Genomic DNA, 144,179 nt, shown 5'->3' with positions numbered 1-144,179 from the left:
AGTAAATAAGCACAGGATTATTATTATTAGATGGATTCAAATGATAACACAATGAAATAACATCCCATACTTATTTTAATGGTTAGAATTAAATATCAATAATAAATAGTGAAACAAGAAATTAAAACTAACAATACCAGGTGCTGGTAAGGATATGAGGCAGTTGGAACTCCCAATCATTTCTAGTAGGAGTGCAGAATGGTACGGCCACTCTAGAAAGAGTTTGGCAGTTTCTTATAAAGTTGTAACTGCTCTAATCACATGACCCAGTCATTTCATTTTTAGATGTTTACCATAGAAAAGTGAAAACTGATATTCACACACAAATGTTTACATAAATGTTTACAGCATCTTAATTGTGGCGGTCTGAACCATGGGTTTGCAAAGAATTTCCAGACATAGAGTATTGTAAAAAGGAGGGAGTTTATTAAGAACAAACAGCAGAGATAATGCGGTCACTGCTAGTGTCTCAGGTGCACTCTCAGTGCAAATTCGACACTTTTTTGTGGGTTAGTAGCCAGTTTTTCAGAGAAGGCAATGGCACCCCACTCCAGTACTCTTGCCTGGAAAATCCCATGGATGGAGGAGCCTGGTGGGCTTAGTCCATGGGGTCGCTAAGAGTCCGGCACGACTGAAGCAACTTAGCAGCAGCAGCAGCCAATTTTTATAGCTTCAAGACAAAGAAAATTTCTGCTGCTAAGTTGGCATTAGGGTGATATAGGGTGGGTATATTTTTGCCTAATATGTGGTCAGGAAGCATACTGGTGGTGTTCATGGGGGCTTTTGACAATTATTATAATGGGGCTCAGTCAGCTTCTGAGATGACCTTGGTGCTGTGCTCAGCTTCTGTGGCCTTGGGGCAGGACTCCACATTAATTCATAGTCATCCCAATTGGAAACAACATTCTTTAGAGATTAAATGGTCAAATTACTGTACATTAATTCACTGGAATACTACTCAGCAAATAGGAATCAAGTATTAATACCTCTAATACCATGGTTAAATATCAAAAGCTTTATTCCAAGGGAAAGGAGCCAACCTCAAAACACAAAATATAATGGTTCTATTTATATGAACTTCTGGTAAAATACAAAACACACAGAATCACTAATCTGATCAATTGTTTCCAGGTTAGGTATTAATGAAATGTTTGACTACACAAATCTATCACAAAATAGTTTTTCTGTGTAATGGAACTATCTTTTATCCTGAATCTAGTAGTGGCTACATGAGTCTGTATAAGTGCTAAAACCCACAAGATTGTTCTAAAATATAATTCATACTCCATGTACATTAAGAAACTGTCTTCCCAAGTTATACATAGTAACAAGAAAAGGCAGGAACGAACCAATACCTCAGGGTGAATGGGAGGGTAAAAAGTGTAAGGATGGAATATAGATGCTCACACAGAGGAAGCTTAAGAATAAGCTTGAAAACATCTGGTTCCCTCTGAATGCCACCACGTTAGACAACTGAGAACAACTCAATTATTTTTTATTTGAAGGTTTTATTTTTCAGCATTTCACTTTATACATGCAGTACAAAACCCAAAGGTGCCAAAGAATACAATACAAAAAGTTATTCTCCCCTCATTTTCACCTTTGACATTTTAAATTTGTAATCTTAAAGACATTGCAACACTATATGGACAATCACATACTCTAGTGCTTTGTATACATTTAGAATGATGATATGATTATATTTTATGATCTATTTTTCATTACACATACCACAAGCAACACACAGTTTTCTACTTTGCACCATGCTGTGGGGAAGCTGTTTCTGAAGGAAAAAAAAAAAAAAGGATAAGGTGCCAGAGTCCAGCTCCAGCAGCCAGGGGATCAGCCTGAAGGGATGAGCAGTGTCAGTGGAAAATGATGGAGCCTCTGACTCGAGGTATGGGACTACATGTTTATTTCAAGCATCAGATCTTCTTTTATACTTTTTCAAAAACATTAGGTCAGAGGTTTTACATTTTCAGCTCCCCCTCACCCAGATTTATTATCTCCTTGTTGTCCTTCAAACAAAGTTCCTGCTTCAGTGATTCTCTCAGAATCATGTTTACTTGTGATTACATTGTAACTCATGCATACCACATTTCTCAGTTTATTTTTTATCTTTCTAAATCCTGCTTGCCCCTAGTATCTTAAGCTCACTATATCCTAAAAAGGCTTCTATGCTATGCTATGCTAAGTCACTTCAATTGTGTCCGAGTCTGTGTGACCACATAGACAGCAGCCCACCAGGCTCCCCCGTCCCTGGGATTCTCCAGGCAAGAACACTGGAGTGGGCTGCCATTTCCTTCTCCAATGCATGAAAGTGAAAAGTGAAAGTGAAGTCGCTCAGTCATGTCCAACTCTTAGTGACCCCATGGATTGCAGCCTAACAGGCTCCTCCGTCCATGGGATTTTCCAAGCAAGAGTACCAGAGTGGGGTGCCATTGCCTTCTCCGAAAAAGGCTTCTAGCTATTCTTAATTATTCCTAAACCCTAAGCTCAGCAAACTTCTTTTGCCAGAAACATTTCCCTCACAAACAGGTCTCAGATAACAGTCTTTCCCATGGCTTCAAGCTGTGGCCTACGTGCTCATCCTGGGACATTCTTTGCAAAAATCCTTGAACAAATGTCAATGGTTATTTTATAGATTATTTTCTGGGCACAACTGCAGAAGGCTTTGTGCTTTCTTATGCTTCTCTCAAGAACAATAAGCACCTTAACATTCTTTCCAGCCAACTGAACCAAAGAAAGGAAGAAACAAGTCAGAATACAGAGCTAACTCCTGCATCCCGGGTCTGTGCCTGTGGAATGAGGAAAGGGGGCTGGGGCCATGCCTCCATTTTGTCAGTAATGCCTAACACGACTCCCGACAATAAGGAAAACCATTCAAATAGATAAGAAAAAATAATTTGCTTCTGGTCTAGGAGAATTCACGTCATGATCAAATGCTTCAAACCACACTGACCTGCAGCTTATATGATGCTCCTAGTACAGGGGATTCTGGGCTGCTTCAGGCCCTGGACAGATGGTCAAAGGCTCTGACTCACTTGGCCAAAGCCTGAAAAAAGGCTTTAAGGGCCCACCAAAGGCGCCTTGAGACAAGGTGTGAATGTGAGATTTATCTACCATATTATAAAATGAAATGCTTCCCTCCTCATATTCTAGGAAGATACACACTCTGGCCGGGTGCACCTTTACAGTGAGTTTTGTTTCTGGAGAGGTGAGTGCCCAGTACTCCTGCTTATAGAACCTGAGGGCCCAGAAACCATCCTCAGGTTTGATACAAACTCTGCCCTTTCTCATTACATGAGGCCTACAAATCCCCAGGCCCCACGCGCCGTGGGTCCCGACCTCTACTTCCCAGTACCACCTCCCTGAGGTGATGACCTGATGACCCAGCACACAGGGAAGAGAATAAAATCTCTGTGGGTCCTCAGGCAGGTCTTGAGACTTCTCTCCCCAGGTTACACGTCTGTTCCCTTCCGACAAGAAGAGGGAAGGATGGGCGGTGGCTGGATCCAGAGTAATATCCACTGAAAAGACAATAACCATTTTAATATCTGAAAAAGAGGGTGCTATTATTACCCTGAGATATTTTTGAGCTTGTGGGGCACTCATATATTTCCACTTGGACTCTTTCATCTGCCCTCTTTCAATAAATCCTCAGACTGATCCTGAGAGAGTAAGAAGTAGTCTCTCTTCTGCCATCAGGGAATAATTTCACTTACCAGCCTGGAAAAATTCTTTCCTCCAGTCTAAAAAGAAAATAAATAGTCATTATCATACCTAGTATCTGAATTTCCTTGTACAAGAGGTAATTTCTTCTTTCTAATGCTTCTTTTGCTAAGGATCCAAAAGTATTCTATAACTTATCCTTGAACTAAAGCTTTCACTGTTTTTCTTATTAAATATTCTTATAAGAATGAATTCCTCTAAATTATTCTTTATATAGTGCAGACTATAGGCATTCCCAACAAACAGTTACCCTCTTCTTAAACAAATAGCTAAATTATATGCTTGCCTTTCACCACCTTCACTGAATTTAGTTGAGACTACATGACTGAATTGTAGGCAATAAAATGTGCTCAGCACAAGACCATATCATTTCTAGGTTTGACAATAAAATAGTTCATGTCATTTTTTTTTTCATTTTCATTCTTACTATACACTTTCCCACCCAACCAAGAACTGTAAGGCCCTAAAAATGGAGAAAACTGGAAAAAAAAAAAAACACCTAGTCCTCAGAGTTACTGTTTTAAGAGAGTTGCTGTGGAGAGCCACTGACCAAGATGATATAATTTATATGAGTGTGGTTAAACTGTGGAGATAATAGGAATTGCTTTAAAAAAAAAATCAAAGCTAATTACACTGCTTGTTGCAGAAATTGCTATTGTAAAGTGAAAGCAAAATACTGTAACCAACACTTTAAAAATGTGTGGTCTTGGTTTAATGCTTAGGTAATAGGAGTGACGAAAAAAGGTGAAACCGACTGCATATAGAGACATCCATGATATGTGTGTGTGTTAAGTTGCTTCAGTCATGTCCAGCTCTCTGCAACTCTATGGACTGCAGCCCACCAGATGCCTCTGTTCATGGGATTCACCAAGCAAGAGCACTGGAGTGGGTTTCCATGCCCTCCTCCAGGAGATCTTCTCAACCCAGGGATTGAACCTGTGTTTCTTATGTCTCCTGCATTGACAAGTGGGTCCTTTACCACTAGCACCACCTGGGAAGCCCAAGATATCCATGATAAGAGAAGACAAAACAGTTGCTAAGACAGTTTCCTATGAGTATTTAGGAAACATACCTTATGCACTACACAGGACTAAAGGAGCTAATTTGAAGAGGGTATTCACTGGGTCTGTTATTGACATCCTATTAAAAAAAAACTATTCATTTAATAATAATTATTCACCTTTTTTCACTCATAAATCAAAATAAATGTAAAGCTTCCAAAATGGGTAAATTTTCAAAGTTAAAAGGTGACTTTCTAGCCAAGAGTGAACAAACTAGGTATGGCCTAGGAGCCAAATCCGGCCCACCCCATGTTTGTTTAAATACAGTTTTATTGTAACACAACTGTGTGTGTGCATGTGTGTGTTCAGTTGCTTAGTTGTGTCCGAGTGTTTGTGATCCCATGGACTACAGCCCACCAGGCTCCTTTGTCCATGGGATTCTCCAGGCAAGAATACTGGAGTGGGTTGCCATTTCCTTCTCAACACAGCCATACTAATTATGTATTGTCTGTGGCTGCTTTTGTGCTAAAAGGGCACAGTTGAGTAATTGTGACAGAGACCATGTAACCCACCAACCTTACAATATTTACAGTCTTGGCCTTTACAGAACAAGTATGGCCATCACTTTTGTGGGCCACCTAAAATAAGAGATGAAATTAAAAGTGCACTCAGCACAAGGGAATAGTGCAACTTATTTATGGAGTAGAGTGTTTTAGGAAAATTAAGAGTGAGCAGAAATCAAGATGATGGACTTTTTACAGCTTTACCAGGGAGCTTCAAGTGAGCAACCATAACGGGGGACCTTAGAAAAAAAATGAGATTGGCAAATAAGTCTATAGTTATATTTTTCATACAATGATTGACACATGAAACTAACTGAAAGAAAATGTATGAGACACCTATCAACATGAAGAATATTTCTGGAAGGGCTGAGTAAATAACTAAGCAAATCTTCTTCCCCAAGGCAACAACTGAGACTCGAGAAATTGTGAAAAATGATCACTTTATATTGAGACATATATGAGTCATTCATGAAAAAATATTTAAAACTGTTTATTGAAGAATGACAATAAAAGGATGATCTCTTTTTAAAATAAAATTAAATTAGTAATAAAAAAGAAGCAAATTTTAGATATACAGAACATCTGGGTATTAATCAATATATTTATAAATAATCTGTGAATCAAAAAGAAAATTTTGAAAATATTTGGAATTGAATAAAAATGAAATCACTACCTACCAAACTATTGAATGCAGCTAAAAGCATTGCCTTGAGGGAAACTTAGAGCTTTAAATGTTTGAAGCAGAAAAAGTATTATTTTAAACCCGTAACCCAAGCTTCTCCCCAAATGGACTAAAAGGAGAAGAATAAACTAAATTAGGGCAACAGAACAGAATTTTGAATCTAGAAGTCAATTTATGATCAAGTGATGCCTTTTCAAAAGTTACCAATGCAACTCAATGAGGAAAAGTATACTATTTTCAAGAGTTGGTGCTAGCACAGTTGGATATCCACACACACACACACACACAAAAAAATGCATTTAGATCTTTCTCTCTACCCACGCAAAACAACTAACTCAAAATGTGTTATAGACCTAATGATAATAGCTAAAAATATAAAATTTTCAGTAGAAAAAAAAGATAAAAAATTGAATAATCTTGTTATACAAGAATAACTCAAGATGTAATATAGTAAGAATAATAAAAACCACAAAAGAGAAAATTATATTTTACTGTCATTTTTACTTTCTGCTTTAATCAAGTTGTAAGATGCATGTGAGAAAAAGATGAAAAGAAAAAATACTTTAAAAATTATTGTTCTTGCTATGTTTGCTAAGGATAAGAAGTTGTGTTCTGTACTTTTTTCTGTTAGCAGTACAATACTGCATAGACTTTAGGAGCTTAATTCTGTATCTTAGAATCATCTTCTTCAGGGCCATGCACTTACCAGGGTACAAGGATGTCTTCTGCCAGCCTGAAAGTGAGCAAAATGAGATACTGTTATTCCCCTTTTCTGGTCCTTCTCATAGCTTTTCCTCTCTCGTCACTGGCATTCTCTAAGTATTCAGTGACTTATTTACCTCTCCATCCCTTCCCTTCCTCACAATACTGTGACCATGCCTTTAACTTTAGAATGGTGTGGCCTGTGAGTGGGAAAAATATATAAAGTTAGAAGGAAAATCAAGCTAGAAGCAAGAGAAGGAAAAAAAGAAAAAAAGATAGAAAATAAAGAAGTGATGGAAAGAAAGGTAGGTAGTTTAGGAAATGAAGATGGAAAGAAAGAATAATAGACAAACTGGAAGGAATGAGGGGAGGAGGAAGGAAGGGAGAAACATGAAGAACAGACGTGAAAGGATAAAGAACTAAAAGAGTGAGACGAAGACGGAAACAGTAAAGAAAGGAATAGTAAGGGGATGGAGAGAAAGGAAGGAAAGCTTTAGAAATATCCATCAAAAATTACATTTATTTTCATCTCAAGGAAAAGATATCATCAATTAAAAAAGAAAATGAGTTAATTCATTTTTACAGACTCTCTTCCATTCATGCTTCTATGGTGAGCACATACAAGGGTATATTATGCCTGACTCTTTTGGGAAGGAGGTTTAGAGAAGAGTTAGGTATTTGATTATCTGTGGAATTCTATCCAGTGAATGAACTTCTGAGTTACTTACCATTCTGAAATTGAGCTTTCCTCTCATCTGAAAGGAGATGTACATGTAAGACAGGGACTCTCAAAGAGATGAAGAAGACAAAGAAAAAAAGATATGCTTTTTACTGAGGGGTTTATCTTAATTATTACTATTATTAGTCAAGCCATTGCTCTCTTCTGAAATTGTTTTTTATGAATAAAACGTTGAATCACATGATTTTAAGTGTTAAATCAAGGCAAGCAGATAAATTATTCCTAGCATGATAGCTGCAATATGTACAGGCAGTAGGGGAATGCAAAAGACACACGAAATAAGGAGTTAAGGGGGAAGAATAAAGGAAAGCAAGGGGTTACCAGCAGAGGACAATCTTGCAAATATTTGACTACTAGAATACAATTACCAATTTCATTTTGCAATTTTCCTGAAAAACAAGAGTGAAAAACGCATTTTAATGTTCCAGTGAAACAAACACCTAAAGTTGCTTGGAAGGACGACACTAGATGACTTAAATTAGCTCATTAAGGTTTAAAAAACCCTCAGTTTTCTCCAACACTTGTTTCAAAAAAGAAAGAAAATAAGAAAACATATTACATGTTAATATAGATAAATAAGTTTACAGTTAAAATTCAAAAGGGAAATTATCCAATTCCTCCATGAAGGTATCCTTTTAGTCATGATAATCATCACATGCAATGCTGTCATGCTATAAATCATCTGTGCAATGGAAACTACAATTTATTCAATGTTTCCAATGGCAAATATTTGCTAAGTGCTTTATGTAATTAATTAATACTAGAAAACTAATTGTGAAATAGCGCTCCTCTGTTCACAAAAGAAAAATCTGAGAATCAAAGGGGTCAGTAGCATGAAGAAATTTCTGTGGGTTAATGGACAGATCAATAATTTGAACTCAGCTCTGTTTAAATGTGAAGTGAAGATGCTGTGTCCCTATGTCTCCCTGTCCCTATCCCTTTTGTATCCCCATAAACCTCCACTCCTGGTCCAGCCTGCTGAGTCTTCAATCACAAGACAGAGAACAGTGGCATTCTCTAAAAGGAAGAATTTATTGTACTTTTTCAACAGGGTCCTGCATAGAAGAGGTTTTGAATTTTTCTTAGAATCAGATCAAGGGCATAGTAAGCACCACGAGAGTTTTTTCAAATATATTCTCATTAGAATTTCATTCATTTCAGAGGCATGAGAAGGAGTTACTGTTAGCATCATGGAGACAATCAAAATATAACAATACATCAGATAAAGAGAACAGTGAATAGGAAAAGTGAGTTAGCTGATGAAAGCAGAACAAACAGAAACAGGTAATAGAAGTTAGTAACATAGTAAGGATGAATAAAATTCACAAAAGAGAAAATTATACATAGGAAGTAGGAGGATTGAAAAAGAGAAGATGTAAGAAAAATCACTATAGAAAGATCATATCTTATAAATTGTTATTAAAGTTTACCATTTTCTATCCTGAGTTGATCTGAAAAAATAAAAAGTAATATATAAATCACCACAATATTGTAAAATAATTAGCCTCCAATGAAAATAAATTAATTAATTAAAAAAGAATTCTTATTAAAGAGCTAATAGGAAGATCATATTTTGTAAAGAGTCATTGAAGTTTACCATTTTCTTTCCTAAGTTGATCTGAAAAAAATAAAAATAATCATATAAGAATTTTTAAGAAACAGCTAATAAGAAGATTATATTTTGTAAAGAGTCATTAAAGTTTACCATCTTCTTTCCTAGGTTGATCTGAAAAAAAAAAACAAAAAAGTAACATAAGAATTCTTATGAAATATTTAACAGAAAGATCATGTTTTGTAAATAATCATTAAAGTTTACCAAGTTCTTTCCTAAGTTGATCTGAAAAGTAAGAAGTAATATAAAAATCACTAAGAAATGGAAGCAAACACAAAAACCTTCCAAAATCTCTTCACCTGTTTTATATATAATAGATTACCCACTTTAGAGTGAAGAAACATATTTATTTTCTAGGTGGTGTTCTGTAAAATATACAGGGGTCACATTGCTCTTTACCAAATGATGAAGTAGAAAAAGAAATTTTAATTTATCATGACTGAACTTAAAATCCCACAAAATGATTTCCCAAAGTCCTTTTAATGATATGGTAACAATACTGTTATCATCACCACCATCATCACCATTATGACAATTGACTTTTACTGAAGTACTTTCCCCATACTAGACTCTATGATACTTGTTTTAGAGGTAGCATTACATTTGGTCATCAGAAGTACTCCAGATAAGTAATTACACATATGCAGAGGGGTAAAGTGAAGTTAGAGCAAAGATACATTACTTGCTGAATTCCCCACTTGCTTATTTCAGAGTCAGAGCTTTATCCAACATTTGTCTGACATCATAAATAACTATTTTACCCAATACAAATATCTGTTCTGTTTTCTGTATTATCTCTGGGCATTTCAGCATCATTTTTAAAAGTAGTCTTTCATCTTCTTGTTGAAGAGTATGTCAAAGGATGGATGAGATTTAGTAATGAATTCACTTTTAAAAGTAATGCCATTTAAAAGAAATCTGGACATCCTCCATCCCTGAAAATAGCTTTTTTAAAAGGTGAAACTCTCCCTAGGATTATAAGAGGTAGAGCTAGCCATTATTTTTAAAACTATCTAAGTAACAGTTAAGAAAATTTTTTCTTTAGAGAAATTCCCTTTTCATAAAAGTGAAGTATTAGTTATCTTTTGTTACTTTGATGACCAAGTTCTTAGATTATTAAAACTATATGGCAGAAAAATTCATACTGGAAAAGAATCATAAATCTTGTTTCCATATACACCCTATTTTCAACTCCACAATGCACTTTAATTCTTCATTACCTTTGACATTGATATGTCAAGAAACTGTTAAAGGTTTTTATGGGAGTTGGACTTCCTCTTCTGTTTTATGATCCTATTTACTACATACAAATAATATCCATTTTCCATAAATTTAACACTGCTTTGTCTGCATATTTCTATAAAATTTAACACTGTTTTGGTCCCTCTCTATTTGTTATCATTTGCTTTGACTTTCATTGTAATATGAGTGAGTGCAAGTCTCTCAGTCGCGTCCAACTCTTTGTGACCCCATGGCCTATACAGTCCATGTAATTCTCCAGGCCAGAATACTGGAGTCAGTAGCCTTTCCCTTCTCCAGGGGATCTTCCCAATCCAGGGATTGAACCCAGGTCTCCAGCAGTGCAGGTGGATTCTTTACCAGCTGAGCCATAAGAGAAGCCCAAGAATACTGGAGTGGGTAACCTATCCCTTCTCCAGGGCATCTTCCCCACCTAGGAATCGAACTGGGGCCTCCTGCATTGCAGGTGAATTCTTTACCAACTGAGCTATCAGGGAAGCCCCTCATTGTAATATAATTCTTCCAATAACAGGTCTCTCTGGTAAAAAGATATAAGCATATAAAAACTGTTAGTTATTTTTAACCAACCTACTCCAATGATCCATAATTGAACCTAATATGTGTCAAAACAGAAAAAATGGGATGTGCACTTGCCTGTGTATTTTATTATTAGACAAAGAGACTTTCAGTAAAAGAATGAAGCCTTAGATAAAGTAGCACCCTCAAATACTATGCAGTACTATGTAATATTGTGTGATACATAGCAAGACTATGTAAAGAGTTTGTCAGACACTCAAAAAGTTAAACACTTCATATTTCCTATTTCAACCACAGTAGTGAAAATCAAATTAGTCATTTAACATAATCAAAAACCTCCAACTATTAATTCTTTTATTTACTATATTTTATTATTAACTCTTTTATTTACTATATTATATTTTACTACATTCATATTATGTACTCCAAATGAAACAAATCTAAATGCCAAGTGCTTAAAACCATAAAAAAAAGAAAACATAAAGTTACATTATCATAACCTTGGGTTTGAGAATGAATTCTTAGAAATGATACCAATGCAAAAGGAACACAAGAAAGAACAACAGATAAATTGGAGTTGATGTTTTAAAACTTTGAAAACTTCTGTTCATCAAAAGATTGAATAGTGAAGAGACAAGGTATAGAATGGGAGAAAATATTTGCAAATTACATATTTTAAGGGCCTAGGATCAAATATATATATAAAGAAAATAAAGTTCTGACTGCTCAGTGATTGGAAAAAAAAAAAAAAAGAATCCAGTTTTAAAATGAGCAAAGGTCTTTTTAAAAAAAAATGAGCAAAGGTCTTGAATAGACATTTCTCCAAGGAAGATGTACAGTTGACTAACTAGCATATGAAAAGATACTCAATTTCTTTTGTCCACTGGTAGATGCAAATCAAAACCCTAATGAGATACCACTTTCCAGGCACTACTATGACTATAATTTTCAAAAATAAAAAGTAACAAGTATTATTGAGATAGAAGACACACTGGAACTCTAATACATCGCTGATTGTAATGTAAAATGGTGCCATCTTTATAGGAAACAGTTTGGCAGATTTTCAATAAACTAAACAAAGTATGCCATATGACCCAGTAATTGCTAAGTATACACCCCTACAACTGAAAACAGGCATTTAAAGAAAAACATAGCAATCGAAAGCAATACCATTCACAATAATCAAAAAAGCATAAAAAGGCCAAATGTCCATCAACAATTTATGGATAAACAAAATGTGGTATACCTAGACAATGAACTCGGCCTTAAAAAGGAATGAAGTACTGATACATGCAACAACATAAATGAACCTCAAAAACTTCATGCAAGTGAACAAAGGCAAACACAAAAAATGTGGCAGAGAGTATAATTCCATGCATATGGGATCAGAGACAGAAGGCAGACCAGTGGCTTCCAGAGACTAAGAAGTGGGGGAATGAGAAGTGACTTCTTAATGAGTTTGAAGTGTACTTTTAGGGTGATGAAATTATTTTGGAACTAGATGGAAGTGATAGTTACTCAGTATCATGAATGTATCAAACGCCACTGAATTGCACACTTCAGTGGTTAACTTGACATTAGGTGAATTTTACCTCAATAAAAGTAAAAAATACATCAATAGAAGCAATCCAAAAATTAAATAACAGAAGGTCAAATCAATTCATTTTCTCACGGACAAAGCCGTTGGTTCTAACAGTGCAAAAATACTCATAGATAGAGTTGCTGTCATGGAGAAGGGAATGGCACCCCACTCCAGTACTCTTGCCTGGAAAATCCCATGGATGGAGGAGCCTGGTAGGCTGCAGTCCACGGCGTCCCTAAGAGTCGGACACGACTGAGCAACTTCACTTTCACTTTTCCCTTTCATGCATTGGAGAAGGAAATGGCAACCCACTCCAGTGTTCTTGCCTGGAGAATCCCAGAGACAGAGGAGCCTGGTAGGAGGCCGTCTATGGGGTTGCACAGAGTCGGACACGATTGAAGCGACTTAGCATAGAGTTGCTCTCATAGAGTAAAGGGCTGACATCGCTCTAGTTACGTAATGTATATTTGTCTGAAGATAAAAGACCCACCTTGTTCTAACTTCTTTTCTTCCTTCATTGTCTCTGAAAACATATTAGACAAAATTTGAACAATAGGCAAAAACAAATTGAAACAAATTTACTACAGATTATATTGAAGCAAATTGCAAACAGGACAGAGTTTCAAATAGATTGGTTTGCAGGGGAAAACTTTTATTTTGTGTAATATCAAAATACTGGAAACCTTTCCTTGTTATTATCTAATACTATGATGTTTGCTGCAAGGATATCTTTTAAGTGGATCAAAACTTGAAACTCACAGTTTTTTTATTTTCTCTGCAAAACAAGTAAGATAAGTATTGATACTAAAAAATGGAGGTAATTAACAAATTAAAAATTCACAAATAAAATTACAGAGAAATGAATAGTAATTCTTTTATGGACAAAATTCTATTTTACACAATGCCAATGTACCAAGAACATAGCTTTTATATAAATCAGGTCTGATTTTTCTTCAATTATTTATTTTCCATTTGGGAGGAGATAAATTGTCCTTTTACTTCTTTCTCTTAATAAAAGATTAGATAAGCTCATTTATTTCCAATAAATTGATACAACTTACAAATGAATTAAGAATTAGAATCAATTAGGTTATTAGTCAAATCTTTGTATATGGATGAAGATAACATACCTTTTTCTTTCTTCATGTTTTCTAAAAAAAGGGGGGGGGGGGATTTTTAATTTTCAGAATAAAAACAGATAAAGACAAACTCTTCACCTTATTTCTATCCACCAAATCCTTCCCTTGCTCTTTATTAATCCTTCTGGGGTCATTTCCTTTAAGCTTGCACAAATTCCTTTAGAGTTCCTCATTAAACAGATTCTAGTACTATATTGATTGCTTTAGTTTATTATTAAGAATTTTAAAAGATATTTGGTGAAATTTTGCATCCTATTTTGTGCCAATATCCATTTTTCTCTTGTGATGACTATATTAACTTAAATTGAGTTTTTAAAAATTTTATCTTGATTTGATTTAAGATTTTATCTTGATTTTATTTAAAGCCAGTGTGCTAGTTTTTAGAATAAAATATTTTCATGGGATGTCATTCAATAATATTCATTGATTTCTACTGCTAAGTATCTAGGCTGAAAAAAAAATCTGTGTTTTTCCTTGAATATTTCTGCATATTCAGAAGTTTTGAATTTGTATAATATTGCATATTTTATTTTCTAAGGAGTTGTTTTTTTTTTTTTTTTCCTAAAAGCAACTTTTAAAATTGTGAAAACCCTGTGGTAAAATTTTCTTAACATTACCCTGCAAATCTTGATTGAGAATATAGGATTTTTTCTTTACATATTATAATGCAATCCTCCACTGGATTTAGGAATCTACTCTCTAATATAAGAAAAATAATTCCTATATATGACAATGAAGATTTCAACAAGGACTTCCCTGGTGTTCCAGAGGTTAAGAATCCATCTGCCAATGCTGGGGACGTGGATTTGATCCCTGATCCTGGAAGATCCCTCATGCCACAGAACAACTAAGCCTATGCACCACAACTACTGAATCAATGCTTAGAGCTCATGTGCCGGAAACTATTTTAGAGCCCACATGCTGTAATCCATCTGCCTAGAGCCTGTACTCTATGACGAGAAAAGCCACTGCAATGAGAAGCTTGTACACCACAACAAACAGTAGCCCCTACTCATCCCGCTAGAGAAAGCTGGTGTACAGCAACAAAGACCTAGCACAGCAAAAGGAAAAAAATTAAATAAATAAATATTTCAACAAAATTATATCAGTGGTAGTCAATTCATAACATTTTTGCAGATATATCTGATAATGAAAAAAACATCATCATTAAAATATTTCCTGATAGATAGAGCTCAAATATGACTCTTTACAGCTTCAAGCAGGTATTTCTAATGATAACAATCAAAACAACTCTGGAGAGAAAGAGAGAAACTGAGAGACTGAAAGAGAGAATCTACTCTCAATGAAAAGTTATCAAAATAGTTGACAAAAGTCAACTATTTATTTATTCTGTTAATTTAAAAGAAATGTTTTCAGAAACTTTGTAGTTTGGATGAATAGTACACTTGATGAATTGAAATTTGTCAAAATCATTCTTAAATAGTGTTGTCCAAACTAAATGAATGAGTTCCCATCAAAAGTACACAGTGGAGTGAGACTATTCCTGCTCTTGCCTCCAGTTCAGCTCCTATAAAGGGAAGTTCAGATTCTGCTCATCTCTATTATCATCACCATTTGGAAGCCATGTCAAAGTCTGTTAGATAGTGGACAGTTCCCTTAAGATATCATGACTTTAATTATTTAAGTATTTAGTAACTTACCATTTTTGTGATATTCCCTCCAGGATACTCCAATAATAAAGAACGTCACTAAGAGGTAGAGGAGTTGAATTCCAGGGAAAGTGTCTATGTCATTTACTCTGGGGGGAAATTCTGAAAAAGGTACACCAGAGAATTTTCTTATTAGTATCCAGACCAATCCTATTGTTCAATTCCACACTTTAATTCCACACTTCAAGTAACCTGTAAGTCTATGACCAAGTTTCAACCTTCGTAGACAGACTTGGAGTGGAATGGATAGCGGCAACCACTCAGAAAACAATGTGGAATTGAATATCTCAGGGTAGGCCAAGGGTTGGCAAGATGCTTCTCCCATGGGTTGTAAAGGATTGCTGAGTGTGGACCCTTTACAATAAATGAGGGACTCTCTGCCAAATTCTAGATATGCCCTCATGATTTTCCTATATCCTATGAAGTTTAACATGATCTAGGTCAGGCATTGCCTGACAATGGCCTACAGGCCAAATCAAATCTGACATATATTTTTGGAAGATTTGTGATGTCAGAGTGAATTTCACATTGCTACATCAATGGGAAAATAAATAGTATTTGTGACACAAAGTTAAAAACTCAAATTTTATTGTCATTCCATTGAACTCAGCATGCTTATTCATATACATGTGGTTTATAACTGGTTTTTTTCACTATAATAACAAATGAATAGTTTCATCAAGACTGAAATGCAGTGACAGTTATAACTCCCTATTATTTTAAGTGGCTGGACTGTCACAGCATTGCAAAATTTTACTTTATAGCTTTGCTTTATTGCCAAGTAACACTAAACATGTCAAAACAAGTAAAAGGGGGGGAAAAGTAGAATTTGAATAAAACATTTTGAGATACATTAGGGTATGCATTGTCTTATTATTGAATTACATGTATTTATTATGCAACAATACTGTCGCTTTGTTAAAAGATAGCAATATGCACTGGCATTGCCAGACTAGCACCCATTACAATATTTTCAAATTATGGTAAAGCAACCATAAGAAAAATTATAAAATTAAAAATTAAATATCTCATTATAGAAAAGATTTTTTTCATGAAAATATAAAATGAAAATAAGGCTGCACCAAAGAAAGTTTTATAACTCATTTCTTAGTCAAGTAAGAGATGCCACTAACCAATGGTGCTGCTGCTGCTAAGTCACGTCAGTCGTGTCTGACTGTGCAAACCCATAGACGGCAGCCCACCAGGCTTCCCGTCCCGGGGTTCTCCAGGCAAGAACACTGGAGTAGGTTGCCATTTCCTTCCCCAATGCATGAAAGTGAAAAGTGAAAGTGAAATCATTCAGTCATGTCTGACTCTTTGCGACCCCATGGACTGTAGCCTACCAGGCTCCTCCGTCCACGGGATTTCCCAGGCAAGAGTACTGGAGTGGGTTGCCATTGCTTTCTCTGTAACCAATGGTAAGTGAGATTAATTATGTTTGATTGAAGAAGCTAAAGAAATGTGTCCAGACTGAGAAAATAAACTCAAATCTATTAGTGCTTTGGTGAGCATGTTTTTTCAAGTAATTGAAGATATCAGAAAAATATCATCAGTCAATTAAGCAACCAGGGGACTATCTAGTTCTGGGAAATAATGGAATAGACACCTATCCCTATGCTGCTAATAATTGAAGCCCCAAGCACTACATATATATAACAAATACAAAGAGACTCTAAAAGATGTCAGCAATGACATATATAGTGAGCTCTCTCTACCACCATCTTTTTTTTTTCCCCTCTCCTAATGTATCCCTGAGTGGGTGCTGGAGAAACCAATAATCCAGAAATGCCAATGGGTAAAGACAAAGCTTCCCAGATGCTGGTGGTGCTGATGAAAGTCACTCAGTCATGTCTGACTCTTTGCGACCCCAAGAACTACACAGTCTACGGAATTCTCCAGCCCAGAATACTGGAGTGGGTAGCCTTTCCCTTCTCCACGGGATCTTCCCAACCCAGGGATTGAACCCAGGTATCCAACATTCCATGTGGGATTCTTTACCAGCTGAACCACCAGGGAAGCCCAAATGACTCCTTAGTAAAGAATCTGCCGCCAGTGCAGGAGACACAGGAAACACACGTTAGATTCCTGGGTCAGGAAGATCTCCTGGAGGAGGAAATGGAAGCCCACCCCAGTATTCTTGCCTGGAAAATCCCTTGGACACAAGAGCATGGTGGGCTACAGTCCATGGGGTGGCAGAGAATCGGACACGACTGAGTACACACACGCATGCCAAGACAAAGTAACCCCCAAGAAAAGCTTGTTCTTTGTGGTCACAGGACCAGGAATGGACAACCTAATGAGATGAAAACTTTTAAGCGATAACTTCCTGACTCCAGCCAAACACCACAGAAAACCATAATCCCACTCCTGCTCTTCAGCAAAGACTGAGTAGCCTAGTGATTCACCTTCACTCAGTTAACAATGTGCCCCATCCTGTCCTGGCTGGTGTCACTGAGGGCAAAGTGGAGAGCTGGAACTTTCATTCCCACTCAGCAGCAGTGAGGTCAGTGCCCCTGCCCTGCCACAGAGTCGGTGGAGATACACAGAAAATAGTAATGAGGTGCCCTCACTCTACCAGGTGAGGTACTGTCAGCAGAGGACCAAAGGGGAACCTGAGCTTTCAGCCCTACCCAGCAGCAACAAAGCGCCTCTCTCCTTCGACAGTGTTAAATAATGCTAAGTGGGAAACTGCTACTTCCACCTTCACTTATCAACATGAGATATCTATGTTTTCCCATACATGTGGTGCCATTTGAGGCTTGATACAATAGATGATGTAATAAAATACACAGCCTCATAACATAAGACCCAAGATGTCCAGGATACAATAGAAAATCACACTTCATACCTGGGAGAACCAAGAAAATATCATCTTAAGTGAAAAAAAGGCAATACATACCAGCATCAAAATGACAAAGATATTTGTCAAGGATTTTATGTGGTAATCATAAAAATAAGCAATTATAAACTCACTTTTGACAAATGAAAAAATATAGTCTTCATAAATAAATAGAAGAAACAAAGGATAAAATAGAAATTTATGAAATAGAAAATACAATATTCAAAATAAAATACTCACTGAAGGTTTAACAGAGAATGGAGATGATAGAAGAATTAGTCAGTGAACTTGAAGATAGTACTATGCTAATTATCCAAACTGAACAATGAAGAGGAAATAGACTGAAATAAACAACAAAATCTCAATAACAAAAGATCTAATGTACATGTCACTGGGGTCCCAGGAGACTAGAAAGACTGTGGAGCTGAAAAAGTATTTGAAGAAATGATGACTAAAAATGTCCCAAATTTGACAAAAGACATTAACCTATATACTCAATAAGCTGAGCAAACCACAAATAAGATAAAACTAAACAAATCCATGCCAAGATACATCATAACCCAACTTCTGAAAAGTAAAGAGAAAGAAAACATCTTGAAAGTAAAGGAATGATTCTTTACTTTTATGAGAAAAATGATCTGAATTATATTAATAGTAGATTTCTAATAAAAAACCAGAGCAGTCTAAGGAAAGGGCAGAATATTTTTAAAGTACTGAAAGAAAATAACACAAACAAGTTTAATACTCAGAGAAAACATTCTTTAGGAGTTAAAGGGAAATAAAGACATTTTCAGATTAAGGTAAGCTAAGAGAATTTCTTGACAGCAGCCCTGTCCTAAAAGAATAGCTAAATAAAGGTCTTGAAATTGAAAGGGAATGATAAAATAAGAAGTCTTGGAACATCAATAAGGAATACAGAACAAGGGAAGGAGTACAAACATGGACAGATATGATAGGTTTTTCTTTTGAGTTTTCTAAAGTATATTTGATGGTTGAAGCAAAGGTTGTAACATTATGGATGTGAGAGTTGGACTGTAAAGAAAGTTGAGTGCTGAAGAACTGATGCTTTTGAACTGTGATGATGGAGAAGACTCTTGAGGGTCCCTTGGACTGCAAGGAAATCAAACACTGAATATTCACTGGAAGGACTTATACTGAAGCTGAAGCACCTACTTTGACCACCTGATGCCAAGAGCTAACTCTAGAAAAGACGCTGAGACTGGGAAAGATTGAAGGCAGGAGAGGGGATGACAGAGGATGAGATGGTTGGATGGCATCACAGATTCAATGGACACGAGTTTGAGCAAATTCCAGGAGATAGTGAAGGACAGGGAGGCGTGGGGTTCTTCAGTCCACTGGGTCTCAAAGAGTGAGCAACTAAAGAACAACAGCAACAAAGTTTCAAGCATCTATTCAAAGTAGTGAAATGTCAGCACCAGTAGTCTGTGATAAAGTATCCATACAGCATACTATCAGACTATTCTCCCATTCTTCTACTCAGAGAATCCTTAATTTTTGCTTTCATTGTGATGTAAGCTACACACTCAGCCTCCTAATATTTTTTCAGAATCTGGTGACCTATCTGGACCTTCTTTTTCACAACCATTTCTCTTTTTTCCTTTTTCCTTTTTGACTCTCACTTGGACTCTTTAACCATCCATGCTATCATGAAGCTACCTTACCACCTAAGACCCCATATCACATTCCAGCTCAGTGTGAACTGGTCATCTTTTAGGCCTTGTTTCCTGCTTTGTGTGTGGCCTCAGACACACCCAGGAGTCCTAAGTCTTGAATGTGGTACAGGGGATCATATTCTTGGTGCTGCAAGGAGGGAGTGTAATTACATTAAAAACAACAAGCAATTATTCTTTCCCCTTTTGAAATTAAGCAAATAAATGTGTACATAAGACACTGTATCACCCACAACAGCAGAATAAAATGCTATTGCGTTTTCTAGGTAGTTGTGTAAGAAATCCCATTTTCTACGTATTCATTTTGAAAAATGTCATTTTATATGTGTGTGTGTGTGTATGTGGAATATATGTATATGTAATATTCAGTTCAGTCGCTCAGTCATGTCCGACTCTTTGAGACCCCATGAATTGCAGCACACCAGGCCTCCCTGTCCATCACCAACTCCAGGAGTTCACCCAGACTCACTTCCATCAAGTCAGTGATGCCATCCAGCCATCTCATCCTCTGTCGTCCCCTTCTCCTCCTGCCCCCAATCCCTCTATGAAATATTATTCAACCACAAAAAAATAAATTCTGCCATTTACAACAAAACAGATGGATCTGAATGGTATTATGCTTGATGAAATAAGTCAGACAGAGAAATAAAAATACTGTATATTTTCTATTAAATGTGGAATCTGAAAAACAAAACAAATAAACCAATACAACAAAAGAGAAACTGACACAGAAACAGAGAATAGCTAGTGGTTACAAGGAGAAAGACAGTTGGGGGAAGAGGGATGATAGGGGAAGAGGATTAAGAAGTATAAACTGCTGCTACTGCTAAGTTGCTTCAGTCGTGTCTGACTCTGTGTGACCCCATGGACTGCAGCCTACCAGGCTTCTCCGTCCATGGGATTCTCCAGGCAAGAACACTGGAGTGGGTTGCCATTTCCTTCTCCCAGGAAACTGGAAATATAAATAATATACTAGAATGTAATGTGCAGCACAGAGTATGTAGCAACATTATGTAATAATTTAAATGGAGTGGTAATACACAAAAACATCAAATCAATATGTTGCATACATGAAACTATAAATCAACTATACTTCAATAAGAAAGAAACAGTAGAAATGATACACTTAAATATTCCAGTTATGAGTGCTTCACTTAAACATTTAAAACATCTAACTGCAAACTAACAGTGGTTAGCAGATAATTTACTTAAAGATATAAATTTGGCTAAGAATCCAACAGAATTTTGTAACTAGTAAATATAAATAGTAAAATATTTTCCAATTGATTTCCTAGAAACTTAAATTTGAGTACATAACAGTACTTTACAACAATATATAAAATATAAAATCTGAAATTTTATTTGGTGAGGCAAGTCACTATGTAAGACAGAATCACATCCAAGAGAATCAAATTTTATGACAAAAAGCAAGAATCTGAGAAATGAGCAATAAACAGGGAAAATCCTTTTTCATCTTTGAATCTGATCTTTACTGTGGAAGCCTACATGAAAAAACGTTCATTCTCTTTTTATATAAAGTTTTAAAGGAGGGAGGGGCAACATAAGAGTGGTATGGGTGTGGGAGGTACAAACTATTGCGTGTAAGACAGGCTACAAGGACGCACTCAACAACACAGGGAACCCAGTCAATGCTTTGTAATTACTGTAAATGGAGCATAACCTTTAAAAGTATGTGAAAAAGCTCATTCATTTAAATGAAAATTCTGTGTGTAAATTTTTTCAGAAAATGCATTTGAAGTTAATAATATGGTCTTATATATCATTCAGATTATTTAATTGCTGTTTTTTTAAGTGAATACCTAAGTAATTGATTTAAATTTCAAGAATTCTAAAAATTTAAGTATGAGATGTAGCCATCTTTACTTAATGAAATGTCATTTTACAGTTTCATTATATGTAATGATGTATTTTACACAAAAAGAAGTGTAAAATGTTCTCACTTGTTTTTGTTTATATTAGTATTCTTCTTGCTTGAGATCCACCAATTCCCTACCTATTTTCTCAGCCAAATGCCTGAGAAATGCCTGAGAGACCTGATTTTATCTACTTAAGTACAATTGGTACCATGTGGTCCAGCTCTCCTTCTAGGTAAATGGTCATTCCATCTACTGGTATTTTAGCTCCTTCATCCTATCTTCTTCCTCAAAAAGTGACCAGATCACCTGCCATTGTCTTTCTATCATGTATAAGTATACTTCTTCTCCTAGCATTATACTGCAAATTCACAGATAATGGTCAGCAGCAATAACATTGCTAAATCAGATTTTTATTTTTCAACCAGTGTTCTTCAGTTTTCTACAGCATGGATATTATCTACCATTCCATTCATTTTTTAATATAAATTGATGTGTCTTTCTAAAACATTATTTCCTACATCCATTCCTATCCATAGGACTATTTTTCTCTGTCACTTCTTTGTCCTCATATTTTTCCACTACTGAGTATTGCTTTGAAAGCAAGCAAATTATTATGTATATGAAATACATGCATAAAATCATAATAGGTAAAGCAATGAGAAAAATTGTGTTCAATTTCAAAAGTCACATATAATCATCATTGAGGAAGTCAATGTAACAAACTACATTATCTTTCTTGTTATATATGCATATTTTAGACTCTAAACAGATTAATCAATAATAGCAAAAATGTGTATGTGATAATATGGTCTTCTACATAAGGAAACACTGGAGAAACTTACATATACATATCAACCATTCTAATGAAAAAGTAGCTACAACAAAAAGAAGGTCTTCATTACATATTGCAAAGCAGTTCAATGTTTAAAGTTAACATCAAAGTAGTCCAATGCCATATTCTTGCATAAAACAGTTTTAGAGCATTATATAAATCTTATGTTACAATAATTTGAATACCCCACTGATGGCCAGAAAACTTTTTCCGATCTCTATCTGTTCATGAGTTGTCCTTGCTTATTTTTCCAAACAGAGATGGTTGCTTACTTACCTACAGTGGCATTATACATAAATTTTTTCAAAACTTACTATATATCAGAATATTAGCCACCACAAGTTGGATCTCTACTCCACTCATAAATATTTCTAATTACTGCACATTAAAATATATTCACCATGGATATTAAAATTCATGAATATAAAAATATTAAAGTAATATCTTGAAATTTCACAGCAATGTGTTCCTTAAAAGAAGCCTTTATTTCATCATTACACAGAGTGGCCAGTTTTGAGAGTAAAGTGTGTTAGTTGCTCAGTCACGTCCAATTCTTTGCAACCCCATGAACTGTAGCATGCCTGCCAGACTCCTCCACCCATGGAATTCTCCAGGCATGAATACTGCAGTGGGTAGCCATTCCCTTAGAGTAGCTTCCTGATCCAGGGTTTGAACCCAGGTCTCCCGCACTGCAAGCAGATTCCTTACTGTCTGAACCATGAGGGAAGCCAGTATAAGAGTATTAGTTTTCAGTTCTATGAGGTAATTTTTTATGACTTTAGAATGCAAATATCACACATTAATTGCTAATTTCTGATTATGTTTTTGAAATAAGTGATGTTCTAATGACATACAGAAAAGGATATATGGAAGTCAGATTGACCAGACTTGAGGGAGTGGAAATCAAGTCTCACGCCTTGTACCCTGAGGTCTGCTCTATCTTTGTGACTCAAATGCTTTTGTTAGAAGCACTAGCTAGACATACAGGCTCGCTCTCTGTCTCTCTCTCTCTGTCTCTCTCTCTCTCTCTCTCTCTCACATGCACACACAAAAGCACAAACAATATCAGCAGTATCAAAAAATAAAACTCACCTTTATGACTTCCATTCATCATAGGTGATTTTCTATAGTGATCTATTAGATAAGTCACCATTTTAAGAAGGAAGTTGTTTCATGCCTGTTACTTGTGGCCCAAAGAAAAGTCTCAGCTTGGTCCTGAGTAGTGTTGGCAGGATTTTGAAATATTTTGTGTCCCTTCTACAAACACAGAGAGGGAAGAGATTATATGACCCAAGGCAATATCCCCAAGTCAGAGAGAAGTTTCAGTCATATGAATCAGGTTTCTGGTTCTTGAGTGCTGCAGGTGCAGCATGGAATTAACCAGAAGCAGGAAAGGATACCCTGTACTCTGAACCTTATATGATCACAAAACAATACTTCAGAAGCAGTTATTCATTTGAATAAATCTGCAAATAACTGCATATACACAGAAAATCCATTGGTAAATCTCAGATTAGATTTCTTTTTTAATTTTTCTCTTCATGCAAGTCAACCATAGTGTCTAGTGCTGAAACAGGAAGAACTTTTATGTTCACTTGATCTTTTATGTAGACTAATTATAGACCAACTTAAACTAAACCAGAGTTGTTACTGCTTAACAATCCTGTCCAGGTCCAATCTCAGACTAATCAAATAGAAATTTCTTAGGGGTGGAAGGAAGAAAGAGAAGGTAAAACTATGAATCAGTAATTTAAAATATATTCTCAAGTGATTATACTGTGCCATAGTGCTCCTGTCTCAGTTATGTCCCACTCTCGCATGCCCCCATGGACTGCAGCCCACCAGGCTCTTCTGTCCATGGGATTTTCCAGACAAGAATACTGAAGTGGTTGCCATTTTCTTTCCTCCTCTGGGGATCTTCCCAACCCCAGGATTAAATCCTGGTCTCTAGCATTGCAGGCAGATTCTTTATCTCTGAACCATCAGGGAAGTTGATTATACTGTACAACCCAGAATTAAGAAATGCAGTCTTAGGCTGGCTGACTTCTCCATGCTTCCTATCCCTTATCTGTCCACTCCTGTTAAGCACTCAAATTAAGGCGACCTGGAAGGGAGTGTATTGTTCAAGGAGCCTCTTATCAAACCAGCCACTTCTTATCAAAAGAAATATTTTGAACTCTGTTCCTCTCAAGAGTTTCAATCACAATTGAGTTTTCTTGATTCTTATCACTATCTTCATAGGTATAAAGACACTGGTACCTCACTCAAAAATGTGCTGTATGTCACTAAAAATCATGAGGGTAGTTAATGTATAATTAGTCTTTGAGCAAAGGTAGGGCTTAGTACTTTGCCCTAAGCCTGCACAGGGCAAGTTACATTTTGAATCCATTTGTAAGACTTGCAGTTTGGACCTCAAAGCCCTGTTAACTAAAAAATTTATTCACAATGTAAAGTTGAGAGTTATGAGTTTTTTTAATTAATTTATTTATTTTAATTGGAGGCTAATTATTTTACAATATTGTGGTGGGTTTTGCCATACACTGACATGGATCAGCGATGGGTGTACAGGTGTCCCCCATCCTGAACCCCCATTCCACCTCCCTCCCCACCTCATCTCTCAGGGTTGCCCCAGTGCACTGGCTTCAAGTGTCCTGTTTCATGCATCAAACTTGGACTAGTGATCTATTTCACATATGATAATATACATGTTTCAATGCTATTCTCTCAAATCGTCACATCCTCACCTTCTCCCACAGAGCCCAAAAGTCTGTTCTTTATATCTGTGTCTCTTTTGCTGTCTCACATATAGGGTCATCATTGCCATTTTTCTAAATTCCATATATATGTGGTAATATACTGTATTGGTGTTTTTCTTTCTGACTTACTTCACTCTGTATAATAGGCTTCAGTTTCATCCACTTCATTAGAACTGATTCAAATGCATTCTTTTTAATAGCTCAGTAATATTCCATTGTGTATATGTGCCACAGCTTTCTTATCCATTTGTCTGCCAGTGAACATCTAGGTTGCTTCCATGTCCTAAATATTGCAAACAGTGCTGTGATGAACACTGGGGACACGTGGCTCTTTTAATTCTGGTTTCCTTGGTGTGTATGCCCAGCAGTGGGATTGCTGGGTCATATGGCAGTTCTATTTCCAGATTTGTAAAGAATCTCCACACTGTTCTCCATAGTGGCTACACTAGTTTGCATTCCTACCAACAGTACAAGAGGGTTCCCTTTTCTCCACACCCTCTCCAGCATTCATTGTTTGTAGACTTTTTGATAGCAGCCCTTCTGGAGATGGTACCTCATTGTGGTTTTGATTTGCATTTCTCTGATAACGAGCGATGTTGAGCATCTTTTCATGTGTTTGTTAGCCTTCTTTGGCCTATTTTTTTATTGGTTTGTTTATTTTTCTGTTATTGAACTGCATGAGCTACTTATGTATTTTTGAGGTTAATTCTTTGTCAATTGCTTCATTTGCTATTATTTTCTCCCATTCTGTATCCCAAGGCAGTCTTTTCACCTTGCTTATAGTTTCCTTCATTATGCACGAGCTTTTAAGTTTAATTAGGTCCCATTTGTTTATTTTTGCTTTTATTTCCAATATTCTGGGAGATGAATCATAGAGGATCCTGCTGTGATTTATGTCAGAGTGTTTTGCCTATGTTTTCCTCTAGGAGTTTTAGAGTTTCTGGTCTTACATTTAGATCTTTAATCTATTTTGAGTTTATTTTTGTGTGTTGTGTTAGTAAGTGTTCTGCTGCTGCTGCTGCTAAGTCACTTCAGTCGTGTCCGACTCTGTGCAACCCCATGGACTGCAGCCTACCAGGCTTCTCCGTCCATGGGATTCTCCAGGCAAGAACACTGGAGTGGGTTGCCATTTCCTTCTCCAATGCAGGAAAGTGGAAAGTGAAAGTGAAGTCACTCAGTCGTGTCCTACTCTTAGGGACCACATGGACTGCAGCCTACCAGGCTCCTCCATCCATGGGATTTTCCAGGCAACAGTACTGGAGTGGGGTGCCATTGCCTTCTCCAGTAAGTGTTCTAGTTCCATTCTTTTACAAGTGGTTGACCAGTTTTCCCAGCACTACTTGTTAAGGAGATTGTCTTCTCCATTGTATATTCTTGCCTCCTTTGTCAAAGATAAGGTGTTCATAGGTGCATGGATTTATCTCTGGGCTTTCTATTTTGTTCCACTGATTCATATTTCTGTCTTTGTGCCAGTACCATACTCTTTTGATGACTGTGGCTTTGTAATATAATCTGAAGTCAGGCAGGTTGATTCCTCCCATTTAATTCTTCTTTCTCAAGACTGCTTTGGGTACTCAAGGTTTTTTCTATTTCCATACAAATTGTTAAATTATTTGTTCTACTTTTGTGGAAAATGCCATTGGTACCTTGATAGAGATTGAATTGAATCTGTAGATTGCTTTGATTATGAAATAAAGATTACATTTTCACTGTATAGATTCTTCTGATCCATGAACATGGTATATGTCCATCTATTTGTATCCTCTTCGATTTCTTTCATCAGTGTTTTATAGTTTTCTATATATAGGTCTTTTGTTTCTTTAGGTAGATTTATTCCTAAGAATTTTATTCTTTTTGTTGCAATGGTGAATGGAATTGTTTCCTTAATTTTTCTTTCTGTTTTCTCATTGTTAGTTTATAGGAATGCAAGAGATTTCTGTGTATTAATTTTATATCCTGCAACTTTACTATATTCACTGATTGGCTCTAGTAATTTTCTGATGGTGTATTTAGAGTTTTCTATGTAGAGGATCATATCATCTGCAAACAGTGAGAGTTTTACTTTTTTGACCGATATACTGAGGACTTCAAGACTGGAGGGACAGCATCTCAAGTAACTTTGAGAGAACTGCTCCAAGGAGGTGAGAGGGGAAGCTAAGATATTTAGGAGTTTTACAACAAAGGACAGGTAGTAGGAACAAAAGGCTACTCTTTTTTTTTTTTTTTTAATTTTTAAAAAAAAATTTTTTTTTTTTTTTAAATTTCAGGTATACACTTAATAAAAGAAAACTAGACATCTCAAGTTAAAGAATTTAGCACTTTTTTTTTTTTTTTTCCTATGGGAAGAAGCAAGAGTCTGGGCTCACTGAAATCATTTCTTTGATATGTACCTCAACTATCTGGGGCCAGTATCCTGTGTTATCTCACCCTAAGTTCCCTCAGGGCTCATTGTAAGGAATGGATACAGTCTGATGGCTGCTAGGTTGGCAGGTACTCTTTGTACTCCTGGGGACAGGAGTACATCAAGGCTGTATATTGTAACCCTGCTTGTTTAACTTATATACAGAATACATCATGAGAAATGTTGGACTGGATGAAGCACAAACTGGAATCAAGACTGCCAGGAGAAATATCAATAACCTCAGATATGCAAATGACACCACACTTATGGCAGAAAACAAAGAAGGACTACAAAGCCTGTTGATGAAAGTGAAAGAGAAGACTGAAAAAGTTGGCTTAAAACTCAATATTCAGAAAACTAAGATCATGGCATCCAGTCCCATCTCTTCATGGCAAATAGATGGAGAAACAATGGAAACAGTGAGAGACTTTATTTCCCCAGACTCCAAAATCACCGCAGATGATGACTGCAGCCATGAAATTAAAAGACACTTGCTCCTTGGAAGAAAATTTATGACCAGCTTAGATAACATATTAGAAAGCAGAGACATTACTTTGCTAACAAAGTCAAAGCTGTGGTTTTTCCAGTAGTCATATATGGATGTGAGAGTTGGACTACAAAGAAAGTCGAGCATCGAAAAATTGATGCTTTTGAATTGTGGTGCTGTAGAAGACTCTTGAGAGTCCCTTGGACAGCAAGGAGATCCAGCCAGTCCATCCTAAAGGAAATCAGTCCTGAATATTCATTGGAAGGACTGATGCTGAAGCTGAAACTCCAATACTTTGGCTACTTGATGCAAAGAACTGACTCATTGGAAAAGATCCTGATGCAGGAAAGGATTGAAGGCAGGAGGAGAAGGGGATGAGATGAACTGAACTCTTTGTTTCCTTAGTTCCCTCAGGGCTGACCAGCTAATCTGTGCTGCAATAGATGATGAGTGTGGCAGCCTTTGTTACTAAAATGCTGGCAATATTTTATTCCTCACTTTGAAACTTGCTTAAGTATGTAATAATCTCAGTTAAAGATTTAGGTTTTCATTTCCTGAAAAGTTTGAGGTTTGATCAGGGTATAAATGACATTCAGCTTTAAGAAAAAAAAAAATAGACTTACAAATTCATCTAATCTAAACCTTGATGTTAATGTTAAAGGATCATCAAATTGCCAACATCCACTGGATCATCAAAAAAGCAAGAGAGTTCCAGAAAAACATCTATTACTGCTTTATTGACTATGCCAAAGCCTTTGACTGTATGGATCACAATAAACTGTAGAAAATTCTGAAAGAGATGGGAATACCAGACCACCTGACCTGCCTCTTGAGAAACCTGTATGCAGGTCAGGAAGCAACAGTTAGAACTGGACATGGAACAACAGACTGGTTCCAAATTGGAAAAGGAGTACGTCAAGGCTGTATATTGTCACCCTGCTTATTTTCCTTTTATGCAGAGTACATCATGAGAAACACTGGACTGGAAGAAGCACAAGCTGGAATCTAGGTTGCCAGGAGAAATATCAATAACCTCAGATATGCAGATGACATCACCCTTATGGCAGAAAGTGAAGAGGAACTAAAAAGCCTCTTGATGAAAGTGAAAGAGGAGAGTGAAAAAGTTGGCTTAAAGCTCAACATTCAGAAAACGAAGATCATGACATTTGGTCCTATCACTTCATGGCAAATAAATGGGTAAACAGTGGAAACAGTGTCAGACTTTATTTTTCTGGGCTCCAAAATCACTGCAGATGGTGACTGCCACCATGAAATTAAAAGACGCTTACTCCTTGGAAGAAAAGTTATGAGCAACCTAGATAGCATATTAAAAAACAGAGACATTACTTTGCCAACAAAGGTCAGTCTAGTCAAGGCTATGGTTTTTCCAGTGGTCATGTATGGATGTGAGCGTTGGACTGTGAAGAAAGCTGAGCGCTGAAGAATTGATGTTTTTGAACTGTGCTGTTGGAGAAGACTCTTGTGAGTCCCTTGGACTGCAAGGAGATCCAACCAGTCCATTCTAAAGGAGATCAGCCCTGGGTGTTCTTTGGAAGGAATGATGCTGAAGCTGAAACTCCAGTACTTTGGCCCCCTCATGCGAAGAGTTGACTCATTGGAAAAGACTCTGATTCTGAGAGAGATAGGGGGCAGGAGGAAAAGGGGATGACAGAGGATGAGATGGCTGAATGGCATCACCAACTCAATGGCTGTGAGTTTGAGTGAACTCCGGGAGTTGGTGATGGACAGGGAGGCCTGGTGTGCTGCAATTCATGGAGTCGCAAAGAGTCGGACATGACTGAGCGACTGAACTGAACTGAAACCTTAATGTTAACATTAAAGGGTCACCAGGTTGCACCTCTCCAATCAGATGTCAAAGTCCATAGAAGCGTTTTGCAAATCACAGTTTGTGGACCTGTTCTGCATGGTGCATGCTCAGATGCTTTAGTCATGGCTGATTCTTTGCAACTCCAAGGGCTGTAGCCCACCAGACTCCTCTGTCCAAGGCATTCTCTAGGCAAGAATACTGGAGTGAGTTGCCATGTCCTTCTCCAGAGGATCTTCCAGACCCAGGGATCAAACCCATGTCTCCTGCATTGCAGGCAGATTCTTTACTGACTGAACTACCAGGAAAGCCTCTAAACCACCACTAAATGACATTTATTTTTTAATGCTAGTTGCTTTTCATTTGCTAAGGCATATCCAGCTGTTTTTGCAACCCAATGGACTGTAACTCCTCATGCTCCTCTGTCTGTGGGATTTCCCAGACAAGAATACTGGAGTGGGTTGGCATGCCTTCTTCCAGGGGGTTTTCCTGGCCCAGGGATCAAACCTGCATCTTCTGTGTCTCCTGCATTGCAGACGACACTGAGCTACCAGGGAAGCCCTGTGGACCTGTTCTGACTCACTGTAAACTTTAGTGTAGTTCACAACCAAGATTTTTCATATTTTAAAAGGGGTATAGGCTGAGGGGGTGGGGCAGGTGAAATACATGACACAGACTACATGTGACCTCCAAAACCTAAAATATTTACTTTATGGCCCTTTGTAGAATAAGCATGCTGATTTCTAGTCCATAGGATTGATATTGAGGTGTGTAATGCATACTTGGCAGCTTTATAAAGTCTCCATGGTGCCTAAACATTTCATATTTTGTCCAAAACAGTTACTTCTTTTAGCTTTTCCTTTCAGTCTTTGTTTATATTTGATACATGTCTCCCTGTTTCTGTTTTTAAATAATATGAATTATTTTTAGCAGGATAACCTAACCTACAATATTTCTATTTATTTATTCATCTATTTTCTTTAAAGTGATGTCTTATTTTTCTCTCCCGTGTAGCAAAAAGCTCTGCTCAAAGATTAAAAAGTATGTTATTGTTCAGTCACTAAGTGGTGTCTGACTCTTTGTGACCCCATGGACTGCAGCACACCAGGCTCTTATGTCCTTCACTATCTCCCAGAGTTTGCTCAAATTCATGCCCATTGACTTGCTGATGCTATTCAACCCTCTCATCCTCTGTCACCCTCTTCTCCTTTTGCCTTCAGTCTTTCCCAGCATCAGGATCTTTTCCAATGAGTTGGTTCTTTGCATCAGGTGGCCAAAGTATTAGAGCTTCAGCTTCAGCATCAGTCCTTCTAATGAATATTTAGGGTTGATTTCCTTTAGGGTTAACTGGTTTGATCTCCTTGCAAGGAGATCTCTCAAGAGTCTTCTTCAGCACCACAAGGGACTCTCAAGAGTCTTCTTCAGCACCACAATTCAAAAACATCAATTCTCTGGGCACTCAGCCTTCTTTATGGTCCAATTCTCACACTTATACATGACACATAAATAAAACATACTGCAAAATATAGATTACACGTTAGCTTTTTGTGTATATCTGTGTGATCTCTGACATATGGCAACACTGGATTGGATTCCAGATTTACCAATCACGTGTGATCCCTCCTGGAAACATGAGGCACATACATCAGTAAACGAAGGATGTCACTGTCATCAGTGATTGCAGCCACAACCAATCAATGTTGAGTTGGTGAGCCCTGAAAGAAGTCAGGAAAGAAGACCTGTCATCTAGCAGCCATCAGACTTCCTAAAGCTTCCCAGAGACTCAGTAGTAAAGAATCCACCTGCCATTGCAGGAGCTGTAGGAGACCTTTGTTTGATCCCTGGTTGGGAAGACCCCTGGAGGAGGAAAGGCAACCCACTCGCGTATTATTGCCAGTATGTTCCCATAGGCAGAGAAGCTTGGTGGGCTACAGTCCATGAGGTCTCAAAGAGCCAAACATGACTGAGGGGTTGAATATACACAGCAGCCATCAGACAGCAGCCACTCCCCATGGTGAACTCTAAAGGGACTCAGGGTATGAAAACACAGGATAGAGGCCCCACATAGCTGAGGTGCATATCAAAGGAATGATTTCAGTGAACCCAGACTCTTCCCACACACATGGAAAGCACTAAATTCCTTGAGATGTCTTGTTGTTGTTGTTTAGTTGCTCAGTTGTGTCTAACTCTTTGCGTCCCCATGGACTGCAGTACCCCAGGCTTCCCTGTCCTTTACCATCTTTACCCTGTCCTTTACCCAGCATCAGGGTCTTTCCCAGAAAGTCCACCTTTTGCATCAAGTGGCCACAGTATTGGCCAGTTCAGCTTCAGCATCGGTCCTACCAATGAATATTCAGGATTTATTTCCTGTAGGATTGACTAGTTTCATCTCCTTGCAGTCCAAGGGACTCCCAAGAGTTTTCTCCAACACCACAGTTCAAAAGCATCAGTTCTTCAGTGCTCATCCTTCTTTATGGTCCAACTCTCACATCCATATACGACTACTAGAAACCAAATAGCTTTGACTCTGTAAATCTTTGTTGGCAAAGTAATGTCTCTGTTTTTTAATGAACTGTCTAGTTTTCTTTTATTAACAGTAGTTTTCTGTTCCTACTACCTGTCCTTTGTTGCAAAACTCCTGTATATCCAGACTCCCCCCTCACTTCCTTGGAGAAGTTTTCTCAGGGTTACTTGAGATGTTGACTCCCAGCCTTGAAGTCCGTAGTAAGTCTTCTGAATAAAACATAGCTCTCAACTTTTTGGTCGTGCATATTTTTTTTTAGTCGACAAAAGGAGTACCAGAATAAACATATATTTGGGAATTAGATTATATAGACACACCCAGGAAGGTTTGGCATTCCAAAAACCACAGAAGTTCTTGAATATGAAATCTCTGTGTGATGTGTATAGAGGTTTGGTTCTTCAGGCTATGTGAAAATAGGTATATATATATATATATATATATATATATATATATATATATATAGACTGGAAAATATACCCAGTAATCTGGACCTTCTTCATCTCTTTTCCAACCAAAAAGGCTTTGAGTCTATAGACAATATAGGATTCAGGAAGCCTTTTCGTATGTCAGCAACTGCTCTGTACTCCTTACAAGTGTACAGGGCACAGGTGGTGCCTGTCATTATAAAAGGATATTTATGAGTATATTCAACCTTAACAACATATATACTCAACCATAATTCAAAGAAGTTAAAAAATTCTTATATTTAATTTAAGCATCACCTAGACTCTGCAGTTTTTATTAGGTCTCAATTGATGATCATAGATGTTTTTCACATTTTTAAAATAACAATGCTTCAGCATGTGGTTGTGAAGTTGTACAACTTTAATTCTTGTTCCACTTATGAGGTTCTTTATTGCCCACAGATGATTCAACCTTTCCCTTGTTCCCTAAGGGAGAATTCTGTCTGCTTTCCAATACCCTCCAAAGAGGAGTTTCTCATTCATCCCCTTATTTTTCTCTTTCCTGTCATTACCCAGACACCTAACTACTGGGGTCCAGCCCCAGTGGATCTAGGGAATTCAAAGGGGAGACGGCTTCAGCGATCAGGATACGATAAATTAAAGATATAAAGAGTGGTTAAATAGGGATAGCTCAGTGAGAAAATTCAGTGGAGAAAAGAGGCTGAATAACTTGGTTTACGTGGAAAGCTAATAAAATTCCGAAATAAGGAATTTGCGTCACCTACGTAGGCCGCAGGCATCCTCCCATTCTCCCGAAGGAGAGGAGACACTAAGGCCTCCCCAGTCGGATCTTAGAAGCCCAGGCAAAATTAGTAGGCTTGACGAGCCTCCACGCTCCAGATGGGAATTCAGCCAGAAGGTGAGAGAAAGTACGACATGGGGAGACCAAGCTTCGGTGAACAAGGCCCGCACTTTATTTTCCAAAGTAGTTTTTATACCTTAAGTTATGCATAGAGGATAATGGGGGAAGGGGTAGAGTCATGCAGTAAGCCAGGCTTTCTTCTTGCAAACTTATCATATACAAAAGTTTAGGTGATTTACATCATCTTTTGGCCAGGAGGCCTGTCAACATTTTAAGATCCTTTCTTCAGAAAACTTATTTTTCTCTAAAGGTGATTATTCTAAAGTCAGGCACCACCCTCCAAAAACATTAGATAAAGTTGCATTCCTATAGGGCAAAGGTGCGGTGGGCTATAACAAAAAAAGAATTAACTCAAGGGTCCAAGGTTACAAACATTAAAGCTACTATTTACATTTCTATACACCAATTATATTAATCAATACACTCTCAGGGACACAGTAGGTAAGGGATATGGAAACTTAGCAGCAAACATTGGCCCAACAAGTGAAAAACCCTTCACCAATACAATTTTTAATCAATCTTTTAACTGCTCAAAGGAATCTGTATTTAGCCAGTTTAGAACATCTCATGCCTCTCACAGTTGGGAGGCTCTGAACAATCACATGTGGCTGGAAGAACCTGTTCAGGCAGGCTAGAGGACTTTCAAAGGAGTTTGTAGGTTAAAACACTCTTGTCACACCCAGGAACTTTATCAACTGGAGCTGTAAGTTAACTATTTTTCAGACAGAAGTGGTGGGGGACAGCCCCCCATAAAATCAGAGGTGTAGGTGAGAGCACAAAGCAGAAAGTAGGCAGACTCTGGTTTTGGGGGTAGATGCTCGAGAATTTCCAGAGGGACTCCTGAGGCTCGATCCCGCCTTTGCATATGCCGAGCCTCTTTCCTCATGACCTTTGCCACGGGCGGAGTTCCTCACGCTGGCTCCCGGCACCTAACAGCCCTTCTTATGAAACATTTCCTTCCCATGCACTCCAGTCTCTTGGCTTCCTCCTGCCAATCCCTTCTTTCTTAGAGATATTTTTCTTTCCTCATGGTACATCTTATTTTATTGATGAGTTTTAAGCAGAGCATTATTTTAATTACCATATAGTATATCCTCATGAGAATGTATTAGTTAATTCTTTCCTCCCATTCACACCAGGTAAAAACACACCTGAAACAGTTTGCTCATTGTTTTCTTCATTTTGGCTTTGTTTCAGAAATGTTTTTTAATACAGGTACTTAGGTCTTAGGCTTATTTACTTACAGTACAATCTACAAACATAAAAGGGCATTATCCAATAGAAATTATATCAGCTTTTACCAGTATTGCTGGCAATTGCTCATCTTATAGGGCTTCACTGGGGGTTCAGTGGTAAAGAATCCATCTGCACAAAGCAGAAGACACGGGTTCTATCCCTGGGTCAGGAAGTTCCCTTGGAGAAGGGAATGGCAACCCACTCCAGTATTCTTACCATGGGAAATCCCATGGACAGAGGAGCCTGGCAGGCTACAGTCCACGGGGTTGCAAAAGAGTTGGTCACAACTTAGTGATTGAAGAACAAGCCCATCTTATAAGGATCTTCATTCCTTCTGACTTTTCTCCACACTTTCTCCCTTCCACCCTCTCAAAAGTATTTGTCTAGTCTTTAATTGGTTGCACCAGTTATACTTTTACTTCTGTTTTGTTAAGTATATTAATTTTGATATTTCCCCTGTGCAAGCAAGAGTCTTTTCACTTAGCTCATATCTGTGCTTAATCCTTCATTTGTGTCTGACTCTTTGCAGTCCCATGGACTATAGTCCACCAGGCTCCTCTGTCCATGGGATTATCTCCACAAGAATAATGGAGTGGGTTGTCATTTACTTCTCCAGGGAGTCTTCCCAACTCAAGGATCAAACCTTCATCTCTTGCATTGACACATGTGCATGCTAAGTCACATCAGTCATGTCAGATTCTTTGCAACCCTAAAAGTTCAATGAAATTCTTGTAATGAATATCAAGTGTATTCATTTGTTATGGCTGTTGTAACAAAGAGAACAAGCTAAGTGGCTTAAAAAACAAAACTTTGTTGTCTCACAATTGAAGAGGCCAGAAGTTCAAGCTCAAGGTGTTGCAAGGGCCATACTTGCTCTGAAGGTGCTAGGAAAGGATCTCTTCCAAGAAGTTCTACTTGCTTCTGGTGATTTGCCAGCAGTCTTAGATTATGACAATAAAACTCCAAGCCTGACATGATGACATGATGCTTTCTCTATGCACACATGTGTGCTAAGTCGCTTCAGTTGTGTCCAACTCTTTGCTACCCTACGGACTATAGACCTAAGGCTCCTCTGTCCATGGAATTCTCCAGGCAAGAATACTAGAGTGGGTTGCCATGCCCTCCTCCAAGGGATCTTCCCAACCCAGGGATCAAACCCACATCTCCTGTATTGGCAGGCAGATTCTTTACCACAAGTGCCACCTGGGAAGCACCCCTATGTACATGTCTGTGTCTAAATCTCCTTTTTTATAAGGACATCCAGCACATTGGATTAAGGACCCACCCTACTCCAGTATGACCTTATCTTTACTGATTACCTCTGAATGACTCTACTTCCAAATAAGCTCATATCATGAATATTGGAGGTTAGCCCATAACATAGGGTATACTGAGATAGCAATAAGAAACAGGGGAATAGAACTGGAATATTTGGATAACTATTTTGAGAGGATTGATTATGAAAAGAAAAATAGGAAAATGTATAGGACCGTATATAATTCATGTTGTGTTATAAATGTTCACAGATCTACAGTAATTTGATAACTAATGATGAAGGAAGCATTGATATGTGAGGTGGTCATCAATCTGTGTTCCAGAGCTTTATTTTGAGAATTAGCCAGTAAGGAGGAAGAAAAAAATCTACTTGTATGTCTTTGGGGGAAAATTGTGAACACCACTGAAGTCCAAAGTAAACATTATTCATGAAAAGGTAGGCCCATGAAATACAGCATCAGTCTATTTTCCTTCACCTGGACAGATGGTTAGGTGGCCAGAGGACCAACATCTAAAAAGAGATTTTAGGACAACATAGAATGTGTTCTGGTGAAGGGTGAAAGTGTGAAATCTATCTGTCATGTCATAGAAAGACATATCCCCAGTCTCATAATCCAGGTATACCCCCACACTAAGGGGTTTCCCTCTTACAGTAAGAGGGGTTTCTGGGGCGGTGAGGGCACAGTACGCCCCCTGGTAGAACCTGATGACCCAGAAACCATTCTGTGGGGACATTGGGACCCTTCCCTTCCTTCTTACATTATCACTACAAACTCCCACATCCCAGGAACAGGTGTTCCCAACCTGCACCTCCCAGAAATGCCTCCCTGAGATGGTGCTCAGTTGACCCAGTGCACAGGAAACAGTGTCGAATCTCTGTGTGGAGCTGGGAAGATCTTTATGCTTGTTTTGCCAGGTAACTCATTTCCCTTCTTCAGATAGGAGAAGAACAAGATGAGCAGTGGCTGCATCCAGGGTCACATTTGCTGCAAAGACAAGTGGACCATCATGTTTCTGGGAAGGGTCTCAGTAGACCTAGGCCAGAGGGTTCTCATTCTGTGAGGACTCCTCTGACTCTGGGTAGATACAGCTCACTTCCACTCAACATTCCTCCAGACTGTCCCACAAAGAGCAAGGTCCCTCATGGATCATCACATACTCACTAGATTTGAATTCTTTCTTCCAATCTATAAGGAACAAGTGAACATGAGAACCTACCATATGAAAAACACAGCTGCCTGTCTGTCCAAAATACAATGAGTTTAAACTACCTAGGATTACTTAAAGAATAATAGCAACCAAAGAAATACTTTTTAATAACTTGAACTTCAGTTTACAATCCAATAAATTATGTCTTACTTGAGACCTGATCCATCCCTAGCCCACTCAGAGGGGTAGACATTCTTGCAGGATAAATATCTAGAATCTACTTATAGTGTTAGAGAGGAAATAAGGAACATGGCATGTCTGAACAAATAATTTATTTTTCAAGTCAGTTTCCACATCATTTAACTGATGAAAACCACTTTACATATGCTCAGGACACAATGTAATATTCAATTAAAGACAAACAAACAAAAGAAACTGTTAAAATTTAATGTTTCAAACACATTAATATCTGTTAATGAGTAATCTATGGAATTCATCCTACGCATACTTTGGAGTTTCTTTAATTTTCAGTATACTATTTTGTATACTGTAGGTGTTCATTTAAATATCTTTGATAGTAGGATGTTCTTCATCAGAGTCCATATCACTCACCAGGATATAATGGTGCATTCCTCCAGCCTGGAAAAGAACAAATAGGAAATCCTTTACCTTTTTCCTTTACTGTTTTTCTCTTGTCATTTTCATCCCTTCCTGTCTTTGTCCCATTCTTTTGAATTCCTTGGACTTCCTCTTTCTATCGTGCATCACCTTTATATTCCATTTTCTTTCAGATGTGATAATAAAAATTAGTATCATGTAAGTGTAAGACAGAATTATAGAAGAAACAAAATGTGATAGGGACAGAGTTGGAGCATCACAGAGAGAGCATGAAATAAAGACAAGACAGGAAGGAGAAGGGGAAGAATATGCTGAATAACTCCTCATTTACATTTCAGAGATAATTCATCAAAATTACAGATTTATGGGCTTCCCTGATGGCTCAGACAGTAAAGAATCCGCCTGCAATGTGGGAAACCTGGGTTTGATCCCTGGGTTGGGAAGATCCCCTGGAGGAGGGCATGGCAGCCCACTCCAGTATGCTTACCTGGAGAATCCCCATGGACAGAGAAACCTGGCGGGCTACAGTCCATGAGGAAAACAAAGAGTCAGACATGACTGAGTGAACAAGTACAGAACAGCACAGAGACAGAAAAATAAATGCTTCTTTGCTGACTGTAGACATTTTAATGTTTATTCCCATATCTTATCCTATTGCTATAGAGACAGGACCCAAGAGAGAAGAAAGGATGAAACTTTCTGAGAGATAACCATTTCAGTTCAGTTCAGTTCAGTTCAGTTTAGTCGCTCAGTTGTGTCCGAGTCTTTGCGACACCCTGGATCACAGCACACCAGGCCTCTCTGGCCATCACCAGCTTCTGGAGTTTTCAAACTCATGTCCATTGAGTCAGTGATGCCATCCAACCATCTAATCCTCTGTCATCCTCTTCTCCTTTCACCTTCAATCTTTCCCAGCATCAGTGTCTTTTCAAATGAGTCAGCTCTTTGCATCAGGTAGCCAAAGTATTGGAGTTTCAGCTTCAACATCAGTCCTTCCAATGAATGTTCAGGACTAATATTCTTTAGGATGGACTGGTTGGATCTCATTGCCTGTTTACCCACCATGTGTGAACTGAACCATCCTCCTATCTGAGAGAAAACACACAAACAGGCATATATATGACAGGATTTCTTAACAATATAAGGAAGATGCAATTAAAGCCATACATCTGCAAACAGTTTTGTCTGCATATTTGTCAAGTAATGCATATTTTTAAAATAATCAGAGGAATCTCTAAACTCTATTCTAAATGAAAAATTCACTTCAATTTGAAGAGAACTATCTGATCCATAGGGTTGTGATAATGTAAACAGTTCACACAGTGGGGTACTAAAAAAATATTGTAGGAATACCTCATAAAATAGCCTTAGACTGTAGAAATAAATTGTCATTGAAGTTTACTTGAGCAAAAAATGCAATATAAAATATCCAAAGGAAGAGTAATTTCTTGAATTATTGTTTGAATTTAAATAAAAATGAATAATAACTAAGGTTGGGAAGAGAAAATAAGTAGGCAAAATCAGGAAAAATATTTATAGACATTGGATCATCTGAGAGTATAATGCTCAAAATTCTCTAAGCCAGGCTTCAACAGTACATGAACTATGAATTTCCAGATGTTCAAGCTGGATTTAGAAAAGGCAGAGGAACCGGAGATCAACTTGCCAACATCTTTTGGATTATCAAAAAAGCAAGAGAGTTCCAGGAAAACATCTACTTCTGCTTTACTGACTACACCAAAGTCTTTAACAGTGTGGATCACCACAAACTGTGGAAAATTCTTAAAGAGATGGGACTACCAGACCACCTTACCTGCCTCCTGAGGAATTTGTATGCAGATCAAGAAGCAACAGTTAGAACTGGACATGGAACAACAGACTGGTTCCAAATCGGGAAAGGAGTATGTCAAGGCTGTATATAGTCACCCTGAGAGTATTTAATTTCTTTGCAGAGTACATCGTGTGAAATGCCAGGCTGGATGAACACAAGCTGGAATCAAGATGGCTAACCCTAACCCTAACCCTAATCCTAATTTCAATTAGCAGAAATATCAGTAACCTCAGATATGCAGACGACACCACCCTTATGGCAGAAAGCAAAGAAGAACTAAAAGAGCCTTTTGATGAAAGTGAAAGAGAGTGAAAAAGCTGGCTTAAAAATCAACATTCAGAAAACTAAGATCATGGCATCCGGTCCGATCTCTTCATGGTAAATAGATGGGGGGAACAATGGAAACAGTGGGAGACTTTATTTTGGGGGGCTCCAAAATCACTGCTGATGGTGACTGCAGCTATGAAATTAAAAGATGCTTGATCCTTGGAAGAAAAGCTATGACCAACCTAGAGAGCATACTAAAATGCAGAGACATTACTTTGCCAACAAAAGTCCGTATAGTTTCAAAGCTATGGTTTTTCCAGTAGTCACGTATGAATGTGAGAGTTGAACTATAAAGAAAGCTGAGTGCCAAAGAATTGATACTTTTGAACTGTGGTGTTGGAGAAGACTCTTAAGAGTCCCTTGGACTGCAAGGAGATCCAACCAGTTCATCCTAAAATAAATCAGTCCTGAATATTCATTGGAAGGACTGATGCTGAAGCTGAGATGCCAATACTTTGGCCACCTGATGTGAGGAACTGACTCACTGGAAAAGATCCTGATGTTGGGAAAGATTGAAGGCAGTAGGAGAAGGGGATGACAGAAGATGAGATGGTTGGATGGCCTTACCGACTTGATGGACGTGAGTTTGAGTAAGCTCCGGGAGTTGGTGATGGATGGGGAGGCCAGGCGTGCTGCAGTCCATGGGGTCACAAAGAATCAGACACAACCGAGCGACTGAACTGAACTATGGTCAGAGTATGGTCAAGAAAAGTGGACCAAGTCTCAGGTTTACATGTGATATTAGTAATATATATATAAAAGGACAACAACAAGAGATTTATAAGAGACAAAGTATGTAAATCAAAAAGAAAACATGTCTCTCATCAGGTTTGGTGTTTGAACCATTCCTTTAAAACCTGGGATAAAATCTTAAACAAAACCATAGGCATTCTATCTCAGAGGACATGTTGAAGAACCCAAGTTAAAAAAAGCCTTCTATTAAATAGAGAAAACACTATCCTTCTTAGTCCAATCCTCTTCATTGAACCAACCTTATAGTGAAATTATGATAATCATCTGGAAGATAGTACATTAAGGTTGTATTAAAGGAAAATAAGGAAACTAAGAAAAAATATTTATAGGTAATACATCTGCAGAAGAAAAAGATCAGAAAAAAATTACCAATTTCAATCTGAAGTACATCTGAAAATCAAAAACAAAAAATCACATTCGTGTAAATATCATAGACAATCAACAGAAAATAAAAGATGAAAATCTCCAAGTATAGAATTCATAATTCAAAATTTAGAATAAATATGTATTTAATAAAATAATAAAATATTTTTATAGCAAACACTATACATATGACAGATTAAACAAATGTTTTTAAGGTAAAAACATTATTTGTGTAATCATAGATAAATATAGGTATATGTTCTGAAAAGGTCTTTTTAGAAGATGCTGTAACCTGTTGAGAAAGTGAATCAATGTATGTATGGGTACAAACTTTTTACAAGTCTGATGATTTCTAATTCTTTGCATTTAACAAATTTTCAATAAAATTAATTGTTACAAATTCATGGGACTTTTGAAATAACTTTGAAAGCCTGTACACTTTGATTTTATTATCTACTGCAGAAAATTTAAAAATTGAGTGATATGACTCTAACCAAATTTGCTCCACTACTTACAAAATAACTTAGATAATAGTATAAAATTTCTCAGCAAACAAACTTCTTATAAACAAACAGAAAACAAATGGAATAAAATTGATACTGATGCCTGATTCATGCATTTGGGGGAAACATAATTGGTAAAAATGAGTTAATGGAGGAAAAAATACTAGGATTACATGAGCAAAGTGTTAGAAAGCTGTGCTTTATATATTTGTTTTATCTTCTTTCTATAATGTGATTCCAGACTTGATTGAAGTCCCTTAAATTTTCATGCACATTTCAAGAGATTAGCTCATTTCCAGAATTGAAATTTTATTAAAAGACAGCATGTGAGGGCCCTTAGAATTTATAGAATTCAAGTTTTTATGTACCAGGTACACTTTTACTTGTCCTACATTATTGGAGAAAACCTCTCTGGCAGTGTTACATCCACTACGTGGTCTTTTCTGATTTCTCCTTGGTTTACTAGACTAAAACATCAATCTGTATTCCAAGTTGTAACTTTCCTAAATTTAGATGCCTTTTAGGATATAATTCCTCACTTTAAAAGAAAGGAAACTAATGTAATCTCATATACCTTCCAGTAAGGTAGAACTCATTTCTTTAAATCAAATAACAAGAAAGTAATAGAAAAGAGGTGTTATGTGGTAGTGAAGAGAGATCTGTGTCAAATGAGACTATCTTGATGAAAACTGGTCAGAATTTGAAATGCTCGAACTTGACATATATCTTCATAAAAAATTCTTTTCATGGAAATTATTAAAGCAGAGACTTCACTTTGTTAATAAAGTTCTGCATAGTCAAAGCTATGATTTTTCCATTAGTAATGCATGCATGTGAGAGTTAGAGCATAAAGAAGGCTGAGCACTGAAGAATTGATGCTTTTGAACCGTGATGCTGGAGAAGACATTTGAGAGTCCCTTGGACAACAAGGAGATCAAACTAGTAATCCTAAAGGAAGTCAACCTTGAATATTCATTGGAAACTGATGCTGAGTCTGAAGCTCCAATAATTTGGCCACCTGATGCAAAGAGCCAACTCACTGAAAAAGACCCTGATGTCGGGAAACATTGAGGGGAGGAGGAGAAGGGGATGACAGAGAATGAGATGGTTGGATGGCATTACCGACTCAATGGACATGAGTTTGAGTAAACTCCAGGAGATAGTAAAGAAAGGCAAGCCTGGTTCACTGCAGTCCATGGAGTCACGAAAAGTTGGACATGACTTAGCGACTGAGCAACAACAATATTCATGGAAAGGCTCTGTCTCCTTGATTGCAATGACTGGAAATATTAAAGAGGTAATAATGCCGTAAATTGAGTAGCAAATGAAGATGGGTAACTTAAGTTGGAAGGAAAGATACTGACATAAAAGCATGTAAAACTGTCTTTGTTTGCATTTAAAGGAGATGATCTTTAAGAGTGGAAGGCAAGGGCATAAGAAATAGATGAGAGAATGACAGTGTACCCAGTGGAATACATTTGGTACTTGCCTTTTTCCTGTTCACTCTCCTTTGAAAAAATAGAAGGAAGAAGTAAGCAATTCATTCCAAACAGAAGCATAATGTTAAGGAAGGAGATCCAAAATTAGGACTTCTTTCATAGTTTATTGTGTGGTATAACTTGATGTATATTTGTGAAAACTGAGGCCATAAATTTCCAAAGGACATTTCACCAATCCGAGGCTGGGCTGTTTTATATCCCTCCACCCTTTTGTACAAAAGGAAATAAATTAGGAAGTAAAACCCTAAGAGGAGATGGGGCAGGAATTTTGGGGGGATGCAAATATCAATCATTAGTCTGTTGTCGGGCCATCCTTTTTCACACTGAAATGCAGATATAGACACATGTAGGACACAGGGGGGCTTCCCAGGTTGCTCACTGGTAAAGAATCTGCCTGCCAATGCAGGAGACTCGGGTTCAATGCCTGGGTCTGGAAGATTCCCTGGAGAAGGAAATGGCAACCCACTCCAGTATTGTTGCCTGGAGAATCCCATATACAGAGGTGCCTGGAAGCTCCAGGGATTGTAAGAGAGTCAGACAGGACCTAGGACTAAACAACAACAACAGGAGACAAGTACTTAAAAAGTGAGGAGGAAGCATATGGTGAAGGCACCCATTAGTGCAAAAATGTATCTGTAGCAGTAGTCATATGAGACTTCTTATTTACATTAAAGAGATAAATTCCTAAATTCCATTCCCAAAAAAGAATATAACTGAAATTTTCATGAGAAATTTGTACAACTATTTTGGAAAACAGTGTTATGGTATCTTCAAAATGTAGAAATAAAGATAATATTATGATCCAGACTTTCCTCTCCAAGAAAAAGAATTAAAATGGAATTTCTACATAAACATTGCAAATGAATGTTCACGGCAACTTTCCTGTATAGGCCAAAGATGTGAAAAAATTTAAATATTCATTGGCAGGAGAAGGATAAAAAAATTGCTGCATATGCCCACAATGGGACAATACAGAACAGTAGGGAATAAAATGCAGACTGTGGATATATGCAGCAATGTGCATAACTGCAAAATGAGTATTCTGAGTGAAGTCAGCCAAATATAAAATTATATTAACATGTGCATTTTCATAAAATTCTTGAAAATAGGAGATAATCTGTATTCAAAAAGACATTCATGATTACATAGGAACAAGATGGGGCAGAAAAAGGCCTGATGGCGTCATTACAAAAGTCATGAGAAAACTTAATGGTATAGATAGTTTCATTTCTTTAAATGTTGTTATTGCTTCATGGATGTGTATATATGTTACAATGTATTCAACTAAACATTTTCACAAGTACTACTTGCTGTATTTCAACTAGATCTCAATAAAGCATTGAGGCAAATCTCTCTCCAACTTCCAGCCCTAAGTTCTTCCCCATTTTCCCAACTCAGAATTTCTCTGTTAGGATTGCTTTTGCCATAATCATATTTTATTTTTTCTTAAGCAGTTTATTAGATACCCAAGGATACTTTCAACTTATCCAAAGATTCTCCTTTACTGAATTTAATTTACTAAGCACACAAATGCTCCTGAGCACCTAATGTTATCCTTTGAGCAGAAAAACAAGTAGTAAGTTTAGGAGGTTACTGTAGTCACTCAGGAGAGAACGAATATTCAGTAAGACCACTGTAATGGGAAGAAGTGGGGAGGAAGTAAATAAATGTTTTTGTTAACCATGTGTGTATTTCTTGTATCACTAATTGGCTTCCCAGGTGTCTTGTGGCTCAGCTGGTAAAGAATCTGCTTGCAAAACAGGGAACCTGGGTTTGATCCCTGGCTTGGGAAGATCCCCTGAAAAAGGGAAAGGCTACCCACTCCAGTATTCTGGCCTGGAGAATTCCATGGACTGTATAGTCCATGGGGTTGCAAAGAGTTGGACACGGCTGAGTGACTTTCACTTCACTTCAGGTGGTTCAGTGGTAAAGAATCCATCTGCAATGCAGGAGCTGCAGAATATGCCAGTTTAATCTCTGTGTCAGTAAGATCCCCTGGAGAAGGAAATGGCAACACACTCCAGCATTCTTGCCCACATAATCCTAAGGACAGAGTAGCCTGGCTACCTACAGTCCATGGAGTTGCAAAGAGTCAAAAATGACTGAGCCAAGAAACACACACACACACATCATTTATGCAGGGCTTACTTTCATTTTTTCTGGTAATATTAATTTTAACAAGTATAAAGATAGATTTAGACAAATCTTAGTCTTAGAGCTAGAGTGGCATTGTTTTCTCTGATTCTTCTTCCTCTTTTTCCTCTCCTCTACTTTTTCTCTTCCTCTTGTTTCTTCTCTTCTTTTCATGTTCTCCTTCTTCCCTCATTGTTCATCCTTCTCTATGGAGGCCACTATTTCCTAACAGACTTCTATATTTACTTTCTTTTCTTTCTTATTTTCTCTGCCTTTTTCTTCTCTCTTTTCCCTGTGAATTTATGCATTACTTCTCTTTCACAGATTCTTACATGGCTTTATTAGTGATTTTTCTCAATAAAAGAGAAATTCAATTTGATATATACAATTTTTTCAAAGACTATTAATCAATCATTTCTTTTTAACTTTGAAAAATCCTCTAATAGTTACTTTGCATTCCTAACTATATCACTTCAGGAAAAAAAAAGAAAAAAGAAATTAAATATTTGTAGTAAGCTCTCTATGAATCTCTTCAGAAATAAATTTCAAATTATTTAAAGAGATGGAAAAATGTTATTTTCAAGCATTGTCTTACAATTCTTATAATTCCTAAGCAAATAAGAACAAATAAGTTAAGACCTTGCTTCTCTTCTGGCTCAGCTGGTGGGTTCGACCCCTGGGTTGGAAAGATCCCCTGGAAAAGGGAAAGGCTACCACTCCAGTATTCTGGCCTGGAGAATTCCATGGACTATAGCCCACGGGGTCTCAAAGAGTCAGACATGGCTTGGCGACTTCCACTCACTTACTCAAGTTGAGTCTTATGAGGATCCTGGTGTTCTGCCTTGAGGCACTATCTGGACTCCAATTGAAAGAGGACTGAGACCAAGAGAATCTTGTGGTGAAGCTAATAAGATCAGTTTCTGTGGGTCAAGGGAGCTGGTTTTGTATAACTGAATACAGTGAGGAAGAAAATTTTTAAAGAAATAACTCCAAATATTGGCTTAGATTTTGTGATTCTATTGCTGAGTTTAAGCTATGCATACATGGGGTACAACTAATGAAGTGAGGCAAAAAATATAAAGAATCTATACTGTTTATAGGAGTTCTATAGGACTGGAAGGCATTGAAGTTAATAGCAGCTAGAAAGAAGAGCTTTCATTGCACATATGGGCCCTGAGAAAACACCAAAATATGGGCAAATCTAGTAGTAAGACAAAATTAATTACATATTCAAGGCTACCCTAATCTTGATTTGACAAAATCTAAAACAAACCTTAAAAGAACCAAGGCAATTCTTAAGTAACTAAACTCTGTGCCAGACAAATTCAATGCTCAAAAAAAACAAAACACAGAAGCCAGCAGTCAACAACATAATATTCAAACTGTCCAACATCCTACAAGCAATTACTTACTAGGTGAAGGAGAAAAGTTTAATCCATAACTAGGAGAGAAAGATTCAAAAGAAAAAGACCTAGAATTGCAGATATTAGGGAATTAAATACTGGTTTAAAGATAGTATTTGGTTTATATTATTAATATAAACATTAATTTAAAAAACATAAAATACAGTAAGAAAAAAATACAAAGTACAAAAAGGAGACAATAGAATGGTTAAGGAAAAAACTAGTCTTTGAAAATTTAATTTACTGCATAGGGGTATATATTAAGCACTGCAGAAGCAAAAATATTAAAATTTGAGACAAAAATTATAACCAAACTAAAGCACAGAGAAAAAATGGCATCAACTGAATTGACACACATGTGTTTTAGATCCTAGAAGCAGTAGAATGAGCAGGGACAGTGAAGAAGAAATAGTTGTCTACATTTCTCCCAATTTTATAAAACTAAAAGCCACACCTGACTCCAAACTAGATAAACAAAAAGAGTTCCTCACTAAGACACATTTTAAAAAAATCTGGAAACAGTCAGAGAAAAAGACATTTTAACAAAAATAAATACAAGAATGTATTTCTTACAGTTCTTTGTCATTAAATATGCAAACTGGAAGACTATCAAATCACAACTTGAAAGTCTGAAAATGAAAAAAAATTAAAACTGGAATTCTATACTTAGTGATATATCCTTCAAAATTAAGGAGGGAAGATCATTTTTAAAACAAACCAATGTAGAAGCTTATGTTGCCAGAATAGTGCCACTACAAGATAGAAGTCAATGTTTATTTAGAATGAATGAAATAAAACAAAAATAGGAGAATAAGAATGTACAGAAGTTACATAGACAGAAATGATCAGAACTTAAATAGGGAGAGGTCCAACACTGGAAATTTTAGATGTGAAAAACAGACAGCCTGGAGCGAAGGGAGCCAACAAATGGCTAAATGGCTTATAGAGTTTTTTAAAAGCAGGGAATCATAAAGATATCCAGAAACCAATTTCTCAAAGAGCTTCAGGCATAAAGGATGTCTGAAAACTTACAACTTTTTTCTGAAATTATTCTGAAACATATAAATGCAAAGATCAATGTAAATTTCATGAGATAGACACAATACATAAAATTTAAAATTATTGAAGTATTTGTATTTAAAATTTACACTATCAGGATGCAGAAGACTACTCACACTCACACTCACAGAGAAACACACAGGGAATCAGAACTCACTTTTTGTTTTCTTTTCTTTGGGCTTTGACTGCTGTTAAATATACAGTCATTTTTCATAATGTGGTAGCTACATGTGTAAAGTTACTTCAAATACTGCATTAGAGAAAACAGAATCACAGCTCCAAAATTGCCTAACATAGAATTAGGTTTCTGGGTACATCTATGCTCAAAGATTTTGTCCACCAGTTATTATGGAATTTTGTTGAATTTGAGTTTCTGTTTTAAACCAGCCTTAAAAATGCTGATCTCCACTATATTACATTGGGGGCAGGGAAATTACTAAATAACAGTAAAGGAGGTTTAATGAAATCAAATGATCTGGTTTTTTAAATGAGAAATCTGGCATATCATAAACCTTAAACACGTTGAAATTTCAAAGGTATCTTGATAAAATTAATGAGAAAACAACTATCTGTTCCTTTGATTGCAACAAGAAGACCAATCAAAGAAGTAACCATGGGGAAAACTGGCAAATGAAGAGGACAACCTCAGTTGGAAAAATAAATTAACAAGAGAAAAATCAAATAAAAATATGTCTATGTGAGTCGAAGAAGGAGATCCTTGCTTGTTGAAGGTAAGGGTAAAAATGTAAAAAAATGTAAATGAAGCCGCTCAGTCATGTCCGACTCTTTGCGACCCCATGGACTGTAGCCTAACAGGCTCCTCTGTCCATGGGATTTTCCAGGCAATAGTACTGGAGTGGATTGCCATTTCCTTCTCCAGCGGATCTTCCCAACCCAGAGATCGAACCAGGTCTGCCGCATTGTAGACAGACACTTTACCATCTGAGCCACCAGGAAAGTACAGGTAAGGAAGGTAAGGGTACAAGAAACAAATGAAATAACGACAAGATCCCAGTGGAATACATTATTGGTACTTGCCTTTTTCATGTTCACTGTCCTCTAAAAAGTAGAAGGGAAAGAGCAATCCATTCCAAATGGAAGCATTTTGTCAAGAAAAGAGATGGACAAAATTGAAAGCCCTTTTATAATTTATTCTTTGGTATATATTGACTCAGGTCTTACCTGGTGGCTTTGTGATAAAGAATACACCTGTCAAGTAGGAGTCCTGGGTTCGATCCCCGGGTTGGATATGTGACGTGGAGTAGGAAATGGCAACCCACTCCAGTATCCTTGCCTGGGAAATTCCATGGACAGAGGAGCCTGGTGGGCTACACTGCAAAGTGTTGGGAAGAGTTGGATACGATTTAGTGACTAAACAACAGCAAAGGCATAGAAAAGAGATGTTAAATGTAACTGAAGAGGTATCTATATCAATTGAGCTTATCCTGGAGAAAAATGATAGGTCAACAAATTAGGATACACAAACTTGGCACCTATCTTAGAAATAAAATTTTGTTCATGGAAAGGCTCTGTCTCCTTGATGGCCATGACTAGAAAGACAAGACAGGTAATAATGCCATAAATAGAATAGCAAATGAAAGTGGGTAACTTGAGTTGGATGAATAAGATACTCACATAAAAGCGTGTAAAATAATGTCTCTGTTTGCATTCAAGAGAGATGATCTTTAAGAGCTGAAGGTAAGAGCATAAGAAATAGATGAGAGAATGACAATGTACACAGCAGAATACGTTATTGGTACGTATTTTCCTATTCATTTTCCTCTGAAAAAGTAGAAGGAAGAAATAAGCGATTCATTCCAAATAAAAGCATAATGTTAAGAAGGAAGAAAACAAAAATTTGGACTTCTTTCATAGTGTACTGTCTGGTCCAACTTGATCGATATTTGTGGAAACTGGAGCCATAATTTTCCAAAGGACATGTCACCAATCAGAGGCTGGGTTGTCTTACATCCCCCTCGCCCCCCACCCCACCCCCAACCCCCGCTTTCTGCTAAAGGAACTAAATTAGGAAATAAAACCGTAATAGGAGATAAGGCCAGAATTCTTCAGGGATGCACAATATCAGTCATTCTTCTTTTGTTAGGCCATCCTATTTTACACTGAAATGCAGATATGTACACATGAGGGCTTTCCAGGTGGCTCAGTGGTAAAGAATCCAACCGCCAATGCAAGAAATGGGGGATTGGACACGACTTAGTGACTAAAGAACATCAACAGGAAACAGGTTCTTAAAAAGATGAGGAAGCATACAGTGAAGGCATCTATCTATGCAAAAATGTAGCCGTAGCAGAGTCATATGAGACTTCCTATATACATTAAAGATATATGTTCCTAAATTCCATTCCCCCAAAATAATATAACTGAAATTGTCATGAGAAAGTGGTACAACTGTTTTGGAAAACAGTGTTAGGGTAGCCTGAAATATAGTAATAAGTTTCCTGTTATGTTCCAGAATTTATTTTCCAAGGAAAAAGTAGTAAAATAGAATTACTACACAAATATTTGTTTTTTATTTTTGCAATTTAATCAGATTTAATTTTATCTTTTTAATTAATTTATTTTAATTAGAGGCTAATTCAGTTCAGTTCAGTCGCTCAGTCATGTCCAACACTTTGTGACCCCATGACCGCAGCACACCAGGCCTCCCTGGCCATCACCAACACCTGCAGTCCATCCAAACCCATGTCCATCAAGTCATTGATGCCATCCAACCATCTCATCCTCTGTCGTCCCCTTCTCCTCCTGCCCTCAATCTTTCCCAGCATCAGGGTCTTTTCAAATGAGTCAGCTCTTCACATCAGGTGTGGATGTGACTGGTGATAGAAGCAAGGTCCGATGCTGTAAAGAGCAATATTGCATAGGAACCTGGAATGTCAGGTCCATGAATCAAGGCAAATTGGAAGTGGTCAAACAAGAGATGGCAAGAGTGAATGTCGACGTTCTAGGAATCAGAGAACTCAAATGGACTGGAATGGGTGAATTTAACTCAGATGACCATTATATCTACTACCGCGGGCAGGAATCCCTCAGAAGAAATGGACTAGCCATTGTGGTCAACAAAAGAGTCTGAAATGCAGTACTTAGATGCAATCTCAAAAACGACAGAATGATCTCTGTTTGTTTCCAAGGCAAACCATTCAATATCACAGTAATCCAAGTCTATACCCCAACCAGTAATGCTGAAGAAGCTGAAGTTGAATGGTTCTATGAAGACCTACAAGACCTTTTAGAACTAACACCCAAAAAAGATGTCCTTTTCATTATAGGGGACTGGAATGCAAAAGTAGAAAGTCAACAAACACCTGGAATAACAGGCAAATTTGACCTTGGAATACGGAATGAAGCAGGGCAAAGACTAACAGAGTTTTGCCAAGAAAATGCACTGGTCATAGCAAACACCCTCTCCAAACAACACAAGAGAAGACTCTACACATGGACATCACCAGATGGTCAACAACAAAATCAGATTGATTATATTCTTTGAAGCCAAAGATGGAGAAGCTCTCTACAGTCAGCAAAAACGACCAGGAGCTGACTGTGGCTCAGATCATGAACTCCTTATTGCCAAATGCAGACTTAAATTGAATAAAGTAGGGAAAACCACTAGACCATTCAGGTATGACCTAAATCAAATCCCTTATGGTTATACAGTGGAAGTGAGAAATAGATTTAAGGGCCTAGATCTGATAGATAGAGTGCCTGATGAACTCTGGAATGAGGTTCATGACATTGTACAGGAGACAGGGATCAAGACCATCCCCGTGGAAAAGAAATGCAAAAAAGCAAAATGGCTGTCTGGGGAGACCTTACAAATAGCTGTGAAAAGAAGAGAAGTAAAAAGCAAAGGAGAAAAGAGAAGATATAAGCATCTGAATGCAGAGTTTCAAAGAATAGCAAGAAGAGATAAGAAAGCCTTCCTCAGCAATCAATGCAAAGAAATAGAGGAAAACAACAGAATGGGAAAGACTAGAGATCTCTTCAAGAAAATTAGAGATACCAAGGGAACATGTCACGCAAAGATGGGCTCAATAAAGGACAGAAATAGTATGGACCTAAAAGAAGCAGAAGACATTAAGAAGGGGTGGCAAGAATACACAGAAGAACTGTACAAAAAAGATCTTCATGACCCAGATAATCACGATTTTGTAATCACGAACCTAGAGCCAGACATCCTAGAATGTGAAGTTCAGTGGGCCTTAGAAAGCATCACTACAAACAAAGCTAGTGGAGGTGATGGAATTCCAGTTGAGCTATTCCAAATCCTGAAAGATGATGCTGTGAAAGTGCTGCACTCAATAAGCCAGCAAATTTGGAAAACTCAGCAGTGGCCACAGGACTGGAAAAGGTCAGTTTTCATTCCAATCCCAAAGAAAGGCAATGCCAAAAAATGCTCAAACTACCACACAATTGCACGCATCTCACACATTAGTAAAGTAATGCTCAAAATTCTCCAAGCCAGACTTCAGCAATATGTGAACCGTGAACTTCCTGATGTTCAAGCTGGTTTTAGAAAAGGCAGAGGAACCAGAGATCAAATTGCCAACATCCGCTGGATCATGGAAAAAGCAAGAGAGTTCCAGAAAAAAACATCTATTTCTGCTTTATTGACTATGCCAAACCTTTGACTGTGTGGATCACAATCAACTGTGGAAAATTCTGAAAGAGATGGGAATACCAGACCACCTGATCTGCCTTTTGAGAAATCTATATGCAGGTCAGGAAGCAACAGTTAGAACTGGACATGGAACAACAGACTGGTTCCAAATTGGAAAAGGAGTACGTCAAGGCTGTATATTGTCACCCTGCTTATTTAACTCCTATGCAGAGTACATCATGAGAAATGCTGGACTGGAGGAAACACAAGCTGGAATCAAGATTGCAGGGATAAATATCAATAACCTCAGATATGCAGATGACACCACCCTTATGGCAGAAAGTGAAGAGGAACTAAAAAAACCTCTTGATGAAAGTGAAAGTGGAGAGTTAAAAAGTTGGCTTAAAGCTCAACATTCAGAAAACAAAGATCATGGCATCCGGTCCCATCACTTCATGGGAAATAGATGGGGAAACAGTGGAAACAATGTGAGACTTTATTTTTTTGGCCTCAAAAATCACTGCAGATGGTGACTGCAGCCATGAAATTAAAAGACGCTTACTCCTTAGAAGGAAAGTTGTGACAAACGTAGATAGCATATTGAAAAGCAGAGACATTACTTTGCCAACAAAGGTCCGTCTAATCAAGGCTATGGTTTTTCCTGTGGTTGTATGGATGTGAGAGTTGGAATGTGAAGAAGGCTGAGCGCTGAAGAATTGATGCTTTTGAACTGTGGTGTTGGAGAAGACTCTTGAGAGTCCCTTGGACTGCAAGGAGATCCAACCAGTCCATTCTAAAGGAGATTAGCCCTGGGATTTCTTTGGAAGGAATGATGCTAAAGCTGAAACTCCTGTACTTTGGCCACCTCATGCGAAGAGTTGACTCATTGGAAAAGACTCTGATGCTGGGAGGGATTGAGGGCAGGAGGAGAAGGAGACGACAGAGGATGAGATGGCTGGATGACATCACTGACTAGATGGATGTGAGTCTGAGTGAACTCCGGAAGTTGGTGATGGACAGAGAGGCCTGGCGTGCTGTGATTCATGGGGTGGCAAAGAGTCGGACACGACTGAGGGTCTGAACGGAACTGAACTGTCTGGTTTTGGTTTTAGGGTGATGGTGGCCTCATAGAATGATTTTGACAGTTTACCTTCTTCTGCAATTTTCTGGAAGAGTTCGAGCAGGATAGGTGTTAACTCTTCTCTAAATATTTGGTAGGATTCGCCTATGAAGACATCTGGTCCTGGGCTTTTGTTTGTTAGAAGATTTCTGATTACTGTTTCAATTTCCATGCTTGTGATACATCTGTTAAGATTTTCTATTTCTTCCTGGTTCACTTTTGGAAAGTTGTACTCTTTTAAGACTTCATCCATTTCTTCCAAGTTGTCCGTTTTATTGTCATATAGTTGCTGATAGTAGTCTCTTAAGATTCTTTGTATTTCTGTGTTGTCTGTTGTTATCTCTCCATTTTCCTTTCTAATTTTGTTGATTTGATTCTTCTCCCTTTGTTTCTTGATGAGTCTGGCTACTGGTTTGTCTATTTTATTTATCTTTTCAAAGAACCAGCTTTTAGTTTTGTTGATTTTTGTTATAGTTTCCTTTGTTTCTTATTCATTTATTTCTGCTTTAATTTTTATGATTTCATTCCTTTTTCTAACCCTGGGGTTCTTCATTTCTTCTTTTTCTAGTTGCTTTAGGTGTAAAGTTAGGTTATTTATTTGATTTCTTTCCTGTTTCTTGAGGTATGCTTGTATTGCTATGAACCTTCACCTTAGCACTGCTTTTACTGAATCCCATAGGTTTGGGGTTGTCGTGTTTTCATTTTTACTTGTTTCTATGCATATTTTGATTTCTTTTTTGATTTCTTCTGTGATTTGTTTGTTATTCAAAAGTGTGTGTTTAGCCTCCTTATGTTTGTATTTTTAATAGTTTTTTGTTTTCTGTAGTTGACATCTAATTTTACCTCATTGTGATCAGAAAAGATGCTTGAAATGATTTTAATTTTTTTGAGTTTACCAAGGCTAAATTTATGGTGCAGGATGTGATCTATCCTGGGGAATGTTCCGTGTGTACTTGAGAAAAAGGTGTAATTCATTATTTAGGTGTGAAGTGTCCTATAGATATCAATTAGGTGTAACTGGTCTATTGTATCATTTAAAGTTTGTGTTTCCTTGTTAATTTTCTGTTTCATTGATCTATCCATAGGTGTGAATGGGTATTAAAGTCTCCCACTATTATTGTGTTACTGTTAATTTCCCCTTTCATACTTGTCAGCATTTGCCTTACATATTGTGGTGCATATATGTTTATAATTGTTATATCTTCTTCTTGGATTGATCCTTTAATCATTATGTAGTGTCCTTATTTGTCTGTTTCCATGGCCTTTATTTCAAAGTCTATTTTATCTGATATGAGTATTGCTACTCCTGGTCTCCCTTTGCATGAAATATCTTTTTCCAGCCGTTTACTTTCAGTCTGTGTGTGCCCCTTGTTTTGAGGTGGGTCTCTTGTAGACAGCATATATAGGGGTCTTATTTTTGTATCCATTCAGCCAGTCTTTGTCTTTTGGTTGGGGCATTCAACCCATTTACATTTCAGGTGATTATTGATAAGTATGATCCCGTTGCCGTTTACTTTGTTGTTTTGGGTTTGAGTTTATAATCCTTTTCTGTGTTTCCTGTGTAGAGAAGATCCTTTAGCATTTTTGAAGAGCTGGTTTGGTGGTGTTGAATTCTCTCAGCTTTTGCTTATCTGTAAAGTTTTTTATTTCTCCTTAATATATGAATGAGATTATTGCTGGGTATAGTAATCTGGGTTGTAGATTTCTCTTTTTCATCTCTTTAGGTATGTCCTACCATTCCCTTTTGGCCTGAAGAGTTTCTATTGAAAGATCAGCTGCTATCCTTATGGGGATTCCCTCGTGTGTTATTAGTTTCTTTTCCCTTGTTGCTTTTATATTTGTTCTTTGTGTTTGATCTTTGTTAATTTGATTAATATATGTCTTTGGGTGTTTCACCTTGGGTTTATCCTGTTTGGGACTCTCTGGGTTTCTTGGACTTGGGTGGCTATTTCCTTCCCCATTTTAGGGAAGTTTTCACTATTATCCTCTCAAGAATTTTCTCATGCCCTTTGTTTTTGTCTTCTTCTTCTGGGACCACTATGATCCAAATGTTGGGGCGTTTAACATTGTACCAGTGGTCTCTGAGGTTGTCCTCATTTCTTTTAATTCTTTTTTCTTTTTTCCTCTCTGCTTCATTTATTTCCAACATTCTATCTTCCACCTCACTCATCTTATCTTCTGACTCAGTTATTCTACTGTTGGTTCCCTCCAGAGTTTTGATCTAGTTATTGCATTATACATTGTGATTTACTCTTTTTTATTTCTTCTATCTCCCTATTAAACATTTCTTGCATCTTCTCAATCCTTGTCTCTAGTCTATTTATCTGTAACTCCATTTTGTTTTCAAGATTTTGGATCATTTTTACTATCATTATTCTGAATTCTTTTTCAGGTAAACTCCCTATGTCCTCCTCTTTGGTTTGGTTTAGTGGGCATTTATGTGTTCCTTTACCCGCTGATTATTTTTCTACCTTTTAATTTTGTTTAGATTGCTGTGTTTGGGGTGGCCATTCTGTAGGCTGGAAGTTTGTGGTTCCTCTTTATTGTGGAGGTTGCTCCCTTGGGTGGGGTTGGACTAGTGGCTTGTCAAAGTTTCCTGGTTAGGGAAGCTTGTGTCTGTGTTCTGGTGGGTGGAGCTGGATCTCTTCTCTTTGGAGTGCAATGAAGCGTCCAGTAGTGAATTTTGGGGTGTCTATGGGTATGGCATGACTTTGGGCAGCCTGTATTTTAATGATCAGGGCTGTGTTCTGGCATTGCTGGAGAATTAGCATGTTATGTCTTGCTCTGGAACTTGTTGGCTCTTGAGAGGATTTGGTTTCAGTGTAGGTATAGAGGCTTTTGGATGAGCTCTTGTTGATTAACGTTCTCTGGAGCCGGGAGTTTTCTAGTGTTCTCAAGTTTTGGATTCAAGCCTCCTGCCTCTGGCTTTTAGTCTTATTCTTACAGTAGCCTCAAGAGTTCTCCATCCATACAACACCGATGATAAAACATCTAGGTTAATGGTGAAAAGATTCCCCACAGTGAGTGACACCCAGAGAGGTTCACAGAGTTACATGGAGTAGAGAAGAGGGAAGAGGGCAATAGAGGTGACCAGGAGGAGAAGAGGGGGAGTCAAAAGGGGAGAGAGAAATCTACCCAGTAGTCAATTCCCTATGTGCTCTTCATAGTCTGGAACACTCAGAGAGGTTGATGGAATCACATAGAGAAGAGAAGAGGGAGGAGGGTGAAAGAAGTGACCAAGCGGAGAAGAGATGGAGTCAAAAGGGGAGAGACCAATCTAGCCAGTAATCAATTCCCTAAGGAGGAGAAGGGGATGACAGATGAGATGGTTGGATGGCATCACTGACTCAATGGACATGGGTTTGGGTGGACTCCAGGAATTGGGGATGGGCAGGGAGGCCTGGCATGCTGCGGTTCAGGGGTCGCAAAGAGTTAGACATGACTGAGTGACTGAACTGAACTGAACTGAAGTGTTCTCCACAGCCCAGAACACCCATAAAGAGTCACAGAATTATGTAGAGAAGAGAAGGGGGAGGGAGGAGATAGAGGTGACTTGGGGGAGAAAAGGGAGAGTCAAAAGGGGAGAGAGCAATCAAACCAGTAATCACACCCCTAAGTGAAAATGGATACTGAAGATTAGATACTTAAAGGTACAAAACTGATAAAAAATACCAAAAAGCAAAGGATAAAAAATACAGAATAGGAGTTAGACTCTCAAAAATACAATATTAAAAATACAAAACAAAATCAATAACAAAAATTATAAAATATATATATGTGAAATTTGCTTTTAAAATAGTCTTTTTTTTTTTTTTTTTTGCAAGCTAGGTTATAAAAATGAAAATTAAAGGAGTACTAAAGAACTTTAAAATAAAAAGATTTTTAAAATTTAAAAATGATAATAGTAAAAATATATCTAGGAATTTCTCTGGAGCTGTTCTTGGCAGTGTGGGGTCAGTTCAGTTTCAGATAGTTCCTGTTCCAGCTTGTACTTCTTCTCAAGGTCTATAGGCCCCTTCCAATGCTTCAGTTGAGTTCAGTTCAGTTGCTCAATCATGTCCGACTCTGCGACCCCATGAATTGCAGCACACCAGGCCTCCCAGTGCATCACCAATTCCCAGAGTTCACTCAGACTCATGTCCATCGAGTCAGTGATGCCATCCAGCCATCTCATCCTCTGTCATCCCCTTCTCCTCCTGCCCCCAATCCCTCCCAGCATCAGAGTCTTTTCCAATGAGTCAACTCTTCGCATGAGGTGGCCAAAGTACTGGAGTTTCAGCTTTAGCATAAGTCCTTCCAAAGACACCCAGGACTGATCTCCTTTAGAATGGACTGGTTGGATCTCCTTGCAGTCCAAGGGACTCTCAAGAGTCTTCTCCAACACCACAGTTCAAAAGCATCAATTCTTTAGCACTCAGCTTTCTTCACAGTCCAACTCTCACATCCATACATGACCACTGGAAAAACCATAGCCTTGACTAGACAGACCTTTGTTGGCAAAGTAATGTCTCTGCTTTTGAATATGCTATCTATGTTGGTCATAACCTTCCTTTCAAGGAGTAAGCGTATTTTAATTTCATAGCTACAGTCACCATCTGCAGTGATTTTGGAGCCCCCCAAAATAAAGTCTGACACTGTTTCCACTGTTTCCCTATCTACTTCCCATGAAATGATGGGACCAGGTGCCATGATCTTAGTCTTCTGAAGGTGGAGCTTTAAGCCAACTTTTACTCTCCTCTTTCACTTTCATCAAGAGGCTTTAGAGTTCCTCTTCACTTTCTGCCATAAGGGTGGTGTCATCTGCATATCTCAGGTTATTGATATTTCTCCTGGCAATCTTGATTCCAGCTTGTGCTTCTTCCAGCCCAGAGTTTCTCATGATGTACTCTACATATAAGTTAAATAAGCAGGGTGACAATATAAGCCTTGACGTACTCCTTTTCCTATTTGGAACCAGTCTGTTCCATATCCAGTTGTAGCTGTTGTTTCCTGACCCGCATACAGGTTTATCAAGAGGCAGGTCAGGTGGTCTGGTATTCCCATCTCTTTCAGAATTTTCCACAGTTTATTGTGATCTACACAGTTAAAGGCTTTGGCATAGTCAATAGAGCAGAAATAGATGTTTTTCTGGAACTCTCTTGCTTTTTCCATGATCCAGCAGTGCGGGGAGCCGGTGAGGCATTCTGCTCATGACAAAGGTCATGAGGAAGGAGGCTCGGCATACGCAAAGGCGGGATCGAGCCTCAGGAGTCCCCCCGGATATTCTCGAGCATTTTCCCCCAAATAACCAGAGTCTGCCTACTTCATTGCTTTGTGCTCTCACCTCTGACTTTACTGGGGGCTGTCCCCTACCACCATCTCGCTCTCTCTCTGTCAAAGAGTTAACTTACAGCTCCAATTAATAAAGTTCCTGGGCAATTAGGAGTGTTTAAATCCAAACCCCTCAGATGGCTCTCTAACTCGCCTGACAAGTTTACCCGGACTCCTGCAGCTATGCATACGATTGTTTACAGTCTCCTAGCCTCCAGAGGCACGGGAAGCTTAAGATATTCAAATAGCTTAGAGCCTCTCAGAGAGTTAAAAACTGTCAGAATAAACTAGTAAAGGATTTCATTGATGAGTCAATGCTTGTTGCCAAGTTTTCACATCCCCTGAATTGTATCCTTGAATGTGTATTAATTAATAGTTGGTATATAGTAAAAAATAAGTAGTGGCCTTGGTGTTAGTAACTTTAGACCCTTAAGGTAATAAATTCTTTCCTTTGTTGTAAACCCATTACACATCCGCCCTATAGGAATGCAATTTTATCTTTGGAAGATGGTGCCAAACCTTAAAATAATTACTCTTAGAGAAAATAAGTCTTTATTGATAAGTCCTTGTCAAGAGTCATAAAATGTTAGTAGGCCTTCTGGCCAGAAGATGATGTAAATCACCTAAACCATTTGTATACAATAAATTTGCAGGAAAGAAACCTTGGTTTTTGATAAGAATCAAAGACTGCTGACTTTGCATCCCCTATTATCCTCTGTGTGTAACTTAGGGTATAAAAGCCCCTGTTAAAAATAAAGCTACGGGCCTTGTTCACCAGCGCTTGGTCTCCCCATGTCATTCTTCCCTTTAACTTCCAGCTGAGTCTCCATCTGGAGCGCGGAACCCACCACGCTTACTAATTATGCCTGGGCTTCTAAGACCCACTCGAGAAGGTGTCTAGGGTGAGGCACCTTCCGCTATTCGAGAGGGCGCCTGCGGCCTACGTAAGTGGTGCAAACTTCTTGTCTTGAAGTTTTATTGGTCTCCCGCGTAAACCAAGCTACTCAGCTTCTTTTCTCCACTGAATTTTCCTACTGAGCTATCCTCATTCTATTGTTCTCTATATCTCTAATTAGCATATAAATAGTCATCTAGGCTGTCTCTCCTTCGAATACCCTGGATCAGCTGGGGCTGGTCCTCAGCACAGCAGATGTTGGCAATTTGATCACTGGTTCCTCTGCCTTTTCTAAAACCAGCTTGAACATCTGGAATTTCACGGTTCTCGTATTGCTGAAGCCTGGCTTGGAGAATTTTGATGCTTAGTCAGTGTTAACAATAGGGTTTTAATCTGTTGCACCTGTCACTGTTAGAGCGGTTCCCTCTTCTTTGTTTATTTTGGCTTCCTCTGTTTGCAAGTCTCTTCAGTGTCTAATTTTCGCCCTAATAATGCAGGTGAAGGTGGTCACTTATTTAGGCTCACGTGTTCAGTTGTGTTGGGAGGGAGGAACACTGCAAACAAATATCACTGGTGTGTCAGGGGGTGCTCGCAGTATATGGACCACCCTGTGTTTGCCCAAGCTCAAGGCAGCATGTGCTTTCTGGGTCTACTCTGCTCAGGCTCCAGGATGATCTGCAGAGGAACTATCCAAAGCAGGCCCTGAATTTCGTGCACTTCCCAGGTCTGAGCTGGTTTCAGAAAAGGCAGAGGAACCAGTGATCAAATTGCCAACATTTGCTGGATCATGGAAAAAGCAAGAGAGTTCCAGAAAAACATCTACTTCTGCTTTATTGATTATGCCAAAGCCTTTGACTGTGTGGATTACAATAAACTGTGGAAAATTCTGAAAGAGATGGGAATACCAGACCACCTGACCCGCCTCTTGAGAAACCTGTATACAGGTCAGGAAACAACAGTTAGAGCTGAACATGGAACAACAGACTGGTTCCAATAGGAAAGGGAGTACCTCAAGGCTGTATATTGTCACTCTGCTTGTGTAACTTATATGCAGAGTACATCATGAGAAACGCTGGGCTAGAAGAAGCACAAGCTGGAATCAAGATTGCCAGGAGATATATCAATAACCTGAGATATGCAGATGACACCACCCTTATGGCAGAAAGTGAAGAGGAACTAAAAAGCTTCTTGATGAAAGTGAAAGAAGAGAGTGAAAAAGTTGGCTTAACCTTCAACATTCAAAAAACTAAGATCATAGCATCTGGTCCCATCACTTCATGGGAAGTAGATGGGGAAACAGTGGAAACAGTGTCAGACTTTATTTTCTTGGCTCCAAAATCACTGCAGATGGTGACTGCAGCCATGAAATTAAAAGACACTTACTCCTTGGAAGGAAAGTTATGACCAACCTAGATAGCATATTAAAAAGCAGAGACATTACTTTGCCAACAAAGGTCCATCTAGTCAAGGCTATGGTTTTTCCAGTGGTCATGTATGGATGTGAGAGTTGGACTATAAAGAAAACTGAGCGCCAAAGAATTGATACTTTTGAACTGTGGTGTTGGAGAAGACTCTTGAGAGTCCCTTGGACTGCAAGGAGATCCAACCTGTCCATCCTAAAGGAAATCAGTGCTGAATATTCATTGGAAGCCCTGATGCTGAAGCTAAAACTCCAGTACTTTGGCCATCTGATGTGAAGAGTTGACTCACTTGAAAAGACCCTGATGCTGGGAAAGATTGAGGGCAGGAGGAGAAGGGGATGACAGAGGATGAGATGGTTGGATGGCATCACCGACTTAATGGACATGGGTTTGGGTGGACTCTGGGAGCTGGTGATAGACAGGGAGGCCTAGTAGCTGTGGTTCATGGGGTTGCAAAAAGTCAGACATGACTGAGTGACTGAAATGAACTGAACTGAAGTCTGCATATAAGTTAAATAAGCAGGGTGACAACATGCAGCCTTGATGCATTCCTTTTCCAATTTGGAACCAGTCTGTTGTTTCATGTCTGGTTCTAACTGTTGCTTCTTGACCTACGTACATATTTCCCAGAAGGCAGTAAGATGGTTTGTTATTCCCATCTCTTGAAGAATTTTCCAGTTTGTTGAGATCCACACAGTCAAAGATCTGGCTTAATCAATAAGCATAAGTAGATGCTTTTGTGGTATTCTCTTTTTTTCCTGATGATCCAACAGATGTTGGATCCAACTAATCAAACTGATCACATGGGCCAAAGCCTTTCTAACTCATCAAAACTATGAGCCGTGCTGTGTAGGGCCACCCAAGACATACGGGTCATGGTAGAGAGTACTAATAAAACGTGGTGCACTGGAGAAGGGAATGGCAACCCACTTCAGTATTCTTGCCTTGAGAACCCCATGAATAGTATGAAAAGGCAAAAAGATATGATATGGAAAGATGAACTCCTCAGGTTGGTAGGTGCCCAATATGTTACTGGAGAAGAGTGGAGAAATAACTCCAGAAAGAATGGAGAAATGGAGCCAAAGTGAAAACAATGCCCAGTTGTGGATGTGACTGGTGATGGAAGTAAAGTCTGATGCTGTAAAGACCAATATTGCATAGGAACCTGGAATGTTAGGTCCATGAATCAAGGTAAATTAGAAAAGTGGTCAAACAGGAGATGGCAAGAGTGAACATCAACATTTGGGAATCAGTGAACTAGAATGGACTTGAATGGGTGAATTTGATCCCTTGGGCTACCTGGACCAAAGGGAACCTCAGAATCCTTTCCTAGAGATCATGTGGATATGAAAGGTTGAGTAGGGGTCATCTGGAAATCTGATGGAGAGAGACAGAAAGGGACAGGAGATAGGGAGGCAACAGAAAGACACTTGCGGCATGAGTCTCTCAAATCTGGATTCTGACTGAGGTCTGTGAAGGACAGAATGTAAGGAAATTCTGAGTCCTTTCCCTGTTTTTGGCAGAAGCTACTGTGCCATTCACAGGCCATTGTTTTGGAGAGTCCCCCAGTTTGTATTGGGCCAAGCCTTTTTCAGGGTCAAAATTTTCCAGTTTCTGAGAATGTAGACAGAAGTGAGTTTAAGAGAGGCTCCTGGGATGTACCAGAACCCACTCTTAGCCTACCTGCCATAGAATGAGGTACTGAGAGTCCCCGGCTGACACTGTCCCTTTGGTCCCAGTGATCTCTCTGTGTGACTAATGGCACAAAATGGCCAACCATCCTAACAGTTACATCCGAAGTGAGAGGTGATCCCTGAGAAACATGCAGCTAAGGCACCATGTGACAGCTAAGGCACCATGTGACAGAACTGTGAGGCTAAGACACCATGTGACCCAGGCAGACAGACATTCCTGGGAGCCACCAGGTGACTCACTGGTGATTGCCTGAAACGTGGAAGGCACTCTTGGGATGGCTCAGAGGCAACACCTAGGCTCCTGTAAATCAATCCAGACCAAAAGGGGGAGAAGTGAAAGTGACAGGGAAGAAGGCTGAGGAATCTGCCTTACAATCCTATTGGGGAGGTGGTGGCCAGGGGACAATGGTCTCTGTTTTGCTTCAACCACTATGTGCCTGACACGTGCATGGAAGTTATCTTGCTGGGGGTGGTTGCCCTTGTGGCCTGATCCGTTCCATGCCCCCCTTATCCTCACATGGGAGTCTGCATGTGTCAGGTGCCCTAATGGCTTTTAAGTGCCTGACCCATGCCCACACTATATTGGTTGGACTAGTCCTCAGTTAGAAAGGAGTCTAAAGGAGAGACCCTCACCTATTCGGGTGGTGGGGCCTTTGGCATACACCAGAGGGTAACGCTGGCCAGAGTTCCTCAGTTGCTTCTATAGCACTTGCCTGTTTGCAGAGGGTCCCTATGAGAAAGGAGAAGTGCGGAGGTAGGGAAGAGACCCGAATCCCCATACAGGCCACCAAAAATGTCATGTTCAAAGTGTGGTTTGGAAAAGAATTTCCAGAAATGAGGCAGAATTAGAGGAGAATAAAGTTTATTAGAGTGAGAGATGCTGTTAGAACAGCGGGCCAGCTCAAGGGAGAACTGACATTGAACAGGTGTCTTTAGTCCGCTTTTATACCCTGGGTACAAGGAGGGGGATAGGTGTCTTGCGGGTCATTTGCTGATTGGATGAGGCACGTATACTGGGTGGGGGAAGAGTAAGGCAAATACCTTCTCTCTTTGTGGGGCAGGAGGAGAGACAGGTTATACTGCTTAGGAGGACCTGAAATCCATTAATAGTTACGAATAGGGGAGGGAAGGATGGTAAGGGTCTGATTTTTCCATTCTTGCATTCCAAAACTCTTTTGGTTTTATCTGCTTTTTCATCCTTGGGTCACTACATTCGTCCTTCTATTTTTAGGACCAATTCTTTGGCCCCCTTTGGCAAGCCTCAGACAGGGGATGTGTTATTTTCTTCCTTCCTGCCATCCGCAGGTAGACAGGGTTCTGAACAAAGGCACTTTAGTTTAACTGTCAGGCAGAAGGGCAGGATTCTCTGAGGCAAATCATTCTGCATGATTATAATAACAAAAGCAATGAAAGCAAGTCAAAGAAACAGTTCCGTCATGGAGTCAGAGTTGGCTTCCATGGTTTACTTATTATGAGGGGTTTGGGGAGTTGATTTAATTATTGTGAGGACTATCAAATCTAAAATCCATAGGGCAGGGCAAGCTGGCAGATTCTATTTCTTTTGACTGCTTCACTTTTAAGGTTGAAATAATTTAGAATAGCACTTTCTAGAAAATACAGCAACCTATAGAATTTTATAATTTTTACATTAGAAAAGATTTGAGCACTTTATTTAACCAAGAGACTATCACAGAACTAATGTTCCTTGGAACATTACTTTGGAGTAATGTTCTTTTGAAGTATGGTTCCTTGGAATCATACTTTGAGAATTAATAGCTTGTGGTCATTTAAACTAAGAGCTTTAACACCCACTGTTTAACTACAAAGTGAGCTTACAGCTGGTGCTAGTGGTAAAGAACTCACTTGCCAATGCAGCAGATGTAAGAGACATGGGTTTGATGCCTGGGTTGGGAAGATCCCCTGCGGGAGGGCATGGCGATCCACTCCAGTATAGTTGCCTGGAGAATTCCATGAACAGAGGAGCCTGGTGGGCTTCAGCCTATGGGGACAGAAAGAGTTAGCCACAACTGAAGCAACTTAGCATACATTTACTATAACGCTCTTTGATCACACTGCTGTTGATTTTACTTCTTTAATCATAAACCTGTAACTGGTCTTCAGCATGAAGTATATGTATCGTGATGCTTTGGTCTATATAAATAAGAAAAGAGTGAGTTTGTTTAGCAACAGTTGCCTTGGATTTGTGGATTTAGAAAACTAGGATTCTAGTTCCAGTTCTGGCATATAGTAAATATGTGACTTTGGAAAATATTAAAAGCCTGATAACAATATAAATAATCAAAGATTTACTTTCAGTTCAGTTCACTTCAGTCGCTCAGTCGTGTCAAACTCTTTGCGACCCCATGAATCACAGCACGCCAGGCCTCCCTGTCCATCACCAACACCTGAGGTTCACCCAGACTCACGTCCATCGAGTCAGTGATGCCATCCAGCCATCTCATCCTCTGTCGTCCCCTTCTCCTCCTGCCCCCAATCCCTCCCAGCATCAGAGTCTTTTCCAGTGAGTCAACTCTTCTCATGAGGTGGCCAAAGTACTGGAGTTTCAGCTTTAGCATCATTCCTTCCAAAGAAATCCCAGGGCTGATCCCCTTCAGAATGGACTGGTTGGATCTCCTTGCAGTCCAAGGGACTCTTAAGAGTCTTCTCCAACACCACAGTTCGAAAGCATCAATTCTTCAGCACTCAGCCTTCTTCACAGTCCAATTCTCACATCCATACATGACCACTGGAAAAACCATAGCCTTGACTAGGTGGACCTTTGTTGGCAAAGTAATGTCTCTGCTTTTGAATATGCTATCTAAATTGATCATAACTTCCTTCCAAAGAGTAAGCGTCTTTTAATTTCATGGCCGCAGTCACCATCTGCAGTGATTTTGGAGCCAAGAAAATAAAGTCTGACACTGTTTCCACTGTTTCCCCATCTATTTCCCATGAAGTGATGGGACCGGATGCCATGATCTTCGTTTTCTGAATGTTGAGCTTTAAGCCAACTTTTTCACTCTCCACTTTCACTTTCATCAAGAGGCTTTTGAGTTCCTCTTCACTTTCTGCCATAAGGGCAGTGTCATCTGTATATCTGAGGTTATTAATATTTAACCTTACAATCTTGATTCCAGCTTGTGTTTCTTCCAGTCCAGCATTTCTCATGATGTACTTTGCATATAAGTTAAATAAGCAGGGTGACAATATACAGCCTTGGCGTACTCCTTTTCCTATTTGGAACCAGTCTGTTGTTCCATGTCCTGTTCTAACAGTTGCTTCCTGATCTGCATACAAATTTCTCAAGAGGCAGGTCAGGTGGTCTGGTTTCCCATCTCTTTCAGAATTTTCCACAGTTGATTGTGATCCACACAGGCAAAGGCTTTGGCATAGTCAATAAAGCAGAAATAGATGTTTTTCTGGAACTCTCTTGCTTTTTCCATGATCCAGCAGATGTTGGCAATTTGATCTCTGGTTCCTCTGCCTTTTCTAAAACCAGCTTGAACATCTGGAGTTCACGGTTCACATATTGCTGAAGCCTGGCTTGGAGAATTTTGAGCATTACTTTACTAGCGTGTGAGATGAGTGCAATTGTACAGTAGTTTGAGCATTCTTTGACATTACCTTTCTTTGGGATTGGAAGGAAAACTGACCTTTTCCAGTCCTATGGCCACTGCTGAGTTTTCCAAATTTGCTGGCATATTGAGTGCATCACTTTCACAGCATCATCTTTCAGAATTTGAAATAGCTCAACTGGAATTCCATCACCTCCACTAGCTTTGTTCGTAGTGATGCTTTCTAAGGCCCACTTGACTTCACATTCCAGGATGTCTGGCTCTAGGTCAGTGATCACACCATCGTGATTATTTGGGTCATGAAGATCTTTTTTTGTACAGTTCTTCTGTGTATTCTTGCCACCTCTTCTTAATATCTTCTGCTTCTGTTAGGTCCATACCATTTCTGTCCTTTATCGAGCCCATCTTTGCATGACATGTTCCTTTGGTATCTCTAATTTTCTTGAAGAGATCTCTAGGCTTTCCCATTCTGTTGTTTTCCTCTATTTCTTTGCATTGATCACTGAGGAAGGCTTTCTTATCTCTTCTTGCTATTCTTTGAAACTCTGCATTCAGATGCTTATATTTTTCCTTTTCTCCTTTGCTTTTTGCTTCTCTTCTTTTCACAGCTATTTGTAAGGCCTCCCCTGACAATCGTTTTGCTTTTTTGCATTTCTTTTCCATGGGGATGGTCTTAATCCCTGTCTCCTGTACAATTTCATGAACCTCATTCCAGAGTTCATCAGGCACTCTATCAGATCTAGGCCCTTAAATCTATTTCTCACTTCCACTGTATAATCATAAGGGATTTGATTTAGGTCATACCTGTATGGTCTAGTGGTTTTCCCTACTTTCTTCAATTTAAGTCTGCATTTCGCAATAAGGAGTTCATGATCTGAGCCACAGTCAGCTCCTGGTCTTGTTTTTGTTGACTGTATAGAGCTTCTCCATCGTTGGCTGCAAAGAATATAATCAATCTGATTTTGTTGTTGACCATCTGGTGATGTCCATGTGTAGAGTCTTCTCCTGTGTTGTTTGGAGAGGGTGTTTGCTATGACCAGTGCATTTTCTTGGCAAAACTCTGTTAGTCTTTGCCCTGCTTCATTCCGTATTCCAAGGCCAAATTTGCCTGTTACTCCAGGTGTTTCTTGACTTCCTACTTTTGCATTCCAGTCCCCTATAACGAAAAGGACATTTTTTTTGGGTGTTAGTTCTAAAAGGTCTTGTAGGTCTTCATAGAACCATTCAACTTCAGCTTCTTCAGCATTACTGGTTGGGGCATAGACTTGGATTACTGTGATATTGAATGGTTTGCCTTGGAAACGAACAGAGATCATTCTGTCATTTTTGAGATTGCATCCAAGTACTGCATTTCAGACTCTTTTGTTGACCACAATGGCTAGTCCATTTCTTCTCAGGGATTCCTGCCCGCAGTAGTAGATATAATGGTCATCTGGGTTAAATTCACCCATTCCAGTCCATTTGAGTTCGCTGATTCCTAGAACGCCAACATTCACTCTCGCCATCTCTTGTTTGACCACTTCCAATTTGCCTTGATTCATGGACCTGACATTACAGGTTCCTATGCAATATTGCTCTTTACAGCATCGGACCTTGCCTCTATCACCAGTCCCATCCACAGCTGGGGATTGTTTTTGCTTTGGCTCCATCCCTTCATTCTTTCTGGAGTTATTTCTCCACTTATCTCCAGTAGCATATTGGGCACCTACTGACCTGGGGAGTTCCTCTTTCAGTATCCTATCATTTTGCCTTTTCATACTGTTCATGGGGTTCTCAAGGCAAGAATACTGAAGTGGCTTGCTATCCCCTTCTCCAGTGGACCACATTCTCTCCACCATGACCTGCCCATCTTGGGTTGCCCCATGGGCATGGCTTAGTTTCATTGAGTTAGACAAGGCTGTGGTCCTAGTGTGATTAGATTGACTAGTTTTCTGTGAGTATGGTTTCAGTGTGTCTGCCCTCTGATGCCCTTTACTTTACTCATCTATAAAATTGGAAGTAAGGATATTGATATCTTTAACATGAAACAATGGGTATCAAGACATGCGGAATTATGAACACTGAAATACAGACATAATTACCATAGAATTAAGTACTTTGCATAAATTCATTACAATTTTAGAATTTAAAACTTTTTTCTATGTTGGCTTTCAACTGTTTCATGAAATTTATATAAATGCAGAAATTCTCTGGAGTTTCTGTAACAGGTTTTGGGTTATTTTTTTTTTTTTTTAAGAATAAATTATCAGATTGTGTATAACAAAACAAAATAAAAAAGAGTACATTGTCTTGCTATGACTATTAATAGACTATAGTAAAGTATCACACATTAATTAACCTTAAACGACTGAAGTTTATTATATCACAGCTCTGGGGGCAAGAATTGTGATACTAAGGTGTGGCAGGGCAATGCTCTTTCTGAAGGTGCTGGGGAGGAATCTGTTCCAAGTTTCTCTCCTAGCAGCTGGTATTTTGTTAGCAGTTTGGGGCGTTCCTTGGCTGTGGAAGCAGACTTCAGACTTCACATGGCATTCTCCTTTTGCCTATGTGGATGTCTAAATTTACCCCCTTTTTTTAAGGTCAACAGTCTTACTGTATGAGGGATGCACTCTACTCCATCTTTAATGACACCTGCAATTACCCCATTTCCAAACAAAGTCACATTCAGAGGTACTGGAGGTAAAGGATTTCAATATGTGAATTTAGGAGAGGTGGTGAGGGAGATACAGTTTAACCCATAACCTAGAGTATATTCTGAAGGGAATGGGAATCAGAGAAATACAAACACAGTTTTTATATAATTATTTTGAGAAATTTATGAAAGCAGAGTATAAAGGAGGATCTAGAGTTGGTAGAAAATTGTATTGTTTTGATTTTTAAGGTGGACAAGATTTTGAAAAACATAAGGTTCTTGGGGAAAAGCTCGTGGAAAGTCTTAAAGGAACAACTGAAGGATCGAAGTCCAGAGAGCACAGTACAGAATGAACGGAGATAAAGATGGATTGGTGTTCCCTGTGAAGAAAGGGAAATACTTCTGTTAATAACACAATGAGAGAAGAGTAACGGAGAGGTGGAGATTTAGATTTGTTATATTTATTATTACAAAGATGAGATAATTGTCTTCTAATTGATTATTGTTATTATTGTTAATTTTATTTGTCAAAGTGGGAACACGGTGGGTGAGTATAAGGTGGGAGTAGATTTGGAAGTTGAACAAAGGTAGATTTTTTAATGAATGAGAGGATTACTTGATAGTGCTGGTGTCCAAATTGTGATAGGTAATCACACACGTAAAGAGGAACCATGTGCTCACATGTGTGAATTTCTATAGCATGTTTAACTGCCAGTATGAGAGATGAGTAATTAGATTTATCCATATTTGGAGGGTTTTTTTTCAAGTACATGTGGTATAAGGGCAATGAGGTCAGAGATTTTTACTCACTAGTAAGATAATATTTAAAATTATTAACCATGGTAACCACAAAGCAGAAGGTGGGAAGTAAAGTCAAGAGGTACTGAGGATTCAGGAGAAATTGGAAGACCCTAATGAGACTGACACACTGGAGTAGCTGAGCAAGCAAGTACAGGACTTTACATTTCCGGTTTCATCTGAATACTCAACTGTGGATGTCACCTGCTACCATCCTTAAAGGGAGGATACTGAGTTAGTATTGGATTCAGTCGCAACAGGCAAAAATAAAACATACAAATGGTTTAAAGATACAAAATTTGTTTCCTACTGGAAGTAATTCAGAAAGTGAGCATATAGTAGTTTCATAAGGCTATCAAAACTCCAGAATCATTCTATTAATATCTTCTTTTCTGTCCATATCATATTACATGATCAGAGATATTCTTAGAGATCCACCCATCATGCCACATTCCAGCCATCCAAATAGTTAGAGAAAAGAAGAAAATCACATAATTTCCCTTTAAGAACACATTCCAGAGATGATACTGAATGTAGTTATTTAGTTGACAAGTCATGTTCAACTTTTTGCAATGCCGCAGACTGCAGCACTCCAGGCTTCCTTGTCCCTCCCCATCTCCCAGAGTTTGCCCAAGTTCATGTCCATTGACTTGGTGATGGCATCCAACCTCTGTCATCCTCTTCTCCTTCTTCCCTCAATCTTTCCCAGGATCAGGGTCTTTTCCAAAGAGTCATTCAGAATAATTCATCTTAAAATGCCATAATAATTCATCTTAAATGGTCATAATTTAGTCACATTCAGCAGGGGATGCTAGGAAATCTCGTCTTTCTACTAGACTGTCATAGGCAGAGTAATAATTGAGGGACCTATAACTTAGGAAGAAGGGAGAATTAATATGAGAGGCAACCATCAGTGTGTGTATCAGAGCTTCATCTTAGAATACACCAGTAAAGGAGGAAGAAAAAAAATAAACTTGTGTCTAGTGGGGAGAACTGTAATCATCATGGAAGGTTAGGCATATGAATTACAGCATCATTGTGTTCTACTCCACCTGGACAATGGTCAGAGAGCCTGAGTCAGAGGACCAAAGTCTAAAAAGCGGTCTTAGGTCACCATAAAATGTTTGATTGGAAAATGTGTAGATGTGGGATCCATCTGTCATGTTATAGAAAGATACATCTCTAGCCTCATAATCCAGGAATACCCCCACACGAAGGGGTTTTTCTTTTAGAGTAAGAGAAGTTTCTGGGGTTGTGAGGCCCCAGTACTCCCCGTCATAGAGCCTAATGGCCCAGAAACCATTCTGCGGTGACATTGTGACCATCTCATTCCTTACTACATTATTCCTACAAACTCCCAGGTCCCAGGAATGTGCATTCTGAACCTCCACCTCCCAGAAGTATCTCCCTGAGCTGACATGCAGCTGACCAAGCACACAGGGACGGGAGACAAATCTCTCTGGGCAGCTGGGAAGATCTTGACATGGTTCTTGCCAGGTTACTCTTCTCCCCTCTTCAGACAGGAAGACAGCAGGATGGGCAGTGGCTGCATCCAGAGTCAAGTTTACTGCAAAGACAAGAGATCATCAGTTTTCTGGGAAGAGTCTCAGTAGGCTTGGGCCAGAGTTCTGTGAGAGCTCCTCTGGCTCTGGGGAGATCCAGTTCACCTCCCTGAATCTTCCCTGGGACTAACCACAAGGAACAGGGTCTGTCTTGGACCATAATAGACTCACCAGTCTGGAACTCTTCTTTTCTCCAATCTGCAAGGAACAAATGAACATAGAATCCTCCATCTGATAGATAGAGCTGCCTGTCTGTCCAGAATACTATGGTAATAAATTCCTTAATTCAAGAATAATGACAACCAAAAAAGAAAAAAAAAAAACTCTTTTTATATATTTGAACCTCTTTTTACAAGATGATAAATTATGTATGACTTAAAGACCTGTGCCAACCCTATGCTCTCCTCATCCAAAATTCATATAGGATAAATATTTGTAATTTATTTAGGATGTTTGAAAGGAAATTTAGGATATGATGGGTCTGACCAAATAATATATTATTCACTCTCGATTCCTCAGATTTTAGCAGATGATAACCATTCTACCTACACTCAAAACATGTTATATGCAATTGAAAATAATAAAACTACTAAAATGTAATGTCCCAAACATATTATTATCTGTTAGAATAATCTACTGGATTCATGAAATAAATCCCTGGAGTTTCCTTGATTTTCAGTAAATCATTTTGCACACAGTAGATGTTCATTTAAAATATCTTTTAATAATAGGATTTTCTTCATCAGAACCCGTGTTGCTCACCAGCATATAATGGTATATCCCTCCATGCTGCAAAAGAACAAAATAGAAAAAAAAACTTTACTTTTATCCTTGCATTTCTCTCTTACTGTCTTATTTTATTACAAACAAATATAAGAAATATTTGTCTTTGTTCTATTTCTTCTACTGAATCCTTTGAACTTCCTCTTTCTATCCTATATCCTCATATTCCAATTTTCAAATATGGTGATAAAAATGATCAGGTAGAGGTTAGATAGAAATATAGAAAAAACAAAGGTGGCAGGGATAGGAGCATGAAGGAAGGAGCATAGAAGGAAGGAAGGAACAAATGAATGAAAGGGGAGAGAAAGAATTACAGGCTGAGTCATTCATGGCTTGCACTTCAGAGAGAATTTATTGAAAGCATCTATATTTATAAAGATAATGCTTCCAATACTGCTTTGCTTAAACATTTTTGTTGTATTTCTGCATTCTATCCCACTGGCATAGGGGCAGACTCTAAGAAAAGTAGTACAGTGAAGGTTTCTGAGAGATAATCATTACTCACCAGACTTGAATTGATCCTTCTTCCTCTCTGAAAGAAAACACACAATCATGTATGTATATATAAACAGATTTTCTTAACATCACAAAGAAAATGTGAGTAATGCTATGCATCTGTCAATATTTGCGTCTGAAATTTGCTAAGTAATGTACATTTCAAAAGCAATGAAAGAAATGTCTGAAGTTCATTCCATCTGGAAATTTTACTAAAATTTGAAGAATATAATCTGATATGAAAGGACACCTTGTTGCTGTTCAGTCACTCAGTTGTGTCTGACCCTCTTTGAGACCCCATGGACAGGCACATCCCTGTCCTTCACCATCTCCCAGAGTTTGCTTAAACTCACGTCCATTGAGTCAGTGATGCCATCCAATCATCTCATCCTCTTTCATTCCCTTTTCTTCCTGCCTTCAATCTTTCCCAGCATCAGGGTCTTTTCCCATCAATTGGGTCTTCATGTCAGGTGGCCAAAGTATTGGAGCTTCAACTTCAGCATCAGTTCTTCCAATGAATATTCAGGACTGATTTCCTTCAGGATGGACTGGTTTGATCTTCTTGCTGTCCAGGGTACTCTCAAGAGTCTTTGCCAGCAACATAGTTCCAAGGCATCAATTCTTTGGTGCTCAGCCTTTTTTACTGTCCAGCTGTCACATCCATACATGATTACTGGGAAAACCATAGCTTTGACTATACGGACCTATGTAGGCAAAGTAATGTCTCTAAACAGCATGTTTTAATATGTTGTTTAGGTTTGTCATAGCTTTTCTTCCAAGGAGCAAGCGTCTTTTAATTTCTTGGCTACAGTCACTGTCCTTTTGGGGGCCCAGAAAATAATAATTGTTGTAGTAGGATACTAAAAACAATGTAGAATTAGTTTAGGAAATAGTCATAGAATTAGAGATATAATATCAACGAAGTTTGTTTGACTGACTGAAAAAATATATGTTCAAGACCCTGAAGGAAGAGAAATTTGTTGAATTAACTATTAAATGGTTAAAATAGAAATGAATGTACACTAATAATTTTGGTTGGAAAGAAAAGATGATGCAAACTCTTGTGAAAATATTTTTATACCTTAGATCACTGGAGATTATGGTCAAGCGAAATGTATCAAGATTACATTTGACATTAGTATATGCAAAGTGTCTAGAAGGTCAACAAAAGAGGAACTTATTCAGCTGCTTTGGAGTCTGAATACTATTCTTATATTGAAAGAAGATAATATATATATATATATAAAGGGGGACTCCATCTCAGAGCACATGAGGAAAAATCAAAGTTAAAGGAAACTTTCTATTGAATGGAAATAATCACATTCTTCTTAGCCTAATCCCTTTCATCTCACCAATTTTTTTCACCAACTTTATAATGAAGCTATGATAGTCACCAGGAAGATAAAATAAAAGAGAAAGAATAAAAAGTAGAGGAGAGAATTAAGAGACTTAATATGGGAGAAGTTCAGAAAGTCAAAGAAAATGGAAAAGATAATTTGAAATTCACAAGAATGCAAAGGAAAGATAGCAGTATGTAAGAGGTGAATGTCAAGAAATGAGGAAAAAATTTATCTGGAAATATATCTTTTTTAAAAAGTCATAAAACTTACCAATTTCCTTCTTGAGTTGTTCTGAAAAATATAATGGAAAAGCTCATATAAATTTCAAGGAAAACCAATACAGAAAATGAAAGTGAAAATAAAATTTCCATTGTACAGTAGATAGAAAAGATGGATATAATTTAAAAAAAAAAAAAGAAACAAAACTCCTGAAAAATACCAAGGAAGCAAATATTTTTATATTGGAAAAATGGTGAAAATTTGTTCTTGCAGATGAAAAATGTTGCCTGACACTTTGGTAAACAATGAATGTTGCCAACCATGAAGCCATCAGAACCTGATGGTGTACCCTGAGGGGATTCATGATGGAGAAAACAAGATACATGGCCCCAGTATCAATGATGCATATCAAAGGAATAATTTCAGTGAGCTGAGACTCTTGTCTCTTGCCATCTGTAGAAAGGCATTAACATCATTTACTTGAGATGCCTGTTTTGTTTTGGTTTTTTTTTTTAAATTATTGTTAGAAGTAATCTTGATGTGTTCCACTATAGTTGTTGTTTTTTTTTTTTCTCCAGTTAAAACTCCTATATATCTTGAATCCTTCCTTATCTCTCTGTAAGAGTTCCTCAGAACTCTCTGAGAGGCTGTATCCAGGTTTTAGTCCCAAGTAAGGTCCCCAATGGAGAAGGCAATGGCACCCCACTCCAGTACTCTTGCCTGGAAAATCCCATGGATGGAGGAGCCTGGTGGGCTGCAGACCATAGGGTCTCTAAGAGTCGGACATGGCTGAACGACTTCACTTTCACTTTTCACTTTCATGCATTGGAGAAGGCAATGGCACCCCACTCCAGTACTCTTGCCTGGAGAATCCCATGGACGGAGGAGCCTGGTGGGCTGCAGTCCATGGGGTCGCTAGGAGTTGGACATGACTGAGTGACTTCACTTTCACTTTTCACTTTCATTCATTGGAGAAGGAAATGGCAACCCAATCCAGTGTTCTTGCCTGGAAAATCCCAGGGATGGGGGAGTCTGGTGGACTGCCGTCTATGGGGTCGCACAGAGTCGGACATGGCTGAAGCGACTTAGCAGCAGCAGCAGCAGCAAGGTCCCCAATGGAGAAGGCAATGGCACCCCACTCCAGTACTCTTGCCTGGAAAATCCCATGGATGGAGGAGCCTGGTGGGCTGCAGTCCATGGGGTCGCTAAGAGTTGGACACGACTGAAGAGACTTAGCAGCAGCAGCAAGGTCCCCAATAAAATATAACTTGAAACTTTAGCTTGTGCATTTGTTTTTCAGTCAACAATTTTGGTTTGGTGACCAACAAAGGTTCCAAAAACAGACTGCTTTCCTTCACCTGAACTCGAGGAGGATCTCTAGCTTTGGGACCAGATGAAGTTCCCTTGTGCCCGTCTACATCCTTAGAGTTCCAGACAATTCTGGGTGGATCTTGGGTCTCCTGTTATTAACTGATGAGCCTGAGTTTTAATTGGTGGTATTAAATCTCTGGCTGGAGTAGTAGTTTTTCCTTGAAATTTAGTTTCAAGAAGAGACGCCTGGGTGAAAGACACTGAGAAACTTTTGCTCAATTGAAAGACACTGAGAGAGTTATCCTCAGTTGAGATACACTGGGAAGATTTTATCGTGTGAGTATAGAATTTATATCTACAAGTACTTGCTTTGTTGCATATTAAAGGACATCTCACTATAAAAATGGCCAAATTGAAGCTCTTTTAACATACCCAAATTATGTTTTTGCATGCACAGTTAAAAAAAGCTGGCTTGATGGAACATTTTTTCAGAATTCTGACTTTAAGGGGAAAAAAAAAATCTGCTATGGAGGAACTTGCATTTTTCTCCCTGTGTCTTTAAAACGTAAATGTTCTATCTGCTCGTCTCAGATATTTTTTCTGTGTTTTGAGAGTTTGGTCTCTGCCTTCCAGAAGGTAAACATATGGCAAGAATTTGGCAGGCAGTCAGATAGACTAGGATTCTGAGCAATCTTTTTGTCTGCCAACTCTTGGTAAGGAATCTGCCTGCAATGCAGGAGACCCAAGTTCGATCCCTGAGTCAGGAAGATCCCCTGGAGAAGGGAATGGCTACCCACTCCAGTATTTTTTCCTGATAGTCTATGGACAGAGGAGCCTGGTGGGCTACAGTCCATGGGGTCGCAAAGAGTTGGACATGACTGAGCAACAAACTACATGGCAACTCTCAAAAAATTTGTCATAAGGGGCCCCAACACATAAGGCCTTTGTCATCCTAACCTTCAGTGCACCTGCCTGTATAATGATAGCCCTTTACTTAGACAAGTTTTGTGAGTAAACATTTAAGATCTTGTGAAGATTGCATCCTTTTTGATCTCTTGTGGAGACACTTTGGTGTCTTATTGGTTTTAGTTGCTATTATGATTCTACTCATCAATGGCCAGACAATGGAGTCTTTACATTGAAGAAACTTTTAAACTGGTGAATTTTAGAAAGTTCTCACTATGAACAGCTATTTTATTGACATCTATGGGAAAAAAAAATTAGAAAGTGGATAAAAAATATATATGAAATGGGTAACCTAAAAACTCCCTTAGTTTAACACAAAAAAATTTGAGAAGCCTTATATTTGGTCTCAGCTGCCCATCAATCAGTCTTACAAATGCTAATAAAACCTTAGATCAACTTTTAATTAGGTTGATTAATAGAGGAATAAGAAGCTGAAGAAAAATCTAAAAATTTCTTCTCTAATAAGTACAAATTTTAAAGGGCCTCATCCCTTTATAATATGTGTAACTATTATAACTTTATAATATGTGTAATTAAAGTTACTGGGATGACAAGTGAAACATTTCACTATGTAAGGAAAGTAGGAGGTTCAGGAAAAGAAGGTTTGAAAAATGGGGATATATTTTGTTAAGGGGAAAAACATGATTTTGTCCTAAAGCTGGTTATTCCTAAATGAAGAAGTCAGAGTGTTAGTCGCTCAGTTGTTTCTGACTCTTTGTGACCCCATGGACTGTAGCCCACAAGGCTCCTCTGTCCATGGAATTCTTCAGGAAAGAATACTGGAGAGGGTAGACATTCCCTTCTTCAGGGGATCTTCCCAATCCAGGGATGGAACCCAGGTCTTCTGCCTTGCAGGCAGATTCTGTACCATCTGAGTCACCAAGGAAAAGAGGCTAAATGGGGGAAAGAGGGGGCGGGGGTGTTAACTAATGTAGATACAGAAAGTTGTGAAAAATGATTCCTTAAAAAATAATTTTGTACATGTTAAGGCCGGAGTGGAATTGGATTTATTAGGTAAATAAATTATGTTCTTGAGGTCGAACTGGGGCAGGACAGGGGTTTTCTCTTTCTGTTAAGAGAACAAAGACTTTTGGAATGTTGAGCTATACTTGATAGCAGATTGTGAATTTCTTTGCCTTCTAAATGTTCTGTATTTGCCTTAAAATATTTTTTGTCACTTTGGTTAAATAAATAAATGTTGATTTACAGTTTCTTATGATCCTATTTGATCAAGTTTTTTTTAAACTTTTTGATACCTTTGACAAACTTACCCAAGGAAAAGACAGAAAAAATTACTATGGCAAGAAAGAAAATAAACCTGGGAAAAGGTATGTAAATTATCTGTACAAGTGAGAGAAGACTTTAGTAAATGGTCAAGGGCATTGGAAGCATGAACCTAATGTCCACACTGGACCAGGCTTTGAAAGGACAATGAAGAAAGAAATATGAAACAAATTCACAAGCAAAATTTTAGGTTAGAACGGGAGACATTCAGAAGAACTGTGAGCCAATAAGAGGCTAATCCATAAAAATGTTGATTTTGAAAAGTTTTGTGGCTATAAAAGAACATCAGAAATAATTTGCCCGCTTCATTCTGAAATTCTTCTGCAAAATAAAAAGAGCTATGTAAATATTATTGAAAATAAATTCCATGAAAATAAATGTAAAGAAAATTAAACATATTATATTTGAAATGTACAGTTGTCATTAAACACATGCCAGAATGAAGCCTGTCTTAGCTCAGTTACGTGAAAGGAACGATGGTAAAGTATTACATGACAGGGGAAGTGAAAGTGTTAGTAACTCAGTCGTGTCCAACTCTTTGTGACCCCATGAGGTGTAGCCCACCGGGCTCCTCTATCATGGGATTCTCCAGGCAAGAATACTGGAGTAGATTGTTATTCTCTTCTCTGGGGGATCTTCCCGACCTAAGGATCTAACCCAGGTCTCCTGCATCACAGGCAGATTCTTTATAGTGGGAGCCTCAGGGAAGCCCACATGGCAGGGAAAGGGGTTAGAATCAACAGAACTGAGCCTGACTCAAAGAAAGCGAACATATCAGAAATGTTAAAAATACCAAAACTCCGCAAGTACATGGTTAATAATATTCACTAGACAGAAAGGATATCTCTCTCTGGATTGCAAAGGCAAGAGAAATCAAATGAGTGCCATGGGGAAAACGGAAGAGAAAATGAAGATTTCACACTTCGGTTAGATAATGACAATGAGAATAAATTATGGAACAGTGAATGGATGTTGGGGTGGAGGAAGCTGATCATTGACAAATACAGAGATCTAAGTAGTAGATTAACTAGTGACTAGGAACAGAATGAAATACACTTTGTTATTGATTGAAAAGTTACCTTTTCTTTATGCTTCTGGAATAATGAATTATTTCCCTAACAGTCTTCTACCTTAGCCATGTAAATGTGCATTATTAACAACATGTGCGTATTTAACACATTTAATGTATTTAAAATATTTTTCCAGTCATAATTCCTTTTATATTCAGTCTCTAACATGACTGTGAAGTTAGATTTTATTCAAGGGAAACCTGTATCCTCTTAAAATGACCTTAGATGGCTTTTACAGCTTGCTCACTTGCTGGTTTAACAAGATGTTCCCAAGTCATTATGACGTTCCCCATGTGACCTGGAAATGGCACGATTTTTTTGAGAGATTTCCCGTTCTTTTCCTGAGCTATGGTTTATAGAGATCATGTTCTTGGCCATGGGGCTTTGGCCATGGGGGTTGTAATTGTTGGGGGATGATCAAAATACCTGGATAAATTCAGTGAAACAAAATAGATGTGTATCTCACTATACATATGAACTATATTATTGACTTGCATTTTACCTTTTCTTTCTCGTTTGAAAAATAAAAGGAAGAAAAAAATCAATTTACCAGAATGAAAGTACAACATCAGGAATAGAGATGATCAACAATTTGAAAACATCCATAGTTTGTTTCAAAATGACCGATATTTCTGAGAATTAAAAGTTTCTGTAAGTTTTTGAACTCCGTGAAACCAGTCAGAAGCAATATGTACATCACTCAGTTCTTAGTGCAAAACAAGTTAAGATAGGAAATGACGCTGTGAGAGGGAGTAGGTGATAAGTCCTCTGGCATAAAAATGACAATCATTGCTCTTTCCTTGGACCTTCTACATTTTTCAGAGTAAACTACAAACACCTTGTAGGCACAACAGAGGCTACTCAGAAAGTGATGAGGCTGCATGGAGGCAAAGCCTCCATATGACCAGAACTGTATCTGTAGCAGCAGTCATGTGAAGCCTGCTGCGCACATTCAAGAGATATGGTTCCCAATTCCATCCAATCTGAAAACAGAAAAAAGTGATTGAGAAATACTGTTATAATGCTCCTGCTGCTAAGTCTCTGCAGTCATGTCTGACTCTGTGTGACCCCATAGAGGGTGGCCAACCAGGCTCCCCAGTCCCTGGGATTCTCCAGGCAAGAAACACTGGAGTGGGTTGTCATTTCCTTCTCCAAAGTATGAAAGTGAGAAGTGAAAGTGAAGTTGCTCAGTCGTGTCCAACTTTCAGCGACCCCATCGTCTGCAGCCTACCAGGCTCCTCCATCTATGGGATTTTCCAGGCAAGAGTACTGGAGTGGCTTGCCATTGCCTTCTCTGACTGTTACAATGGAGGATGGTAAAATTTTGGAAACATCATAGGCTATTACCTTCTCTTCCTGTTTACATGAAAAATTCAGAATACAGATATGTATTATCAGATAACATTTCTGAAGAAAGTACTTCTAAATACATCAAAGAATTGCATTGTAGAGTTACTATTATGGAAATCAAAGTGCAAAAATAGAAATAATTATAGTTGGTAGAAAAAGATCCCAGAAATCTTTGTGTGAAGTATGTACTTGAGAATGCTTTATACTATGATCAATGGCAGTGGAAGACTTAGATTCAAGCTTACGTTTGACCAAAGGATGACATCGGAATTGACTTATCTTTCACAAGGCAAAACACAGCTAAACTTACTGAATAAGTAATTTAACAAAGTTTGGGGAAATATCAGTTGCATAAACTCTTATTTCCCCAGTTAGTCCTAATATTTGAAATTTGTAACAAAGGTCCAAAGATTTGATGTCTTCAGAAATACATACAGGGTATAAACCAGGTGGAGAAAATTGAGCAACATGTGAAAATGGTGAACATCACTTGGAAAACTAAGAGAGTAAGATGAAATCATGTAATAATATGAATGTGGGAGTTGAGTAAAATGACCATTGATAGTTGAAGACAAAGGCACAAGTTACAGATGAAACACCTACTAAGAGGCCAAAAAAAAAATTTTTTTTGACTTGCCTTTTTCCTGTGCAATCCTGTCTAAAAAAGAAAAGAAGAAAAAATAAATTCAGAAGAAGCTGATCTTTACACGGGAAGTATGGTGTGGAATACAAAAGGAAAGAGTGGCAAAAGATGGGATTTGGGAACATAAAATGACAGAACTTTTTTTAAGGTGCAAATAAAAGATGCAACAACAATGAAGAACATGCAAAAACATTTTTTGACTTGCCTTTTTCCTGTTTCATCTTATCTGAAGAAAAAAGAAGAGGGAAAAAAATATTTTGTCAAAACTCAGGCCCAATGTCAAAAAAAGAAGGCAGATATTTGAAACCCTTCTATAGTTGACTCCATAGGTCGAATGAACCACTATTGTGGGAACTGGAAAGGGGATGCTCCACAGGACATCCTGCAGTCAGGGGCATTGTTGTATTACATCCCACCACCCCCATCTCCAACTCCTGGAGCAAATGTAGCAAAGACAGATAATGACTCAACGAGAGGACATAGAATAGGACTGCTAGGACAAACAATATCCATCATTCATTGCTCAGTGGACCTTATTTTTCTCAGGGTGCAGTGCAAACAGGCACCATCACATGACGTGTTTGTTTACTGGTGAGCTTTTGGAGGCTTCCCTTGTGCTCAGTTGTTTGCCTGCCGTGCAGGAGGTCGCCTGTGATGCAGGCGATCCAGGTCCCATCCCTGGTTTGGGAAGATCCTCTGGAGAAGGAAATGGCAACCTACTCCAGTATTCTTGCCTGGAGAATCCCATGGACAGAGGAGCTGGCAGGCTATAGTCCGTGGGGTTGTAAAGAATCAGAAATGACTGAAGGGACTTAGCACACATGCATGCAAGGAAGGAATGCTTGGGACTATGATCAATATCAGTGGAAGCCTTAGATTCAAGATTACATTTGACCAAAGAAGGACATCAGAACTGATTCATCTTTCCCAGGACAAAAGAGAGTGAAAATTGCCAGACAAGTAATCTCTCCAGGTTTGGGGAAAAAATAGCAGTTGTATTTATGTTGGTCCTGATCTTTGAAATTTCTCACAGTGCTCCAAAGATTTGGTGTCTTGAGAAATTCATATAAGGTATAAACCAGGTGGCTATTAGTCAAATGCCCTTTATCTCACCACTTCTTAGTGAAACAATGGGAAACTCCAGAGAGAAAAGAAGCCAGTGTTTCTAGGGGGAGAGTGGTGTGGAGTACAAAGAGAAAGAATGGAATGTGGGAAACAGAAAATGACAGAACTTCATGAGGAGAAATCCAGCACAACATTTGGAGAGAAACGGGTATACACCCAGGAGAAGATCGAGGTCATAGATGACATACAGATAAAAAGGCAGAGAATATTAAAGTCACTCAACAATGAGTCTTTTAAAAGGCATTTTGGAGGAGGGAGTTGTCAGAAAATTTACCTAAATTGTGCTGCAGTACTTCTGAAAAAGAAAACGAGGGATCCATGTAAATATTTTGTGAGGGAAACATGAAGAAAATCCAGTGTGCTCAAAAACTTTGTATTTAACATGAAACAAATCAGGATGCTGATAAATATGAAAACATTGTTTGCAAATACACACACAAACACGGAGACACTGGCTGAGAGCTCACACTTATCCTGAGAACAGTCTGCAGCAGTGAAAACAGAAATAAAAGAAGAGAATTTACTGACTGAGAAATACCTTAAGAATAGCATATATGATGACTGCATTTTAAAAGTGTTATTATTTCCTTTTGACATTACTGAGACTTTTAGCATTTGACTTGCTAGTTTTAGAAGGCATTGGATACCCTAACTTGAAAGAAAGAGAACTGTGGTATTAATGCCAGTAGGAAGAGTTCTAAATCAAATGACCTGAGTTTTTCTTGAAGAATGCCTTAGCATCAGAAACTATAATACTGCTGAACTTATTAGGTATGTTAATAATAAAGTCTATCTGACAGTATGGAAGTGTCTACATTGATTCCTTTGCCAAGACAAATGAAAGAGGTAGAAACGGGGGAAATTGAGCTGCATGTGATGATGGCGGACATCACTTGGAAAACTAAGAGAATAAGATGAAATCATGTAATATTATGAATGTGGGAGTTGAGGAAGATGATCACTGATAGTTGAAGACAAAGTCGCAAGTTACAAATGAAACACCTGCTAAGAAGAGGCAAAAAAATTTTTTGACTTGCCTTTTTCCTGTGCAATCTCATCTGAGAAGAGAAAAGAAGAAAAAATAAATCAACAGAAGCGGATCTTTACACGAGAAGCACGATGTGGCGTATAAAAGGGAAGAGTGGCAAAAGATGGGATTTAGGTAACATAAAAAGACAGAGCTTTTTTTTAAGATGCAAGGAATAGATGAAACAACTAAGAATATGTGAAAAAAAATTTGACTTACTCTTTTCCTGTGCAATCTCATCTGAGAAACAAAAGGAAGAGAAAAGCAGTTAAAAGAAGCCAGTTGTTTTATGGGAAGATTGGTGTGAAGTATAAAAGGAAAGTATAGGAAAAGATGGAATTTAGGTAACAAAACAATGACAACTTTTTTTTTTCTTAAAATGCAAGTTACAGATTAAACAACAAATAATAACAGGCAAATAGATTTTGACTTGCCTTTTTCCTGTGCAGTCTTATCCGAGCAAAAGGAAAGAAGAAAAAAGCAATTCAAAACAAGCTCATTGATCTTTACAGGGAAAGTGTGCGGTAAAGTTAAAGAAGGAAAGAATGGGAAAAGATGGAAGTTAAGTCACAGAAAATGACAGAACTTTTTCTTAAGGTGCAAATAAAAGATGAAACAACAATGAAGAACATGCAAAAACTTTTTTTTCACTTGCCTTTTTCCTGTTTCATCTTCTCTGAAGAAAAAAGAGGAGGGAAAAAAATATTTTGTCAAAATGCAGGCCCAATGACAAAAAAATGAGGGCAGAAACTTGAAACTCTTCTATAGTTGACTCCAAAGGTCAAATTAACCACTATTTTGGGAACTGGAAAGGTGACGCTCCACAGGACATCCTGCAGTCAGGGGCATTGTTGTATTACATCCCACCAGCCCCATCTCCAACTCCTAGAGCAAATGTAGCAAAGACAGATAATGACTCAACGAGAGGACATAGAATAGGACTGCTAGGACAAACAATATCAATCTTCATCTTTTAGTGAACTTTCTCCTTTTTCAGGATGGAGTGGAAACAAGGACACATATTTAGGAAGTCATAAAGAAAATTACATGGTTAGTGGAGACTGGCATGCCACAGTCTGTGGGGTTGCAAAGAGTTGGAAATAAGTCAGCAACTGAGCACAAAGAAGTCTACAGGCTTCTCAGGTGGTGCTAGTGGGAAAGAACCCACCTGCCAATGCATGAGACATAAGAGATGTGGGTACGATCCCTGAATCGGGAAGATCCCCTGGAGGAGGGCATGGCAACCCTTCCAATATTCTTGCCTGGAGAATCCCACAGACAGAGGAGCCTGGAAGGCTACAGTCCTTAAGGTTGCAAAGAGTTGGACATGACTGAAGCAACTTGGCATACACGCACTCAAAGAAGCCTACAGTAAAAGTACCAATCAGCTGAATATGGTATCTGTAACTGTAATCTTATGGAGCCTGCTCAGTATATAGAAGAGATGTGCTTCTAAGTTCATTAAATTGTAAACACAATATGACTGAAAACCATCATTAGGAAATCAAGGACGTTAAACTTTTGATGTTTATATTATTGTATTATGAAGAAACCTTTTATGAGTGTATAGGATTATAGTTTTTCACATCATCCATATAACATTTCAACACAGAAATTTTTTGTATATTTCCTTTTAAAAGTCCATCTACCAAAATCTGAAAATAAAGGCAGTTTGCTAAATTAATAATTATGTCAGAATAAAAATGCAGAAAAAATGAAACTATTACTACAGTAAAAAAGAAAATAAACTGAGGGAATACCATTAAATGTTTATTATTTAGGGCACTTGGGTGATATGCTCAACGGCAGTGGAAGAGGGAGTCTGAATGCTACAGTGGAACCATGAAGGATATCTGAGTTTTCATAGTCCTTAATGCTCAAAAGTCTCCAAGCCAGGCTTCAACAGTATGTAAACCATGAACTTCCAGATGTTTAAGCTGGATTTAGAAAAGGCAGAAGAACCAGAGATCGAATTGCCAACATCTGTTGCATCATCAAAAAAGCAAGAGTTCAAGAAAAACATCTACTTTTGCTTACCTGTGGTGGATTCATTTCGATATTTGGCAAAACCAATACAATATTGTAAAGTTTAAAAATAAAATAAAATTTAAAAAAAAAAACTATGCCAAAGACTTCCACTGTGTGAAAGGTATTTGTAATATTGGGAAAAGTTAGGTAATACGATAACAGGTTAGAAAGGGAGGAGGACAACAATTTAAAATACCTTAGTGTCCTGTGGGATTCTAACATATATCTATTTCTGAAACTGAAAATGTGAGATTCCAAGGTTATCTCAGTAATTAGAAGATAATGTTTTGTACCTCCGTATATTCCTGGTTGCAAAAAAAAAAAAAGAATATTATTGAAAATGACACCCAACTAAGTCATTGTATAGCACTTCCTCTAGGATAAAAAGATATCAATCATTGCTCTTGCATTGAGCCTTCCACCTTTTCAGAATATGATTAAAACATATACAAATTCATTCACCAGAAAGGTAGTTGAAAATAGATGACAAAGTAAAGGCACCCATCTGTCCATAGTTCTTCTGTTTAATAGTGGTCAAATGTCTGCTACATAAATAAAATTAATATATAACTGAAATGAATTATTTCTCAAATGAAAATTGTCATTAAAACTTTATTAAAATGTCAAAGTTTTAAGGAGTATATCCTGATGTAGGAAAAATTTCTTTGGCAACTTCCTAGGACAATGTTTTTCTTTGGCTTTAACTTCATTGACTCAGTGGACATGAGTTTGGGTAAATTCTGGGAGTTGTGATGGACAGGGAGGCCTGGGGTGCTGTAGTCCATGGGGTCGCAAAGCATCAGACACAACTGGGGGACTGAACTGAACTGAGGACAATGTTTTTCTTTGACTTCCACATCAAAAGTTAAGAACTGAGTGAAAGTCATCAATCATTGAAACTTTTTTGGCATATAAATTTCTTCTAAAGCATTAAACAAAATTCAAGTTGTCAACATGATCATTGTGTCATTCAAACTCCAAAAAAAGAAAACAAATAAAAGACAGAAATTTACCATTGTTGAAAGAACAATTCCAAAACCAATCTCTGGAAATATTTTTGTGCTTGGGAATGCTAGGGTAATGTATTTGGGTTCAGTGGGTCAACCTTTTTCAAAACTCAATGAAAACAGACAGACTAAACTACAGGAGAGGTACTTGACAAGGATGAGGAAGAACAGAGTAAAGACACCCATCTGTCCACAATCTACCTGCAGTGGAAGTCGTATCAGTCTTCCTACACAATTTTGACATATAACTGAATTAAATTATCTTTGAAATAAAAAAAAATACCACTGAAAGCTGTCATTAAAAGATGCTAAAGTTTTATATATTCTATTATGCTGTGGGAAAAAATATTTGGCAGCTTGCTAGGGCAATGCTTTCTTAGTCTCTCACATTGAAAATTGAGAGAGGAGTATAAGCAATTAAAAATTTCCTGGGACATACATTTCTTTTAATATCACTAAAAAAAAATTCGGGTTGCCAAGAAGATCATGTGTTATTCAAAGCGCAGATCAAGATTACTAATATTGGAAGAAAAAATTGCAAGGATAACATCAAAAATATTATTGTATTTGAAAATGTGTTCAGGCACAGCAGAAGAATGAGTGTGAAGTTAATGGACCAAGAAAAGAAAGCAAAATTTACACAGGCTTAGAAGAATCAATGAGTAGCCAAACTTTACTCAGCCTTCTTTATAGTCCAACTATCACATCCATCCATGACTACTGGGAAAAACAGCTTTGACTAGATGACGCTTTGTTGGAAAAGTAGTGTCTCTGCTTTATAATACGCTATCTAGGTTGGTCACAGCTTTTGTTTCAAAGAGAAAGCAACTTTTAATTTCATGGTTGCAGTCCCCATCTGCAATGATTTTGGAGTCCCCCAAAAAACGAAGTCTCTCACTGTTTCCATTGTTTCCCCATCTATTTGCCATGAATTGATGTGACTGCATGCCATGATCTTCGTTTTCTGAATGTTGAGTTTAAAGCCAACTTTTTCACTCTCCTCTTTCACTTTCATCAAGAGGTTCTTTAGTTCTTCTTAGCTTTCTGCCATAATGGTGGTGTCATCTGCATATCTGAGGTTATTAATATTTCTCCCGACAATCTTGATTCCAGCTTGTGTTTCATCCAGCCCAGCATTTCACATGATGTACTCTGCATAGAAGTTAAATAAGCAGGGTGACAATATACAGACTTGACATACTCCTTTTCCTATTTGAAACCAGTCTGTTGTTCCATGTCCAGTTGTAACTGTTGCTTCCTGACCTGCATACAGGTTTCTCAAGAGGCAGGTCAGGTGGTCTGGTATTCCCATCTCTTTCAGAATTTTCCACAGTTTATTGTGATCCACACAGTCAAAAGCTTTGGCGCAGTCAATAAATCAGAAGTAGATGTTTTTATGGAACTCTCATGCTTTTTCGATGATCCAATGGATGTCAGCAATTTGATCTCTGGTTCCTCTGCCTTTTCTAAAACCAGCTTGAACATCAGGAACTTCACGGTTCATGTATGCTGAAGCCTGGCTTGGAGAATTTTATGCATTACTTTGCTAGCATGTGAGATGAGTGCAATTGTGTGGTAGTTTGAGCATTCTTTGGCATTGCCTTTCTTTGGGATTGGAATGAAAACTGACTTTTCCAGTCCTGTGGCCACTGCTGAGTTTTCCAACTTTGCTGGCATATCTTTTTAAATAATTCATAATCTCTTTTGTTATTAGTTAGGCTTTCATTATTCATTTTTAAGGTATGATGAGCTATTTGACATTCAGTGGGGAAACTAAATGGAAAGATATTTCTATGGCAAAGTATATAAGTCTAAACACTATCTGTATCAGTAGTTATATATTTTTCAAATAGGAACATTTTAAATGAATTCTATCAAAATCTAAAATGTAGTTATAATGTAATGTATCAGAATTACAAACATCTGAATGCAGAGTTCCAAAGAATAGCAAGAAGAGATAAGAAAGCCTTCCTCAGTGATCAATGCAAAGAAATAGAGGAAAGCAACAGAATGGGAAAGACTAGAGATCTCTTCAAGAAAATTAGAGATACCAAGGGAACATTTCAGGCAAATATGGGCTCAATAAAGGACGGAAATGGTATGGACCTAACAGAAGCAGAAGATATTAAGAAGAGGTGGCAAGAATACAGAGTGAGTGAAGTTGCTCAGTCGTGTCCAACTCTTTGCGATCCCATGGACTGTAGCCCACCAGGCTCCTCCATCCATGGGATTCTCCAGGCAAGAATACTGGAGTGGGTTGCCATTTCCTTCTGCAAAGAATACACAGAAGAACTGTACAAAAAAGATCTTAATGACCTAAATAATCATGATGGTATGATCACTCACCTAGAGCCAGACATCCTTGAATGTGGACTCAAGTGGGCCTTAGAAAGCATCACTACGAACAAAGCTAGTGGAGGTGATGGAATTCCAGTGGAGCTATTTCCAATCCTGAAAGATGATGCTGTGAAAGTGCTGCACTCAATATCCCAGCAAATTTGGAAAACTCAGCAGTGGCCACAGGACTGGAAAAGGTCAGTTTGCATTCCAATCCCAAAGAAAGGCAATGCCAAAGAATGCTCAAACTACCACACAATTGCACTCATCTCACATGCTAGTAAAGTAATGCTCAAAATTCTCCAAGCCAGGCTTCAGCAATATGTGAACCGTGAAGTTCCTGATGTTCAAGCTGGTTTTAGAAAAGGCAGAGGAACCAGAGATCAAATTGCCAACATCTGCTGGATCATGGAAAAAGCAAGAGAGTTCCAGAAAAGCATCTATTTCTGCTTTATTGACTATGCCAAAGCCTTTGACTGTGTGGATCACAATAAACCGTGGAAAATTCTGAAAGAGATGGGAATACCAGACCACCTGATCTGCCTTTTGAGAAATCTATATGCAGGTCAGGAAGCTACAGTTAGAACTGGACATGGAATAACAAACTGGTTCCAAATAGGAAAAGGAGTACGTCAAGGCTGTATATTGTCACCCTGCTTATTTAACTTATATGCAGAGTACATCATGTGAAATGCTGGGCTAGAAGAAGAACAAAGCTGGAATCAAGATTGCCAGAAGAAATATCAATAACTTCAGATATGCAGATGACACCACCCTTATGGCAGAAAGTGAAGAGGAACTAAAAAGCCTCTTGATGAAAGTGAAAGAGGAGAGTGAAAAAGTTGGCTTAAAGCTCAACATTCAGAAAACGAAGATCATGGCATCTGGTCCCATCACTTTATGGGAAATAGATGGGGAAACAGTGGAAACAGTGTCAGACTTCATTTTTTGGGACTCCAAAATCACTGCAGATGGTGATTGCAGCCATGTAATTAAAAGACGCTTACTCCTTGGACCAAAATTTATGACCAACCTGGACAGCATATTCAAAATCAGAGACATTACTTTGCCAACAAAGGTCCGTCTAGTCAAGGCTATGGTTTTTCCAGTGATCATGTATGGATGTGAGAGTTGGAATGTGAAGAAAGCTGAGCACCGAAGAATTGATGCTTTCAAACTGTGGTGTTGGAGAAGACTCTTGAGAGTCCCTTGGACTGCAAGGAGATCCAACCAGTCCATTATAAAGGAGATTAGCCTTGGGTGTTCTTTGGAAGGAATGATGCTAAAGCTGAAACTCCAGTACTTTGGCCACCTCATGCGAAGAGCTGACTCATTGGAAAAGACTCTGATGCTGGGAGGGATTGGGGGCAGGAGGAGAAGGGGACGACAGAAGTTGAGATGGCTAGATGGCATCACTGACTCGATGGATGTGAGTCTGAGTGAACTCTGGGAGTTGATGATGGACAGGGAGGCCTGGCGTGCTGCAATTCATGGGGTCGCAAAGAGTCAGAAACAACTGACTGAACTGAACTGAATGTATCAGAACACATTAAATGTTATAACTGCATTCCTGATTGAAGGTAATTCAAAGGAAAGAAATATATCTCTTACTCTTGGATTGGAAGAACTAATATTGTTAAAATGGTCATACTATCCAAAGCAATCTACAAATTTAATACGATCCCTATAAATTATGACATTTTCCACAGAAGTAGAACTAGTAATCCTAAAACTTTTATGGACCCAAGAAAGACCCAGAATTGCCAAAGCCATGCTGAGGGAAAAGAACCAAGCTGGATGCATGACAATCCCAGACATCAGACAATTTTACAAAGCTACAGTAATAAAAACATTTTTGGCACAAAAATGGACATAAAGTTTCAGAGAACAAGATAGAGAGCACAGAAGTAAACCCAAACACTTACAGACAATTATCATTCAGCAAAAGATTCCAGAACGTACTATGGAAAAAAGACAGTCTCTTCAGCAAGTAATGTTAGGAAAACCTGACAGCCTCATGTAAATCAATGAAGTTAGAACACTCCTTCACACCACACATAAAAGTAAAGTCAAAATAGATTAAAGATTTAAATGTAAAACATAATGCCATAAGAGTCCTAAAAGATAACATATGCAAAGCTTTCTCTGATATAAATCATAGCAATATTTTCTTAGGTCAGTCTCCCAAGGCAAAAGAAAGAAAGCAAAAATCAAAAAAATAGGACCCAATCAAACTGATAATATTTTTCAGAACAAAGGAAGCCTTAAACAAAATGAAAAGACAACATAAGCATTGGGAGGAAATATTTGCAAACAATTAGACTGACAGGGATAATTTGCAAAATATACAAACAGCTCATACAGCTCAATAAAATAAAATTTAAAAATGGACAAAAAAACCTAAATAGATATTTCTCCAAAGAAGTAAGTGAAAGTCACTCAGTCGTGTCCAACTCTTTTTGACCCCAAGGACTGTAGCTCACCAGGTCCATGGAATTCTTCACTCAAGTATGCTGGAGTGGGTTGCCATTTCCTTCTCCAGGGAATCTTCCCAATCCAGGGATCAAACCCAGGAACCCTCCATTGTAGGTAGATTCTTTAGCATCTGAGCCACGAGGGAAGCCCAAAGAAGACATACAAATGGCAAGTGGCACATAAAATGATGCTTCACACTCCTGATCTCACCTTCAAAAATTCTACAAATAATAAATGCTGGAGAAAGTGTGAAGAAAAGGGAATCCTGCTACATTCTTTATGGGAATGTAAATTGGTGTAATCATTATAGCAAAAAGTATCGTGATTTCTTTAAAAACTAAAAATACAGTTATAATATGTTCCAGTAGTCCCAGTGCTGAACATATTAATATATCCAGAAAATATAAAGACTAATTTTGAAGAGGTGCACATACCATGATGTTTTCATAACATCACTATTTACTGCGATTCATGGGGTCGCAAAGAGTCGGACACGACTGAGCGACTGATCTGATCTGATCTGATCTGAACTTTAGGTAACTTAAGAAAGAAACGCATAAATATTTCATTGAGAAGGAAGGTAGATATCTAGGAGAAGAGCTGGTCAATGGATGCTTATAGGTTAAAAGGCAAAGGACATCAATGCAAATAGAAACCATCATTTTGATGACCTTGGGAGGAAGAGCATTTTTAAAAATTTACCTGATTTCACTGGAGTTTTTTCTGAAAAAGAAAACAAAAAGATCAAAATAAATATAATATAAAAAGGGAAGGTAATTCAAATTTAATGCAAAAGTTATCTTTCAAGTTGAACTCATGTAGATGTGCAAATACACATATGTATATGCCATTGCAGGAAGGTGCACACACTCACATACTTATACACATGTCCAGTAGTTGAGAGCCCAGTTTTATCCAGTGAGTTTTTCTCAAAGTGAAAATGGACATAAAATTAGTCAGTATTCTGATTTGAGAGAACTTTTTAGAAACTGCAGTTCTCATGCTCACCTTTAAAATGTTCCTTCTCCTATTTGAGATAATTAAGCTTTTATTATTCAGTTTGTATGTTGTAATAAGTACTTTGCCTTTTAATATGTGCATTCAATCTGGTTATTATGACATTTATATGGTATAAAATAGCCACAAACACTGAATTGGAGGATCTTAAACCACTGCTTCCAGAGGTAATATAGGGTATACCACCTGCACTCCTCGGTTAAGAATATTTACATTACCCAAGGAATATATAACATGATGCGTGTAAATTTATCTTTTGCTGCTGTTGTTGTTCAGTCATCCCGCTGTGTGCGACTCTTTGCAACCCCATGGACGGCAGCATGACAAGCTTCCGTGTCCCTCACCATCTCCCAGAGTTTGCCTAAGTTCATGTTCATCTTATTAATGATGTCATCCAGCCATCTCATCCTCTGATGCCCTCTTCTCCTTCTGCCCTCAATCTTTCCCAGTATCAGGGACTTTTCTAATGAGTCACCTCTTCTCATCAGATGGCCAAAATACTGCAGCTTCAGCTTCAGAATTAGTCCTTCCAGTGAATATTCAGGGTTGATCTCACTTAAGACTGACTGGTTTGGTCTCCTTACTGTCCAAGGGACTTTCAGGAGTCTTCTCCAAGACCACAGATCAAAGACTTCAATTCTTCTGCATTCTGCCTTCTTTAAGGTCCAGCTCTCACAAGCATACGTGACTAGTGGGAAGACCATAGCCTTCACGATATGGACCTTTGTTGGCAGACTAACGTCTCTGCTTTTCAATACACTGTCTAGATTTGTCAAAGCTTTCCTGCTGATAAGAAATTATCTTTTGATTTCATGGCTTCAGGCACCATCTGCAGTGATTTTGGAGCCCAAGAAAAGGAAATTTGTCATTACTTCCACCTTTTCCCCTTTTATTTGCCATGCAGTAATGGGGCCAGAAGCCATGATCTTAGATTTTTAATATTTAGTCTTAAGCCAGCTCTTTCACTCCCCTCCTTCACCCTCATCAAGAGGCTCTTTAGTTCCTCTTCACTTTCTGCCATTAGAGTGGTGTCATGTGCATATCTGAGGTTGTTGATGTTTCTCCCATCTATCTTGATTCCAGCTTGTAACTCATCCAACCTGGCATTTCTCATGATGTGCTCAGCATCTAGATTAAACAAACAGGGTGACAGCAGACAGCCCTGTCGTACTCCTTTCTTGATCTTGAACCAATCAATTGCTCCATACAGGGTTCTAACTGTGGCTTCTTGACCTGCAAACAGGTTTCTCAGGAGACAGGTAAGATGGCCTGATATTCCTGTGTCTTTTCACAGTTTAAGTTTAAAAGCTTTTCACAGTTTAAGAGCTTTTCACAGTTTTTCATGATCCATTCCCTCAAAGGCTTTAGCATAGTCGATGAAACAGAGGGTATTTTCTGAAATACCCTTTCTTTCTTTATAATCCAGTGAATGTTGGCAATTTGATCTCTGGTTCCTCTTCTTTTTCTAAACCCATGTCTGGCTTATTGAATATCTGGAAGTTCTTGGTTCACATTATCTTGAAGCCTATCATGCAAGATTTTAAGCATGACCTTACTAGCATGGGAGACAAGTGCAAATTTATCATTTAAATATGCACAAATGAATTTTTTCTAAAGTTCCATGAATATAAAAGAAGTATTAAAAGTCAGTGAAGCAGGTCTAAATGAAGTGACCTGAGCATATCTTGGACAAAACTTCCACTTCAGCCACTTGAAAAGCCAATACGTTAGAGAATATTATGGATAAAATTTACTTGACTCAATAGGAATGCCTGCCTACATTGCAGCAAGGGGACAAATTAAATAGCAATACTGGGGGATAATTGAATAGCTAATAAAGATGGAGCCCTTACTTGCAAAGATCAGACTAAAGAGAAAAAATCTTGTAAAATATGCATGTCTTGGAGTTGAGAAAAATGATGTTTGGAAGTTGAATTAAAAGGTATTAATACAAGTAACAGCTGAAACCACACTCTGTGGTAAAAAATCCACGTGCCAAGCAGGAGATGCCGGTTTGATCCATGTGTTGGGAAGATCCCCTGGAGAAGGAAATGGCAACCCACTTCAGTATTCTTGCCTGGGTAATGCCAGGGATAGGAGCCTGGTGGATTACAGTCCATCGGACTGAAAAAAGTCAGACACCATTTAGTGATTAAACAACAACAAAACAGTTGAAACCATGCTTAGGGATTTTCTTCATGCTCCAGTTCCTAGTAGAGCAACCTTCTACTCTGTTTCTGTGTTTGGATTTTTTTTTTTCTTGAGTTCACATATAAATTAGATCATGCAATATTATCTTTATATGTCTGGCTTATTTCACTTAGCAAAATGTCTTCCATGCTCATTCATCTTGTCAAAAAAGGTAATATTTTATTCTTTCTTAAGGCTGAATAATATATCATTGTATCCTATACATATTCTCCTTATATACTTGTCTTTTGATGTACAATTAGGTTTTTCAAAGTCCTTGTTATTGTATAATGCAGCAATAAACTAAGAGCGAAGATATTGCTTTGAGATCCTGTTTCCTGCTAGTGGTTTTATGATTTCCGATCTTATGTTAAGTAATTCACAAGGGAAATAATTCCAGAAGAAAAATCGGAGCATCAGAAAATAAACAACATCAGAAGTGGTAAATATCTATGTGTATATGTGTAGTTGAATCTTAATCACTCAGTCGTGTCCAACTCTGTGACCCCATGACTATAGCTTGCCAGGCTCCTCTGCTTACATGGAATTCTCTAGGCAAGAATACTGAAGTGGGTAGCCATTCCCTTCTCCAGGGGATCTTCCTGATCCAGGGATTGAACCTGGGTTTCATGCATTGTGGTCAGATTCTTCATTGTCTGAGCCACCAGAATAAAAATCTAGGTATATAAAATAGTTAACTTTCCTCTTATTTTCTTCTAAAGACATAACATCTGTTTTATAAAAAAGCAAATATTGATGTGTATTTTTCATAAATTATGGAATGTAGGGGAGATAAAAGGACCTATGTTGCTGCTGTTTCTATATTTTGAATAAATATAAAATGCAAAATGATGGAAAGTGTTATAGCTAAAAAGTCAAAAGATAAAACAATATCCCATCCTGAAATTATTTGAATAATCCAAAGAAAACTGAAAAGGGCAGACAAAGTACAAAAATCAGAGGAGGTAAGTAAAAATATATTATACAAAATGGTAGACATGCATCCAACCATATTAAGAATTATACCAATGCACTGCAGAACATACTCTGGAAGCAAATTGAATGCAGAATATAACTAGAAGAAAGGCAATACTTACAGTACTTTGAATGCTTTTTTAGCAACTTGTCAACTTCCACAAAACAACAAAAATCTAAAAAATAAAAAAACAAATTTGGGAAAAAATTTTAAAAGTCAAAATTTGGGTCTTTGCAGAAAGCAACAAAATTGATAAAATATTCATCTATCAAATCAAGAATAATACAGATCAAGAGATATTACAAATCACCAACATTAGGAATAAAGGTAGTGCTGTCAACATAAATTCTGTATATATTAAAAGGATAATGAGAGAAGATTTTATCAACTTATAGGGTAAATTGGCGGAGAAGGCAATGGCATCCCACTCCAGTACTCTTGCCTGGAAAATCCCATGGACGGAGAGCCTGGTAGGCTGCAGTCCATGGGGTCGCTAAGAGTCGGACACGGCTGAGCGACTTCACTTTCACTTTTCACTTTCATGCATTGGAGAAGGAAATGGCAACCCACTCCAGTGTTCTTGCCTGGAGAATCCCAGGGACGGGGGAGCCTGGTGGGCTGCTGTCTATGGGGTCACACAGAGTCGAACACGACTGAAGTGACTTAGCAGTAGCAGCAGGGTAAATTGGACAACCTTTATTAAATTTTTTAAAATTCCTTGAAAATACAACATACTAGAGGTGATGCAAGAGAAACATAGAATATCATTATCCCTAAAGTCTATTAAAGAAATAGAATTTATCAAAACCTTTCCTCAAAAAAAGTTCAGAACAGTGATTTCACTGGTGAATTCTTCTGACTATTTAAAGAAGAAATAACAAGTCTTTTACAAACTCTTGCAGAAAATAGTAAATGAGGAAACATTTATCAATTTGTTTCATGAGATCAGTATATATCTGAAAACAAAACCAGGCAAAGATATTACAGAAAAAGTAAGTTTCACACCAACAGCATTAATAAGCAAAAATAAAAGAAATCCTTTACAAAGAAACTGCAACTCCAAATCCAAAATACATGAGAAGACGGGTCAGCAGAATTTGTCCCCACTGCAAGACTGTTCAATACTCTTAAAGCAATCAGTGCAACTCTTCATATTAACAAAATAGAGGGAAAAAAACAGATAATCATTTCGAGGACTTTTAAAAAAGCCTTTGACCAAATATGCCATCTGTTCGTGGTTTTAAAAAAAGCTAAAATGCCCTTGTAATAGTAATGGGGGGAATCTCCTCAACTTGATCAATGACATTCATGAAAAAATCCTAAAGCTTATATTGTACTTAATGTTGAAATACTGAATGTTTTCCTTCAAGATTGAAAGACAGGAAAAGGAACCCATTCTCACCACTTTTCATCAATAATTTACTTGAGGTACTAGCCATTGCAGTAAGAAGGAAAAGAACATTTTAAAATCAGAAAGTTAAAAACTAACACTATCTCTATTTGCAGATAATGTGTAGAATATACATGTAAACTTTCTAAGGAATCTACAACATCTGCAACTAATAAGAGTATTTAGCAAGGTTACAGAATACTGTTAATACATAAATATCAATTTAATTTTATGGATTAGCAATAGACAGATGACAAATTAAATATAGAAAATGCATTTGTATTAACAAAAGTGTGAAATACTTAAGACTATACATAACAAAAGACATGCAGGATATCCTCTGTGAAAACTGAAGATTATTGTTAGGAAAAATTAAAGAAAGTATGAAAGGAGAGAAATTCCTTTTTTATTTTTTTTTTTTACAATTTATAAGTCTCATAATTGTTAATTGTCTGCTGCTGCTGCTAAGTTGCATCAGTCGTGTCCAATTCTGTGTGACCCCATAGACGGCAGCCCACCAGGCTCCTCCGTCCCTGGGATTCTCCAGGCAAGAACACTGGAGTGGGTTGCCATTTCTTTCTCCATTGCATGAAAGTGAAAAGTGAAAGTGAAGTCGCTCAGTCGTGTCCAACTCCACAACCCCATGGACTGCAGCCTACCAGGCTCCTCTTTCCATACGATTTCCCAGGCAAGAGTACTGGAGTGGGTCACCAGTGCCTTCTCCAGTTAATTGTCTATTCTCCCTAAAATCATCGATAGCACCAACCTCATCCCCATGAACAATTTAGCTGCCTTTTCCTTTGTGGAAATTCACAAACTGATACTGAAGGGCGTAGATTAGTCAAAACAATATTAAAATGAAGAAAAAAATGAGAGTTTATATATATAGTTTTAATTTCAATAAAGGTACATTAACTCAGAAGTATGACATTAGCATCAGGAGAGATATATAGACTAATGAACCTGAGAAATACAGAAATCCACCCTTATTTATATGCTTAAATAGCAATAAAAGTGCCAAACTCATTGAACGGGAGAGAGAATAATTTTTCAATGAATGGCACTGGAAAAACTGAGTATCCACTTGGAAAAAAATAAGCAGCAACTCTAACTTCATAATATTTAAAAAATCAAATATTAATAGAGTTGCATATAAAACAAGTTATAGATGTTCTAGACAAGCACACAGGGGAAATTTTCAAGACTTTAGGCAAGTATTTCTTGGAACATATAAAACATGAATCAAAAATAATTTATAAATTGGATCTTCAAATTTTTAAATTTTTTTCTTCAAAAGATATAATCAAGGAAAGAAAGGAAAATATTTACAAAATAGCTGGCAATTTTTTGTGATACAGCAATGCCAGTTCTACAGTAATCTATTCCCTTATAGGATGACAGAGCATAGTACTCTCAAATTGGCAGCAAAAGTCTAATTGGTACAATTCTTTTGTTTTCTTAAAATCTAAAGCTTTGATTTGAGCATCTGTATGAAGGAAAGTGGAGAGCATTATGTTTTTAAATCTTACAGGTCTCTTTTAACATGCATTGTATTTTCATGGTTTTCATATCCTGTTTTGTTGTTGTTGTTTAGTGGCTAAGTCATATCACACTCTCACAACCCCATAGACTGTAGCCTGCCGGGTTGTCTGTCCTTGCGATTTCCCAGGCAAGAATTCTGGAGTGGGTTGCCATTTCCCTCTCCAGGGGATCTGCCTGACCCAGAGATCGAACCCGTGTCTCTTGCAAGTCTCTTGCATTGCAGGTGGATTCTTTACTGCTGAGCCACCAGGGAAGCACATCCTGTTTTAGACATTAATGTTAAATAAGTAAAAGAGTATGAAGAAGTCTTATGAGGGATTTCAGTTTATAAAGGATTGACTTTAAGTAGTTCATGCATTGGAGAAGGAAATGGCAACCCACTCCAGTGTTCTTGCCTGGAGAATCCCAGGGACGGGGAAGCCTGATGGGCTGCCGTCTACGGGGTCGCACAGAGTCGGACACGACTGAAGCGACTTAGCAGCAGCAGCAGCAGAGAAGTACAAGGCAGAAACAGGACTCAGAATGTTCTCACCTACAGAAAAAAATGTCTGTTGGACAGATGGTGGTGGAAGGAGAATTCAGAAATGAAGGAAGCACACAGAGACCATGGAAGGGATCCATGACCAATAGGAAAAGAGCCAGACTAGTTGTGAGAGCCAGAGAGAGCAGGATGAAAGCCCAGTATCCAATGCTGGAGAGCGTTCGGCTCTTCTAGAGGAGCTCTTAAGGTTTCTAACTAGAAAAAGAAAAAAATAAAAGATGGACGAATCATGAGGATCAGAGCCACTAAATCTAGAACCTTTTATCTAAATTCACCATGTCTCTATCGATAGTGCTTTCTCAGGCCCTTCATGCACACACACACACACACACACACACACACACACACACCACTTCTAAATTCTCAGGAAACAAAATACCTTTAACTCACGTGGCTTAATTATCAACAAAGCAGTGTCAGTTTCCTCTCTTCTCTTGAGCCCCCTCTGAAATACTGAAGTCTCAGTCAGACCACCCAGCTGTCTCCCTCCCTGTTCCGTAACCAACAGGGATATGAGGGTGGCACAAGGGCAGGAAGCAGCAAAGAAGGGAACTCTGGACTGTACTTTACTCCTCTTCATTCATGTGATGGTAATAAATATGGTCTCACATGAACCTAAAGCTGATATATATGCTCATGTGAAGACACACACACATTTAAAACTCTGTGAAGAATGGCTGTCCTTACTGTTTTTATTATATTATTTTCAAGAGAGTTGTGCAGAGGTAGATATTTAAGTAAAATATTATCGTACAAACTTTCTAGAATTATGCTATTCCCTTTACAGAGTAAGGAATTGTGTGTGTGTGTGTGTGTGTATATATATATATATATTTTTTTTTTGCAATCTAAACTTATTAATCTTACAGTTTGTGGAAAATCTACCTGGGACAATGAGAGTGGCTGATTCTTAATTTTATAGTCCCATAATTGTTTATAAACTGTCTGTGCAAAAAGTTCTGATAGATATTTACAATTGTCAAGAGTTTGCTTTCTCCAGGATACCCCCATGCCTTAAACAATATCAATCCATAAAACTAAATTAGAGATTTCTAATAGTTGCTACAGGCAAGAATTCAGAAACAACCCAGCTTTCATTTGTTGGTCATTTGCACTAACTTTTTAGGATATAAACTGAACTCTAGGGGTTATTACCTGAGTATACTAGATACATCTTGATTCCTTCCATTTTGATCCCTGCTTGAGAACACCATTGACCCTCATGGCTGTCAGTCCCCACGCTAACATCAGCATCATGCATTTCTTTGGCCTTGGAGTCAGTCATTCCCTGTCTGAGAAATATCCCTGCTCTCAGGTGGGCAATTTGGATGACTGAATACAAGAAGTCCCCACACCTACCCCCTCCTCCTTTCAGACAGAGTAGTGAAAATATGTATCCCAAACATGTTGTAGATGAGAAATGCAGAACTCTGCTATTTGGAGGATGTACTTTGAAAATAACAGAAAAGATTAAAAGCAGATTTTAATGGTCTTATATGCGCAAAGGACATCAGATAAGCAAGCTCCTCTAGATCCTTCTTTCTTCCATGCTTTGTAGAATTTCAAGAACTTGAAGAAAATTGTGGCCATAGTTTTGTGAATGTATAGATATCATGATGTCAAGATGACGGTTTTCATATCCCTCCTAATCTATGAGCCTATTACTTGCTATTCACTGCCTGACTACTGGTGAAATTGTTGTTTCACATTAGTGTAAAAAAATCAAATAGGAAAAAATTAAGCCCCAAATAACATTCAAGTCTATGATAAAAATCCTATTGAAAGTATCAGGAATTTCTGCTAAGTAAGTGTACTTAACTTTCTAAGCTACTCAGTGACAGACCTTTGGCCTATTGCTGACTAGACTAATGTGGGGGTGGTTTCTCTACAGTTAACTCACTATGGAGAACAGAAAAAAAGTTAATACTGATAAAGGCATTCTGGGGAATCTTTAGAAATCCTTCACTTTAAATCCTAATCTTATTGGTAAAAATGACTGGCTCAGCTTCCCTAGATTGAGACTAGCTTGTGTCTCACTCAGGTATGTCAATCCTCTGTGCAACTTCTCTTCCATTTCAGTTTTTGGCACTTCTAAGCTATATATATATATACACATATAAATATATACACATATATATATACACATATACATATATACATTTTTTTTTTCACTTTTGGATTGTGCTGTAATTTTGTGTGTCTGTGATTTTGTGCTATGTTACTTTAAGTGTGAACTCCATGGCCCAACCTGTTGGTGTCAGAATGGGAATTTAGCCTGGCACAACTCTTACAAGGGCAGAAGAGGAAATGCCATGATGTACATTCTGCCAAGTACATAGTTTTCTCTCAAAATATATTTTCAACAATAGAATTAAGTCAGATATCAAATAAAAGGATAATCATTTACTTGTCCCACCTAATGCTCAGATTCCTTGCTATCCAGCTTTTTACATTTTTATTAGTTCATACTTTCTTGTGAAGTATGAAAAAGAGTGTAACTGAGTTAAGTTCTTTTAGAACAAATGAACAGTTGAATTAATGGATTTCATATGCCTTTATATTATTTTTATGACTCAGTTGTAACCTACATTTTTAAGTAGGTCATATGGCATAATTCGTGCATCTTCTTTTTCAAGAGCTTGCTGATTTTCCCATCTCCATTTCTCCCCATGAATTCTCTACTGAGTGTAATCAGGAGTCTGTCTCCCTGTCATTCTCTTCCTCTTCGCTCACTTCTTGGTATGTTGTTGATCTTTGAACACAGGACTTTAGAAAATATGAGAAAGGCATACAAATGTTTTTATTGCCCAGATAAGAATGACTGAAGAAATAAATCAGCCGAAACTAATACTTAGCAAAGATATCTCTCAGGGCTATAAATTTGTTCACCTTTGTAATTTCGTCCATAAGGTTGGGGAGGGGTGGTATTGCTCATACTGCTGGAATAGGAACTTAATGTAAAAACTTTTTTTGTGTTTCATCATTGAAAACTTGAAGAATATTCTAGGTTTTATAAAAAGGAATTAAAATAGTGGTATTTTTCAGAGGCAAGAGTCATGATAAAATTAGTGCATGAGAGCTATTAGAGGAAAGATTTTAAAAGGACCAAGAAAGCAAATATACAGATGAGAGGGACTTTCAGAAAGAATAGAGAGAAAAATGCAAGGACCCCACAGAGTGTTGGAAGATCATTTCTGCACAGAGATAAATAACATCATCTATGGAGGTCAGTATTAACTGGTTGGTAGTAACAGGAGCATGAATCTGGGCTAAGTTTAACATTGTGATTATAAGATACAAAGCTAATGACACATGGTAGTGTGTGAGCTCCTCCCTCAAAAAAAAAAAAAAAAAAAAAAAGACCAAATGGTGACAAATCTAGACCCTAATTAACTGAGAAACAAAAATGCAACTAGGACAATTTCTATGATTTACCTGCACAAACACTCCCATGGTTTCTTGCACTTTCTCATCATCTCAAGCACTCAGAGATGTCCCTCTTCTCCAGAATCTACAGTTCCCTTTGCTGTCATAATATTTCTCCTGGTTCAGTATGGTCTTGGCCTCCATAGGTATTAACTTTCCACTAGATCCATTACTTGTGCAGATTATGTTAGTCACCTCTTAAACACAGCCTGAGAGTATTTTAACCACCATTTTGGTAGGTAATTTTTCTCTCTTAAAGATCTTTTCCACCATATGTACCCTTATTCAGACTTCAGTAGTAATCACTAAACCTATGACACTCAAATCTTGTTTGATTCCCATAAAATACTTGTTTTTTTGTACCTATGGGACTCTGTAGGCCTGTTACAGGGTCTTTCTATTGATCCCAGCTCCTAACCTCTTCCCTTTACCCCAGTTATATTCCTCTTGAGCACCCAACAGATATTTAATGACTTCTAGAACATCTCATTTTGGTCATTTTATTTGTTCTTTAAATTCAGCATATGCAAACATGACTTCACCATTTGCTCCTCAAATTTTGTCCTATGCCATGTAATTTTGTTCTCAAAGAATGTCAAATCATCCACTCATATTTAGGAAGTTCAGTGTTATCTGATCATTGTTCTTTAGGGAAAATACATTTTTGAAAGATACAGCATTTTCTATTTTTACTTATCAGTATTTCAATAGAAATTTTTCATTCTTATCATAATTTCAGGGGATTATTCCTAGGAGTACAGTTGTATGTGTTTGATATGTTAATGCTGTCTATCCAACCTTATATTTAGCCAGAATATAAGTGCAAATGATCAGGTTCCTATGGGTTTAAGTTCTGCTATCTTTGAAAACATGGTTCAAAACCTGGCAAACATGTATTTGTTGAGAGTTTTTCTTTCTAGGAAAATTTTTTCTTTCAAGTACTTCAAAATTGTGGGAAATTTTATACTACTCTCCTCTTTTCCCCTGCTACCCCTGCCAACCTCCTGCACTGCCCCAGCACTTAAGAAATGTCCCATGGGAAAAAATATCCTTCAGAGTGGGAGCCTCTAATTTCTACTTGATTGCTGCAGATTCACCTGTCAAAGGCTACACCAGTGTCCCTCTGCTCAAACTAAGCCCTTTCCTGAGTTAGCAAATGACCCTCAGGAAATAAACTGCCCAGTGAATCAACTCATTTGTTCAAGTCAGTATTTCTTCCTTAGCTTTTGGTCATTGAGACCAAGCTCACTCTGCTTTCAGCACAAAAGTCCAATAAGAGTATAAATAAGATGTTAAGGCAAATGCCATGCTTCATTTCTGAGTCTGTCTGACTCTTTGTGACCCCATGGACTGTAGCCCATCGGGCTCCTCTGTCCATGGAGTTTCCCAAGAAAGAATAATGGAGTTGATTGTCCTTTTCTTCTCTAGGGGATCTTCCCAACCCAGGGATCTAACTCAAGTCTCCTGTGTCTCCTACATTGGCAGACAGATTCTTTACCACTAAGCTACCTGGGAAGCCTCCCAGGTTGAGGCAAGGGATGTGACTTTATTAGGAAAGACAGCAGATTAAGAAGATGGCTTACTAGTCAGACAAAGGCCTCAAAATAGCCATCTTCTCAAGGTCTGGATACTAGATCCTTCTACAGAACAGAGTTGAAGAGAGGTGAGGAAATGAAGTTAAAAGGCCATTAATCTTGCAGATATATGTTAGAATGGCAAGCCTCAGGGAGAGGATGTTGCTCATTTCTCCCTTCCTGTAGCCACCCACAGGTGGACAGGCTCCCAAACAAAGGCATTTTGGTTTAACATTCAAGTAGAGGGGCAGGGTTCCCCAAGGCAGGCCATTATGTATAAACAATATCTTTTTAGTGAGCAAAAGCAATGGGAAGGTTAACGTCAAAGAAGCAAATCCAACATGGAGACAAAATTGGCTCTTCTAGTAACATTTTGACTTGTTTAAATCTATAATTTAATTTACTCATTTCATTTGTTCTTGATAGGGCCCACATGGGGTCTCATTGATAAGATGGCTTGTTATGTCAACCTTCCAATGTCCCCTTATGCCACAGCTGGGACATGATCGTGGAGGGGCCCTTGGCTTTAGGCATGAGTGGGCCCAGTGGTCTTCTTTGCCACATTTGAAGCAGGGCCCAGGTGGCTTCTTTTCTTTGTTGGTTGATGGAGGCTTGGAGCCATGTAGGGCAGTGGCTAAAAGGTGATATTCAGCCTGATCTTGTTGGGCCTTCTCTAACTTTGCTTGTTTTTCTTGGTTATTGAAAATCTTAAAGGCTAAATTTAAAAGGTCTTGTTGAGGATTTTGAGGGCCTTCTGCCTTTCTTAGTTTCTTTCAGATATCTGGGGACGATTGGGAGATAAAATGGGTGTTAAGGACAATGGTGCCCTCTGCTGAAGTGGGGTCTAATTTTGTATATTTTTGTAGTGCTTCTATTAACCTAGGTAGAAATTATGCAGGGTTTTCATCTAGTCTTTGACTTATCTCCTGGAGCTTATCAAAGTTCACGGGTTTATGCCCTGCCTTGTGAAGGCACACAACGAGGCAAGCAACCATGTGATTACAGGCTACTCATCCAGATCTCCCTGCCTGATAATCCCAGTTGGGATCATCTAAGGGGACAGCCATCACCCTTATGGGCTTTGTGTATCTCATCAGCATGCGCCTGAGAGGCTTGCGATACTCGTTCCTTCTCTTCTGGGAGAAGAGTGGAGGAAAGTATGATGTAAATACCATGCCAGGTTAAGTCGTAATGAAGGAGGAAACAGACAGAACAGGTTCTATCTTGAAAGCAGGACTCCATCTTGGGTAGGACTGTGGACTTTGAGCTATACGCCCAGTATCTATGGAAATGACATACCAACTAGAAAACCAGACTCTCTGGATGGAAGAGCTGAAGGGCTCATACCTAGACTCCCTGCACCTAAAAGAATACCTTTATTTTCTGTGTAACTGAATAAAATTATAAATTCTATTATGCTTATTGGGGTATGACCACAGGCCTATTGATAATTGTCCACTGTTAACTACCTAGGCTTAAAGCATATGAATCACGGGTTAACTTTGATTGTATCTTTCTTTTCTTTTGATCAGACTAGTTTCAGGGAATTTGGGGAGGTGGGTTTGGGCACATACACTTAGAGTATATAAGGTTTTCACAAAAACTGGTTGGAGTCCTTGCCTTTGGCCCACCAGTGTAATAAACTGCAGTTCACTATCTGCATTGTACGTCTTAGTTTGTTTCCCAGAACACGGGGCTACAACAGTAAGACAGGTCAGGGTCTGAGGAGAAGGAGCCAAGATGCTTTTCAATCTGAGATAGATCAGTGAGGGAGAATGGGACTTGAACCGAACAATGCCTTCTGCTCCAGCTACTTCCCAAAAAGGGAGGAGTAGGGCAAGGGAAGGAACAGGGTCCTGCAGTGAAATTTCCTATTTTAAAGTTGTTTAGGACAGGGTATGGGGAGGGGATGTAGGGAGGTCAGGGTAAAGGCTTAGGACCCTCAAGGTAGAGGGTGGGGCTGAGGTCTCAGAGCTTTTCTCAGGCACAGGCTGGGGAGGGGTTTGGGAGCTGCCACAGTGGCAGAGGTCTGCGCTAGAGAAGGAGGGACAGAGGAGGGGACCCAAGATGGAGGTTGTGGAATTGGATATGAAGTGGCTGCAAAGGGTCTGGGAGCAATAGAGGGTGGGCTGTGGTCGGAATGGTATAAGGGAGAAGAAGAAAAGTCTGAAAAGCGATCAGGAGACATTGTAATAGGAGGAAGTGGCCCAGAGTGGGCTATTTAGAAGTAGAACAGAATTCACAGAGAGAGGGTTGAGAGCAAAGAGCAAAGAAAGCCTGAACATAAGGGATTCTATTCTTATTCTATTCTATTCTTATTGTATGTAAGAGAACCCCAAATAAGACGGTAGGTGTTGCAAGAGGGCATCAGAGGGCAGACACACTGAAACCATAATTGCAGAAAACTAGTCAATCTAATCACACTAGGACCACAGCCTTGTCTAACTCAATGAAAATAAGCCATGCCCTGTGGGGCCACCCAAGACAGGCGGGCATGGTGAAAAGGTCTGACAGAATGTGGTCCACTGGAGAAGGGAATGGCAAACAACTTCAGTATTCTTGCCCTGAGAATCCCATGAACAGTATGAAAAGGCAAAATAATAGGATACTGAAAGAGGAACTCCCCAGGTCAAGGAGGTGCCCAGTATGCTACCGGAGATCAGTGGAGAAATAACTCCAGAAAGAATGAAGGGATGGAGCCAAAGCAAAAACAATACCCAGTTGTGGATGTGACTGGTGATAGAAGCAAGGCCAGATGCTGTAAGAGTAATATTGCATAGGAACTTGGAATGTCAAGTCCGTGAATCAAGGCAAACTGAAAGTGGCCAAACAGGAGATGGCAAGAGTGAACGTCGACATTCTAGGAATCAGCCAGCAAAAATGGACTGGAATGGGGGAATTTAATTCAGATGACCATTATATCTACTACTGCGGGTAGGAATCCCTGAGAAGAAATGGAGTAGCCATCATGGTCAACAAAAGAGTCTGAAATGCAGTACTTGGATGTAATCTCAAAATCGACAGAATGATCTCTGTTCGTTTCCAAGGCAAACCATTCAATATCACAGTAATCCAAGTCTATGCCCCAACCAGTAACGCTGAAGAAGCTGGTGTTGAACGGTTCTATGAAGACCTACAAGACCTTTTAGAACTAACACCCAAAAAAGATGTCCTTTTCATTATAGGGGACTGGAATGCAAAAGTAGGAAGTCAAGAAACATCCAGAGTAACCAGCATCTTTGGCCTTGAAATACAGAATGAAGCAGGGCAAAGACGAATAGAGTTTTGCCAAGAAAATGCACTGGTCATAACAAACACCCTCTTCCAACAACACAAGAGAAGACTCTACACATGAACATCACCAGATGGTCAACACCGAAATCAGACTGATTGTATTCTTTGCAGCCAAAGATGGAGAAGCTCTATACAGTCAACAAAAACAAGACCAGGAGCTGACTGTGGCTCAGATCATGAACTCCTTATTGTCAAATTCAGACTTAAATTGAAGAAAGTAGGGAAAACCACTAGACCATTCAGGTATGACCTAAATCAAATCCTTTATGATTATACAGTGAAAGTGAGAAATAGATTTAAGGGACTAGATCTGATAGATACAGTGCCTGATGAACTATGGATGGAGGTTCGTGACATTGTACAGGAGACAGGGATCAAGACCATATCCATGGCAAAGAAATGCAAAAAAGCAAAATGGCTGTCTGAGGAGGGCTTACAAATAGCTGTGAAAAGAAGAGAAGTGAAAAGCAAAGGAGAAAAGGAAAGTTATAAACATCTGAATGTAGAGTTCCAAAGAATAGCAAGAAGAGATAAGAAAGCCCTCCTCAGTGATCAATGCAAATAAACAGAGGAAAACAACAGAATGGGAAAGACTAGAGATCTCTTCAAGAAAATTAGAGATACCAAGGGAACATTTCATGCAAAGATGAGCTTGATAAAGGGCAGAAATGGTATGGACCTAACAAGCAGAAGATATTAAGAGGTGGCAAAAAAAAAAAAACACCGAAGAACTGTACAAAAAAGATCTTCACAACCAAGATAATCACAATGGTGTGATCACTGACCTAGAGCCAGACATCCTGGAATGTGAAGTCAAGTGGGCCTTAGAAAGCATCACTATGAACAAAGCTAGTGGAGGTGATGGAATTCCAGTTGAGCTATTTCTAATCCTGAAAGATGATGCTGTGAAAGTGCTGCACTCAATATGCCAGCAAATTTGGAAAACTCAGCAGTGGCCACAGGACTGGAAAAGGTCAGTTTGCATTCCAATCCCAAAGAAAGGCAATGCCAAAGAATGCTCAAACTACCACACAATAACACTCATCTCACATGCTAGTAAAGTAATGCTCAAAATTCTCAAAGCCAGGCTTCAGCAATACGTGAACCGTGAACTTCCTGATGTTCAAGCTGGTTTTAGAAAAGGCAGAGGAACCAGAGATCCAATTGCTAACATCTGCTGGATCATCAAAAAAGCAAGAGAGCTCCAGAAAAACATCTATTTCTGCTTTATTGACTGTGCCAAAGCCTTTGACTGTGCGGATCACAACAAACTGTGGAAAATTCTGAAAGAGATGGGAATACCAGGCCACCTGACTTGCTTATTGAGAAACCTATATGCAGGTCAGGAAGCAACAATTAGAACTGGACATGGAACAACAGACTGGTTCCAAATAGGAAAAGGAGTATGTCAAGGCTGTATATTGTCACCCTGGTTATTTAACTCCTATGCAGAGTACATCATGAGAAATTTTGGGCTGGAAGAAGCACAAGCTGGAATCAAGATTGCCAAGAGAAATATCAATAACCTCAGATATGCAGATGACACCACCCTTATGGCAGAAAGTGAAGAGGAACTAAAAAACCTCTTGATGAAAATGAAAGTGGAGAGTGAAAAAGTTGGCTTAAAGCTCAACATTCAGAAAACGAAGATCAGGGCATCTGGTCCCATCACTTCATGAGAAATAGATGGGGAAACAGTGGAAAGAGTGTCAAACTTTATTTTGGGAGGCTCCAAAATCACTGCAGATGGTGACTGCCGCCATGAAATTAAAAGATGCTTACTCCTTGGAAGAAAAGTTATGACCAACCTAGATAGCATATTGAAAAGAGAGACATTACTTTTCCAACAAAGGTCCATCTAGTCAAGGCTATGGTTTTTCCAGTGGTCATGTATGGATGTGATAGTTAGACTGTGAAGAAAGCTGAGCACTGAAGAATTTCTGCTTTTGAACTGTGGTGTTGGAGAAGACTCTTGAGAGTCCCTTGGACTGCAAGGAGATCCAACAAGTCCATTCTGAAGGAGATCAGCCCTGGGATTTCTTTGGAAGGAATGATGCTAAAGCTGAAACTCCAGTACTTTGGCCACCTCATGCGAAGAGTTGACTCATTGGAAAAGACTCTGATGCTGGGAGGGATTGGGGGCAGGAGGAGAAGGGGACGCCAGAGGATGAGATAGCTGGATGGCATCACTGACTCAATGGACGTGAGTCTGAGTGAACTCTGGGAGTTGGTGATGGATAGGGAGGCCTGGTGTGCTGTGATTCATGGGGTCGCAAAGAGTCGGACACGACCGAGTGACTGAACTGAACTGAAGGAATTCTAACCACTTGCCCTTGAGGTGGCAGAAGTTATTGAGGTCCCGTAGAATATTATAATCAAGAGTTCCATTTTCTGGTCATTTGGATCTGTTATGAAGTCTTTATTGCAGCCAGTGTTAGAATAGTAAATAAGTCTTTTTGGTCTTATCTCCCCTTAGAAGCCCAAAGCTTTTAGGTTTTGGAGAAGGCATTCTAGAGGAGTAAATTTTGAGATTGAGAATTTCACATTGCGGCCAAATAGGGAGGTTAAGGGACGAGGAAGCCTGGTGAGCTGCCGTCTATGGGGTCGCACAGAGTTGGACACGACTGAAGCGACTTACCAGCAGAGAAAGCGAGGAGAAAGGGCTGAGAGAAAAGGCGTGCCCGTTCTCAGAGAGTAACAATAGTCTGCTTTGAAATGGGCGTGCCCTGTTTCAAAGTCAGACGGGGTACAAGGCCGAGGGCCTGAGGGCTGTGGGATTCCTCCCACCTAGTGCTAGGACTTGGAAACGAGGTGAGAGAGAGAGGATCCGAGGAAATCGGATTTCACGCACCCTTGTAACCAGTGGATTCAATGTGGGCAGGTGGGTGGATGTCAGTCCAGCAAGGCGAGAGGAGAGTCCTGCCCCGGAGCTCGTCTCAGTTTCTAGGCAAGGTCCAAGGGAGGGGACCACGGGAGGTGGGCTCCTCAGAGGAGCCCACTCAGTCCCTATGTAGACTATCTTCAAATCTTAATGCTCTTTCCACCATCCTTTACACTGATTTATATAAATTCCAGAGAGGTTAAACAAATATTCAGATAGGTGATCAGTTTTGCCATATAAAATTTTGAAATATTAGCACTGAAAATATATCAAAGAATATTAGTAGAAAATCTGAGAGGAAAACTAATATCAAAATATCTATCTGTATCTATCTATGTGTGTCTATATATAGACACACATAGAAAGATAAAGATAATAGTAATTGGATGACAGTGGAGAGTAATAAGAAGAGATTGAAAGCCCTAAACTGCCCGATTATTGTTTGCATTAGGAGGTTTTGTAAAGTCTACATCTCAATGGCTCCCTGTAAAACACCAGCAGGGATATGGTAAAAGATGCATTCCCAGTTGAGAACAGTATTCCCACTACTATCCTCCCCACCAGACCTGCCCTCATGGGCTCATTGTGCCCCACTACATCTGGGACATGGAATCCATACATGTTCAAGCTAGAAAATCAAGCTGATATCTTCCCTCCTTAGAAAGTGAGGTACTGTTTTGGTCTTCTCCAGGTAACTGAAAGTTCCTACATGCTGGTTTCACATCCAGAAAGTAAAGCCATTGCCAAATAAATTGACTTTAGCTATTTCAGAAAATTTCTAATATGATTATTATGGCTTAAAATTCTTTGAAAGAAACCAATATATCCTTCACCAGGAGAATGGATAAACAAACTGAAACACACTGATGATGGAATGTGAAAGTGATAGTCACTCAGTCGTGTCTGACTCTTTGTGACCCATGGACTATAGCCTGCCAGGTTCCTCTGTCCAGGGAATTCTTCAGGCAAGAATACTGAAGTGGGTAGTCATTTCTTTCTCCAGGGTTCTTCCCAACTCAGGGATTGAACTCAGGTCTCCTGCAGGCAGATTCTTTACCATCTGAATCATGAGCGATGTTATTCATCAATGAGAAGAAATGCACTATCAAGCCACAAAAAAGGCTTGGAGGTAACTCAAATACATTTCTCTCAGTGAAAGAAATCAGTCTGAAAAAGCTACAATACTATATGATTTCTACTATATGACATGCAGAAAAAGGCAAGACTATAGAGACAGTAAAAAGATCAGTGGTTGCTAAGGATTTAGAAGGAGGGGAGTAAGAATGGACAGGTGGAGGGTGGAGCCCAGTTGATGTTAGTTTATCAATTATAATGGATGTACCACACCAATGCAAGCTGTTACTAAATGGAACAGTGTTCAGGGAATAAGGGATATAGGTAAATTTTCTGTATTTTCTGCAAAAGTCTCCTGTAAACCTAAAGTTGCTTTTAAAATAAAGTCTATTATAATGTTTATAAAATGGATTAAAGACGCCCAGAAGGCACACAAAGAGTAAATAAGCACAGGATTATTATTATTAGATGGATTCAAATGATAACACAATGAAATAACATCCCATACTTATTTTAATGGTTAGAATTAAATATCAATAATACATAGTGAAACAAGAAATTAAAACTAACAATACCAGGTGCTGGTAAGGATATGAGGCAGTTGGAATTCCCAATCATTTCTAGTAGGAGTGCAGAATGGTACGGCCACTCTAGAAAGAGTTTGGCAGTTTCTTATAAAGTTGTAACTGCTCTAATCACATGACCCAGTCATTTCATTTTTAGATGTTTACCATAGAAAAGTGAAAACTGATATTCACACACAAATGTTTACATAAATGTTTACAGCATCTTAATTGTGGCTGTCTGAACCATGGGTTTGCAAAGAATTTCCAGACATGGAGTATTGTAAAAAGGAGGGAGTTTATTAAGAACAAACAGCAGAGATAATTCGGTCACTGCTAGTGTCTCAGGTGCACTCTCAGTGCAAATTTGACACTTTTTTGTGGGTTAGTAGCCAATTTTTCAGAGAAGGCAATGGCACCCCACTCCAGTACTCTTGCCTGGAAAATCCCATGGATGGAGGAGCCTGGTGGGCTGCAGTCCATGGGGTCGCTAAGAGTCGGGCACGACTGAGCGACTTCACTTTCACTTTTCACTTTCATGCATTGGAGAAGGAAATGGCAACCCACTCCAGTGTTCTTGCCTGGAGAATCCCAGGGACGGGGGAGCCTGGTGGGCTGCTATCTATGGGGTCACACAGGGTCGGACGCGACTGAAGCAACTTAGCAGCAGCAGCAGCCAATTTTTTAGCTTCAAGACAAAGAAAATTTCTGCTGCTAAGTTGGCATTAGGGTGATATAGGGTGGGTATATTTTTGCCTAATATGTGGTCAGGAAGCCTACTGGTGGTGTTCATGGGGGCTTTTGACAATTATTATAATGGGGCTCAGTCAGCTTCTGAGATGACCTTGGTGCTGTGCTCAGCTTCTGTGGCCTTGGGGCAGGACTCCACATTAATTTATAGTCATCCCAATTGGAAACAACATTCTTTAGAGATTAAATGGTCAAATTACTGTACATTAATTCACTGGAATACTACTCAGCAAATAGGAATCAAGTATTAATACCTCTAATACCATGGTTAAATATCAAAAGCTTTATTCCAAGGGAAAGGAGCCAACCTCAAAACACAAAATATAATGGTTCTATTTATATGAACTTCTGGTAAAATACAAAACACACAGAATCACTAATCTGATCAATTGTTTCCAGGTTAGGTACTAATGAAATGTTTGACTACACAAATCTATCACAAAATAGTTTTTTGGTGTAATGGAACTATCTTTTATCCTGAATCTAGTAGTGGCTACATGAGTCTGTATAAGTGCTAAAACCCACAAGATTGTTCTAAAATATAATTCATACTCCATGTACATTAAGAAACTGTCTTCCCAAGTTATACATAGTAACAAGAAAAGGCAGGAATGAACCAATACCTCAAGGTGAATGGGAGGGTAAAAAGTGTAAGGATGGAATATAGATGCTCACACGGAGGAAGCTTAAGAATAAGCTTGAAAACATCTGGTCCCTCTGAATGCCACCAAGTTAGACAACTGAGAACAACTCAATTATTTTTTATTTGAAGGTTTTATTTTTCAGCATTTCACTTTATAAATGCAGTACAAAACCCAAAGGTGCCAAAGAATACAATACAAAAAGTTATTCTCCCCTTATTTTCACCTTTGACATTTTAAATTTGTAATCTTAAAGACATTGCAACACTATATGGACAATCACATACTCTAGTGCTTTGTATACATTTAGAATGATGATATGATTATATTTTATGATCTTTTTTTCATTACACATACCACAAGCAACACACAGTTTTCTACCTTGCACCATGCTCTGGGGAAGCTGTTTCTGAAGAAAAAAAAAAAAAAAAGGATTAGGTGCCAGAGTCCAGCTCCAGCAGCCAGGGGATCAGCCTGAAGGGATGAGCAGTGTCAGTGGAAAATGATGGAGCCTCTGACTCGAGGTATGGGACTACATGTTTATTTCAAGCATCAGATCTTCTTTTATACTTTTTCAAAAACATTAGGTCAGAGGTTTTACATTTTCAGCTCCCCCTCACCCAGATTTATTATCTCCTTGTTGTCCTTCAAACAAAGTTCCTGCTTCAGTGATTCTTTCAGAATCATGTTTACTTGTGATTACATTGTAACCCATGCTTATGTCTGGGCTGCATACCACATTACTCAGTTTATTTTTTATCTTTCTAAATCCTGCTTGCCCCTAGTATCTTAAGCTCACTATCTCCTAAAAAGGCTTCTATGCTATGCTATGCTAAGTCACTTCAATTGTGTCCGAGTCTGTGTGACCACATAGACAGCAGCCCACCAGGCTCCCCCGTCCCTGGGATTCTCCAGGCAAGAACACTGGAGTGGGCTGCCATTTCCTTCTCCAATGCATGAAACTGAAAAGTGAAAGTGAAGTCACTCAGTCGTGTCTGACTCTTAGCGACCACATGGACTGCAGCCTAACAGGCTCCTCCGTCCATGGGATTTTCCAAGCAAGAGTACCAGAGTGGGGTGCCATTGCCTTCTCCGAAAAAGGCTTCTAGCTATTCTTAATTATTCCTAAACCCTAAGCTCAGCAAACTTCTTTTGCCAGAAACATTTCCCTCACAAACAGGTCTCAGATAACAGTCTTTCCCATGGCTTCAAGCTGTGGCCTACGTGCTCATCCTGGGACATTCTTTGCAAAAATCCTTGAACAAATGTCAATGGTTATTTTATAGATTATTTTCTGGGCACAACTGCAGAAGGCTTTGTGCTTTCTTATGCTTCTCTCAAGAACAATAAGCACCTTAACATTCTTTCCAGCCAACTGAACCGAAGAAAGGAAGAAACAAGTCAGAATACAGAGCTAACTCCGGCATCCCGGGTCTGTGCCTGTGGAATGAGGAAAGGGGGCTGGGGCCATGCCTCCATTTTGTCAGTAATGCCTAATATGACTCCCGACAATAAGGAAAACCATTCAAATAGATAAGAAAAAATAATTTGCTTCTGGTCTAGGAGAATTCACGTCATGATCAAATGCTTCAAACCACACTGACCTGCAGCTTATATGATGCTCCTAGTACAGGGGATTCTGGGCTGCTCCAGGCCCTGGACAGATGGTCAAAGGCTCTGACTTACTGGGCCAAAGCCTGAAAAAAGGCTTTAAGGGCCCACCAAAGGCGCCTTGAGACAAGGTGTGAATGTGAGATTTATCTACCATATTATAAAATGAAATGCTTCCCTCCTCATATTCTAGGAAGATACACACTCTGGCCAGGTGCACCTTTACAGTGAGTTTTGTTTCTGGAGAGGTGAGTGCCCAGTACTCCTGCTTATAGAACCTGAGGGCCCAGAAACCATCCTCAGGTTTGATACAAACTCTGCCCTTTCTCATTACATGAGGCCTACAAATCCCCAGGTCCCATGCGCCATGGCTCCCGACCTCTACTTCCCAGTACCACCTCCCTGAGGTGATGACCTGATGACCCAGCACACAGGGAAGAGAACAAAATCTCTGTGGGTCCTCAGGCAGGTCTTGAGACTTCTCTCCCCAGGTTACACGTCTGTTCCCTTCCGACAAGAAGAGGGAAGGGTGGGCGGTGGCTGGATCCAGAGTAATATCCACTGAAAAGACAATAACCATTTTAATATCTGAAAAAGAGGGTGCTATTATTACCCTGAGATATTTTTGAGCTTGTGGGGCACTCATATATTTCCACTTGGACTCTTTCATCTGCCCTCTTTCAATAAATCCTCAGACTGATCCTGAGAGAGTAAGAAGTAGTCTCTCTTCTGCCATCAGGGAATAATTTCACTTACCAGCCTGGAAAAATTCTTTCCTCCAGTCTAAAAAGAAAATAAATAGTCATTATCATACCTAGTACCTGAATTTCCTTGTACAAGAGGTAATTTCTTCTTTCTAATGCTTCTTTTGCTAAGGATCCAAAAGTATTCTATAACTTATCCTTGAACTAAAGCTTTCACTGTTTTTCTTATTAAATATTCTTATAAGAATGAATTCCTCTAAATTATTCTTTATATAGTGCAGACTATAGGCATTCCCAACAAACAGTTACCCTCTTCTTAAACAAATAGCTAAATTATATGCTTGCCTTTCACCACCTTCACTGAATTTAGTTGAGACTACATGACTGAATTGTAGGCAATAAAATGTGCTCAGCACAAGACCATATCATTTCTAGATTTGACAATAAAATAGTTCATGTTATTTTTTTTTTTTCATTTTCATTCTTACCGTACACTTTCCCACCCAACCAAGAACTGTAAGGCCCTAAAAATGGAGAAAACTGGAAAAAAAAAAAAAAAAAAAAAAAACACCTAGTCCTCAGAGTTACTGTTTTAAGAGAGTTGCTCTGGAGAGCCACTGACCAAGATGATATAATTTATATGAGTGTGGTTAAACTGTGGAGATAATAGGAATTGCTTTAAAAAAAAAAATCAAAGCTAATTACACTGTTTGTTGCAGAAATTGCTATTGTAAAGTGAAAGCAAAATACTGTAACCAACACTTTAAAAATGTGTGGTCTTGGTTTAATGCTTAGGTAATAGGAGTGACAGAAAAAGGTGAAACTGACTGCATATAGAGACATCCATGATATGTGTGTGTGTTAAGTTGCTTCAGTCATGTCCAGCTCTCTGCAACTCTATGGACTGTAGCCCACCAGATGCCTCTGTTCATGGGATTCACCAAGCAAGAGCACTGGAGTGGGTTTCCATGCCCTCCTCCAGGAGATCTTCTCAACCCAGGGATTGAACCTGTGTTTCTTATGTCTCCTGCATTGACAAGTGGGTCCTTTACCATTAGCACCACCTGGGAAGCCCAAGATATCCATGATAAGAGGAGACAAAACAGTTGCTAAGACAGTTTCCTATGAGTATTTAGGAAACATATCTTAAGCACTACTCAGGACTAAAGGAGCTAATTTGAAGAGGGTATTCACTGGGTCTGTTATTGACATCCTATTAAAAAAAAACTATTCATTTAATAATAATTATTCACCTTTTTTCACTCATAAATCAAAATAAATGTAAAGCTTCCAAAATGGGTAAATTTTCAAAGTTAAAAGGTGACTATCTAGCCAAGAGTGAACAAACTATGTATGGCCTGGGAGCCAAATCCGGCCCATCCCATGTTTGTTTAAATACAGTTTTATTGTAACACAGCTGTGTGTGTGCATGTGTGTGTTCAGTTGCTGAGTTGTGTCTGAGTATTTGTGATCCCATGGACTACAGCCCACCAGGCTCCTTTGTTCATGGGATTCTCCAGGCAAGAATACTGGACTAGGTTGCCATTTCCTTCTCAACACAGCCATACTAATTATGTATTGTCTGTGGCTGCTTTTGTGCTAAAAGGGCACAGCTGAGTAATTGTGACAGAGACCATGTAACCCACCAACCTTACAATATTTACAGTTTTGGCCTTTACAGAACAAGTATGGCCATCACTTTTGTAGGCCACCTAAAATAAGAGATGAAATTAAAAGTGCACTCAGCACAAGGGAATAGTGCAATTTATTTATGGAATAGAGTGTTTTAGGAAAATTAAGAGTGAGCAGAAATCAAGATGATGGACTTTTTACAGCTTTACCAGGGAGTTTCAAGTGAGCAACCAAAAAGGGGGACCGTAGAAAAAAAATGAGATTGGCAAATAAGTCTATAGCTGTATTTTTCATACAACGATTGACACATGAAACTAACTGAAAGAAAATGTATGAGAAACCTATCAACATGAAGAATATTTCTTGAAGGGCTGAATAAATAACTAAGCAAATCTTCCCCAAGGCAACAACTGAGATTGGAGAAATTGTGAAAAATGATCACTTTATATTGAGACATATATGAGTCATTCATGAAAAAATATTTAAAACTGTTAATTGAAGAATGACAATAAAAGGATGATCTCTTTTTAAAGTAAAATTAAATTAGTAATTTAAAAAGAAGCAAAATTTAGATATACAGAACATCTAGGTATTAATCAACATATTTATAAATAATCTGTGAATCAAAAAGAAAATTTTGAAAATACTTGTAATTGAATAAAAATGAAATCGCTACCTACCAAACTACTGAATGCAGCTAAAAGTATTGCCTAGAGGGAAACTTAGAGCTTTAAATATTTGAAGCGTAAAAAGTATTATTTTAAACCAGTAACCTAGCTTTTCCCCAAATGGACTAAAAGGAGAAGAATAAACTAAATTAGGGCAACAGAACAGAATTTTGAGTCTAGAAGTCAATTTATGATCAAGTGATGTCTTCTCAAAAGTTACCAGTGCAACTCAATGAGGAAAAGTATACTGTTTTCAAGAATTGGTGCTAGCACAGTTGGATATCCACATACAAAAAAAAAAATATGTTTAGATCTTTCTCTCTACCCATGCAAAACAACTAACTCAAAATATGTTATAGACCTAATGGTAATAGCTAAAAATATAAAATTTTCAGTAGAAAAAAATAGAGAAAAAATTCAATAATTTTGTTATATAAGGATAACTGAAGATGTAATATAGTAAGAATAATAAAAACCACAGAAGAGAAAATTATATTTTACTGTCATTTTTTAATTTCTGCTTTAATCAACTTGTAAGACGCATGTGAGAAAAAGATGAAAAGAAAAAATACTTTAAAAATTATTGTTCTTGCTATGTTTGCTAAGGACAAGAAGTTGTGTTCTGTATTTTTTTTCTGTTAGTAGTACAATATTGCATAGACTTTAGGAGCTTAATTCTGTATCTTAGAATCATCTTCTTCAGGGCCATGTACTTACCAGGGTACAATGATGTCTTCTGCCAGCCTGAAAGTGAGCAAAATGAGATAATATTATTCCTCTTCCCTGGTCCTTCTCATAGCTTTTCCTCTCTCATCACTGGCATTCTCTAAGTATTCAGTGACTTATTTACCTCTCCATCCCTTCCCTTCTTCACAATACTGTGACCATGCCTTTAACTTCAGAATGGTTGGGTCTGTGTATGTGAGTGGGAAAATATATAAAGTTAGAAGGAAAAGCTAGAAGCAAGAGAAGGAAGAAAAGGAAAAAAAGAAGTGATGGAAAGAAAGGTAGGTAGTTTAGGAAATGAACATGGAAAGAAAGAATAATAGACAAACTGGAAGGAATGAGGGGAGGTAGAAGGATGGGAGAAACAGGAAGAACAGAGGTGAAAGGATAAAGAACTAAAAGAGTGAGACAAAGATGGAAACAGTAAAGAAAGGATTAGTTAAGGGGATGGAGAGAAAGGAAGGAAAGCTTTAGAAATATCTATCAAAAATTATGTTTTTTTTTCATCTCAAGGAAAAGATATCAACAATTAAGAAAGAAAATGAGTGAATACATTTTTACAGACTCTCTTCCATTCATGCCTCTACGGTGAGCATATACAAGGGTATATTATGCCTGAGTCTTTTGGGAAGGAGGTTCAGAGAAGGGTTAGGTATTTGATTATCTGTGGAATTCTATACAGTGAACAAACTTCTAAGTTACTTACCATTCTGAAATTGAGCTTTCCTCTCATCTGAAAGGAGATGTACACGTAAGACAGAGACTCTCAAAGAGATAAAGACAAAGAAAAAAGATATGCTTTTTTCAAGGGTTTATCTTAATTATTACTATTATTAGTCAAGCCTTTGCTCTCTTCTGAAATTGTTTTTTTATGAATAAAACATTGAATCACATGATTTTAAGTGTTAAATCAAAGCAAGCAGATAAATTATTCCTAGCATGATAGCTGCAATATGTAGAGGCAGTAGGGGAATGCAAAAGATACACGAAATAAGGAGTTAAGGGGAAAGAATAAGGAAAGCAAGGGGTTACCGGCAGAGGACAATCTTGCAAATATTTGACTACTAGAATACAATTACCAATTTAATTTTGCAATTTTCCTGTAAAACAAGAGTGAAAAATGCATTTTAATGTTACAGTGAAACAAACACCTAAACTTGCTTGGAAGGATGACATACGATGACTTAAATTAGCTCATTAAGGTTTTGAAAAACCCTCAGTTTTCTCCAACACTTGTTTCAAAAAAGAAAGAAAATAACAAAACATATTACATGTTAATATAGATAAATAAGTTTACAGTTAAAATTCAAGAGGGAAATCATCCAATTCCTCCATGAAGGTATCCTTTTAGTCATGATAATCATCACATGCAATGCTGTCATGCTATAAATCATCTGTGCAATGGAAACTACTATTTATTCAATGTTTCCAATGACAAATATTTGCTAAGTGCTTTATGTAATTAATAGTTAATACTAGAAAACTAATTGTGAAATAGTGCTCCTCTGTTCACAAAAGAAAAATCTGAGAATCAAAGGGGTCAGTAGCATGAAGAAATTTCTGTTGGTTAATGGACAGATCAATAATTTGAACTCAGTTCTGTTTAAATGTGAAATGAAGACGCTGTATCCCTATGTCTCCCTATCCCTATCCCTTTTGTATCCCTATAAACGTCCTCTCCTGGTCCAGCCTGCTGAGTCTTCAATCACAAGATAGAGAACAGTGGCACTCTTTATAAGGAACAATTTACTGTACTTTTTCAACAGTGTCCTGCATAGAAGAGGTTTTGAATTTTTCTTAGAATCAGATCAAGGGCATAGTAAGCACCAAGAGAGCTCTTTCAAATATATTCTCATTAGAATTTCATTCATTTCAGAGTCATGAGAAGGAGTTACTATTAGCATCATGGGGACAATCAAAATATAACAATACATCAGATAAAGAGAAGAGTGAATAGGAAAAGTGAGTTAGCTGATGAAAGCAGGACAAACAGAAACAGGTAGTAGAAGTTAGTAATATAGTAAGAATGAATAAAATTCACAAAAGAGAAAATTATACATAGGAAGTAGGAGGATTGAAAAAGAGAAGATCTTGGGGCTGGTGTGCTGGGACAATGCAGAGGGAAGGTATGGGGAGGAAGGAGGGAGGAGGGTTCAGGAAGGGGAACACATGTATACCTGTGGTGGATTCATTTCAATATTTGGCAAAACCAATACAATATTGTAAATTTTAAAAATAAAATAAAATTTAAAAATAAAAAATTAATTAATTTAAAAAAGAAAAAGAGAAGATGTAAGAAAAATCACTATAGAAAGATCATATCTTATAAATTGTCATTAAAGTTTACCATTTTCTTTCCTGAGTTGATCTGAAAAAATAAAAAGTAATATATAAATCACCACAATATTGTAAAATGATTAGCCTCCAATTAAAATTAATTAATTTAAAAAATTCTTATGAAAGAGCTAATAGGAAGATCATATTTTGTAAAGAGTCATTGAAGTTTACCATTTTCTTTCCTAAGTTGATCTGAAAAAATAAAAATAATTATATAAGAATTTTTAAGAAACAGCTAATAAGAAGATTATATTTTGTAAAGAGTCATTAAAGTTTACCATTTTCTTTCCTAGGTTGATCTGAAAAAAAAAAAACAAAAAAGTAACATAAAAATTCTTATGAAACATTTAACAGAAAGATCATGTTTTGTAAATAATCATTAAAGTTTACCATGTTCTTTCCTAAGTTGATCTGAAAAGTAAGAAGTAATATAAAAATCACTAAGAAATGGAAACAAACACAAAAACCTTCCAAAATCTCTTCACCTGTTTTATATATAATAGATTACCCACTTCAGAGTGAATAAACATATTTATTTTCTAGGTGTTGTTCTGTAAAATATACAGGGGGCACATTGCTCTTTACCAAATGATGAAGTAGAAAAAGAAATTTTAATTTATCATGACTGAACTTAAAATCCCACAAAATGATTTCCCAAAGTCCTTTTAATGATATGGTAACAATACTGTTATCATCACCATCATCATCATCATTATGACAATTGACTTTTACTGAAGTACTTTCCTGGTACTAGACTCTATGATACTTGTTTTATTTATTTATTTATTTTTTTTATTCTTCCAATTTTATTTTATTTTTAAACTTTACATAATTGTATTAGTTTTGCCAAATATCAAAATGAATCCGCCACAGGTATACATGTGTTCCCCATCCCGAACCCTCCTCCCTCCTCCCTCCCCATACCATCCCTCTGGGCCGTCCCAGTGCACCAGCCCCAAGCATCCAGCATCATGCATCGAACCTGGACTGGCAACTCGTTTCCTACATGATATTTTACATGTTTCATTGCCATTCTCCCAAATCTTCCCACCCTCTCCCTCTCCCACAGAGTCCATAAGACTGTTCTATACATCAGTGTCTCTTTTGCTGTCTCGTACACCGGGTTATTGTTACCATCTTTCTAAATTCCATATATGTGCGTTAGTATACTGTATTTATGTTTTTCCTTCTGGCTTACTTCACTCTGTATAATAGGCTCCAGTTTCATCCACCTCATTAGAACTGATTCAAATGTATTCTTTTTAATGGCTGAGTAATACTCCATTGTGTATATGTACCCCAGCTTTCTTATCCATTCATCTGCTGATGGACATCTAGGTTGCTTCCATGTCTTGGCTATTATAAACAGTGCTGTGATGAACATTGGGGTACATGTGTCTCTTTCCCTTCTGGTTTCCTCAGTGTGTATGCCCAGCAGTGGGGTTGCTGGATCATAAGGCAGTTCTATTTCCAGTTTTTTAAGGAATCTCCACACTGTTCTCCATAGTGGCTGTACTAGTTTGCATTCCCACCAACAGTGTAAGAGGGTTCCCTTTTCTCCACACCCTCTCCAGCATTTATTATTTGTAGACTTTTGGATCGCAGCCATTCTGACTGGTGTGAAATGGTACCTCATAGTGGTTTTGATTTGCATTTCTCTGATAATGAGTGATGTTGAGCATCTTTTCATGTGTTTGTTAGCCATCTGTATGTCTTTTTTGGAGAAATGTCTATTTAGCTCTTTGGCCCATTTTTTGATTGGATCGTTTATTTTTCTGGAGTTGAGCTGTAGGAGTTGCTTGTATATTTTTGAGATTAGTTGTTTGTCGGTTGCTTCATTTGCTATTATTTTCTCCCATTCTGAAGGCTGTCTTTTCACCTTGCTAATAGTTTCCTTTGATGTGCAGAAGCTTTTAAGGTTAATTAGGTCCCATTTGTTTATTTTTGCTTTTATTTCCAATATTCTGGGAGGTGGGTCATAGAGAATCCTGCTGTGATGTATGTCAGAGAGTGTTTTGCCTATGTTCTCCTCTAGGAGTTTTATAGTTTCTGGTCTTACGTTTAGATCTTTAATCCATTTTGAGTTTATTTTTGTGTATGGTGTTAGAAAGTGGTCCAGTTTCATTCTTTTACAAGTGGTTGACCAGATTTCCCAGCACCACTTGTTAAAGAGATTGTCTTTAATCCATTGTATATTCTTGCCTCCTTTGTCGAAGATAAGGTGTCCATATGTGCGTGGATTTATCTCTGGGCTTTCTATTTTATTCCATTGATCAATATTTCTGTCTTTGTGCCAGTACCATACTGTCTTGATAACTGTGGCTTTGTAGTAGAGCCTGAAGTCAGGTAGGTTGATTCCTCCAGTTCCATTCTTCTTTCTCAAGATCGCTTTGGCTATTCGAGGTTTTTTGTATTTCCATACAAATTGTGAAATTATTTGTTCTAGCTCTGTGAAGAATACTGTTGGTAGCTTGATAGGGATTGCGTTGAATCTATAAATTGCTTTGGGTAGTATACTCATTTTCACTATATTGATTTTTCCAATCCATGAACATGGTATATTTCTCCATCTATTAGTGTCCTCTTTGATTTCTTTCACCAGTGTTTTATAGTTTTCTATATATAGGTCTTTAGTTTCTTTAGGTAGATATATTCCTAAGTATTTTATTCTTTCCGTTGCAATGGTGAATGGAATTGTTTCCTTAATTTCTCTTTCTGTTTTCTCAGTATTAGTGTATAGGAATGCCAGGGATTTCTGTGTGTTGATTTTATATCCTGCAACTTTACTGTAGTCATTGATTATTTCTAGTAATTTTCTGGTGGACTCTTTAGGGTTTTCTATGTAGAGGATCATGTCATCTGCAAATAGTGAGAGTTTTACTTCTTCTTTTCCAATTTGGATTCCTTTTATTTCTTTTTCTGCTCTGATTGCTGTGGCCAAAACTTCCAAAACTATGTTGAATAGTAATGGTGAAAGTGGGCACCCTTGTCTTGTTCCTGACTTTAGAGGAAATGCTTTCAATTTTTCACCATTGAGGATAATGTTTGCAGTGGGTTTGTCATATATAGCTTTTATTATGTTGAGGTATGTTCCTTCTATTCCTGCTTTCTGGAGAGTTTTTATCATAAATGGATGTTGAATTTTGTCAAAGGCTTTCTCTGCATCTATTGAGATAATCATATGGTTTTTATTTTTCAATTTGTTAATGTGGTGTATTACATTGATTGATTTGCGGATATTGAAGAATCCTTGCATCCCTGGGATAAAGCCCACTTGATCATGGTGTATGATCTTTTTAATGTGTTGTTGGATTCTGATTGCTAGAATTTTGTTAAGGATTTTTGCATCTATGTTCATCAGTGATATTGGCCAGCTGGTTCTTTGAAAGGATAAATAAAATTGACAAACCATTAGCCAGACTCATCAAGAAACAAAGGGAGAAAAATCAAATCAACAAAATTAGAAACGAAAATGGAGAGATCACAACAGACAACACAGAAATACAAAGGATCATAAGAGACTACTATCAACAATTATATGCCAATAAAATGGACAACGTGGAAGAAATGGACAAATTCTTAGAAAAGTACAACTTTCCAAAACTGGACCAGGAAGAAATAGAAAATCTTAACAGACCCATCACAAGCATGGAAATTGAAACTGTAATCAAAAATCTTCCAGCAAACAAAAGCCCCGGTCCAGACGGCTTCACAGCTGAATTCTACCAAAAATTTAGAGAAGAGCTAACACCTATCCTGCTCAAACTCTTCCAGAAAATTGCAGAGGAAGGTAAACTTCCAAACTCATTCTATGAGGCCACCATCACCCTAATACCAAAACCTGATACTTGTTTTAGACGTAGCATTACATTTGGTCATCAGAAGTGCTCCAGACAAGTAATTACACATATGCAGAGGGGTAAAGTGAAGTTAGAGCAAAGATACATTACTTGCTGAATTCCCCACAGTTGCTTATTTTAGAGTCAGAACTTTATCCAACATTTGTCTGACATCATAAATAATTATTTTACCCAATACAAATATCTGTTCTGTTTTCTGTATTATCTCTGGGCATTTCAGCATCATTTTTAAAATTAGTCTTTCATCTTCTTGTTGAACAGTATGTCAAATGATGGATGAGATTTAGTAATGAATTCACTTTTAAAAGTAATGCCATTTAAAAGCAAACTGGACATCCTTCAGCCCTGAAAATAGCTTTTTAAAAGGTGAAACTCTTCTTAGGATTATAAGAAGTAGAGCTGGCCATTATTTTTAAAACTATCTAAGTAACAGTTAAGAAAATTTTTTCTTTAGAGAAATTCCCTTTTCATAAAAGTGAAGTATTAGTTATCTTTTGTTACTTTGATGACCAAGTTCTTAGATTATTAAAACTATATGGCAGAAAAATTCATACTGGAAAAGAATCATAAATCTTGTTTCCATATACACCCTATTTTCAACTCCACAATGCACTTTGATTCTTCGTTACCTTTGACACTGATATGTCAAGAAATTGTTAAATGTTTTTATGGGAGTTGGACTTCCTCTTCTGTTTTATGATTCTATTTACTACATACAAATAATATCCATTTTCCATAAAATTTAACACTGCTTTGTCTGCATATTTCTATAAAATTTAACACTGTTTTGGTCCCTCTCTATTTGTTATCATTTGCTTTGACTTTCATTGTAATATGAGTGAGTGGAAGTCTCTCAGTCACGTCCAACTCTTTGTGACCCCATGGCCTATACAGTCCATGTAATTCTCCAGGCCAGAATACTGGAGTCAGTAGCCTTTCCCTTCTCCAGGGGATCTTCCCAATCCAGGGATTGAACCCAGGTCTCCAGCAGTGCAGGTGGATTCTTTACCAGCTGAGCCACAAGAGAAGCCCAAGAATATTGAAGTGGGTAACCTATCCCTTCTCCAGGGCATCTTCCCCACCTAGGAATCGAACTGGGGTCTCCTGCATTGCAGGTGAATTCTTTACCAACTGAGCTATCAGGGAAGTCCCTCATTGTAATATAATTCTTCCAATAACAGGTCTCTCTGGTAAAAAGATATAAGCATATAAAAACTGTTAGTTATTTTTAACCAATCTACTCCAATGATCCATAATTGAACCTAATATGTGTCAAAACAGAAAAAATGGGATGTGCACTTGCCTGTGTATGTTATTATTAGACAAAGAGACTTTCAGTAAAAGAATGAAGCCTTAGATAAAGTAGCACCCTCAAATACTATGAAGTACTATGTAATATTGTGTGATACATAGCAAGACTATGTAAAGAGTTTGTCAGACAGTCAAAAAGTTAAACACTTCATATTCTTTCCTATTTCAACCACAGTAGTGAAAATCAAATTAGTCATGTAACATAATCAAAAACCTCCAATTATTAATTCATACATATATACCTCTTTTATTTACTATAGTTTACTACATTCATACTATGTACTCCAAATGAAACAAATCTAAATGCCAAGTGCTTAAAACCATAAAAAAAAGAAAACATAAAGTTACATTATCATAACCTTGGGCTTGAGAATGAATTCTTAGAAATGATACCAATGCAAAAGGAACAAAAGAAAGAACAACAGATAAATTGGAGTTGATTTTTTAAAAATTTGAAAACTTCTGTTCATCAAAAGATTGAATAGTGAAGAGATAAGGTATAGAATGGGAGAAAATATTTGCAAATTACATATTTTAAGGGCCTAGGATCAAATATGTATATAAAGAAAATAAAGTTCTGACTGCTCAGTGATGGAAAACAAAAAAGAATCCAGTTTTAAAATGAGCAAAGGTCTTTTTAAAAAAATGAGCAAAGGTCTTGAATAGACATTTCTCCAAGGAAGATGTACAGTTGACTAACTAGCATATGAAAAGATAACTCAATTTCTTTTGTCCATTGGGAGATGCAAATCAAAACCCTAATGAGATATCACTTTCCAGGCACTACTATGACTATAATTTTCAAAAATAAAAAGTAACAAGTGTTATTGAGATAGAAGACACAATAGAACTCTAATACATCGCTGATTGTAATGTAAAATGGTGCCATCTTTATAGGAAACAGTTTGGCGGATTTTCAATAAACTAAACAATGTATGCCATATGACCCAGTAATTGCTAAATATACACCCCTACAACTGAAAACAGGCATTTAAAGAAAAACATAGCAATCGAAAGCAGTACCATTCACAATAATCAAAAAAGCATAAAAAGGCCAAATGTCCATCAACAATTTATGGATAAACAAAATGTGGTATACCTAGACAATGAACTCGGCCTTAAAAAGGAATGAAGTATTGATACATGTTACAACATAAATGAACCTCAGAAACTATGCAAGTGAACAAAGGCAAACACAAAATATGTGGCATAGAGTATAATTCCACGCATATGGGATCAGAGACAGAAAGCAGACCAGTGGCTGCCAGAGACTAAGAAGTGGGGAAATGAGAAGTGACTTCTTAATGAGTGTGAAGTTTACTTTTAAGGTGATAAAATTATTTTGGAACTAGATGGAAGTGATAGTATCATGAATGTATCAAACGCCACTGAATTGCACACTTCAGTGGTTAACTTGATGTTAGGTGAATTTTACCTCAATAGAAGTAAAAAATAAATCAATAGAAGCAATCCAAAAATAAAATAACAGAAGGTCAAATCAATTCATTTACTCACGGACAAAGCCGTTGGTTCTAACAGTGCAAAAATACTCATAGATAAAGTTGCTGTCATGGAGAAGGCAATGGCACCCCACTCCGGTACTCTTGCCTGGAAAATCCCATGATTGGAGGAGCTTGATAGGCTGCAGTCCATGCAGTTGCTAAGAGTCGAACACGACTGATTGACTTCACTTTCACTTTTCACTTTCATGCATTGGAGAAGGAAATGGCAACCCACTCCAGTGTTCTTGCCTGGAGAATCCCAGAGACAGAGGAGCCTGGTAGGAGGCTGTCTATGGGTTCGCACAGAGTCGGACACGATTGAAGTGACTTAGCATAGAGTTGCTCTCATAGAGTCAAGGGCTGCCATTAGTTATATAATGTATATTTGTCTGAAGATAAAAGACCCACCTTGTTCTGACTTCTTTTCTTCCTTCACTGTCTCTGAAAACATATTAGACAAAATTTGAACAATAGGCAAAAACAAATTGAAACAAGTTTACTACAGATTATATTGAAGCAAATTGCAAACAGGACAAACGGAGTTTCAAATAGATTGGTTTGCAGGGGAAAACTTTTATTTTGTGTAATATCAAAATACTGGAAACTTTTCCTTGTTATTATCTAATACTATGATGTTTGCTGCAATATCTTTTAAGTGGATCAAAACTTAAAACTCACCGTTTTTTTATTTTCTCTGCAAAACAAGTAAGATAAGTATTGATATTAAAAAATTGAGGTAATTAACAAATTAAAAATTCACAAATAAAATTACAGAGAAATGAATAGTAATTCTTTTATGGACAAAATTCTATTTTTCATAATGCCAATGTACCAGGAACATAGCTTTTCCATAAATCAGGTCTGATTTTTCTTCAATTATTTATTTTCCATTTGGGAGGAGATAAATTGTCCTTTGACTTCTTTCTCTTAATAAAAGATTAGATAAACTCATTTATTTCCAATAAATTGATACAACTTACAAATGAATTAAGAATTAGAATCAATTAGGTTATTAGTCAAATCTTTGTATATGGATGAAGATAACATACCTTTTTCTTTCTTCACGTTTTCTAAAAAAAAGGGGGGGGGGAATTTTTAATTTTCAGAATAAAAACTGATAAAGACAAACTCTTCACCTTATTTCTATCCATCAAATCCTTCCCTTCCTCTTTATTAATCCCTCTGGGGTCATTCCTTTAAGCTTGTACAAATTCCTTTAGAGTTTCTCATTAAACAGATTCTAATACTATATAGATTCTAATACTATATTGATTGCTTTAGTTTATTATTAGGAATTTTAAAAGATATTTGGTGAAATTTTGCATCCTGTTTTGTGCCAATATCCATTTTTCTGTTGTGATGACTATATTAACTTAAATTGAGTTTTTAAAAATTTTATCTTGATTTGATTTAAGATTTTATCTTGATTTTATTTAAAGTCAGTGTGTCAGTTTTTAGAATAAAATATTTTCATGGGATGTCATTCAATAATATTCATTGATTTCTACTGCTAAGTATCTAGGCTGAAAAAAAAATCTGTGTATTTCCTTGAATATTTCTGTATATTCAGAAGTTTTGAATTTGTATAATATTGCATATTTTATTTTCTAAGGAGTTCCTTTTTTTTTTTTCCTAAAAGCAACTTTAAAAATTGTGAAAACCCTGTGGTAAAATTTCTTAACATTACCCTGCAAATCTTGATTGAGAATATAGGATTTTTTCTTTACATATTATAATGCAATCCTCCACCAGATTTAGGAATCTACTCTCTAATATAAGAAAAATAATTCCTATATTTGACCATGAAGATTTCAACAAGGACTTCCCTGGTGTTCCAGAGGTTAAGAATACATCTGCCAATGCTGGGGACGTGGATTTGATCCCTGATCCTGGAAGATCCCTCATGCCACAGAACAACTAAGCCTATGCACCACAACTACTGAATCAATGCTTAGAGCTCATGTGCCGGAAACTATTTTAGAGCCCACATGCTGTAATCCATCTGCCTAGAGCCTGTACTCTATGACGAGAAAAGCCACTGCAATGAGAAGCTTGTACACCACAACAAACAGTAGCCCCTACTCATCCCGCTAGAGAAAGCTGGTGTACAGCAACAAAGACCTAGCACAGCAAAAGGAAAAAAAATTAATAAATAAATATTTCAACAAAATTATATCAGTGGTAGTCAATTCATAACATTTTTGCAGATATATCTGATAATGAAAAAAACATCATCATTAAAATATTTCCTTGGGGCTGGTGCACTGGGATGGCCCAGAGAGATGATATGGGGAGGGAGGAGGGAGGAGGGTTCGGGATGGGGAACACATGTATACCTGTGGTGGATTCATTTTGATATTTGGCAAAACTAATACAATTATGTAAAGTTTAAAAATAAAATAAAATTAGAAAAAAAAAAAAACAAACAAAAATATTTCCTGATAGATAGAGCTCAGATATGACTCTTTACAGCTTCAAGCAGGTATTTCTAATGATAACAATCGAAACAACTCTGGAGAGAAAGAGAGAAACTGAGAGACTGAAAGAGAGAATCTACTCTCAATGAAAAGTTATCAAAATAGTTGACAAAAGTCAACTATTTATTTATTCTGTTAATTTAAAAGAAATGTTTTCAGAAACTTTGTAGTTTGGATGAATAGTACACTTGATGAATTGAAATTTGTCAAAATCATTCTTAAATAGTGTTGTCCAGAACTAAATGAATGAGTTCCCATCAAAAGTACACAGTGGAGTGAGACTATTCCTGCTCTTGCCTCCAGTTCAGCTTTTATAAAGGGAAGTTCAGATTCTGCTCATCTCTATTATCATCACCATTTGGAAGCCATGTCAAAGTCTGTTAGATAGTGGACAGTTCCCTTAAGATATCATGACTTTAATTATTTAAGTATTTAGTAACTTACCATTTTTGTGATATTCCCTCCAGGATACTCCAATAATAAAGAACGTTACTAAGAGGTAGAGAAGTTGAATTGCAGGGAAAGTGTCTATGTCATTTACTCTGGGGGGAAATTCTGAAAAAGGTACACCAGAGAATTTTCTTATTAGTATCCAGACCAATCCTATTGTTTAATTCCACACTTTAATTCCACACTTCAAGTAACCTGTAAGTCTATGACCAAGTTTCAACCTTCGTAGACAGACTTGGAGTGGAATGGATAGCGGCAACCACTCAGAAAACAATGTGGAATTGAATATCTCAGGGTAGGCCAAGGGTTGGCAAGATGCTTCTCCCATGGGTTGTAAAGGATTGCTGAGTGTGGACCCTTTACAATAAATGAGGGACTCTCTGCCAAATTCTAGATATGCCCTCATGATTTTCCTATATCCTATGAAGTTTAACATGATCTAGGTCAGGCATTGCCTGACAATGGCCTACAGGTCAAATCAAATCTGACATATATTTTTGGAAGATTTGTGATGTCAGAGTGAATTTCACATTGCTACATCAATGGGAAAATAAATAGTATTTGTGACACAAAATTAAAAACTCAAATTTTATTGTCATTCCATTGAACTCAGCATGCTTATTCATATACATGTGGTTTATAACTGGTTTTTTTCACTATAATAACAGATGAATAGTTTCATCAAGACTGAAATGCAGTGACAGTTATAACTCCCTATTATTTTAAGTGGCTGGACTGTCACAGCATTGCAAAATTTTACTTTATAGCTTTGCTTTATTGCCAAGTAACACTAAACATGTCAAAACAAGTAAAAGAGGGGGGGAAAGTAGAATTTGAATAAAACATTTTGAGATACATTAGGGTATGCATTGTCTTATTATTGAATTACATGTATTTATTATGCAACAATACTGTCGCTTTGTTAAAAGATAGCAATATGCACTGGCATTGCCAGACTAGCACCCATTACAATATTTTCAAATTATGGTAAAGCAACCATAAGAAAAATTATAAAATTAAAAATTAAATATCTCATTATAGAAAAGATTTTTTTCATGAAAATATAAAATGAAAATAAGGCTGCACCAAAGAAAGTTTTATAACTCATTTCTTAATCAAGTAAGAGATGCCACTAAGCAACGGTGCTGCTGCTGCTAAGTCACATCAGTCGTGTCTGACTGTGCGACCCCATAGACTGCAGCCCACCAGGCTTCCCGTCCCTGGGATTCTCCAGGCAAGAACACTAGAGTGGGTTGCCATTTCCTTCCCCAATGCATGAAAGTGAAAAGTGAAAGTGAAATCGTTCAGTCATGTCTGACTCTTCGATACCCCATGGACTGTAGCCTACCAGACTCTTCCATCCATGGGATTTCGCAGGCAAGAGTACTGGAGTGGGTTGCCATTGCTTTCTCTGTAACCAATGGTAAGTGAGATTAATTTTGTTTGATTGGAGAAGCTAAAGAAATGTGTCCAGACTGAGAAAATAAATTCAAATCTATTAGTGCTTTGGTGAGCACATTTTTTCAAGTAGTTGAAGATACTAGAAAAATATCATCAGTCAATTAAGAAACCAGGGGACTATCTAGTTCTGGGAAATAATGGAATAGACACCTATCCCTATGCTGCTAATAATTGAAGCCCCAAGCACTACATATATATATCAAATACAAAGAGACTGTAAAAGATGTCAGCAATGACATATATAGTGAGCTCTCTCTACCTCCATCTTTTTTTTTTTTTTTTTTGTCTCTCCTAATGTATCCCTGAGTGGGTGCTGGAGAAACCAATAATCCAGAAATGCCAATGGGTAAAGACAAAGCTTCCCAGATGCTGGTGGTGCTGATGAAAGTCGTTCAGTCATGTCTGACTCTTTGCGACCCCAAGAACTACACAGTGTACGGAATTCTCCAGGCCAGAATACTGGAGTGGGTAGCCTTTCCCTTCTCCACGGGATCTTCCCAACCCAGGGATTGAACCCAGGTATCCAACATTCCATGTGGGATTCTTTACCAGCTGAACCACCAGGGAAGCCCAAATGACTCCTTGGTAAAGAATCTGCCGCCAGTGCAGGAGACACAGGAAACACACGTTGGGTTCCTGGGTCAGGAAGATCTCCTGGAGGAGGAAATGGAAGCCCACCCCAGTATTCTTGCCTGGAAAATCCCGTGGACACAAGAGCATGGTGGGCTACAGTCCATGGGGTGGCAGAAAGTCGGACATGACTGAGTACACACATGCATGCTAAGACAAAGTAACCCCCAAGAAAAGCTTGCTCTTTGTGGTCACAGGACCAGGAATGGACAACCTAATGAGATGAAAACTTTTAAGCAATAACTTCCTGACTCCAGCCCAATACCGCAGAGAAAACCATAATCCCACTCCTGCTCTTCAGCAAAGACTGAGTAGCCTAGTGATTCACCTTCACTCAGTTAACAATGTGCCCCATCCTGTCCTGGCTGGTGTCACTGAGGGCAAAGTGGAGAGCTGGAACTTTCATTCCCACTCAGCAGCAGTGAGGTCAGTGCCCCTGCCCTGCCACAGAGTCGGTGGAGATACACAGAAAATAGTAATGAGGTGCCCTCTCTACCAGGTGAGGTACTGTCAGCAGAGGACCAAAGGGGAACCTGAGCTTTCAGCCCTACCCAGCAGCAACAAAGTGCCTCTCTCCTTCGACAGTGTTAAATAATGCTAAGTGGGAAACCACTACTTCCACCTTCACTTATCAACATGAGATGATACCTTCATTTTCCCATACATGTGGTGCCATTTGAGGCTTGATACAATAGATGATGTAATAAAATACACAGCCTCATAACATAAGACCCAAGATGTCCAGGATACAATAGAAAATCACACTTCATACCTGGGAGAACCAAGAAAATATCATCTTAAGTGAAAAAAAGGCAATACGTACCAGCATCAAAATGACAAAGATATTTGTCAAGGATTTTATGTGGTAATCATAAAAATAAGCAATTACAAACTCACTTTTGACAAATGAAAAAATATAGTCTTCATAAATAAATAGAAGAAACAAAGGATAAAATAGAAATTTATGAAATAGAAAATACAATATTCAAAATAAAATATTCACTGAAGGTTTAACAGAGAATGGAGATGATAGAAGAATTAGTCAGTGAACTTGAAGATAGTACTATGCTAATTAGCCAAACTGAACAATGAAGAGGAAATAGACTGAAATAAACAACAAAATCTCAATAACAAAAGATCTAATGTACATGTCATTGGGGTCCCAGGAGACTAGAAAGACTGTGGAACTGAAAAAGTATTTGAAGAAATAATGACTAAAAATGTCCCAAATTTGACAAAAGACATTAACCTATATACTCAATAAGCTGAGCAAACCACAAATAAGATACAACTAAACAAATCCATGCCAAGATACATCATAACCCAACTTCTGAAAAGTAAAGAGAAAGAAAACATCTTGAAAGTAAAGGAATGATTCTTTACTTTTATGAGAAAAATGATCTGAATTATATTAATAGTAGATTTCTAATAAAAAACTAGAGCAGTCTGAGGAACGGGCAGAATATTTTTAAAGTACTGAAAGAAAATAACACAAACAAGTTTAATACTCAGAGAAAACATTCTTTAGGAGTTAAAGGGAAATAAAGACATTTTCAGATTAAGGTAAGCTAAGAGAATTTCTTGAGAGCAGACCTGTCCTAAAAGAATAGCTAAATAAAGGTCTTGAAATTGAAAGGGAATGATAAAATAAGAAGTCTTGGAACATCAGTAAGGAAGACAGAACAAGGGAAGGAGTACAAACATGGACAAATATGATAGGTTTTTCTTTTTAGTTTTCTAAAATATATTTGATGGTTGAAGCAAAAGTTGTAACATTATGGATGTGAGAGTTGGACTGTAAAGAAAGTTGAGTGCTGAAGAATTGATGCTTTTGAACTGTGATGATGGAGAAGACTCTTGAGGGTCCCTTGGACTGCAAGGAAATCAAACACTGAATATTCACTGGAAGGACTTATACTGAAGCTGAAGCACCTACTTTGACTACCTGATGCCAAGAGCTGACTCTAGAAAAGACGCTGAGACTGGGAAAGATTGAAGGCAGGAGAGGGGATGACAGAGGATGAGATGGTTGGATGACATCACAGATTCAATGGACACGAGTTTGAGCAAATTCCAGGAGATAGTGAAGGACAGGGAGGTGTGGGGTTCTTCAGTCCACCGGGTCTCAAAGAGTGAGCAACTAAAGAACAACAGCAACAAAGTTTCAAGCATCTATTCAAAGTAGTGAAATGTCAGCACCAGTAGTCTGTGATAAAGTATCCGTACAGCATACTATCAGACTATTCCCCCATTCTTCTACTCAGAGAACCCTTAGTTTTTGCTTTCATTGTGATGTAAGCTACACACTCAGCCTCCTAATATTTTTTCAGAATCTGGTGACCCATCTGGACCTTCTTTTTCACAACCATTTCTCTTTTTTCCTTTTTCCTTTTCGACTCTCACTTTGACTCTTAACCATCCATGCTATCATGAAGCTACCTTACCACCTAAGATCCCATATCACATTCCAGCTCAGTGTGAACTGGTCATCTTTTAGGCCTTGTTTCCTGTTTTGTGTGCGGCCTCAGACACACCCAGGAGTCCTAAGCCTTGAATGTGGTACAGGGGATCATATTCTTGGTGCTGCAAGGAGGGAGTGTAATTACATTAAAAACAACAAGCAATTACTCTTTCCCCTTTTGAAATTAAGCAAATAAATGTGTACATAAGACACTGTATCACCCAAAACAGCAGAATAAAATGCTATTGAGTTTTCTAGGTAGTTGTGTAAGAAATCCCATTTTCTACATATTCATTTTGAAAAATGTCATTTTATATATGTGTGTGTGTATGTGTGGAATATATGTATATGTAATATTCAGTTCAGTCGCTCAGTCATGTCCGACTCTTTGAGACCCCATGAATTGCAGCATGCCAGGCCTCCCTGTCCATCACCAACTCTAGGAATTCACCCAGACTCATGTCCATCAAGTCAGTGATGCCATCCAGCCATCTCATCCTCTGTCATCCCCTTCTCCTCCTGCCCCCAATCCCTCTATGGAATATTATTCAACCACAAAAAATTAAATTCTGCCATTTACAACAAAACAGATGGATCTGAATGGTATTATGCTTGATGAAATAAGTCAGACAGAGAAATAAAAATACTGTATATTTTCTATTATATGTGGAATCTGAAAAACAAAACAAATAAACCAATACAACAAAAGAGAAACTGACACAGAAACAGAGAAAGCTAGCGGTTACAAGGAGAAAGACAGTTGGGGGAAGAGGGATGATAGGGGAAGAGTATTAAGAGGTATAAACTGCTGCTGCTGCTGCTGCTAAGTCGCTTCAGTAGTGTCTGACTCTGTGCGACCCCATGGACTGCAGCCTACCAGGCTTCTCCGTCCATGGGATTCTCCAGGCAAGAACACTGGAGTGGGTTGCCATTTCCTTCTCCCAGGAAACTGGAGATATAAATAATATACTAGAATATAATGTGCAGCACAGAGTATGTAGCAACATTATGTAATAATTTAAATGGAGTGGTAATACACAAAAACATCAAATCAATATGTTGCATACATGAAACTATAAATCAACTATACTTCAATAAGAAAGAAACAGTAGAAATGATACACTTAAATATTCCAGTTATGAGTGCTTCACTTAAACATTTAAAACATCTAACTGCAAACTAACAGTGGTTAGCAGATAATTTACTTAAAGATATAAATTTGGCTAAGAATCCAACAGAATTTTGTATAAATAGTAAAATCTTTTCCAATTGATTTCCTAGAAACTTAAATTTGAGTACATAACAGTACTTTACAACAATACATAAAAGATAAAATCTGAAATTTTATTTGGTGAGGCAAGTCACTATGTAAGACAGAATCACATCCAAGAGAATCAGATTTTATGACAAAAAGCAAGAATCTGAGAAATGAGCAATAAACAGGGAAAATCCTTTTTCATCTTTGAATCTGATCTTTACTGTGGAAGCCTACATGAAAAAACGTTCATTCTCTTTTTATATAAAGTTTTAAAGGAGGGAGGGGCAACATAAGAGTGGTATGGGTGTGGGAGGTACAAACTATTGCGTGTAAGACAGGCTACAAGGATGCACTGAACATCACAGGGAACCCAGTCAATGTTTTGTAATTACTGTAAATGGAGCATAACCTTTAAAAGTATGTGAAAAAGCTCATTCATTTAAATGAAAATTCTGTGTGTAAATTTTTTCAGAAAATGCATTTGAAGTTAATAATATAGTCATATATCATTCAGATTATTTAATTGCTGTTTTTTTAAGTGAATATCTAAGTAATTGATTTAAATTTCAAGAATTCTAAAACTTTAAGTATGAGATGTAGCCATCTTTACTTAATGAAATCTCATTTTACAGTTTCATTATGTGTAATGATGTATTTTACACAAAAAGAAGTGTAAAATGTTCTCACTTGTTTTTGTTTCTATTAGTATTCTTCTTCTTGCTTGAGATCCACCAATTCCCTACCTATTTTCTCAGCCAAATGCCTGAGAAATGCCTGAGAGACCTGATTTTATCTACTTAAGTACAATTGGTACCATGTGAGCAGAAAGTTTGGTCCAGCTCTCCTTCTAGGTAAATGGTCATTCCATCTACTGGTATTTTAGCTCCTTCATCCTATCTTCTTCCTCAAAAAGTGACCAGATCACCTGCCATTGTCTTTCTATCATGTATAAGTATACTTCTTCTCCTAGCATTATACTGCAAATTCACAGATAATGGTTAGCAGCAATAACATTGCTAAATCAGATTTTTATTTTTCAACCAGTGTTCTTCAGTTTTCTACAACATGGATATTATCTACCATTCCATTCATTTTTTAATATAAATTGATGTGTCTTTCTAAAACATTATTTCCTACATCCATTCCTATCCATAGGACTATTTTTCTCTGTCACTTCTTTGTCCTCATATTTTTCCACTACTGAGTATTGCTTTGAAAGCAAGCAAATTATTATGTATATGAAATACATGCATAAAATCATAATAGGTAAAGCAATGAGAAAAATTGTGTTCAAATTCAAAAGTCACATATAATCATCGAGGAAGTCAATGTAACAAACTACATTATCTTTCTTGTTATATATGCATATTTTAGATTCTAAACAGATTAATCAATAATAGCAAAAATGTGTATGTGATAATATGGTCTTCTACATAAGGAAACACTGGAGAAACTTACATATACATATCAACCATTCTAATGAAAAAGTAGCTGCAACAAAAAGAAGGTCTTCATTACATATTGCAAAGCAGTTCAATGTTTAAAGTTAACATCAAAGTAGTCCAATGCCATATTCTTGCATAAAACAGTTTTAGAGCATTATATAAATCTTATGTTACAATAATTTGAATAATACCCCACTGATGGCCAGAAAACTTTTTCCGATCTCTATCTGTTCATGAGTTGTCCTTGCTTATTTTTCCAAACAGAGATGGTTGCTTACTTACCTACAGTGGCATTATACATAAATTTTTTCAAAACTTACTATATATCAGAATATTAGCCACCACAAGTTGGATCTCTACTCCACTCATAAATATTTCTAATTAGTGCACATTAAAATATATTCACCATGGATATTAAAATTCATGAATATAAAAATATTAAAATAATATCTTGAAATTCCACAACAATGTGTTCCTTAAAAGAAGCCTTTATTTCATCATTACACAGAGTGGCCAGTTTTGAGAGTAAAGTGTGTTAGTTGCTCAGTCACATCCAATTCTTTGCAACTCCATGAACTGTAGCCTGCCTGCCAGGCTCCTCCATCCATGGAATTCTCCAGGCATGAATACTGCAGTGGGTAGCCATTACCTTAGAGTAGCTTCCCGACCCAGGGTTTGAATCCAGGTCTCCTGTACTGCAAGCAGATTCCTTACTGTCTGAACCACCAGGGAAGCCAGTATAAGAGTATTAGTTTTCAGTTCTATGAGGTAATTTTTTATGACTTTAGAATGCAAATATCACACATTAATTGCTAATTTCTGATTATATTTTTGAAATAAGTGATGTTCTAATGATATACAGAAAAGAATGTATGGAAGTCAGATTGACCAGACTTGAGGGAGTGGAAATCCAAGTCTCACACCTTGTACCCTGAGGTCTGCTCTATCTTTGTGACTCAAATGCTTTTGTTAGAAGCACTAGCTAGACATACAGGCTCTCTCTCTCTCTCTCTCTCTCTAACACATGAACACACAAAAGCACAAACAGTATCAGCAGTATCAAAAAATAAAACTCACCTGTATGACTTCCATTCGTCATAGGTGATTTTCTATAGTGATCTATTAGATAAGTCACCATTTTAAGAAGGAAGTTGTTTCATGCCTGTTACTTGTGGCCCAAAGAAAGTCTCAGCTTGGTCCTGAGTTGTGTTGGCAGGATTTTGAAATATCTTTGTGTCCCTTCTACAAACACAGACGGAGAAGAGATTATATGACCCAAGGCAATATCCCCGGGTAAGAGAGAAGTTCCAGTCATATGAATCAGGTTTCTGGTTCTTGAGTGCTGCAGGTGCAGCATGGAATTAACCAGAAGCAGGAAAGGAGACCCTGTACTCTGAACCTTATATGATCACAAAACAATACTTCAGAAGCAGTTATTCATTTGAATAAATCTGCAAATAACTGCATATACACAGAAAATCCATTGGTAAATCTCAGATTAGATTTCTTTTTTAATTTTTCTCTTCATGCAAGTCAACCATAGTGTCTAGTGCTGAAACACGAAGAACTTTTATGTTCACTTGATCTTTTATGTAGACTAATTATAGACCAATTAAACTAAACCAGAGTTGTTACTGCTTAACAATCCTGCCCAGGTCCAATCTCAGACTAATCAAATAGAAATTTCTTAGGGGTGGAAGGAAGAAAGAGAAGGTAAAACTATGAATCAGTAATTTAAAATATATTCTCAAGTGATTATACTGTGCCATAGTGCTCCTGTCTCAGTTATGTCCCACTCTTGCTTGCCCCCATGGACTGCAGCCCACCAGGCTCTTCTGTCCATGGGATTTTCCAGACAAGAATACTGAAGTGGTTGCCATTTTCTTTCCTCCTCTGGGGATCTTCCCAACCCCAGGATTAAATCCTGGTCTCTAGCATTGCAGGCAGATTCTTTATCTCTGAACCATCAGGGAAGTTGATTATACTGTACAACCCAGAATTAAGAAATGCAGTCTTAGGCTGGCTGACTTCTCCATGCTTCCTATCCCTTATCTGTCCGCTCCTGTTAAGCACTCAAATTAAGGTGACCTGGAAGGGAGTGTATTGTTCAAGGAGCCTCTTATCAAACCAGCCACTTCTTATCAAAAGAAATATTTTGAACTCTGTTCCTCTCAAGAGTTTCAATCACAATTGAGTTTTCTTGATTCTTATCACTATCTTCATAGGTATAAAGACACTGGTACCTCACTCAAAAATGTGCTGTATGTCACTAAAAATCATGAGGGTAGTTAATGTATAATTAGTCTTTGAGCAAAGGTAGGGCTTAGTACTTTGCCCTAAGCCTGCACAGGGCAAGTTACATTTTGAATCCATTTGTAAGACTTGCAGTTTGGACCTCAAAGCCCTGTTAACTAAAAAATTTATTCACAATGTAAAGTTGAGAGTTATGGGTTTTTTTAATTAATTTATTTATTTTAATTGGAGGCTAATTATTTTACAATATTGTGGTGGGTTTTGCCATACATTGACATGGATCAGCCATGGGTGTACAGGTGTCCCCCATCCTGAACCCCCTTTCCACCTCCCTCCCCATCTCATCTCTCAGGGTTGCCCCAGTGCACTGGCTTCAAGTGTCCTGTTTCATGCATCAAACTTGGACTAGTGATCTATTTCACATATGATAATATACATGTTTCAATGCTATTCTCTCAAATCGTCACATCCTCACCTTCTCCCACAGAGCCCAAAAGTCTGTTCTTTATATCTGTGTCTCTTTTGCTGTCTCACATATAGGGTCATCATTGCCATTTTTCTAAATTCCATATATATGTGGTAATATGCTGTATTGGTGTTTTTCTTTCTGACTTACTTCACTCTGTATAATAGGCTTCAGTTTCATCCACTTCATTAAAACTGATTCAAATGCATTCTTTTTAATAGCTCAGTAATATTCCATTGTGTATATGTGCCACAGCTTTCTTATCCATTTGTCTGCCAGTGAACATCTAGGTTGCTTCCATGTCCTAAATATTGCAAACAGTGCTGCGATGAACATTGGGGACACGTGGCTCTTTTAATTCTGGTTTCCTTGGTGTGTATGCCCAGCAGTGGGATTGCTGGGTCGTATGGCAGTTCTATTTCCAGATTTGTAAAGAATCTCCACACTGTTCTTCATAGTGGCTACACTAGTTTGCATTCCTACCAACAGTACAAGAGGGTTCCCTTTTCTCCACACCCTCTCCAGCATTCATTGTTTGTAGACTTTTTGATAGCAACCCTTCTGGAGATGGTACCTCATTGTGGTTTTGATTTGCATTTCTCTGATAACGAGTGATGTTGAGCATCTTTTCATGTGTTTGTTAGCCTTCTTTGGCTTATTTTTTTATTGGTTTGTTTATTTTTCTGTTATTGAGCTGCATGAGCTACTTATGTATTTTTGAGGTTAATTCTTTGTCAATTGCTTCATTTGCTATTATTTTCTCCCATTCTGTATCCCAAGGCAGTCTTTTCACCTTGCTTATAGTTTCCTTCATTGTGCACGAGCTTTTAAGTTTAATTAGGTCCCATTTGCTTATTTTTGCTTTTATTTCCAATATTCTGGGAGGTGAATCATAGAGGATCCTGCTGTGATTTATGTCAGAGTGTTTTGCCTATGTTTTCCTCTAGGAGTTTTAGAGTTTCTGGTCTTACATTTAGATCTTTAATCTATTTTGAGTTTATTTTTGTGTGTTGTTAGTAAGTGTTCTGCTGCTGCTGCTGCTGCTGCTAAGTCACTTCAGTTGTGTTCGACTCTGTGCTACCCCATGGACTGCAGCCTACCAGGCTTCTCCGTCCATGGGATTCTCCAGGCAAGAACACTGAAGTGGGTTGCCATTTCCTTCTCCAATGCAGGAAAGTGGAAAGTGAAAGTGAAGTCACTCAGTCGTGTCCTACTCTTAGCGACCACATGGACTGCAGCCTACCAGGCTCCTCCATCCGTGGGATTTTCCAGGCAACAGTACTGGAGTGGGGTGCCATTGCCTTCTCCAGTAAGTGTTCTAGTTCCATTCTTTTACAAGTGGTTGACCAGTTTTCCCAGTACTACTTGTTAAGGAGATTGTCTTCTCCATTGTATATTCTTGCCTCCTTTGTCAAAGATAAGGTGTTCATAGGTGCATGGATTTATCTCTGGGCTTTCTATTTTGTTCCACTGATCTATATTTCTGTCTTTGTGCCAGTACCATACTATTTTGATGACTGTGGCTTTGTAATATAATCTGAAGTCAGGCAGGTTGATTCCTCCCATTTAATTCTTCTTTCTCAAGACTGCTTTACAAATTGTTAAATTATTTGTTCTATTTTTGTGGAAAATGCCATTGGTACCTTGATAGGGATTGAATTGAATCTGTAGATTGCTTTGATTATGAAATAAAGATTACATTTTCACTGTATAGATTCTTCTGATCCATGAACATGGTATATGTCCATCTATTTGTATCCTCTTTGATTTCTTTCATCAGTGTTTTATAGTTTTCTATATATAGGTCTTTTGTTTCTTTAGGTAGATTTATTCCTAAGAATTTTATTCTTTTTGTTGCAATGGTGAATGGAATTGTTTCCTTAATTTTTCCTTCTGTTTTCTCATTGTTAGTTTATAGGAATGCAAGAGATTTCTGTGTATTAATTTTATATCCTGCAACTTTACTATATTCACTGATTGGCTCTAGTAATTTTCTGATGGTGTATTTAGAGTTTTCTATGTAGAGGATCATATCATCTGCAAACAGTGAGAGTTTTACTTTTTTGACAGATATACTGAGAACTTCAAGACTGGAGGGACAGCATCTCAAGTAACTTTGAGAGAACTGCTCCAAGGAGGTGAGAGGGGGAGCTAAGATATTTAGGAGTTTTACAACAAAGGACAGGTAGTAGGAACAAAAGGCTACTCTTAATAAAAGAAAACTAGACATCTCAAGTTAAAGAATTTAGCACTTTTTTTTTTTTTTTCCTATAGGAAGAAGCAAGAGTCTGGGCTCACTGAAATCATTTCTTTGATATGTACCTCAACTATCTGGGGCCAGTATCCTGTGTTATCTCACCCTAAGTTCCCTCAGGGCTCATTGTAAGGAATGGATACAGTCTGATGGCTGCTAGGTTGGCAGGTACTCTTTGTACTCCTGGGGACAGGAGTACATCAAGGCTGTATATTGTAACCCTGCTTGTTTAACTTATATACAGAATACATCATGAGAAATGTTGGACTGGATGAAGCACAAACTGGAATCAAGACTGCCAGGAGAAATATCAATAACCTCAGATATGCAAATGACACCACACTTATGGCAGAAAACAAAGGAGGACTAAAAAGCCTGTTGATGAAAGTGAAAGAGAAGACTGAAAACGTTGGCTTAAAACTCAATATTCAGAAAACTAAGATCATGGCATCCAGCCCCATCTCTTCATAGCAAATAGATGGAGAAACAATGGAAACAGTGAGAGACTTTATTTCCCCAGACTCCAAAATCACCGCAGATGATGACTGCAGCCATGAAATTAAAAGACACTTGCTCCTTGGAAGAAAATTTATGACCAGCTTAGATAACATATTAGAAAGCAGAGACATTACTTTGCTAACAAAGTCAAAGCTGTGGTTTTTCCAGTAGTCATATATGGATGTGAGAGTTGGACTACAAAGAAAGTTGAGCATCGAAAAATTGATGCTTTTGAATTGTGGTGCTGTAGAAGACTCTTGAGAGTCCCTTGGACAGCAAGGAGATCCAGCCAGTCCATCCTAAAGGAAATCAGTCCTGAATATTCATTGGAAGGACTGATGCTGAAGCTGAAACTCCAATACTTTGGCTACTTGATGCGAAGAACTGACTCATTGGAAAAGATCCTGATGCAGGAAAGGATTGAAGGCAGGAGGAGAAGGGGATGAGATGAACTGAACTCTTTGTTTCCTTAGTTCCCTCAGGGCTGACCAGCTAATCTGTGCTGCAATAGATGATGAGTGTGGCAGCCTTTGTTACGGAAATGCTGGCAATATTTTATTCCTCACTTTGAAACTTGCTTAAGTATGTAATAATCTCAGTTAAAGATTTAGGTTTTCATTTCCTGAAAAGTTTGAGGTTTGATCAGGGTATAAATGACATTCAGCTTTAAGAAAAAAAAAATAGACTTACAAATTCATCTAATCTAAACCTTGATGTTAATGTTAAAGGATCATCAAATTGCCAACATCCACTGGATCATCAAAAAAGCAAGAGAGTTCCAGAAAAACATCTATTACTGCTTTATTGACTATGCCAAAGCCTTTGACTGTATGGATCACAATAAACTGTAGAAAATTCTGAAAGAGATGGGAATACCAGACCACCTGACCTGCCTCTTGAGAAACCTGTATGCAGGTCAGGAAGCAACAGTTAGAACTGGACATGGAACAACAGACTGGTTCCAAATAGGAAAAGGAGTACGTCAAGGCTGTATATTGTCACCCTGCTTATTTACCTTCTATGCAGAGTACATCATGAGAAACACTGGACTGGAAGAAGCACAAGCTGGAATCAAGATTGCGGGGAGAAATATCAATAACCTCAGATATGCAGATGACATCACCCTTATGGCAGAAAGTGAAGAGGAACTAAAAAGCCTCTTGATGAAAGTGAAAGAGGAGAGTGAAAAAGTTGGCTTAAAGCTCAACATTCAGAAAATGAAGATCATGACATTTGGTCCTATCACTTCATGGCAAATAAATGGGTAAACAGTGGAAACAGTGTCAGACTTTATTTTTCTGGGCTCCAAAATCACTGCAGATGGTGACT

At 37.9% G+C, this 144,179-nt stretch overlaps 3 protein-coding genes, 1 long non-coding RNA gene and 1 pseudogene across 4 annotated transcripts; all 5 read right to left on the bottom strand.

The window, feature by feature from the left end:
• Positions 1 to 1,902: 1,902 nt before the first annotated feature.
• LOC147347000 (butyrophilin subfamily 1 member A1-like) lies at positions 1,903 to 5,525 on the bottom strand. The gene is made up of 3 exons (XM_086370564.1): positions 5,501 to 5,525; positions 3,726 to 3,752; positions 1,903 to 3,530 (listed from the first exon to the last, which is right to left on the bottom strand). The coding sequence occupies exons 1-3, from the start codon at positions 5,523 to 5,525 to the stop codon at positions 2,983 to 2,985; spliced, it is 600 nt and encodes a 199-aa protein (XP_086226690.1). The 3' UTR covers positions 1,903 to 2,982.
• Positions 5,526 to 9,002: 3,477 nt separating this feature from the next.
• LOC147346999 (uncharacterized) lies at positions 9,003 to 23,590 on the bottom strand. The gene is made up of 6 exons (XR_015152669.1): positions 23,530 to 23,590; positions 15,190 to 15,300; positions 13,520 to 13,540; positions 12,880 to 12,912; positions 9,125 to 9,145; positions 9,003 to 9,037 (listed from the first exon to the last, which is right to left on the bottom strand). It is a non-coding gene; the product is annotated as an uncharacterized LOC147346999 (long non-coding RNA).
• Positions 23,591 to 36,693: 13,103 nt separating this feature from the next.
• On the bottom strand, positions 36,694 to 69,939 carry LOC147346998 (butyrophilin subfamily 1 member A1-like; annotated as a pseudogene).
• Positions 69,940 to 70,248: 309 nt separating this feature from the next.
• On the bottom strand, positions 70,249 to 114,325 carry LOC147346997 (butyrophilin subfamily 1 member A1-like). Its single transcript, XM_086370562.1, has 7 exons — positions 114,266 to 114,325; positions 113,204 to 113,255; positions 74,416 to 74,436; positions 72,816 to 72,842; positions 72,290 to 72,316; positions 71,699 to 71,725; positions 70,249 to 71,532 (listed from the first exon to the last, which is right to left on the bottom strand). Exons 1-7 carry the CDS (start codon positions 114,323 to 114,325, stop codon positions 71,009 to 71,011), a joined length of 738 nt encoding a protein of 245 aa, XP_086226688.1. The 3' UTR covers positions 70,249 to 71,008.
• Positions 114,310 to 138,478, bottom strand: LOC147346996 (butyrophilin subfamily 1 member A1-like). Its single transcript, XM_086370561.1, has 7 exons — positions 138,457 to 138,478; positions 130,119 to 130,229; positions 127,606 to 127,638; positions 120,803 to 120,823; positions 118,179 to 118,205; positions 115,214 to 115,240; positions 114,310 to 115,018 (listed from the first exon to the last, which is right to left on the bottom strand). The coding sequence occupies exons 1-7, from the start codon at positions 138,476 to 138,478 to the stop codon at positions 114,471 to 114,473; spliced, it is 789 nt and encodes a 262-aa protein (XP_086226687.1). The 3' UTR covers positions 114,310 to 114,470.
• Positions 138,479 to 144,179: the final 5,701 nt, after the last annotated feature.

This window comes from Bos grunniens, chromosome 23 (assembly GCF_055505025.1).
Source record: "Bos grunniens cultivar Pamir isolate PY7600 chromosome 23, Bosgru_T2T1.0, whole genome shotgun sequence".
In the NCBI taxonomy this organism is placed as follows: domain Eukaryota; kingdom Metazoa; phylum Chordata; class Mammalia; order Artiodactyla; family Bovidae; genus Bos; species Bos grunniens.
This window is presented reverse-complemented; position numbering and strand designations above follow the sequence as displayed.

Coding starts and splice junctions, on each gene's coding strand:
- LOC147347000 (XM_086370564.1), bottom strand. CDS start 5,525: ATGGTTGCTCACTTGAAGCTCCCTG. Junction 3,753..5,500: donor TGCTCACTTGAAGCTCCCTG/GTAAAGCTGTAA, acceptor TTTTCTTTTTAG/ACTGGAGGAAAGAATTTTTC. Junction 3,531..3,725: donor GAAAGAATTTTTCCAGGCTG/GTAAGTGAAATT, acceptor TTGTCTTTTCAG/TGGATATTACTCTGGATCCA.
- LOC147346997 (XM_086370562.1), bottom strand. CDS start 114,325: ATGGAGGCATGGCCCCAGCCCCCTTTCCTCATTCCACAGGCACAGACC. Junction 72,317..72,815: donor GAAGGATCAATTCAAGTCTG/GTGAGTAATGAT, acceptor GTTCTTTTGCAG/CATGGAGGGATATACCATTA. Junction 71,726..72,289: donor GGATATACCATTATATGCTG/GTGAGCAACACG, acceptor TGTTCCTTGCAG/ATTGGAGAAAAGAAGAGTTC.
- LOC147346996 (XM_086370561.1), bottom strand. CDS start 138,478: ATGACGAATGGAAGTCATACAG. Junction 130,230..138,456: donor GACGAATGGAAGTCATACAG/GTGAGTTTTATT, acceptor TACCTTTTTCAG/AATTTCCCCCCAGAGTAAAT. Junction 115,019..115,213: donor GAAAGAATTTTTCCAGGCTG/GTAAGTGAAATT, acceptor TTGTCTTTTCAG/TGGATATTACTCTGGATCCA.